This window comes from Peromyscus leucopus, chromosome 8b (assembly GCF_004664715.2).
Source record: "Peromyscus leucopus breed LL Stock chromosome 8b, UCI_PerLeu_2.1, whole genome shotgun sequence".
Taxonomy (NCBI): domain Eukaryota; kingdom Metazoa; phylum Chordata; class Mammalia; order Rodentia; family Cricetidae; genus Peromyscus; species Peromyscus leucopus.
Genome location: NC_051086.1, coordinates 41871139 through 42009883, shown reverse-complemented (window position 1 = coordinate 42009883; position 138745 = coordinate 41871139). Strand labels below are relative to the sequence as shown.

Here is a 138745-nt window from a genome sequence, read left to right as displayed (position 1 = left end):
GAGAGAGAGAGAGAGAGAGAGAGAGAGAGAGAGAGAGAGAGAGAGAGAGAGAGAGAGCGCCAAGCGTGGGAAGCTGAACTGCAAGGCCAGGCTGCCCCCTGCTGGTCAGTGAGAGAATGGCCAGTGCCCCAGCCAGTGTCCTGGCTACCATCCCAGCCCAGCATGTGCATACCTACTTGGGCAGCACCCAGACCAAGACCTGACTTGGGACAGATGCCAGGCAAAAGGCAGACTTGTCGAGAAAAACATTCATCCACACCCTATATCCTCTGGGAGATGAGTGTGAGAAATTTGTTGTTTTTTTCCCCTTTGTGCAAGACTTTTATTAAGTTGTGTTTACAAAGCAATGTTCAGACTCCAGACATAGCTCCCAGGCCCTGTTTTGCTGTGTTTCTGGCTAGGACACAGAAAGTGGCTTCCGACTCTTCTGTTGTGAAGTGGGGATCTCTTTGCTGGGTTCCATAATGCTCCTGTTGCCAGGCAGGAGCTTCTCAGTCTTGTGTGGTGCATCCCAGGGAAGGATGATCAGCACTGGCTGAGCACACGGTGATAGCAGTGTTGACAGGATCTGATCTCCATCGTGGATCACCCGCCTACCCACAGACATCATGACCTCTGTCCTCGGTGTCTCCCTTACCCTAACCTCGAAGCTCCTGGCTCTGCCCTCTTTGGTGAACCACAGAACACCATAACCCAGAAAAATCCTTCCATGAGCTTCCTTCCTCCCTCCCTTCTTCCTTCCTCCCTCCCTTCTTCCTTCCTCCCTCTCTCCCTCTCTTCCTTCCTCCCTCCCTCTCTTCCTTCCTCCCTCCCTCCCTCCCTCCCCCCTCCCTTCCTTTCTGTTGTTATTGTTTTGCTGGCCTTGAGCTCACTATGTAGCTAAGGATGGCCTTACACTTTTCATCTTCCTGACTCTCTTCACAAATGCTGGGATTATTTGGGCATCATGCCAGTTTATGCAGAATTAGGCACTGAGTCCAAGGCTGGGTAAGCACTCTGCCAATGAATTCCTACACCCCCTCCAGCCCTCATCTCCTTCTTTCTCTACCTTTGTTGTTGGTTGGTTGGTTGTTTTTAAAAAACAGGGTCTTGTATATCCCAGGCTGTCCTTGAACTCCTGAACCTCCTGCCTCCACCTCAGATGTGGAAATTACAGCTTTGCACCATTCTGCTCAGCTTCATACCGGGAGTTTCTCACCGTGGGGTGGTGGCGGCAGCAGCAGCAGCAGCAGCAGCGCATGCCTTTAATCCCAGCATCCTGGAGGCAGAGGCATGTGGATCTCTGAGTTCGAGGCCAGCCTGGACTACAGAGTGAGTTCCAGGACAGCCAAGTCTACACAGAGAAACCTTTTTGCAAACAAACAGGTGTGTTTGGTGAGAGGGCTCCATGGTTAAGAGCACACTGGTTCTCTTCCAGGGACTCTGGTCGGACTTCCAGCACACACACACACACACACACACACACACACACACACACACGGCAGCTCACAATCACCTTTAACTCTAGTCCCAGGGGATCTGACACTCTTTTGTTCTCCTTGGACACCAGGCACGCACCTTGTGCACAGTCATATGTACAGGCAAACATTCGTAAGATAAAGAGTAACTTTTTTCTTATTTTAAAAAATAAAAAAAAAATTCAACAAACTGCCAGTGGAGGAAACACAGAAAGGCGGCAGACACTATCATGTGAGGTTGGCCTGGCAGTCACATCTGTCACCTTTCCCCTGCCAGGGTTGGTCTGGCTCATCTGGCTGTTGCGGAGGACCAAGGTCACCCTCCCCTCGGGGGTCGTTCCTCAGGAGCTCCCCCCGAAAAAAAGATTTATTTATTTTGACTTCCCAGGTATAAGTCTTCTGCCTGCATGTGTGTGTTTGATGTCATTGGAGGCTAGAGGAGGGTACCAGATGCCCTGGAACTGGAGTTACAGACTGCCGTAAACTGCTGGTGGGTGCTGAGAACCAAACCTGTGTTCTTTGCAAAAGCGTAAAGCACTCTTTATGGTTGACCATCTCTCCAGCCCAACCATCCATCTTTTGTTCTAACGATCTGCCTGTCCCTGTCTCCAGTGTCTCCCCGGCTCCCGCATTATTGATTTGTGCCACCTGTTTGTGTGAATGCTGACCTTTGGTCCCCATGCCCACACAGCGGGTACTTCACGACTGAGCTAGCTCCCCAAACCCTCTCTGTGGTTGTTTTGTCTTCTCTGGAAAGGTCCATGAGGCACATGAGGAGAGGGAAGGCCCTTGGGAAGATGTGCTGAATTGGATATAGGTTGTGTTCCCAGGTTCATGTATTGGGAGCTTGGCCTCAATGTAGCGTTATTGGAGACCATTAGGAAGTGGTGCCTAGGGGCTGGAGAGATGGCTCAGCAGTTAAGAGCATTTGTTGCTCTTTCAGAGGACCCAGTTTGGGCTTCTAGTATGGCAGCTCACAGCTGTCTTTAACTCCAGTTCCAGGAGAGCTAATGCCCTCTTCTGGCCTCTGAGGGCACTGCACAAATGTGGTGTGCAGACTTTAAAAATAAATACATCAATAAAATAAATACATCTAAGAGGAAAAAGAAAGGAAGGATACCTAATCAGGCTTAGAGGGTCACTCTTGCAATCCCAGCGTATAACATTTATCTTTTCTCACCACAGTGACATAAAATGAGAAATAAAAAGTGTTGGCTGGGAAACATTCCTATGATTACAGTATTCAGAAGATCAGAGAAGGAAGATTGCAAATTTGGGACCAGCCTGGGCTACAGAATGAGACCCCTGTCTCAAAAAAAAAAAATGATTTTGTTGTTGTTTTGCTAGTCCTGGTGGCAAACTCAGTCTCCTCTACACAGTGAGTTCCAGGCCAGCAGGGCTACATGGTGAGACCCTGCCTAAAATAAACTAAAATAAGCCGGGTGGTGGTGGCACACACCTTTAATCCCAGCACTCGGGAGTCAGAGCCAGGCGGATCTCTGTGAGTTTGAGGCCAGCCTGGTCTACAGAGTGAGATCCAGGACAGGCACCAAAACTACACAGGGAAAACCCTATCTCCAAAAAAACCTAAATAAATAAATAGATAACTTTTTTCCTTTTTGAATGGTGATGCCAAGTAGAAAGTGACTGATTCCCTGGTACTTTAAAATGGTAGAGATGTTTATGGTCCTGGTTGGGTCCCAAGAGAGTTGTTTTTAAATCCCTCAATCTCTCTGGCCTTCTGCTTTCATCAAGATCTCTTCTGCCTAGCCACACTTGTGTCATGATTTCATCTTCCCTCTCCAGAGGCCAGATGAGCTGCTGGATGCCGGACTTTCAGCCTCTGAAACTGTTTCTAAATAGACCTCTTTCCTTTAGCGTTCTCTATAGAAAGACGGGCTAATTCAAGAGGGAAGGGAAGGATGGAGGAGGCATAACCCACCAGAAACAGACTGCAGAGAACTGAGACAGGATGGGAGGAGATGGAGTGGTGGATCTGGAGGCACCGAGGGCTCAAGTTCAGAACATACTGTGGGGGGAAGGGGTGCGGGGGTGGGTCAGGTGGAGGGGGCAGCGGGGGGGGGGGACGGTCGGGGGGAGGAGGATGGCGGGGAGAGGGTCGGGTGGAGGCTACATTGGTAGGCAAGAACGGAGCCTTTTCTGGGATGTAGTGTGCAAACAGCAAGTGTTAACGGTGAGGTATTTGGGAAGTCTCCAACACGGCACTGCCCTACTTTCTGCAGATATGAATGTTGTGCCGTGTTGACCCCCCACCCCTGTATCTTGATCTTCCCCCTGGGTTTAGCTCTGGGCTAGAAATGTTCCTACTGAGAGACAACACTGCCCCCTGCAGGCCCTAGCTGGTGCCTGCCCCTGACGAATCTGACCTTGGCCAGGTAAGGAGGCCCCCAACTTGGTTTTGTTCTGGCCAGACAAGCTGGGCCCGCAACTTCCCGGCCATCCATCGAGGCAGAAGGATCTCAAAGCTGAGCTCTCACTGTAAAGGCATGCCTGGCTTTCCTCCTGCTCTTGAATGGCTGGTCCACAGGCTGAGTCTCCCTCAATCAAGATGGTAGCCCACGGATAAGTCAATTGTCCGATGATTCTTCCTCTTCTCCTGTCTGCCCCTTGCCCCACACTCCTGTTCTTTAGGACCAGGGTCCACATAGTCTACCTGCATGGGAGAACCTCGGCCTCAGGCTCCGATGACTACGCTGTGCCCCTTGAGGCAGGTCTGGCCTGTTAATCATGGGCTAGGAGAAAGTCAGAGTGTAAGGGGGGGCTTTTCCAGTGCTGTTCACTTCCGCTTTAAGGAAACATTTTTAGTTTCCCAACATAGTGTAAGATGTGCAGCACTTGTCTTTCTGTGCCTGGCTTAACTCCTCTATACACCACCCTCAAATCCAATTCATATCACAAAAGACACCCATTCTTATGGCCGACAGATGGGGTATATTGTACCACATTTTTCTTATCCGTTCGTCAGTCATGGCCACACGGGTTTTTTCTGTTTCTTGGCCACTGCAAATGGTGCTGGGGTGAACACGAGCCTGCTGATGCCTCTTTGGCAGACTGGCTCCATTTTGTTTGCACACACATACTGACTTACACTCCAGGGTGGTGACACCTATATCTACCAAGGGGACTAAACTGGCTCACACTAGCCTGGCACACAGCAGGGAGGAGTTGGGTCGACACTGTCACAAGATGCATCATCCACACAATGCAAAACCTGACGTGGACCATGGGAATGTTGAGAGTACGAAGAGGAGACCCCACCAAATCCATCCATAACTAAAGGGGCGGATTCCAGGCAAAGGGATGCTGTGCATCCTGTCCAAGCTGCTTTGCCCTGGGCATCTCCACGCGGTGGCAGTATTGGCTGAGAAGCAGAACCCTGTCACTAAGAAAGACGGAGTGGTCTAATGTCTTCAACTTCCTGCTGAAGCCTGGGGACCAGAGCTCCAGACCTGAGTCTACAGATTCGGACCTGTCCTGACAGAAGTCTAGGGTTCTATAAAGCCTTGGTGTTGTGGTTTTTTTTTTTTAATTCCAAATTCCATTTTTTAAAAATTATTCTGCAATACTCCAACTATGGCTCTTTGTTTCGATAATCATAACATTCCAGGATTCAGGGGTTCCATCTCCCCAGCTGCATGGGCCACAGGATCTCACAGCTCATCCCACCCACGACAAGGAATTCGATGCTAGCTTCACAGGCAAGCTGAAGGCTGGTGTCGTGCACCCATAGCACTGAGATTCCACTTGGTTTTCTCTTCTGTGTGGAGATCCACGATGCCATACATCTGCAGGGTGGGTCTGGGCAATTCACAGTGAGGGTAGTACGGACTTGCTCTCAGAGACTCTGCCTTAATGAAGAGAAGAAGGCTGCAAAACACCCAGATGTCCAGCAGGCAGACAGAAGCATGTGTAAAGCACAGAAGAGTCCTTGGGGTAGGGACCCCCAGACTCAATCTAGACTATTTCTCCTTACTCTACCACTTCACTGTAAGCCTGATTGTCCTACATGAGAAGGTGCTGGCCTGAGCTTCTGGTGACTTCCATGATGTCTGATATATCTTCAGTATGATTTGAGGGTGTTTCATCAGGCTTGAAATTAAATCCTCATTGTGGGGTCCTAGGAGAGTAGAAATCCAATTGACAGATGTTCAGAGGTGGAGCCTTTGGGGGGGGGGCGTGATTATGGCTAGATAAGGTCTAGAGTGGGCCCTGTGAATGAATAGCAGTGATTTTATAGGAATAAGGAGAGAAGCTTGAAGAGACAAATTGAATAAATAGATGATAGATAGATAGATAGATAGATAGATAGATAGATAGATAGATAATAAATGATCACCAGAGGCACCTTTCAGCTGCAAACCTCCAGAACCATGACCCCTTTATAAGCTTTTTTTTCTTTCAAAATTACCCAGCCAGTGTTACCATGTTATAACAGAAAACAGAGCAGCACAGGTTCTAAGCTGATAAGGCTAAAGTAGTATTCCACAGGGACCATTCAGAGATGTGAGCATGAGAGGAGACAGCCCATGTTGAGGCGAAAACTGAGAGAGAGAAGCTTCATTCTCCTCTACAGTCTCTCCAGGAAGAGCGGGGGAGAAACCAGCAGCTGAGCACTGCCTCCACCATCGTTATTTGGAAATACGAATGTCAGGGGTCAATTCCGAGCAGCCATGCATGGTGTGGGCTCACATCAGCTCCTGAGCTGGATTAGTTCCCATTCTCACTGCTTGGCTCACAGTTCGAGGTTTTGGTCCATGGTGGCAGAGAAGGTACAATGGAGCTCGAGGCAGCAAGGAGGGAATGCTCAGCTCAGTGTCTCCTCTCTAGGCAGTCTAGGATGCCAGCCCATTGAATGGCACTGCTCACATTTAATAAGGGTCTTCCTACCTCAGTCAGTCTAGCCTAGAAACCCCCTCACAGAGTTTGTGCTGACTCGAGTTCCTGTCCAGTCAACCTAACCATCACAGCAGCTTCTCCTCACCAGAGAAACCTCACAGACACATGATCCACCCAGCACATCCCCCCATGCAGCCCGAAGACTGCTCATCTTCTGAGGTCTCTATCCCCACCTTAGAGATGGGGCATAACCCTCAAACAACCTGAGTTCCAGAGAGATGGGGACAATCTCCAGGGCATCGGAAAGCTGATGTCCCGTGACCACGAAGCCTAGACAGAGTGTGGTTGCTGTTCTCATACCGCCCGGCCTTAGAGAAACCTTCTCACTGGAAACCTGTATTGTGCTAAGAATTTCCCCAAGAACCAAGAGAACATGAGGACGGAACTGGAGGAGGGGAATAAACACTTTAAAAAAAAAATGAACGCGTGAAACCAACAATCCTGCATATATTAATTCCCCCTCACACACCTGTGATGAAGTTGAATTTGCAAACCGGGCACACTAGGATGAACAACCAAACTCAGAATGAACAGAACTGTCTCCCTCCTCACAGTTCTGAAGACAGAAGACTCGGTCTTATGTGGCTCTTAGCAACCTCAGCATGTTATATTTTTTCTTTCCTTATTGATAACTTTTACTCTTTTAATTAAAGGAAACACTTTCTAGCTTCTCTTTTACATGCTTGAATTCCAGAATCACTACTCTTTTGGGCTATTGAGGAAAGAAAGGGCCACTTAAATGGAAGCCCATTGGTGTGGACACTGTCCATCTCATAACAGGCTTAAGGAGCGGGTAGAGTCCACAGTGTGGGGATGTTGGGCGATGGGGTAATGAGGTGATGCCCACTCCACATGAGACAGAGTCAGATTTCATCACTCGGCACACATGGAGTGATAATAAAGTTCATAAATAGTTTATTTCTGGAGTTTCTGAACTGTTGTTAACTGAGGGTGACTGAAACCGCAGCAAGTAAAACTTTCATAAAGGTTGGGCCGAGGTGACTGTAAGTATTACTATAAACTAAGAAAAGAAGGCACACAGATGCAGAGGCATCGCGGTCAAGTCATCCACAGCTACATCAAGTTCAGCCTTGGTTACAGGGGCTCCCTATCTCAAAACAAATAAGAATGAGTGGAAGGAAGAAAAGGAGAGAGGGAGAGAGGGGAGGAGGGAGGGAGGAGGGAGGGAGGGAGGAAGAGAAGGAAGGAAGGAAGGAAGGAAAGGAGGGAGGGAGAGAGGGAAGGAGGGAGGGAGGGAGGAAGGAAGGCAGGCAGGAAGAAAGGAAGGAAGGAAGAAAGGAGGGAGGGAGAGAGGGGAGGAGGGAGGGAGGAAGGGAGGCAGGAAGGAAGGAAGGAAGGAAGGAAGGAAGGAAGGAAGGAAGGAAGGAAGGAAGGAAGGGTGAGCAGCCCCAATGTAAGAAAAGACAATCTGATAGGAGAAACACACTGAGCTCGATCGGCAGGGAGAGGTTGAAGGAAGGGGAAGGGCTGAGGAAGCAGAACACCCAGACAGCTGGTGGGCGTGACGAGTGGAACAGCTGTCAGGGCTGTACCTGCCCCACGCAAAACCAGACAGCAAGCAAGAGTCCAGCCTGAATAAAGCACTGCGTGAGCTGGGAACAACCACAGCACACGCTGGAGAAGGGGTACAGACCAGACACAGACCATGCAAGCAGCCTCGCACAGAAGACAGAGTGAGGTAACTCTCAAAGACAGACCATCCTGAGCTGGAAGCCTTGCTTACAGAGGCCCTGCAAAGACATACCCACGTCAGTGATCGCCACAGACATGGCTGTTGGTTCCTGAGGAGATGCGGGGAGGAGACAAGGATGTGGAGCGGAGGTGCAAGAATGAACAGATGAACAGAAAGCTCACTAGCTATGAGGAAAAGAACACACCATCAACAGGACAGAACAATCCACACAGACAGGCCAAGTGACTTAACTGGAGGGTAGAAGTGGGGAGAGGGAGAGCCGAGTCCAGGGTCCCAAAGTTCAGTCTTCCAGGACAGATCCAGGAGCGGATGTGGCTGCACCGTTGTCTTCCTCCGGTCAGCCCCACCCACCCATGCATCTGGGGCACAGTCCCACCTGCTTGCTTTGGTGCTGCCTTTCTCAGAGTGTGTGCCAAGGCAGCCCAGGGTGCCTCGGAAAGCTCCCAGTGTGGCGTAGAATGTCTTCTGCTGTCCAGGGAGGCATGTCTCTGTTAGCTACAGGCACGTTTTATTTTAGTAAATATTTATATTTAGTGCTGATGGCTCCAAACTCCTCTCAGAGATTTTGTCTCTGTAAGGCTGGGCTGTAGCAACCATGAAAAGCAAAGATGGGCTGGCGAGATGGCTCAGAGGTTAAGAGCACTGACTGCTCTTCCAGAGGTCCTGAGTTCAGTTCCCAGCAACCACATGGTGGCTCACAACCATCTGTAACGAGATCTAGTGCCCTCTTTTGGTCTGCAGTCATACATCCTGTATACATAATAAATAAATAAATAAATAAACAAATAAAAAATAAATAATAAATCTTAAAAAAAAAAGCAAAGATGGTGGGCACAGCAGCCTGTGGGCTCTACAATGTGGAGAAACAGAAGTGCTGGTTTGGGTCAGTGAGGAGCTACAGTTACTGGGGGATGAAATTAGCCAGGTGCATCGTCACATCCCTTTACTCCTAGAACTCAGGAGGCAGAGCTAGGCAAGGTTCTCTGAGTTAGAGGCCACTCTAGTCTACACAGCAAGTTCCAGGGTAGCCAGGATTCCATAAAGAGACCCTGTCTCAAACAACAACAACAAAATGAACTTAAAGTAGCTTATGTGGCTGGAGAGATGGCTAGTGGTTAAGAGCACTGGCTACTCTTTCTGAGGATCCAGGTTCTATTCTCAGTGTCCACATGGTGGCTTGCAAACATCTGTAATTCCAGGTCCAGGAGATCTGACACCGTCTGGCTTCCTTCAGCATCTGTCACATGGTGCACAGACATACACATAATCAAAATACCCCCACACATAAAATAATAAAGTAAGGAGGCTCAGCACTGGAGAGATAGCTCAGGGGTTCAGAGCACTGGTTACTCTTCCAAAGGAACCTGGGTTCAATTCCCAGCACCCACATGGGGGCTCACAACTGTCTGTAACTCCAGTTCCAAGGGACCTGACACCCTCTTTTTAGCCTCTACAGACACTGCATGTACATGGTACACACACGCGCATGCGCGCATGTGTGTGTGTGTGTGTGTGTGTGTGTGTGTGTGTGTGTGTGTGTAGGCAAAACCCCCATACATGTAAAATAAAATAAAAATAAGGAGGTTCAAAGGATGGCCCTGTGATTAAAAGCACTTGCTGCTCTTGCATAGGACCTGGACTCAGTTCACAGCACTCACATGGTGGTTTACAAACATCTGTAACTCCAGTTCCAGGGGATCTGATACCCACTTCTAACCTCTTTGGGTACCAGGCACAAATTGCGTGATTGTGATATACATACATACTTCTAGGGAAACACTTTATATACATAAAAAGTATAGAATAATAAAAATAAAAATATTAAAATAACATGTTGGCCGTGGGCATGGCTCAACATCAGAGTGCTTGCATGCTGAGTTTGGTCCCCAGCACCACACACACAAACACACACACACACACACACACACACACACACACGTCAGAATGCATTTTTTTTTATATCTATGTGGAATTTTGAAGGCAACTTCTGAATATTGTTTGAATCTTTTTTTTTTTCCTTTTTCGAGACAGGGTTTCTCTGCATAGCTTTGAAGCCTGTCCCAGGACTTGCTCTTTATACTAGGCTGGCTTCAAAGTCACAGAGATCCACCTGCCTCTGCCTCCCAAGTGCTGGGATTAAAGGTGTGCGCCACTGCCACACAGCTGCCATTAGGTATTTCTTTTAGCCTAGATACAGAAAATACTCTGCAACTTTCTGTCCTTGAGCTTAGGGGACCCACTCCCGTGAAAAGGTCATGAGAGAAGAACCCCACAGGATCAATGAGGGAAGTTCTGGAAAGAACTGAGCACCCGACAGGCTACAGGGGCTGATGGAAGGGGCTGCCTCTTCTGCCCTTGGAATCCCACACTGCCTGCTCACTAATCCAACTGTTGCGACAAAAATTATTTTTCCTCCAGGATCGCTCATACATAGACTCATCAAAGTCACAGTCAGTCCCTTGAGGCTCAGCTCCAAGGTGGTTCCCATAGAAAAACCTCAAAGGCCCTGGGTCACCGCAAACCATTTGCAATACTGGCTCAGAGTCCTCACCCACGTCTCTGTCCCACCCTAGTTCAGCTCTCTCAGCTGTGGCCTCTAGGAAGGTCTATCTATGGTTAAAGAGACTTGGTCTCACCGTCCAGCATCCACCATATTGTATTCACCAAGTGCCCACCCTTGTGAGCAGGCTACAGATGATGTTCTATCCCCCTACGTGTGTGGTTCGGCAGCACACTGGCTGATAAGGGACAGCTCCTTCCGAGACAGCAGAGGGCGCTCCTAGAAACCCCCTGATCCCCGGACAAGAAGGAAACCGCAGGCGATGCGAGCGCTCCCAGTCAGAGGGACAAAATGCAGGTGTGTTGTGGACCGCACAGCCCTCCAAAGCCAGACCTGCTAGTCAGAGAGCAAGAAAGAAACACCTGCAAAACAGAGGCTGAGGCAAGCGGGTAGCAAGTCCAAGGGCAGACTGAACTAGAGAGTGAATTCCAGGCCCAAGAGAGAAGGTAGGCAGGAAGGAAAGGGGAAAGGGAAGCGGTGAGCCGGGGAAGGAGGAATACAGACGGGGGAGGGGGGATGGAAGAGAGAATCCCAGAGGTTCTGGTGGAGTAGAAAACCCCTCTACTGCAATGGTCCACACCAAGGGACAAGCCATCTCCAGGCTCCATGGAGGCTGCTGTTCTGCCTAGTGATGAGATCCAGAAAAGGGCAGGCAGGGCCTCCCCTAGCTTGGTGGTTGGGTATAAACTCTGAGCACACCTGCCACAGGGTCCTTGGAGAGCTAGGGATCCCTCAAACTTCTCCCCGCTCCCCAACCTGGGGAAGCAAGGTACTCTGGCTCCCCTCCTCTCGGTTCTCTCCTCCCTCTGGCTGGTTGTGTAGGGGCCAACCCTACCGCAGGGAGTCGAAAAAGAGCCTCTCCCTGCACTGCCCTGGATGCCCCCAGCCCCAAAGCAACTCCCACCTGCCCTGGCTCGCTTTGCTCCACTGTCCTGAAGGTGCAGCAGGACAGAGGCCCCACTGCAAGCCCTGGTAGCGGCAGAGCTCAGTTCTCACATGGGCTCTCCGTTCTGGCTCCTCCTGCACCAGCAGGAGGGTGGGGTGCTGGCCCTTTGGTGCCCACCACCCACAGGTGGAATAGAGGTGGCCTCTTAGAGAAGATGGAAGGAACTAAGAGACTAGAGAAACCTTTGTAGGCAGAGAGATAGAGCAGGAGAGCGGCCTGAGGTATCAGAACCCACATGCCTCATTCCTTGGTATTTGAAGAAAGTTCTGTGGAGAACAAGGATGCACCCTGCTGGTGGGTGCTCAGGGTCACCCTCCTTTGTGTGTGGAGAGCCAGCAGCCTCTGGAGTGCTGCTCACCAATGCTCTAATCCCCAGACCACAGCACCGGGAAGGTGAAGGAGCTGGGGAGGCTTCCTGCTGGGCTCAGGCTCCTACATCATCCATAGTCCAGGTTCTCCCAGCAATTTGATAGCTGGGTGGGATTTTCACTTTGAGAGAGAGAGAAGGACAGTCCAAAGTACTGATGAGCCAGCTCTCCTCGATGCCTGCCTCATTCCAGAGTGCATCCCTCCTTCTTAGGTCCAGTAGTGACACAGACTAGGAAGGGTGGACAAAGGCCTCACAATGGTGGTGCAGAAGAAAAAGGATGGTTCTCACTCCAAACTAGTCTCCAGGTGACTCCTGGAGCCAAGGTCTATAAACCATGGATGGCATCCTCTACATCATGAGCTTCCTTTACTGATGGTAACCAAATACGGACATGAGCTGGGAGGAGGCAGGCTCCAGGAAGCAGCCTGACTGCGTTTCTTCCCCAGTCTATACTAAACTTACAGAAACAGCTGGCCAGCTCCTGCTTTGAGAAGCAGCCCTGCTCAGGGTACCCCCACCACACACCACCTCCACCAGAGACCACTTTATGCTCCCACCCCCAAGCCACCAGGTGAGTCATAACTCAAGACCAAGGACTCTAGAGATGGACAGTGCACCATGAACAAGCCTGAAACTTGCTCTGCCTTGGTGGCTCTTTCTTCAATCAAAAATGCCGCAAAAATTCCTGCTGAGCTTCCCTTACAGCCTCCAGTGCTGAGGACCACTCCCTGGTGGGAGGTGTCTCTTACCTGTTATGCCTTTAGGTGCCCCAGGGAGAAGCTGGGGCGCATCCAAACTTGTACCTTATCCTCAAATTACAAAACTCCCTAGGGTCTTTCCCTGGGGTACAAAATTCTGCAAATGGTCTCAGTCAGGAGGAATCAGTGTTGTGACTTTGGAAAATTCTCTTTGCCTGTCCAATCAGCAAAATAATGAGATTTGCCGAAATGGTCAGTTTGGTTTTGTTGTTGTTGTTGTTGGTGGTGGTTTGTTTGTTTTTTCCTGAATAGACTGCTACTGCCTTGAGCAGAACTAGAGCTATTGCCTTGAGCAGAACTAGAAGCTGTTCCAGAGCCTGAGCCCAAGAACTGCCAATTCCCTCCAATGGGCTTCTGTGTTCTCTTCTCTGGTTGGATACAAGGGAGAGAATAGAGGTATCAGTTCTTGTGCTCAGAGTCCCTAACTGCTGCCTGTCCGGAGGGTCTGCAGTGGTCCCTGCTCCGGGCGGGGGTGTGGCTACAGACAGTCTCCTGAAGCAAGGTGATGAACCAGAGGAACTTCCATGCTACCAAGAGCAAGAGACAGGATGTGGCAGAATATTAAAAAAAAAAAAAAAAGCGCTGGAGTTGGGGCTGTGTGTCTTTCTTGCCCTGAGCTCAGGGAGCCCAGAGCTGGCGATCCAGGGCCTGGCACAGTGATTCCGATGAGTTGAGATCCAGGAAGAACCAAAACCAAGCCGGAGGACTACGCAGTGGTGCAATTCCCAGCTGGCACAGCGCGGCCCTGGAAGGCCACTAACCCCATGCACAAAAACACCCCATGCACACCTGGGCAGATCTAACACCCTGTGCACCCCGGCGCGCATTGTACACTGGCCCATACCTGCAGTGCCCCAGCACCCCGCGCGCACCCCAGCTCCCCTCCATGAACACCGACATACTCGGGCACGCTGCACACACCTTCAACACCTCAGTCCCGGGCGCGTTATCATTCACCCTAGCACCCAGCGCACCCACGGCCGCGGGAGGGGCCAGCGCCGCGAGGCTCCAAACCCCCAGGGCCCCGCCCGCCCCCCGCCCGCCCCGCCCCAGCCCCAGCCCCGGCGGGCGCCCCCCGCGGCGCTGCCCCGCCCCCGCCGCCCCGCGCCGCCCAGGGCCTCGGCCCGCCGCCCGGCCGCCGGCCCACCTGGCGCAGCGCCGCCCTCGGAGCCCGCGTACCGGTGCACACCCGGGAACCCCGCGCACCCCGCTGCCACAGAGGGCCCAGCGCCTCTGCAGCCGCGCCACTTCCCAGGGCCGGGCCAGCCCCGGCGCCCGCGCTCTCGGGGCGGACTCCCCGCCCTGCGCGCTCAAGCCCGCGATGGCTCCTCTCGGATACCTCCTAGTGCTCTGCAGCCTGAAGCAGGCGCTGGGCAGCTACCCGATCTGGTGGTGAGTGAGTCTACTTGCGTTCGCCCCGGCCCCAGTGCCACCCTAGGGCAGCCGCCCCCTGGGGCAGGGCCCCCACCGTTGCTCTGCGCACTGGCTGCGGGCGGGTTGTTTTCCTTGGCTGCCACTTGGACCGGTTCGGGCCGCAGCTGGGACGCGGGTGGCAGAGCTTCCGGGGACATTGATTCCCCTGGCAGGCGGGGAGGGAGGGCAGTGAAGGTCCATGCTGTCCCTGGCGTCGAACAAGAATGGCAGAAAGCGGGTCAGCACATGACACTAACGCCGAGACGATGGTCGAGGCAAGAGTGTAAAAGGGAAGCAGCGCGAGGAAGAGGGAGACTCTTCTTAGGGACCGTATTTTACACACACACACACACACACACACACACACACACACACACACACACACACACTTTAAAACAAAGTCGGCGAGACAAGACTGAACAGCTCGGGGCAGCGCAGTTACGTAAAGACAGTCCGAGACCGGGCGGGGAGTGGCGCGGAGCCTGCGGCAAGGCGCACCGGGGCCAGCCGGAGAGCCCTGCGCGCTTCCCCGACGCTGTCGCTGTCGCTTCTTCGTGGCTGTCGGGAGTGTAGGGGTCGGTCTGCTGTCCACAGCCTGTATCTCCCTGACAAGGAAACGCTGCTGCGGGGAGGGATGAGCAATAGGTAAAGTAAGGGGTTTGAGTTTCCCGGAGTGAGAGGCTTCGGAGACCCCGTCCTGGAGAGGCTGGACAGCATCCTCCTCTCCAGACAGGGCACACTAGGAGGAGACCCTTCTCAGCCTGGGGATGGAGTGAGGTTAAGAAAAGGAAAGGTCCTGGTTCTCAGGCCCCACGTCCTCCGCACGTACCCTGAGAGGAGGGGAAATTGGGGCGCCCCTTCCTCGGGGTGTGTGACAACCCCCCTCCCTGCATGGAGCTGAGACTTAAGGCCACGATCTGATGCGCAGATCTCTCGAACACAAGCGAGAGGAACGCGGGCGCCAAGGGGCCGGGACGCGCTGCTGGTGGAGACTCAGTTGGACAGAAGCCTCCCCACAAACATGCGCACCCCCCCACACACACACACCCAGGATCACTCTCCGACAGCTTGCCTGGAATTATAATAATTATGCCGAGGGGAAGGGGGGACCCAGCGAGCCGAAGTACATCTAATCCGATAATCATTTTTCTCTTCGAGATGCTTCAGGAGAGGAGCTGAGGAGCCTGGGGTGGGGATGCAGGGACCGCGCCGCCGCTGCAGGGATGGAGGGTGAGCAGCCGGGAGTCGGCTAGGGGCTGGAGAGGCTGCAGGGGCAGCGGACGCGCTCTACAGGGATCTAGGTGAGCCTCGGCTCACGGGAGTTTTTACCACCCGGAGCAGCACCTGTGGAGCCCTGTGGCCTCCGGGAGCGCGGGCTGCGACCGGCACATGTAGGAGCGCGGACACATTGAGGCGCGTCCTACGGGTCGCTGGGAGCCAGGGGCAGCGCGTCCGAGAGAGCCCCGCGGGCTGCCAGCTCCTGCGTCAGGCTTCTAATTAGAACCCGCCGCCGCTGAATTCCTGGGCTCAAGAGGAAGCGCCTTCGCCCCCGCTCTGCTCCCATAAAGAAGGGCCTTGTCGCCAGCCTCCTAGCTACCCCGCGCCCTGGGATTTTTGTCCCTAAGGTCGTGATGGGGGGGGGGGGGAGAGAATCTCTAGCCGGGTCCACCCAGCCCAACAGAAGTATAGCTTCCTTTTCACCTGGGCTGTTAGACCCCCCCCTCGGGTGCACCCGGCATTCTCCAGGTGAGAGGGGAGGGGTGTGAAAAAAGTGAGGCCCCCTAGCCTCCCCACCCCTCCCATCAAAGGACTGGGGGCAGCCCTTTGGCCTCAGAAAGTGATACGGAAGTCCACCTGGTATTCATAGGGGTGGGTGACAAGAGTCACCTCTCCGCCCACCCCCTACTCCCACTTTGTTCTCTGTAGGATTCTCACACTTAACAATTCTGCTTCCTGAGAAGCAGCCCCCCTCACTCTGGGATGCTGGCTTCCTGGGGAACAAGAGTTCCCCTCCTGCCTCCTCCATCCCCTCTCCTCCCTGGCAGGCTCAAAGTGTCAGCTGGCTCGGGTATACTGGCAGAATGGAGAGGGGTCCCCTGAAAAGAGTAGCAATGGCTGCGGGCACTTTATACGGCGTGATAGCTGCCTCGTTAATAAAGGTTGCTTTGCGTTTTCTACCTATCCAAGCTGCAAGTGTCTCCTCTTTTCTCCTGCCCACACTCCGGGTCTAGATGAGACATAGCCCCAAAAGTAGGAGGGGCGGGGAACGATATATCATAGCCACTGCTGGGTGAGCTCCACACCGAGGCAAAACAGAGGACTTGGGAACCTTTCTCTTTTTCCCCCTATGATTTGTTACATTTATGCTCAGCCTACCCATTGATTGTTACTTCACCTTCCACGGGGCTTGTGCCTCCCTCCTCCTTTCACGGGGCCTGTGCCTCCCTCCTCCTTTCTGGTCCCCAACTCCCTTCACCTATGAAAGTGAAAGTGAATGGCAGAAAACCTCCTCACCTGGAGAAACAAAACCAGGAAATCTCCAATCAGGAGCAATCAGGCTTTTGAAGTTGGTGTGGCTCTTAGGGCGAAGGAGGGAGAGAGGAGAACGTTAGCTCTGCTCTGCACCTTGGGTGACCTCGAATGTCCACCACCTCCCCAGGACCTGCTCTGAGGGATGGTGTGTCCAGCCCCAGTGCCAGTCATGATACCACAGAGAGACAGGCCTCCAAGAGTGTCTCTTCTGGGATCTTCAAGAGCTGGGACGAGGGGCAGGCAAGTGGACCAGAGCATGGGGAGGGTCTGTTTGCCTTTCCTGCTCCTCTTTCCAGTTTCTCTTCTCACAGTATTAGAACTGACTGCAAAGAGCCCAGGGGAAGAGGAGAGGTTCATGAGGCTAAAAGAATGTGGATTCCTTTAGAGGACAGTCCCTATGGACGCTGGAAGAAATCTAAGATGTGCTGCTCTCCCTGACCCTCCTTCCTCCCGCTTTCTTCTTATCTCCTGTCCCAGGGGTCAGCCTTGTGCCCCCCCCCCTTTTTCTCCAGACTCTGAGCTAATCTCGTGTCAGGGGAATTGACTTTATTCAGATTTACAAATTCCTCTGTGCCCGCCACCACCCCATGGGCCATACTGCACTGCTGTGTTCCCACCCTCCCTGGCCACGTCTGGCCTCACCCCACGCTTACCCCATGCCCTCACTGCCCCTTGAATTTCCTGTTTAGGTGGCTGCTTCCCTGCTCCTTTACTGGTGGAAGAGCCCGGTCCCAGATGCCCTTTCTCCCTTCTTCCTCGGGTCTCCTCTCCTATGGACAAGTTCCTGTTGGACCACAGGCTCCTGAGTATGAAAGCCACACTGCAGAGCAGGTGGGACCAGTGAGTGCCCAGCTCTCCCACAGCCCCTCAGTAGCTTCTAACAATCTCCTTTCTGGGGTTCTCCCTCGTACCCCCGAGACTGTGTGCTGTGTCCCATTTCTTTAAGACCAACTCTAGTTCCTCTTCTCAGCACAGAGGTCCCTCTGGCTGCTAACGGTTCTGCAGCCATGCCCCCATGCGCTGCTGGGCACAGAGAGCCCTAGAAGCCAGTGTCCTTAGCCCATTCCCTATCCCCTTGTGGCCTGGTGATCACTGTCAGCAGTCTGGCCCACAGTGGGGACAAAGTCTCCTGGTGGAACACACAGAAAAGGTGAGAGAGAGAGAGAGAGAGAGAGAAATGGGTGGGGCACTGTGACCCTGGGAGTGAGGATAAGGCAGAGAGAAGGTTACAGATGAGGTGGGGGGTACGTGTAGAATCATCAGGTAGCCACAGTAAGTAGGCTGCTGTGTGGCGCAGACAAGCCGATGAGAAAGGTCAGCTGGGCAGAGACAGGTAGACTGAGGAGGAGTCAAGCTAAATTTCTTGGCTTGTTCCAGGCAGGTCCGCAGACCCCACTCCCAGAGCTGTCCTTTATGAGCCTCATCCCAGTCCAGCCCACAAAGCGTGGCCTCCGTTCTCACCCTCAGGGAGGGTGGGAACACAGCAGTGCGGCCCGTGGGGTGGTGGTGGGTACATGAGGATCTTCTTGCTCCTTCCTCCTCTGCCCAGCTCGGTCTCAGTTCTCTTTCTGTTCCCTCCCTCCCTCCCTCCCTCCCTCCCTCCCCCTTCCTCTTGGTCAGTAACTGACATACAACTCACAAAGCAAGAGAAAGCAAGACACTAAGCAAGTCACCCCCACCACTAGTACCCCAGCTGCCCCAGAACTGCCAATCACCTAACGTTCTTCATTAACCACCCAAGGAATAGTCAAAGCCAGCCCTCTCCAGAGCCCAGCTTGTCCAGCTCCTCCAGACATTGGTGCCGACACCCTCCAAATGCTATGGGGGAACGTCTCCAAGGCTGGGTGTCTTCCTTTCACCCGGCTTTACACCCCCTTAAAAAGATTTTCTATCTCATTCACATAAAGCTTCCCAGACCCCTTTGTGTCCAGAGCAGAGGGTGAGTCAATATAGTAGCAGTGAGTATACTTTCAGGTGATCATTAATGGCCTGGTAACATCCCCCACATACACAGAGAGACATTTGGTCCCTTATACAAACCTTTGGCCTGGAGGGTCAGAGAATTTCAGTTCCCTGGCAATGCAACCATCCTTCTTTTTGGTGTGGTCCAGAATTCAGGAAACAGGACTCAGCTTTGTCACCTTGGTCCTCAGAATATGGTCACTGCTTCTTGATGTGTAACCAGATCCCACCTGTGAAAGATCAGCCACTTGTCTGTGAAGAAATACAATCTGAAATGAAAAGCACGCACTCGTGTGCATTTGTGTGCGTGTGGTGTGTGTGTGTGTGTGTGTGTGTGTGTGTGTGTGTGTGTGTGTGGTGGAGGAGGGAGAGGTTGGTGATATCACAGAAGCTTGAAGATAGCTCCCTGACAAGTCAGATTCTCCTCTGGTTGGTCCAGGAGGCATCTAAGCCTGGGTGGCATCCTGAAATCACTCGTGAGCCGAGTTCTCCCCCCACCTATACCCCAGGACCCAGATGTGAGGACTGCCAGCCAGCCTTGGAAATGCCTGCATTTGCTTCTCTTCTGGGAAGCTGAAGGATTAGGCATTTGGACTGAGAGGCTTCAGGGAGGACCATTTGGATCTTGGACAGTCCTCTGGAGAAGGAGGCTGCAGCCGAGTGAGTAGCTAACTGAAAGGAGACTGACATGGATTCACGGTGGGAAGGCTTCCTGAGGGTTTGACCTGGTACCAGTCTTGCAGTCTGGGAGATGATGAGCTGCAGAATCCAAGGCTGAGGAAGGGAGCTGGCCACTCCCCTTCACTTCCAAAGGCTGAAGCGTCCAGGAGGCTGTTAACAGTGCAGCCCTCCTTAAAGTCGACAAAGCCCTCAACTCTGTCATGTGCACCTGAAGGAAATATGTCCTCGCAGTGAGCTGATGGATATATACTGTCTTTGTAGAGCATTCTGGGACTAAATCTCAGAGAGGCACAGGCCCATGGCCAGAGAGGCCTCAGCCATGTGGGCCACCTGTACACAGGAGCATTCCTCTTCCTTTGGAAATGACACACTCCCTACACCTATCATCAAGGCTGTGACTCCATCAAGCAGACTCACTGGTCAAGCTATCAGGATGGCTTCCTTTCTTCTTCCTGACCTTGCTTTTTGCCCTCTTTGGCCAATCGGTAAGGTTGTGTTGAATGAACAGAGCCCTTCCTGTGAAAATTGGATGCTGCACCTGAGCGCGGAGGACATAGGGACACGTTTTAATATTTCTAATACCTTCCCCCATCCCACCACATGACAACTTTCCAGCCCTGAGACCTGGGGTACCCGGCCTCTGCCTCTGCCTAGGTCTCCCTCCGGGGCTCCTCAGGTGACACCCTGGAGGTGTCTGATACATTGGCGCTTCCACATTCCTTTACCAGCAGAACGTGCCGCTGCCGCCCAGGGAGGCTGGCAAACACATGGCCGCCGGCGCGGGAGCCTCCCGCCTGCCAGGACTCGCTCAAAGTATGTGTCAGTAATCCTGCTGGCCCGGCAGGGCAGGACAGGAGCTGGCTGGGAAGGCTTCAAGCAGGGCCCTGTGCAGCCTGGAGTGGGGACTTGGGACCCCTCCCCAGCTCAGAAAGTGCTGGAATCTCAAAGAGGGCTTCTACTTCCTGGGGATGCTGTCTATTTGGGGGGAGACAGCTGATTTGGGGGATCTCAGGAACACAGCTTTTCGTCTGGTTGGTCCCTGGGCAGCCCCATTCAAGAGAGGACAGTGTGCTTTGGTTATCCATGAGAGAGTGAGCCCCATACCTTGGGTCTCAGGTATGAGAGTGGAAGCCTGGTGTTGCCGCTGAGAGACCCAGTACTCCAGAGAGAAAGGCCGGTCCGAATTGAATAGCATGGATGCTCCATCAGCCTGCAACACACTGGCCCAGGACCCTTACCAGCAGAGACCTCTACCAATGATCCTCCTTGTTCCCTCTGGGCCTGGGCAGTGCCTTGGGAACCCCACTTTGCCAGGATCCAACCCAGTGTTTACTGTGCCTGATTCCCTTCCAGCAGAGGATGAGCGAAGTCAGGCAAACTAGGTACCTCCTGTACCAGATCCAGATGCAAGGAGAGGTGGACAGTCCCAGACAGGCAGGTAACGGGGCCACCAGTGTACAGTGCCTTCCCGGGAGAGAGGCCCCGGAGGCTCTGTCCGCAGGATGTGGCTCAGCCCCTCTGAAGTCAGGAAAGCAATGGAGACTCTGGAGTAGACAGCTTATATGCCCCACTCCTATTATAAGCCTGTTAGAATAAAGTCTGACCACCTCATCGGACAAATGGGGAAACCAAGGCCCAGGACAGGGAAGGGTGTCACAGTAAGCAAGTGAATTAACTGTAAGCACTGCAGCCTGGGTCCCTCACCTATGCCTGTCCAAATGCAACCCACCCTCAGCACCCCTGCCGATTCACCTCCTCACACCGCCCCTCTCTGTCTGCCTACGAGCGGCCATCATAAATGGCAGTGGGTCCCCTGCTTGCTCCTGCAGGCTCAACACCAGCTAACATGGAACCAGAGTCATGACACAAGGGTGGGAAAATTCTCTTGAGACCAAATAGAAGCTGGAGGCCCTTGGCCAAGGGAGGCCAGTGCTGGCCCAGGCTAGGCTGGCCTGCTGCCCATCTCACAGTCCTGGACCAGCCTCCTTCCTCCCCTGCATGTCACAGCCAGCGTCTCTGCTGTATCCCTGGCCAGGTGCCCGGCCTTTCAACAGGAGCAAGGGAAGGAGGGGGGGAGAAAAACCATTAGTGTTTGCCGGCTTCAGGCGTGGCTCACGTGGCTACAGCCACAGGATGAAACCCTGAGTCTAGGGATGGGACTGTATTCCAAAACGGCGTTCTGCGTGCTCCAGGTTGAAGGCGATGCCTACTCCTTTCAAAACTATCATTAAGTAATAATAAAAAATTAACAGCATTAATGAAAGTGAAGGCAAGCGGAGTCTGTGATCTGATTGGCACGACACAGGTATTTTCATTGGTGTGGGTTGTTCTTGTTTGACCCACAGATACATGCTTTTGTAAGGTTCAAACGTTTCAGACCTGCTTTCTAAGGCTTGGTTTAAACATCTGCGTTTGGGGAACTTTTTGATGGCGGCCTTGGCAGCTACGTGGGGTCTGCAGTGGTCAGAGGTCACAGTCCACTGCCTAACTTCAGCTGCCAGTCTTTCTGCTGGGACCCAGGGAGGGACTTGGGGGTGTGAGACGGCCAGGCCTCTCAGAGGAGTGGTGGGGGGGGGGGGGGGTGTCCAGAGCACCTTGCAATGCGACATCCAGTTGGACAGTTACAATCCTAGCTGGAGGTAGAGTGTAGGCTTCTCCCGAGAGGCTGTCCTCCACCCTGGTTGGCAGAGAGAGGGGAAATGGAATGAATTCCTCCTGTAGTGAATCACAAAGGCCAGGTGCAGAGAAATGGGTGCAGTGAGGGCGTGCCGGCCTCCCGACTTCTCCCCAGGCCCAGGCAGGGCCCTCCTGCCTGGCTGTTTCCATCACCCCAAGGCAGGGTTCAGACCTTACAGTGACCTCCCAGCCGGAGGAGCTGGATATGGATTGGGAGTGACTGATGACAGTATCTCCTAATCTCAATGCTCTCCTGGGCAAAAGATTGGGGACACGGGGTCCCTTGAGAAGCCTTAAATGAGGCTGTCTGTCTTTGGACACTGGTCTACACATGCCAGAAGCATCTGTGTGCCAGGGTGGGCACCAGGGGCTTAGTCAAGACTAGGTTTATGCTGGGCAGGATGAAGGCCACCAGTTTGGCTTGTGGCCATCTCTTGGGGGTCTTGTAAGCAGGCAAGGGTGACTGCCAGGGCTCAGGTTCCACTGGTCCTGCCTATTCTTCAGCCCCTGGTATCTCTTGGGGGTTTAGACCTCATATGTCTTGGCCTTCGTGAGGATCAATGGCTCCAGAGAGGTCAGTGGAATCCCTGCTGTCTAGGGGAAAGTATGTCCGTGGCTAACTCCTGGGAGAGTGGTGTAGTAAAAGCAGAAGAGCGGCGGGTGGGAAAGCCCCTTCAGACCCCAGGAAGACGGTCAGATGCTTTGACCTTGAACTCAAGCCTTAGAAAATCCCTCGTCTATGGAGTGTCATTACAGATGTAGAACATCGAGCTGAAAGAAGCCTCAGATCAGTAGTTTAAAAACCATGTTTCTGGCTGGGCGGCGGTGGCGCACACCTTTAATCCCAGCACTTGGGTGGCAGAGGCAGGTGGATCTCTGTGAGTTCGAGGCCAGCCTGGTCTACAGAGTGAGTTCCAAGACAGCCAGGGGCTACACAGAGAAACCCTGTCTAGAAAAACAAAAACAAAAACAACCCCAACCAAACAAACGCATGTTTCTGGCACCGGGCCCACCATGCTCTAACTCAGTCACCTTCTGTTCAGCTATGGAAACGGAGGCCCCAGGAGTTTCCAAGGGCAGGCCAGGATAGACCAGCGCCATGAGTGAGATGATACCTAATGGCTGTGGCCACCACCCTCGTTTCCCTTGATGACTCTCCCTTGATGAAAGTGGTGCTATGGGGGAAGCTGGCCACCTTTAAAATTCCGTGTCATTGTGACATGGTGGCTATACATGGCCTCTGCTTGATGCATTTCTTTATATTGGATTCATTCATAAATGTTATTTTGCTTGGACTGGAGCTTAACACATTTTAAGAGTGTCATAGTGTATCGGGGCCCAGATGACGGCTCAGTCAGTATCAGAAGTGCCTGCTGCATAACCATGAGGGCCTGTTTTTGAGCCTCAGGACGCACATAGAAAGCAGACTACAGTGGCATAGTTTTGAAATGCCAGTGTTGAGGAGGCAGAGACAGGCAGACCCTGGGGCTCAGTGACCAGCCAGCCTAGCCTAATCAGTGAGCCAGAAGTTCCAATGAGAGACCCTGTAACAAAGTACAAGGCACGCCGGGTGGCGGTGGCGCACGCCTTTAATCCCAGCACTTGGGAGGCAGAGCCAGGCAGATCTCTGTGAGTTCGAGGCCAGCCTGGTCTACAGAGTGAGTTCCAGGAAAGGCACAAAGCTAAGCAGAGAAACCCTGTCTCTAAAAACCAAAACAAAAAACAAAATACAAGGCACATAGCTCCTAAGGAACACACCAGACTGACCCCTGACCTCTGACACATGTGTACACATCTGAACGTGAATGCATGAAGGTGTGCCCTTGGGAGCCAATGTAACGGAACTGCTGTTTTTGCCACATTAACCTGAAATCTTGGCACCGGTTCTACTCACCGAGCCTTGGTTTCTGGCCCCAGGTGGCCTTGGGTGGCACCTGTGCTAGTTGGTCTAGCTAGAGGGAGTCACATCAGGGTCTGTGAAGACCTCATCCATGAGTTCCACCCAGTGGTCCCAGGGGAAACGGAGCAGAGGGAAGGGATAATGATGAGAGGTTTAAAGGAGCAAACACCGTGTGAGGTGATCTGTGGAAAGAGAGGTCCTGAGAAGAAGCAGGAAGGGATAGCTTGTCCACAGGCTAAGCCAATGGGGTAGTGGCATGTGCCCCCAGAGCCCTAGAAGGCATCTTTTTTTTTTTTTTTTGGGGGGGGGGGGGGGAGTCTGGTTGCTAGGATTCAGGGGAGGGTAGGAGAATCTAGTGCAAATGAGAAGGACAGTGATGTGCTCTTTGGTTCTTGTCAAAGTGGAACGGATACCCACAGAATTACGGAAATATTGTAGCTCACAGGTGTCCGTCGGATTGGGGAAGACACTTCTAACCTCACTTACATTGTTGAGGGTCATTCTCTGTGTTGTGGGACTGAGCTCTCCAGGACTGGCTGGCTGGCTTGGGGCAGCTCCTGACAGTCCCTCTCTGGTCTTGGAACATGACTCCTTGGTCTCAGAGCTGGAAACTTCGAGACAAACTCCATGCTTCAGATCCAACTTCTGAATGCACACATGCTTAGGTGAACTTAGAGCTCCAGACTACAGTGTATGCCTCGAAAGTCCTGATAGGAGTTTCTGGGCATAGGTCTGCACCTCGGAACTATGAGGACACCTCAGAATTTGGAGGGCTGCCAGATTCTAGGCGTGGATAGGTTCTGAAGATAGGGAACTGAAGAAAAAAGCTGTTTTTGTCCTAGTGAGCAGCTGCCTCCTTCTGGGTGTTGAGTGGTCCAGCCTCTCAGCCTACAGCAGGAGAGACTTGGTGGGCATTCAAACCCTGGAGTCATATTCCAGTGTAGCCTTTGGATACTACGTGGGGTTCCCATGCCTATGTTCCAAACGGGATGAGAAATGGAATTCTCATGCCCAGCTCTGCTCATTGCAGTGGAAACCTCACCTTCAGTTATGAAAGGAGGCGACACACTGCTGTTACAGCCACAGTTGCTAACACCCGGAAAGGAAGGTAGATACCTCCACGGTGGGGATGATAGCTGGAGAAGAAATTACAGGTGCTGTGGCTGTATACAGTATGTACAAGTCTAGAGCACACCATAGCCTGAACCCTGCAAAATACAAACTTGCTCTCCTTCCTGTAACTCAATGGGTTTGGTTTCTTGTGGTTGTATCAACTCCACTTTCCTTCTGGGCGATTTCTTTTAGATTTTTAAAATTTTTTAATTTAATTGTATTTATTTATTATGTGTCTACTTGTTCTTGTGCACATGCCACAGCATGCTTATGGGGGTGGAGGTGGGGGAGTCAGAGGACAACTTCAGGAATCTGTTCTCTCTTTCCATGGTGTGGATTCTAAGGATCCAACTGAAGTTTGTTGGACTTGGCAATGGGCACCTTTAGCCACTGAAATGTCTCTTGGAATGTGTCTTGACGACAGTGCGAAGAGCTCTTAGCACTTAGTCTGTAGCCAGTTTCCCCTCGTGCTGGTGTTGAGAAAGAGAGTAAACCAGGCATGGTACACACTTGGGATCCCAGACTAGGGAGGCTGAGCCTAGAGAATCATGAGTTTGAGGCTAGCCTGGGCTACCTAGCAAGAGCTTGTTGCTCAGTAGTGGTTGCCTGACAAGGGCAAGTCTCCCTAGCCAGAAGGGGAAGGAGGAAAGAGACACTCAGGACTTGACACTTGGTAAGCTAGCCAAATGTCTGGGAGGACACTTGAAATAGTACTGGAGAGGATCAGAAGTTCAAGGTCATCCTTGGCTGCAAGTAGAGTTAGAGACCAGTCTGGGATATGTGCAAACCTGTCTCAAAAACATAAAAAAAAATAAATAAATAAATAAATAAATAAATAAATAAATAAATAAATCAATAAATGGATGTTTAACTATGTACAGCTATTCCTAATCCCAGCACTTGGGAGGCAGAGGCAGGTGGATCTCTGTGAGTTCGAGGCCAGCCTGGTCTACAGAGTGAGTTCCAGGATGTAGTTTAGTTAATGGAGTGCTTGCTAGTACGCACCTGTGATCTCAGCACTCAGGAGGTAGAGGCAGAAGGATGAAGCTTTCAAAGTCATCCTTAACAACTTAACAAATTGGAAGTTAGCCTGAGATACATGAGATCCTGTCTCAGAAAACAAAAACAGAAGAAAGAAAGAAAGAAAGAAAGAAAGAAGAGAGAGAGAGAGAAAGAGAGAGAAGGAAAGAAGGAAGGAAGGAAGGAAGGAAGGAAGGAAGGAAGGAAGGAAGGAAGGAAGGAAGGAAGGAAGGAAGGAACTAAACAAACTAAAACTAGATTGACCATCACAGCCCAATTGAGACCCAGATGCTTAAGATGAACCTCCTGGACCCTGCCCTGCCTTCTCCATCATAGAACAGGTACCCTTTGCTCAGCCCTCAGCATTCTTCCTACAAGGCTGTGCCTGGGCTTTCCTAATGGTCCACCTCCCAGGGAATGAGAAATGATCCAGGCTGTGATTCAAGGGACTTAAGGGGCCCTTGGGTCTAGAGAAGGCTCTCTTCCACCTTCCTAAATCCACAAGGGAGAGCCAGGAGGATCCTGCTGGAGCTGCCCACACCCTGGCCTCCTAGGGGAGGTGACGAGCAGGGACCTGCCCAGAGGAGGGGAGGCAGAGCAGGCTGACTCAGCATCCCCAGGAAGGGGGCTGGGAGCAGCCATGAACCTGGGAAGTCCCCTCTCTGCCTTCCCTGGAGGCCACTCCCACAAGGTGAGAAAGCAGCTGAGGTCTGACAACTCCATGCCACCTGCAGCAGTTTCTCAGCTAGGTGCCTCTGCAGCATCCTCTTCTTTAGCTCATCTCCTAACCCCACATCATCAGCACCCAGAATGAGCCCTGGCTTCTGGCATCTCACAGCAGAGACCACCCACTCTTCGGAACTGGCCACTGGCCCTGGGCAATTCCTATAGTGAAGACAGACATGGGTCAGGTTCTCATTTTCTGCTATGTAAGAAACTCTTACTCTAAGTCTCCTAGTTAACTGCATTTGGGAGTGAAGATTATCCCTCCTTTGGATGGATAGGCAGATGCCCTCACTCCCTCTCTGGGAGCCATGGATGTAACTCATGGGTAGAATGATTGCCTAGCATGTATGAAGCCCTGTGTTTGATCTCCAGCACCACAAGTGTGGTGATGCACACTCAGGCAAAACACCCATACCGCAAAATAAAACAAAAATAAATGTTTTTAAAAAGAAAGAGTCAGAGGCCGGCGGATCTCTGTGAGTTTTAGGCCAGCCCGGTCTACATAGTGAGTTCCAAGACAGAAACCAAAGAAAGAAAGAAAGAAAAAGAAGAGAAAGAAAAAAGAAAGAACAAAAGAAAGAAAAGCATTGCCCAGGCCAAGAGGAAATTTGCTTTCCCACAAGTGGGAGAGTCTCGGGGTGAGTGTGGGCACAGTGGAGGAGAGCTGAGGAATGGTGGGTGAGTGTGAGCACAGTGGGAGGTGGGAGGATGCAGAGGAGAGCTGAGGAATGGTAGGTGATTGTGAGTGCAGTTGGGGGTGGGGGGTGCAGAGGAGAGCTGAGGAATGGTGGGTGATTGTGAGTGCAGTTGGGGGTGAGGGGTGCAGAGGAGAGCTGAGGAATGGTGGTGATTGTGAGTGCAGTTGGGGGTGAGGGGTGCAGAGGAGAGCTGAGGAATGGTGGGTGATTGTGAGTGCAGTTGGGGGTGGGGGGTGCAGAGGAGAGCTGAGGAATGGTGGGTGATTGTGAGTGCAGTTGGGGGTGGGGGGTGCAGAGGAGAGCTGAGGAATGGTGGGTGATTGTGAGTGCAGTTGGGGGTGGAGGGTGCAGAGAAGAGCTGAGGAATGGCGGAAGGAGAGACAAAGTCCTTCCGGATCCACTATCACAGGAGGAAAAGCCTGACAGGACACATCGGGACCTTCTGGTTTTAAGATGGTCATCCAAAAGTGGCACAGCAGTGGGTTTCCTCCTTGGTCTAGTCTCTCTCTACTCTGGGAACCTGACCAGGCCTTTCCTCTCGGGGCCATTCTTGAGGGTAAAGAACACAGATCTCAGTCCACTCCATATGCCCACATCTTGGCCTCAGGCCAGTACCTTGGACAGTGATCTCTCTCTCTCTCCTTGGACAGTGATCTCTCTCTCTCTCCTTGGACAGTGATCTCTCTCTCTCTCTCTCTCTCTCTCTCTCTCTCTCTCTCTCTCTCTCTCTCTCTTCTCTCTCTGCCAAGTGTCTGCTCACCCCATACTCAAAGGTGCCCATACGGTCCATCTAGTGCCAGCAGGGGCACACAGACAACCATGGCGGTCTGCACCTAGAGAAGAGAACATAAGCTGATTCCTACTGCAGGCAAGGAATGGGGCACCTCTGAGCCAGACTAAACAGATCAGGGGCCTGGAGAGGAAAGGCTCACAGCTACTGAGAGCAGGAGCAATCCCCAGCCTGCACCAGGCCTGGCCTTCCTGTGAACATGGCGCCTATCATAAGCAGGTGTGCGTGTAAGAAATCTACCCGCCCAGCCCACAGGCCTTATCCATACAAAAGAGGGAAAGGCTGAAGGAGCAAAGGGCAGGCCCTCCTCTCATGGGGTGCACACGGGGACACGGACTGCACTAAGGGCAGACATGTGGCAGTGTGTGACACAGGTTTCTTGAGTGTTTCAGGAGATAGGAGAGACCAGCTCTATGGGGAGTAGATCCCAGGGACATGTGGTTGGGAACCTGAAAACGGTGAGTTGGGACCGGAGGTGCACTTAATGGGACATAAGCATCATTTGGGGCTGCCGTAGCTGTGAGAAAACTCTGTTCTTCCCTCATGATCAGTTCCCAAAGAGACCTAGCCAGTCTTTCTTTTAAGTTGTGGTTCAGAGAAGTTGGCTGTAGTAATGCCCATAATCCCAGCAGTAGGAGTCTAAGGATCATTAAGTTCCAGCCTGGACTACATAGCCAGTTCCAGGCTAGCCTCAGCTACAGAATGAGTCCTAATAGTGAGTGTTTCTGAAAACAATGGTGATAACCAGGTGTGGTGGCCCAGTTTCAATCCCAGCACTCGGGAGACAGAGGCAGGTGGATTTCTGTGAGTTGGAGGCCAGCCTGGTCTACATAGTGAGTTCTAGGACAGCCAGGGTTACATAGAGAAACCCTGTCTTAAAAAACAAAACAAGCCGGGCGGTGGTGGCGCACGCCTTTAATCCCAGCACTTGGGAGGCAGAGGCAGGCAGATCTCTGTGAGTTTGAGGCCAGCCTGGTCTACAAAGCGAGTTCCAGGAAAGGCACAAAGCTACACAGAGAAACCCTGTCTCGAAAAAACAAAAACAAAAACAAAAAATAAAAAACAGGGGGGAAAAAAGAGAAAGTATTTGGGAAAATGACTGCATGTGTACTGAACATGTGTGGACTTCCTGCATCCGCATTCTGTGAAGTATAGTGTGACACACTCCACTGTGTTAGTATCACTGTCTTCTGGGTTTGGTGTATACAGAAGGGTAGGCAGACTGTGTGCAAATATCATGCTATTTCATACAAAAGAGCTTGATATCTGCTGTGTATATATGTGTGTCAATGTGCCTGTGTGGGGGGTATGGTATGGTGTGTGTGTGTGTGTGTTGTGTGTGTGTGTGTGTGTGTGTGGATGTGGAGGCCAAAGGTTGATGTTGGGTGTCTTCCTCTATCACTCTCCACCTTCGTTTTGGGGACAGGGTCTGTTACTGAACCCAGACCTCACTGTCTAGACTAGCTGTCTCTATGCCCGCTCATCTTCAGTTCTGTGGTTACAGGTGTATGCCAATCTGGTTTTTACATGGGTGATAAGGATTCTATCTTAGGACCTCATGCTTGCCTGGCAGGCACTTTACCAACAGCCTTCTCCCCATCCCCTCCTCACACTTTGAGGACATCTGCTTTTATATCTCGGGTGAATAGTAAAACGGGAAGGAATTAATTTAGTACAATTTTTATGCCCTGCCTTGGAAGCTGGTGTTCCCCCTCCCCCAGATCTGACTGTGCCCCTCCTCAGGGAAGACCAGTACCATCTGCTCTGGGGTCCGTTGAGACCCCTAAGCAACCATCCTCATCCTGTGGTCTCCATCAGGCTCTGTACCCTCCAGTGCCTTCAGAAGCCTGAGCCACAGCCTGAGGGACCTCTGCAGAGCAGGAATGCTTGGACTGGTCTTTGCACACAGCCATTGTGACAGCTTGACATCTAATCCTCATCTTAGGTACATGGTCCACAGCATCCTGTCTCTAGGTGTCCCTCATGGCAGGAGCAGCAGCATCAGACTCAGCATATATACATAGCAAAGTGTCTGTTTCCAGAGATGGTTTCACTAACTGCCTTGTCTTCCCACCAGGTCCTTGGCTGTGGGGCCCCAGTACTCCTCCCTGAGCACTCAGCCCATCCTCTGTGCCAGTATCCCAGGTCTGGTGCCCAAGCAGCTTCGCTTCTGCAGGAACTATGTGGAGATCATGCCCAGTGTGGCTGAAGGTGTCAAGGCTGGCATCCAGGAGTGCCAGCACCAGTTCCGAGGCCGGCGTTGGAACTGTACCACCGTCAGCAACAGCCTGGCAATCTTTGGCCCTGTTCTGGACAAAGGTACCCTGGGTGGTTAGGGTCATCTCTATGTGGGCATCACAAGGCCTTTCAAACTCCATCTGGCTAGGCTTCCTCCCTTCTCCTCCCAACCAATGCTGCAGGAGAGCCTCTGGGGAGCGGTGGGGGGGGGGGACACCACAGGGTGAGAGAAGCTTGGAGTGTGTTGGGAGGAGGGAGGTATGCCAGCCAGCAGGGCTCCAGGCCCCTGGGCTGGTTTGGAAAGGAGAAAACGGCAGGAGGGCTGGGTGTTGGTTAGCTGCTGGCAAAGAGCAAATTATCCTAAAGTGTAGTGGTTAAGGCAATAATTACCATGTGTTGACCTCCAGCTGCTGGGGGTCAGGGGCTGGGCTGGCTCTGCTTCCTGGTGCATCCCATCCACATGGAGGTCCACGTGAGGCTGGCTCGGCACCAGGTGCAAGACAGGGCGCTGACTGGGGCACAGACTTCTTTCTGTGGCTTCTGGGACTCAGGAGAGAGACAGAGACAGAATCAGAGAGACAGAGAGAAGGAGAAACAAAGACATGGAGGAGAAACAGGGACAGAAGGAGAGAGAATACACACCAAATGAAAGCGTTCGTGCCTTAAAAAAAAAGGGGGGGGGAATCATATAATTTAAATCACTTTAGAACATACAATCTCAGCACACTCAGCGCACCCACAGAATTGCGACATTACCACTTCTAATTCCAAAATATTTCCATCATCTCAAAAGGAAACCCCAAGCCCATTATGCGGTGCCCCTGGCAACCACGGGTTTGCTTCCTACCCCTGTGGTTTTCTTGTTCTGGACATTTCCTTTCTGTGTAATTATGCTCTCTGTGGCCCTTTGTAGCTGGCTCCTTTCACTGAGTGTGAGGTTTACAAAGTTCGTCTATGTTGCCACACACATCAATGCTTCATTCCTTTTTAATGGTCGAATACTATTCCATTGCATGGTGTGTGTGTGTGTGTGTGTGTGTGTGTGTGTGTGTGTGTGTGTGTGTACACCTTAGAATTTTATATGTAAAATTTTATATGTATAGGATGATGCCATCTGTGAATTTCCTTTTCTTTTATTCTGTAGTCATATATTCATTGTACTGGGTTTTAAGAGGACATTTTCATACACATATATTATGTATTTTGACCTGACCTAATTCTGCTGCCCAGGACATCATTCCCCTGTGGGAGCAAAGTGGAGTGGGTAGGCCAAAACCGTGAGCAATGGATGTCCGCGGTTCGTGAGCCACCCAGCCTCAGGTGCTCGCTGCAGAGGCCAAAATGTACTCAGCCCCTTTGTGACCGCCGCACCCCACCCCCCACCCCGCCCCAACCCTGTGCATCTATCTGCTGGATGCTCCCACACTTGAGGTACAGAATGGAACAGCACCCAGGGCTTTTCGAGTCTGGCTTGGAAGCAGGTTCACTGGACACTGTCCTCAAGAACAGTGTTGCGGGGAGGGGGCTGGGCTGGGCACCTGCAGCCATCTCCTTGTGACCTTGAAGGTGTTTAAAGTCTTCCTTCCAGTCAGGACAAAGCAGAAGACAGCGCCAGGAGCCTTTACTCTAATTTCCTGCCTTCCACTGCCAGCAATCTGCTGTCGGTGTGGCTCCGCCCAGTTCCATCAGCCTCCATTCTCAAGCCAGCTGTTCACCTCACAGAATGACGTCATGCCAGCAGCCCTGACCCTGTGGTTCCTCTGACCCCCTTTCACCCGACATCATGACCCACCATTGGTTTCCTTTCCTGGTGACATCCATCAGCTCACTCCCAGGAGTGTCAGCGTCCCTATCTATAAAATGGGAAAGTAATTGCAGCCTGCAACTTCAGAGCTTCGAGTCAGGCTAATTACACAGTCACTCCCCACAGGAACAGCCACTGCTGTAGACAGGGAAAGTTAGGGTCCCAAGAGTGATACGGTTTACCGAAAATGGCTTATAGTACGCGTACGTGTGGTCCATCCTGTGTATCCTTGGGAATGTGATCTATGCCCGTGCAACAACACAAATGCTAGTGTGTACACAAGTCTTCCTACATGACCAAGTACAAGCCGCATGGGTGTATTTTGCTGTTCTTTGTTTGTTTTTGTTTTGCTGTGACAGTGTACCTGATACAAACAATTTGAAGAGGGAAGATCTATTTTGGCTCATGGTTTCAAAGTGTTCAGCCCATGGTTACGTGGCTCGGTTGCCTCAGGCAGGGCAGTCATGAGGTGGTTGGAATGTGTTACAAACGGCTTCTTACTTCCCTGTAGCCAGGAAGCAGAGAAAGCAACAGAAAGGGCCCAGGGATGAGGATATCTTTCCAGGACATGCCCCCAGCATGCTTCTACCCTCTGCCCCCAACTAGGCTGTATCTCTTAAAACACCATGATATTATGAATCTGTCCAGTCTGCTCACTAGTTCCCAGACGAGGATCTGATCACCTCTCATTAGCTCTGCAGCAGGCAACGCTTCATTCCAAAGCATCACAGTATTGTGGCAGTGGTGTGTACATGCATGTGCCCACGTGGCTTCAGGATGAGGCTACACTCACCTGTGAATCCATATGTGGCCGCACGCGGTGGTGTCTGGGGTTGGGTGCACGTGCACATGTATGTGGGGCATGCACTTGTGGATCTTCAGTGTGAATGCAGAGCAGCTGCTTCTTACATGGGTCTCCATGCCTTGTCATGGCCATGGTGCCCAGGCAGGAGACATGTGTATCACATACAGTGTGGGGGTTCTCAGGACCTTGCTTCTCTAGATAAGAAGAAAGCAGAGGGGCTTTAGGGAGAAGGGGGAAGCCTGTCTCACTTGAAGCCACGGCAGGTGAACAAGGATGGCTGTGTTGCGTGGGTGAGATGTCTAACATTTCCTAATACCCGTGGTTGGAATCTGAAGTGTCTTCCACAGGCTCACGTTTTGAACACTCAGTGCCCAGCTTGTGACCTTATTTTGAAGGTTGTGGAGCCTTTAGAACCTGGGGTCTTGGCTGGCAGGAGCAGGTGAGAGAGGCTGGCCTTTGAAGGTTTCAGTCTGTAGTCTGTGCCGCAGTGAGCAAGCCTGGCTTCCGTTACCACAGACAGAGCCTCTCACCTTCCTGCCTCTCTGGATGGACTGAAGCAGCTGGAATCCGGAGCCGGAGGATTCCAAAGCATTCTTTTCTGTTGGGCATTTTATCACAGTGATGGTAACTAAGACATCTTGTTAAGATCAATCCATGTGAGACCTGGGGCTGGTCACTAACTACAGCATCTACCTCCAGCTCCATGATGCTGAGGCGTGTCTCTCACAGGAGCAAGGAGGGGACCCACATGACCCATCAACTGTGTTAACACTGAGGAAGTGATAAACTTCTGCGTCCCCATCTCGGGCAGATGGGCGTGAGGATTCAGGTTCCCCAGAATCCCAGCACTTGTTACTGTTGGTTTCTTGTAGCCGCCTTGCTGGGTGTGAGCGTCTTTCCTAGAACTTTGCAGTTATATGTGTCCCCTTTTGAAAAATATCTCTTCAGTTCTTTTGTTTGTGTTTTAATAGAGTTATTTGTATTTGGTTTGAGTTTTGGTTATTTGTAGGGTTTTTTAAACACAGTTTTACTTTCTCTCTCTCTCTCTTTCTCTCTCTCTCTCTCTCTGTGTGTGTGTGTGTGTATTAATATTTATACCTTAACACATATGTGGAAGTCAGAAAATAGGGATTTGCTCTCTTTTCCTATGATGTGGGTCCCAGGGATTGAACTCAGATCATCAGGCTTGGTGACAAGCTCCTTTACCCACTTAACCATCTTGTTGACCCTAGTTATTTAGTTTTAAGAGTCCTTTATATATAATAGAAAGGATATAATATAAATACATATATAATATAAATAATATATAATATACAGGACTCATACATACATGTATACATATGCATATACTATATAATCACCAATCACCTCTCAACAGCCTTTCAGCAGGCAACACTTCATTGCAAGCCCCTCATCCATTATATAACTTTCGAATATTTTCTCTCATTCTGTGGACTCTTTCTCTATCCTGGCACTGGGTCTCATGCAGCCCAGGCTGGCCTTAAGTTCCTAATATTCTTGCCTCCACCTCTTGAGTGGAGATTAATAAGTATATGCTCCCATGTTTGGCTTTCTTTTAACTCTCTTGAAGGTGTCCTTTGAGGCACAGAAATTTTTTAACAACAATTTTGGGGGGCTGGGGAGCTGGCCCAGTTGTTGAGAGCACTGGTTGCTCTTCGAGAGGACTTGGGTTCAATTCCCAGAACCCACATGGAGAGTCACAACCATCAGTAACTTCAATCTCATGGAATCCCACTCTCTTTTCGAGCCTCTAAACATGAAGACAAACATGCATAGATAGAACATTTTTAAGTTTTTTTTTTTTTTTAATTTTAGTGTGTAACATGTGTGTCTGTGTATGAGTTTGTGAATCTGTGGGAGGGTGCCCTTAGAGGCCAGAACAGCGTTCAGATCTCCCTGAGCTGGAGTTACAGGCAGTTGTGAGCTGCCCAGTATGGATGCTGGGAACTGGACTTGGGTTCTCTGTGAGAGCAAAACATGCTGTCAGCTTGCTGAATGCCTCTCCACCCTCCTATAAGAGTTTTAACTTGGATGGCAATTCCCCAACTCTTTCTTTGGCTTTTGATCTCCAAGAAAACTGCTGAACCTGAGGTCATGGGTGTTTGCTTTTTTTTGTTTGTTTATTTGGTTTGGTTTTATGTTTTGTTTTGTTTTGTTTTGTTGAGAGAGGATTTCTCTGTGTAGCTCTGGCTGTCCTGGAACTCACTATGTTGACCAGGCTGGCCTGGAACTCACAGAGATCCACCTGCCTCTGCCTCCTGAGTGCTGGAATTAAAGGCGTGTGCCACCACTATACTGGCTACAGAAGCTTGCTTTGCTTTTACTACATATTCTTGTAGTCTTATAGCTTTAAGGCAGAGGTGATGGCATGTGGCTTTATTCCCAGAACTTGGAAGGCAGTGATCTCTGTAAGTTCAGGAACATCCTTATCTATGAAGTGAGTTCCAGGCCAGTCAGGGCTACTCAGTGAGACTCTATATTTAAAAAAAAAAAAAAAAAAAGGTAGAGTCCTATAGCTTTAACTCTGACATTTAGGTCTATGATTTCGTTTTAATTTTTTTAAATTATTTATTTGATGTGCATGGGTATTTTGCATGCATGTATATTTGTGTACTCACAGAGGCGAGAAGATCCCCTGGGACTGGACTTACAGATGGTTGTGAGCTGTCATGTAGAGGCTGGAAATTGATCCCAGGTCCTCTGGGAGAGAAGCCAGTGTTCTTGAACACTGAACCATCTCTCCAGCCCTATTTGGTACTTTTTGAGTTAACTTTTTTATTTTATAATTTAATTTAATTTTATATATCAGCCACGGATTCCCTTGTTCTCCCCCCTCTCGTCCCCCCTCCAGTCAATTATTTTTATTTATTGTGTGAGAATGAGATCCAGTTTCATTCTTTTCCACATGGAAATGCAGTTATTCAAACAGCATTTGCTGCAGAGAACATTGTTCCCTCATGGTCTTGGTTTCTTCATCAAAAATCAATTGACCCTATGTGTATGCATTTATGTATAAATTGTCTGCTCTGTTCCATTGGTCTGTATGTCCATCTTCATACCAGTGCCATGCTGTTTCCATGTCTATAGATTTGCAGTGGTTTTTTGTTGTTGTTTTGTTTTGTTTTTTAACTCAAGATTGTTTCGGTTGTTTGAGGCCATTTATATTCCGTATGCATGTTAGGATCCACTTGTAACAGTTTTTTAGATTTATTCATTATTTTTGTGTATGAATATTTTTGCCTGCATGCATGTGTGTATCATGTTGTGGTCTTGGTGCCCACAGAAAAGAGAGCATCGAATCCCCTAGAACTAGAATTACAAACAGTTGGGAGTTGCCATGTGATGCTGAGCACCGAACCAAGAGCTTCTGAAGGAACAGGCAGTCCTCTTAACTCCTAAGCCATCTCTCCAGCTCCCATGTGTAAAAATGCTTAGGGATTTTAGGGATTGTGTAGGGCCTGGAGGAGGAGCGATACTCCACACTAACAGTGTTAAGTCTCCTGATCCATGAACATGGGATACCTTCACTCACGGTCCCATTTCCCTTCAGTGACACCTGATAGTTTCCATCTATAATTCTTGTACATTGCCTTTGAAATTGTTCCTAAGCATTTCGTCCATCTTTGTTCTATTGTAAATGACATTCTTTGCTTTCCTTTTTTTGTTTGTGCGTTTGATTTTGGTTTAGTTTTTCAAGACAGGGTTTCTCTGTGGAACAAAGCCCTGGCTGTCCTGGAACTTGCTTTGCAGACCAGTCTGGCCTCAAACCCACACTCAAAGAGATCCACCAGCCTTTGCCTGGTGAGTGCTGGAATTAAAGATGTGTGCCAATGGGTCTGGAGAGATGGCTCCATGGTTAAGAACACTGACTGCTCTTCCGAAGGACCTGGGTTCAGTTCTCACTACCCACATGGCAGCTCACAACTGTCTATAACTCCAGTTTCCAGGGATCTGACACTGGCAAAACACCAATGCACATAAAATAGAAATAAATAAATTTATAAATAAAATAAATAAATAGAAAAAAAGAGATGTGTACCACCACCGCCTAGCTCTTTCTTCTCTTTCTTAAAATAAATTAATTTTATGTGTGTGAGTGTTTTGCTTGCATACATGTCTGTGCACCACAATCATGCCTGATGCCAAGGAGGTCCCAAGAGGGCACCAAATCCTCTGGAGCTGGAGTTACAGACAGTTGTGAACTGCAGTGTGGGTGCTGGGAATTGAACCTCGGTCCTCTTCAAGAGCAACAAATGCTATTTACTGCGCCTCTGTCATCCACGAGCCCCCAGCTCACCATTGTTTGTTTACTGTTGTGTTTGGACTGTTGGTTACTGGGAGGCAGCATGGAGCTGTGTGCTGTACAATTGACCAGCTGTTCCGTGACCTGGCTGAAGTTGTTCATAGGCTCTGGCAGGTTTTTTTTTTTTTCCTGTTGATTCCTTGGACTGCTCTACACATGGGATGATTTTACCCTTTCCTCCCACTCCGGATACTCTTTACTCCATTCCTTGCTTCCTTGGTCTGATGTCCAGAGTGAGCATCCCATTTTCTTAACCTTAGAGGGTCTGCTTTCAGCCTGTTACCATAGACAGTGGTAACTGTGGATCTATCCAATTTTTTAATTTTGTAGATTCAGGAGTAAGAAACCTTTATACAAAGATAAGTAGATAAAATGAAGGTTTTTTTTATAAAAAGAATTTATTTATTTATTGTATGCATATGGATGTCTTGCTTGCATGTATGTCTATGTATCACATTCATGCAGAGCCTACAGTGGCCAGAAGAGGGCGCTGTATCCTTGGAGCTAGTGTTACATATTGGTGTGAGCTACCATGTGGGTGCTGGGAACAGAATTTGAGGGCCTCTGGAAGAGCATCCCAGTGCTCTTAATGGCTGAGACATCTCTCAAGCTCCTAAAGGGTCTTTTAATACATGTGTGTGTGTGTGTGTGTGTGTGTGTGTGTGTGTGTGTTATTTGTGTGTCCACGTGTGTACAAGTGTTTGTACCAAAAGAGGTTATTGGAGTTACAGACAGTTGTGAGCTGCCATGTTGGTGTTGGATCCTCTGCAAGAGCAGTACATACTCTTACCTGCTGAACCATCTTTCCAGTCCTGAGAGAAATTCGTTTGTATGAAATAATCCATTCTTTTGATCTTTTGGAATTATGCCAAATATTCTATGACAATCTATTATGAAAAGGTTTTTAGATGGGCCAAGGTGGTACACATCTTTAATTCCAGTACTTGGGAGGCAGGAGCAGGTGGATGCTTGTGAGTTGGAGGCCAGCCTGATCTACATAGCAAGTTCCAGGCCAGCCAGAGCTACATTGTGAGAGCTAGTCTCAAAAAAAAAAAAAAAAAAAAAAAAAAAAAAAAAAAAAGGTTTTCTAAATTCATGAGCACAGGACTCAATTTCATTTTTAATTAATTTTGAGATATCACCTTACTATGTTGCCCAGGCTTTTCTTGAATGCTCCAGTTCAGGCAATCCTGCTTCCAAGTAGCTGAGGCTACAGGCATGAGCCACCCATTCATCTTCCTGCCTTACGTTTTATGGGAAACAGAACTGGAAGAAACCAGAGTTTCACAAGGGGCTGGAGCTAGTGGCGGTGCCCCTTTCTTGATTTCTAGGGCAAATTCTCCAGGGCTGAGCACATTCTAGAATGATCCAGAAATCTTCCGGAACCAGAGCTGGGACATGAGAGGCTCTCCAGTGGGTGTAGTATATATATGACAGTGATCCCTCATCGCACACTGGCGGTGCACACAGCCCGTGTGCATGGGATCCGCATCCTATGGGCACACCCAGGTGTGCTCTAGCATATGAGTGTGTGTTGGTGCTGCAAGACAAGGTGCTGGGGCCCGAGGGTATCTTGGAGGGCTTCCCTGGGGAGTGGCACTTAGTCTGGACCATGAGGAACTTGCTCCTTTTCTCTTTCTTTAAGCATGCGTAGACAGTAGTTCCCAGGAGCTGTCTGAGAATTCAACATACCGTAGCCGGTTGAATCCTAAGACTTACCTGAGGCCAACATTGTGGTGTATGTTTTACAAGTCAGGAAACTGGGGCTCTTGAGGAGCTCATCAGCCTGGTCCCAAACTCTCCAGGCAGACAGTGGTGTGATCGCCCTGGGGAGGCCCAGGGGTGAGAGGAGAAGGAACAGGAAGGCAGCAGAGCTCACCAGTGTGATTAAACCGTTTCTGGCATGGCAGGAGCCTGTGAGGAGAGTAGATACAGGGTGGAGGAAAGAGACAGGCTGTCACCCCATCACACTCATACTGTTGGGTGAGGGCAGGGGAGCTGCAGGGTGCTGAGGGTGTCCCCAGGAGGCTCTTGAACAAACACACCAGGCTGTCTAGGGACAAGCAGCTGGTGCAGGTACGTGGTCCTGCCCTAGAGAGCAGACAGTCAGGTCAGCGTTCGTTCAGGCCAAGGGCTGCACCTGCCCATATTCCTCTGCCGCCTACCTCACCTCCTAGAAGCCGCCTTCAGGATAGAGCCTAGGCTCTCTGGCTTCAGGATCCCATCCACTTTCCCCTGGCAGCACCTGAGGATCTCCTGCTGGAGCGCAGCCTGCACCCCTGCACCCCTCACCCCTGCACCACCCTCTGCGAACGTGTCTTAGCCCCTCTCAGCTTGCTGCTTTCTCCTTTCACTCTGTTCCCTCCACTCCCCCAAAGCCCCATCCTCCCCCTCCCATGTCCCTCTCCCCACGCCCCCCTCCCACGTCCCCCTCCTTGGTTCTTTTTCTCCTTCTTTTCTGGTGGCCAGGGGAGGAAGGAACCCTCCATGTGCCCCCAGAAGGGCTGGCTCCAGAAGCCCTGTGCCCCCCACCCCCTGCCTGCCCGCTGGCCTCAAAGTAATCAATCTGATTGGATTAGGGTCAGGGCAACCCTAATCATGTCAAAGGTTACCCTAGGCTTTGTGGCAGGGACCACAGGGGTGCCTGGCCACCCCTGCCGAGGTGGCCTCTGTTGAACAGAGTTTAACATCTACCAGCCAGCCGTGAGGAGAGGAGCCGGCCTCTTGAATGCATGTGTGCACGTATGTGAGATTGTGCACCCATGTGTTGTATACAAATGTGCGTGCATGTGTTTTATATATGCACGTGTGCATGAGTGTCTTAGGTGGGCACGTGCACTTGTGAATGTGTTTAGTGTGCATGTTAGTTAATATGTCTGCATGTGGGCCGTGCACGAGCTTGTGTCAGCATGTGTCTGTGTAGCTGTGCCTTACTTACATGAGTATGTGTGTGAATAGATGAATGTGTGTGCTGTGTATAAATGTGCGCAGGTGTGTGCACGTGCCAGTGTACATGTACATTTGTGCACCTGTGTGTGCATTCATGTGTATTGCATATATGCATGTAGATGTGCGAATGGGAGCTACAAATATACGTATGTGTGTGCTCCCATGCTTTGTATACGCACATGTGGGTACCCAAGTGTCTCTATGTGGGTGTGTCCATGTACACTGTGCATATGTGTGTGCACTGAGCATGCATGTGTGAATGGGGGCTTGTGTGTACACATGGCAAAGGGTGTGCTCACATCTGACCCAGTACCATCCACCTTGTATCTGCCTCGCCTAAGATCCAGGTGCTGCATTGAACCTGAGGAGGCTCCAGCCCCTGATGCTGAGCTGGATTCTAGATTGCTCTGCACCTGAAGGTAGCAGGGAGCTACCGGCCTTGAATCAGGAAGCATTTGAAGAATTTTGAGTACAGGATGATTATGAACAGTTTATATGTCCCTGGGGGGCAGGCCCTGGACACTTGGAGGCAGGAGATAGGTGACTCGCCTGCCTTGACCTCCGGCAGGGTGAAATGGGTGAAATGGTAAAAACTGGGCAGGGCCACCCTGTCCAGAGTCAGGGTTCACAGGATGAAGGTCAACAAAACAGCTGGTCGGGCTAGGAGACTAGTGGGTGGTGCAGAGGACGTGGGGGCCCAGAGTCTGGGAAGCAGGCTCTTAAACCACCTTGTAAGGGGACGGACTCTTTTGGCTGAGTGAAACTTTTGCATTTAGGACATAAAGGAGCATGGCCTGGACCCTGGAGCCCACAGCCATGGGAACTGGGGTCTCTACCTGCCTGCATACTGAGATGGCTATGCCTAGGGGTCCTCAGAGGTTCCTGGGCCTACGTGACTTCCCTATGAAGGAAGGGCCTAATCTACCCACGGTTGCAGCTCTGTACCCCTAGTGGAAGTGGTCTCCACTGGTCCCTAATGGCTCCAGGGAGCTTGCTGCCCATGCAGGCAACCCCTATTCGCTGTGAAGTCTTCATTTGGACCACACTGACCTGGACAGTGTCTCTAGCCTGAGCCTCTTACCCCGCCCTCCTGAGACACACCTCCAGACCAGCCACACTCACACCACATAACGACAGGACTTCTGTTGGGTCCCCAGGACCTCTGAAGTCAGAACAGGTGGCAGAGGTGGGCGCTTATGGACCTTAGACTCTCAGCGTCTGCTGGTTACTGAGATCCCTGCCCTTGGCAACCCAAGGAGGAACTCAACTTTCTTCCCAACTTACTCCAGGCTCCACTTGGGGTCTGAGCAGGGAACAGCAGCCTGGCCTCCTCCCCTCCCCCAGGCAAGCCCCCTTCCTGATGACTGGCCTCAGCGTCGTGGCCCTCAGGGGGTGGTCCTCCACCTCTCTGTGTGTGCTCAGCCTATGGAAGGACCAGCTCCAATGGGGCCAGCCCGCGAGACAACCGGAGCCTAGGGCTCTGGAGGGACAGAAAGGGCAGCTTTTTAGGGAAGCAGAGTCCCCAAATCCAGGTTGCGACCCCTGACCCCCCCCATCCGAAAGTGTTACCATTTACGATGCGTTGGGGGTAGGGGCTCCCCTGGCTCTGGGGGCCTCTCCGGTATATCATTAACTCTCCGCTGTGGGAGGGGGGACCCCGGCCGACATCCCACTGAGCTCGGCTCGGAGCACAATGTCCCTGCGAGGACGACAAGATTAAGCACAAGGGAAAAGTGAAAATGCTGTTGGCGATTCACACGCCCTTCGGGGTGTTGAATTAAAGCGTCTGAAAGAGGATTTCCCCTCGCGCCCGACGGCGCGGCGGGCAGCGCATACTTCCAGGTTGCTATGACTGGCCGGCGATCGCCTAATCACCGGCCAGGGGGAAATTCATATAAAATATCGCTGGCCATTGTGGGGCTAACGCGGCGTGACAGTGTGGCACAAAGCCGGATTCATCAGCCCCAGCAGGTCAGCCAGGCGCCCGGCCGCGCGGGCCCGGGCGGTGTCAGGGGCCGCGGCCACGGTGGGGCACCGGCGCATTCCGCTCTCAGGTGGCTCCGGGGCCTTTTGTGCCGCCGTGTGATTACCAAATGCCACCGCGACACCCCCTCCGGGCCGCCCGGCTCCTCGAGGCCAGGAAAAGGGCCTGGGGAAGGAGGGACGGTGGGCAACCTCGGAGGGGAGGCGCCAGGGCGGGGCCTGGGGCTGCACGGATCCCCCTGTCTGCCCTCAGCCTGCTGTGCTGAACGCTGGAGGGGGAAGGGGTGCCCACCCACTGAATGTTCTGGAAGCACTTTCAGATATCAGGATGGGAATGGGAAGGATGGTTTGTCCTTCCTCAGGGTGACAGGAGACTGAAGCTCCCAAGCGAGTTGGTGCTCCCACGGCAGGCAGGCAGGCTCTGGCCAGTCTGAGCAAAAAGACGGTGCCATAGTTGGGCTTCAAGGGGACTGGCCCTCTTCTTCCTTCTTCCCACCAGTGGGCAGGGGAGTGAGCTCTCATTTGGAGTCTGGAAATTAGGGGGACAGGGCACCATCTGGAGGGAGGTGCCTGACACACTCAGGCTAGGCTGGTAATCCTAATCCTTCTGTGTGTCTCTGGAGGAGTGTGGTAGGTGTACTGTGCAGTGTGGCACACATAAGGTTACCCCTCTGTCTCCTGGGATTCTATGATTCTAGCCTGTGTAGGGTAGCTTCAACAGGGATAGCTGGCCCTAAACACATACATAGCGTAACATACTATCCTAAACATATATGCACCAAACTTTGGTGCTCCCAATTTCATAAAAAAAAATGTACTATTGGATTTGGAGACACAGACTAACATCAACCCATTAATAGTAGGTGCTTTCAATAAACACACACACACACACACACACACACACACACACACACACACATACACACTGTGACACAGGATGACTTTAAACTGATCCTCCTGTTTCTCCCTTCCAACTGCTGGGTTAAGAATGAGGGCTGGAGAGATGGCTCAGTGGCTAAGAACAGCAATTGCTCTTCCAGAGGACCTGGGTTCAATTCCCAGCACCCAAGCAGCAGCTCACAATTGTAACTCCAGTTCCAGGGGCCCCAACACCCTCATATAGACGCACGCACGCACGCACGCAGGCCAAACACCAATGCACATAAAACTAAAATAAGTAAAATTAAAAAAAAAAAAATGCACCACTGTGCTCAGCTCATACCTGGCTCTTGAGACAGACACCTTGCAGATGACTCATCTCGCATTTCTAGTTCTGAGCCTAGTTAGTGCTCATTATGGACTCTCATATTCTGGATAGTTGGGTGGTTGGGCAAATGGGTGGTAGGTGGCTGGAGGAATAGAGGATAATGGATGGGTGGATAGATGAATGAATGGTGGGTGGATAATGAGTAGATGATAGGTGGATAGTAGACAGATAACTGAATTATTTGGTGGAGGATGGATGGATGATAAATAATGAAATAGATGAATGGAAATGAAGGAAACCTAGATAAGTGATACTTTGCTTAAACCCAGTAAGACCACGGCAAGGCTAGTCTCTGAGATTGTTTCTTCGAGGAGAATTGGGATCTGGCTGAAGAGACGCTGACCTCAATTCCTAACCCTCCCACCTCAGCCTTCCTGGAATTACAGGCATGACCCGTGACACTTGGCTTGGAATTTGCTTCTCTTGTAGAACAATTCCTTCAGGGTCTGAAGACAGTAGGAATCTCTAGCCCCCAAAACGCATTTCAGCTCTGCCCCAGATGACTCGCCCAGATCGGCAGCACTTGTCTGTAAGAGTCCTGTCTCAGTAGCCTGTGGGTACCCACCTCTTCTTCATCTGGCTACTGCCTGAACAGATTCACTTGTTTTCAGGAGTGAGGTACACTTTCCTCACCTGGAAGCCTTTACCTTTTATGCTGGCCACCTCTGCTGAGTCAACAGAAACTGAAACCTCTGACAGAGGCCCTGCTTGCAGAGAACTCTGCTGTGAGACTGGGCCGCTGTGTCTTCCCCAGGGGTCTTGGGAGAGCCCTGTTCCCATTCACTCTCTGCAAGGGAGACAGCTCTGGAGCAGTGGTTCATTCACAGTGTTTTTTCTAAAACCCTGTAGGAATCTAGTGAAAGTAATGGATTTCCTCTCAGTTCCCAAGATCCTTGAAATTATGGGCATACTGTATTCATCAAAACTGTGATCTTGCCAGGCATGGTGGCAAACACCTTTAATACCAGCACTTGGAAGGCAGAGGCAGGCAGATCTCTGTGAGTTCAAGGCCAGCCTGGTCTATACAGTGAGTTCCAGGACAGCTAGGGCTGTTACACAGAGAAACCCTGTCTTGAAAAACAAAGCAAGGCCGGGCGGTGGGCACGCTAATTCAGCACCAGCAGAGCAGGTGATTTCTGTGATTCGAGCCAGCCTGGCTACAATGATCCAGAAAGCAAAGCTACACAAGAAACCTGTCTCGAAAAACAAAAAAAAAAAAAAAAAAAAAAAAAAAAACAAACAAACAAACAGATCTATCATGAAAGCCGGCCTGACTTGATGACCCACTTTGTGCCTCCCTGTCCCTTCCTTCCCTTCTTCACTGCCAAGGTCACTATTTTGTAGGAAGGACCTCTGTCTGGCTTTAGCAGTTGCCTCCCAACCATCAAGTGGTTTATAGCAAGAAAATCTAGAAGACAATATAGTACTTCTTGGGAGGTAGAAGGTATCTATTCACTGCTAGGAATGTAAACTCCATCCCTTGCTTAAGGTGGTGTCTACCAGATGGGTGTGGTGGTGCGCTTCTATAATCCAAGTGCACAAGAGGAAGGCAGGAGGATCACAGATTCCAGGCCAGCCTGAGCTGTGAAAACCTGTATCAAAAAAAAAAAAAAAAAAAAAAAATCTGGCCAAAAAAAAAAAATTTCTGGGTGATGGTGGCGCACACCTTTAATCCCAACACTCTGGAGGCAGAGGCAGGTGGATCTCTGTGAGCTAAGGCCAGCCTGGTCTACAGAGTGAGTTCCAGGACAGCCAAGGCTACACAGAACAACCCTGTCTCAAAAAAATCCCCAAACAAACAAACAAAAGGTGTGTGCCAGATTTCTCCAACATAGAGCCAAACATTTCCCCTCATAATTAACTGACCAGTATCTGCGGGGAGCTGCTTAAAACTCCGTGGCTGCAGCTATCATTCAGGCTTCTTGGCCATAACGTACGTTCATCTGGCCTGTGGGCTTGCAGCCTGCAGCTTCTCTCCTGGGCTCCCAAATGGAGTTTTTGGACCTGTCTGTAGAGGCTTCTGGTCTTTATTTCTTCCCCGGCCAGCTGAAAGTCAGCTCCAGAGCCTGCCCTACCCTGACTTGATCAGCAGCCTCCCTCACCTCCTCATTTGACACTAAGGGAAACTGAGGCTCGGTGGAAAGGGGGCACTTTCCAGCTTGCTGGTGACAGAGCTGAGGAAGAATGAACTATTCTCCACTTCAAGTTGAAGCTCCTTCTCCTGAGCGCCCTTCCCCTCAAGTGTGTCTACCAGCTCCGGGCTGTTTGCTTGGGTCCTGATAAGCAAGGGAGCCTGAAGCCCTTGTTCTGGGCAGGGCCAGGGCAAGGCCCAGAGTGCTGGCCCCTTATCTTTTAGAGCCAAGAAGGGAGGGGGAGGGGCACTGGGGTGACACTTGGACTGGATAAGGTAACCCAGGGCTGCCTCGAGACCTGGAATGTGAGGGTGCAGAGAAGTAGAATTCTGAGTCGCACCCAAGAGAAGGTAGCTCACGGCCCCTGGCCCCAGACTCAGGTTCTGTGCAGAAAGACAGAGGGAGGAAAGCCTTTGAGGCACCAGGAGTGGCTTGGCTCCTTCAAAGACAAAACAGGCACTGGAGATGCAGCCCAGGTGGTAGAGTCTTTGCCTAGCGTGGACAAATCCCCCGGTTCCATTTCTAGCACTACTTAAAACTAGGTGTGGTAGCTCACAGCTGTAATTCCAGCACCTGTGGAGTTCAGGGTCATCCTAGGCTACACAGTAAGCTGCAGGCAAGCCAGTCCCTGCCTAAAAAAAGAAATAGAAAAAAATAAGGATAGGGCTAAGTGGAGGGCAGGAGGGGGAGTGGGTGTGTCTAGCAAGGCTCGTGTTTACTCCCAGGCACCTCAGCTCCAGGCCATCCCCGGACTGAACATTTGTATTCCGAGAGGAAAACAGGGTGGAGGGCTCTTCAAGAATGCTAGGGCTGGGGTGGTGGTGGCGCATGACTTTAATCTCAAGACTCGGGAGGCAGAGGCAGGTGGATCTCTGAGAGTTCCGAGGCCAGCCCGGTCTACAGAGTGAGTTCCAGGACAGCCAGAGCTGGTGCACAGAGAAACCCTGTCTCGAAAACCACACACACACACACCACCCCGACCCCACCCTTGCCCAAAGAAAATGTTAGGAAAGAGTGGAGTGTCTTGTTCTGGTTCCATTCAAGAACACACAGTGCAGAAGAGTCTCAGCTGGGCTCTGCCTCCCCGGGGTAGACTTATTGCCCCAGCCCAGGACTTCTGCCCTTTCCCCTGATACCACAGATATGGAAGGGGTAACTTGTGTTCTGGAATGGAAATAAACAGTGGACCAGATACAGACCCTGCCCTTGGGAAGGATCTGGGCTGGAAATGAATTCTAGCAGACTGAACTCCTGTGGAGGAATAGCCACAGCTGGCATGTCAGGGAGCCAGAGGCCACATGTTGGGTGGACAGTGCCCAGGACCTTGGCTGCCACGCTGCAGAGCAGAACAGGGGCAGCTTTCGTCCAGGGAAGAACAAGACTGACTATGGCTAGAGGCCAGTGAGTGACTGAGAAAGGAACACAAGGCCAGCAGCGAGGAAGCTTTAAATAACTCTAGGAGGGCCCTACATCACACTGGCATGGGGCAGGGAGCTGGGCAGCTGTGTGCATGACTAGTGGAGGCAGCTGAAGGCTGAGTGCCAGTCCATTTGGGGGCTTCGCTGTGGTTCTGGTAGAAGATGGACTCTGTGCCCATATTCTAGTGTCCAGAGTGGCTGTTTCTGGCCAGCCGGCTTCCTCTGGGAAGTAGTGGGAAGAGGCTGGGCTCCTAGGTGTCTGCAGTGGCTATCCAAGCTCTGACAATGCCCCAGGTTAGGGACAGAACAGCTGGAGTCTGCAGAGGTGCCAGCCCACAGAGAAAGCCAGCGGTTCCAAGAGGTCTTGGCCAGCCAGCTAGAGGTACCACAGCTCACACTGTGTTCTTAGTATGAAAGGAAATGTGAGTTCTTCGATCTCTGTGTGGATGCATGCTTAACTTTGTGGGCAAGTCTGAGTGTGTGTGTAGTTGTGCGCAGTTCCTCTGTCCCTGCCTGTTTGGGCTTCGGGACACACAGAGCTCCACGAGTTTAACCTCTTAGCTATGGCTTGTGGAAGCATGCGAAGTCGTTACCAGTTTGTCTCCCAGAATGACAGTTCCCCGTGTGTGGAGGAAGAGTTGGGGACAACTCTCTGTGAAGAGTCTCATAATCTCAAGAGGTGATTGGAAGTTTCTATCCAGGAGCTCAGCAACATCACTCCACTTCTAATAGAGGGTCCCCAGTCCAAGAGAGCCTGTGTGTAGCTCCCCCTGCAGGCCTGTGGAGCTTTCAGTCTGGAATGGCTTCTAGATAGGTTTGTAAAACCTCTGCTAGTCAACATGTCTGATGCATGTCCCTCTTGCTCAGAGCACCATGTTTATCATATAGCAAGTACTCAGCACACCTATATCTGGTGTCAGGTAGAGGAGAGAATGCCTTCTCTCAGTAAGCAACTCTTATTCACCGTCGGGGAGGTGCAAATTAATATAGCCATTATAGAAATCTGTTTGGGGATTCTCAAACAATTAAAACTAGAACTATCATATGACTCCACTGTTTCTCTCATGGACATATACCCAGAGAACTCCAAACTACCATGAGGATATTTGCACCCCAGACGTTTATTGCTGCTTAATCACTATAGCAAAGAATTATTAGCCTAATTGTCTATCAACAGATGAATGGATAATGAAATTTTTGTGTGTATATAGAAAATGGAATACTATTCACCTCTGTTTTGGGATTTTTTTTTTCTGCCTTTTTGGTCAATATGATCTGATTGATCATTTCAAGATCCATTTGTGTGATTTGTCCTCTCAATCTGAGGCCCCTGGTCCAGACCTGCAGCGGATGCCTGCAGTCAGGGGTAGCACCACAATCTAGACTGTTGTTTTTCCTGTGTATGCACACCTGTGACAAAGCTTCATATACATTAGACACAGTAAGATTTAATGGCCATCCAAACAGAACAGCTCCAGCATAGCTGTGGTGGTTTACGTCTCTCTCATTGATAAGTTTTCTTTTTGAGCTGTTGGGCTACATGTTTTCATAGCTGGGTGATAGCAAAGCTAGTGTGAGTTTCTTCTCTCCTCCTCCTTCTGAGTTCCACCGTGGATTTGTTCTGACCAGTCTTTACAACTTCAGCATGTGATTGCTCTTTCCTTTTATTAAGTTGAGAGTTTTCTCTTACTCTGTGGCTTTCCTTGGGCAGATTGCCAGTTTCACCACTCAATTTCAGAGCCACCATTAGGTAAAACAAGAGTGACTTTAGCCACAAGCATTGTGACGTTGAACCTGGCAACTGTCTGTCTGATCTCCAGGCAACCACTGAGAGACTATTCTGTGAGTTTATATATATATACAACATGGATACTCTACACAATGGTTAGGTATGTCTGTGTAAGGGACAGCACAAGACAGCGTGAGACTTCACCACACTGCTCAGAACAATATGCAACTTAAAAACTTGGGTTTTTTTTTTTTTTTTTGTGTGTGTGTGTGTGGAATTTCCTTTGTGTATGTGGTACTGGGGTTGGAAACTATGGCCTCTCAAATGCTAGCCAAGCAGCCTTCCACAAGCTCTCTCTCTAGGCCCCCAAATGTTCCATTTAATGTTTTCAAACTGTGACAAGCTATGGGTAACTGAAGCCTCTGATAAGGCCCTGTGTTGCCAAACTGACTCTCACATGATGGACATTTTCCTTCCACCCTCCTCCTGTGCAAGGCTGGGTTTTCTTCACTCTCCTGACTGGTCTCGTGCTTGCATGAGATAGCACCCTATTGGTTTGCATTGCATTCTGACACGTGGTACTGAACACCAGGCTGTGTACTTCGGAACCCTAGTGTATTACCCAGGATTCTCTAGAAAAACACAAGTGACAGAGTGAGTCTCTCTTCTATTAAAATGGGATTTATTAGAGTGTCTTACAGGCTATGGTCTGGCTAGTACAATGACTGTCTTCCAATAGAAAGTCCAAGAATCCAATAGTTGGCTGGATGTCTCAGCTGGTCTTCAGTATACATAAGAATCCCAAAGAAGTCAGCTCTAACCCCAGTGAAGGAATGGACTTGCCAACGAGAGAACAAGCAGGCAAAAAGTGAAGCTTTCTTCCGTGTCCTTTATATAGGCTGCCACCAGGTGAAGTCCAGATTTAGGTGTGTTTTCTGACCTTAAATGAGCCAATCAAGAAAAATCCCAGGCCATGGTGGCACACACCATTAATCTCATCACCCAGGGAGCAGAGGCAGGCAGATTTCTGTGCATTCTAGGACAGCTTGGTCTACACAGTGAGTTCCAGGACAGCCAGGGCTATGCAGAGAGACTTTGTCTTACAAAAAAAAAAAAAAAAAAAAAAGCCAGGCAGTTGTGGTGCATGCCTTTTATCCCAGCACTCAGGAGGCAGAGGCAGATAGATCTCTGAGTTCAAGGCCAGCCTGCTATACAGAGCAAATTCCAGGGCAGGCAGCCAGGGATATACAGAGGAACCCTGACTTGAAAAACAAATCAAAAAATTCCCTCACAGGTGTATCCAGCAGATTCAGCTTTAGTTAATTCCAGATATAGCCAAGTTGATAACCAAGAAGAGCTGTCCTATTTGGTCTAGAACTCAAAGCAATCTTCCTGCCTCAGTCTTCCAAGTACAGGCGTTACAGGGGTGTAGTGAGTTCTGGTTTAAAAATCTTAATTACCTTTTATTTTTTTATTTTCAATATTAATTTATAGTGTTAAAGATTTAATTTTTCTTGTGCTGAGATAGGGCCTCATGTAGCCCAGGTTAGCCTTGAACTGTCTGTGTGTGTGAGAGGTCTCATGTAGCCCAGGCTAACCTTGAACTGTCTGAGGCTAAGGCTGAACCTGAAGCTTCTGCTTCTCGGTTTCTACCTCTGGAGTGATCGGGATTCTGTTATAGGCCTGTGCACCTTCACCATCTCATTCCAGCCAGGGCTGGGGCTTGATCCCAGGTTCCGTTGGCATGCCAACCTGGTTCTCTACCCATTGAGCTACATCTGTAGCACATTATTATATTTTATTTTATTTATCTGGGGTTTTTTTAGAGTCTCATGTCTCGTGTAGCCCAAGCTAGCCTCTATGACCTTGAATTTTTTAATCTTCCTGCTTCCCCCTCCCTGATGCTAGAATTACAGAGTGCACAACTATTCCCAGTTTATGTGGTACTAGGGCTAAGACCCTAGGGCTCCGTGCATGCTAAGCAAGCACTCTACCAGCTGAGCTACAGCCCTAGCTCCTATTTATTTTTATTACATTTTAGTATGTATTTAGGGTGCTGTGTGATATTTCAGTATAGGATCACATTAAAAATGATCCAATCAGGGTTCTTAGCATGCTCATTGAGAATGTTCAGAATCCCTTTTAAGCTATATTTTTAAAATACAATCCATTTTCCACTGCCCTCATACTACTGTTCAGCAGCATACCAGAGCCTTTTCCTCCTCTTTAACTGGAATTTGGACCCAGTGATCAACCTCTCCCCTTCCTGGCCTCTGGTAGCTAGCCTACTCGACTTCCTGCTATGAAATGAAGGCTTTTAGATTCCACACCTGTCTTTCCGTGTCTGGCTCATTCACTTCGTATAATGTTCTCTGGGTTTGTCAGTCTTGTTGCAAGTGGCAGAATCTCATTGCCACTAAATAACATCTCATTGTGCACACTATGGAGCTATCATAAGCTATCACTACAAAAACCATCCAGTGCTGGCATAAAACGACAGACACAGGAAGTAAAGCCACATATTTACACCAAATTGTTTTTCAGCAAAATGGATGAAGAACATACATTCGAGAAAGAACAATCCCTTTGATAAATGGTGCTAGGAAGTTGGATATCAATATCCACTCATGGAAGAATGGAACCAGACCCTTACCTTCTACACACAAACACCAACTCAGTGTAAGACCTGAAATTACCGTAAAACAAACAAAACAAAAAACAAAATTAAGGGCTGGGCCTGGTGATGATGCCTTTGATGCCTTTAATCCCAGCACTTAGAAGGCAGAGGCAAGCATATCTCTGTGAGTTTGAGGCCAGTCTGGTCTACTTAGAGCATTTCAGGCCAGCCAAAGCGCTATAGTAATACCCTACCTTAACAAAACCCTGGCACATGCTATGCACGTACACGTACACACACACACACACACACACACACACACACACACACACACACACACAATTTGGGGCATTGGTGATTAGGGCCAATATTCTTCAGAAGACCCCTAGAAGCACAATGGTAGATCCTGTGTGTACTGAGTTCTCCTTTCTCAGGCCTGGTTTTTGGATTCCTGCCTTTTGGACTGCAGCCCTCCTCACCTGGCCTCCATAACCCTCATCTCCTTCCTCTGCAGCCACCCGGGAGTCAGCCTTCGTCCATGCCATCGCCTCTGCTGGGGTGGCCTTTGCAGTGACACGCTCCTGTGCAGAAGGCTCAGCCGCCATCTGTGGGTGCAGTAGCCGCCTCCAGGGCTCCCCGGGAGAGGGCTGGAAGTGGGGCGGCTGCAGCGAGGACATTGAATTTGGCGGAATGGTGTCTCGGGAGTTTGCTGATGCCAGGGAGAACCGGCCAGATGCCCGCTCTGCCATGAACCGTCACAACAACGAGGCTGGGCGCCAGGTATGTACACAGAACCCCAGGGTTCCAAACCAGGAGCTGCTTTTTCATTGGGGTGCCCAGAGGGGCAGAACAGGGTAGAGGAGGGCTGCTTTTGGTGACCAGGCTGCAGGTCTGCTTTCCTTCTACCAAGGGACCCCGTGACACTACTCAGCTGTACCGCAAGTGTCCACTGTGTTCCCAGAGGATGCCGAGCTCACCTGTGGACTTAGGGTCCCTGGGAAGGAGACAAGTGAAGGGAGGTAGCCATAGGGCATGTAGTGTCCAAGGGTTCTGCATACATAAAAGGACAAGGCATGAAAGGTTAAAAAAAAAAATAGAGGGGAGAAGCAGATGAGTGGATGGGTTGATATAGTAGATATAGATTGAATTGAGATGGAGAATTATAGTGCAGAGATGATACAGGCTATTGGCTATTGAGACACATAGAGGGAGGGAGAGAGGGAGACAGAGAGAGAGAGAGAAAAAAAATACGTTATCAAAGGAATGTGAGAATCTGGAACAGAACGGGGAAACATAACAGAGCATTGTTGAAGGTCTCTTCCTCCAGCTATACCTAGGTATAGCCTTTTATTTACCTTCTGGGTATCCCTGGACTTCAGGGGCTGATGCTGAGATTTCAGAAGGGGAAGGTCTGAACTTTCATACATAGACAAGTTTCACTACAGCTGCTTATCCTCAGACATGCTTAGTGCCCCTCACATACAGCCCTGCTTCCCTTCTCAGAGCACGAGTGTCCAGACAGGTAGTGCTCAGCGGTATAGCAGAGCCAAGAACTGAGTCATCGACTGAAGAGGGACCTCGCACCACCCAGGAATGGCTGTCAGCTATCTTGAGAAACAGAGCTGACGATGGAGGTGAAAACAGAGACATTTCTTGAAAGTGTATTTTACAGGCGTTTTAAACTAGGTATGGTGGTGCAGGCCTGTAATCCCAACACTCAGTGGAGGCAAGACAGGAGGATTAGACATTCAAGGTCAACTTCTATTGCATAATGTTTAAGGCCAGCCTTGTACATGAGACCCTGTCTCCAAAAGCAAGCAAGTCAGGGAGCAAGTATTTCGTAATTGCTGGCTCCTCTGCACAGCTCCTGTGGCCAGGCACCTGCCTGCCCTTCACTGTAGCAGACATTTGGAGATGCCAAGCATGCCTGAGGACAAGTTATCACTGTGAAACTTACCTCTGTACATCAGTAACTTCAGACCCTCAGACCTTCCACCTCTTCCTAAAGCTCAACACTAGCTCCAATCCACTTATCCTTCAGACAAAGGATAGGATATTCTCCTCTGGGGAACCCAGCTCTCCCAGAATGAATGGAGGGGTTTCTCGAACATGGCGGTGGGATCACTTTAGGGTGAGTGTTGGTGCAAGTCTTTAATCTTAGCACTGGGGAGGCAGCGGTAAGTGGATCTCTGTATATTTGAGGCCAGCCTGGCCTACATAGAGAGTCCCAGGACAGCTGGGACTACGTATAGAGACCCTGACCCCAACCCCACCAAAAAACAAAACCAAACAAACAAAAAAATAAAAACACATAAATTTTCCAGGAAGCACACAATAAAACAAACACAAACCTAAAGTTGAACTAGATATAATGGTTCAGGCCAGCAATCCCAGCACTTGGGAGGTTGAGGCAGGAGGGTCATGAGTTTGAGCCTGGGCTATATTGTGAGTTTGAGGCCAGATTGGGTTACATAGTGAGACCTTGTCTCAAAAAAAAAAAAAAAAAAAAAAAATCCTTTTATTTAAAAAAACAAAACAAAACAGAATTTGCATAAAATATGCATTTTAAGAAAAAAAAAACTTCACAAAAACTATCAGTCTCCCCAGAGAGATCAAACACTGTCCCTGTGACATTGGAACAATGTGTTAATTTTAAAAATGAGTGAGAAAGAGGAGCTCATAGAAAATATGGGGCCTACAAGACGGCACATAGGATAAGCGCACTTGCCTCCAAGACTGACAACCTGAGTTGGATCCCTACAACCCACAAAGCAGAAGGAAGAACAAACTTCTCCTGCAAGTTGACCTCTGACCTTCACACCCTGTGACATGCATGTGTGCATTTACATATGGACATAATAAATGAATACATGGCGGAGGTTTTGTTTGTTTGTTTTTGACACAGGGTCTCTCTCTGTATCCTGGTGGTCCTGAAACTTACTTTGTAGACCAGGCTGGCTTTGAACTCAGAGATCTGCCTGCTTCTGCTCTGGAATGCTGGGATTTAAGGTATGTGCCACCATGCCTGGCCTTAAGTACTTTAAAAAAAAATTGCTGGGTGGTGATGGCACACGCCTTTAATCCCTGCACTTGGGAGGCAGAGGCAGGTGGATCTCTGCGAGTTTAAGGCCAGCCTCCTCTACAAAGCGTGTTCTAGGACAGCCAGGATGGTGACATTGTTATACTCTGTCTCAAAAGAAAACAAAAAACCAAATAATAATAATGTAAAAAAACAAAAGCAAACATTTCATCCAGAGTTTTGCGGGGTATGTTCACGGGAGACAAGGGAGGTCGTGCAGAGGATGCTGGCTGAGACAGGCCCTGCTTCAGGGATGGGGAAAGACGGACAGAGAGCGTTCAGGGGTCAAGAGCCCTTGATGCACTTTTTAGAGCAGTGGTTCTCAACGTGTGGATTGCGATCCCTTGGGGTGGAATGACCCTTTTCACAAGAGTCACCTACGGCCAGCTGCATACCAGATATTTACATTATGATTCCTAACAGTGGCAAAATTGCAGTTATGAAGTAGCAACGAAAGTAATGTTATGGCTGGGGAGGGGAGGTCCCCACAACATGAGGAACTGGGTTAAAGGGCCACAGCATTTAGGAAGGTTGAGAACCACGGGTTTAGAGGGCTAGCATTTGGCTCTCAGCACCTACACAGGGTGGCTCATAACTGGCTGTAAGTCCAGCTCCAAGACACTTGCTGCCCTTTTCTAGTACCTGAACACATGCAAACACCCAAACACACACACACACACACACACACACACACACACACACACACACACACCATTTTTAACCTTAAAAAAAAAAATGGGAAAGCCCCCTTGCCCAAGAGACGTTGTGAAATTCAGAGCCTGTAACCTAGAGAAACCCTCCAAGCTTCAAAGAGAATCCTTGGCGTTCCTGCAAACGATGGGGTTTCAAAAAGGCATCGCTGGAAGCTAGAGGAAAATAGAGCAACACTTTCAGGATTCTGAGTGACGAAATGATTTTAAATCAGGAATTTCGTTCCCAGCTACTCTATGAAAGTACAGTAGAAAAGATTTGTCTTCAGACAGCACCATTTCACAAAATTTATGGGATGGCAAAAAGATGTCTTGAAGGTGAAATGAGTAAATATTTTTTGGGATTGTTTTAATATTTTTATTACATTGTGTGTGTGTGTGTGTGTGTGTGTGTGTGTGTGTGTGTGTGTGTGTAGATGCATGTTCCACAGTGTGTGTAGGGGACAGCTTTCAGGGTCGGTTTTCTCATGCCACCATGTAGTGCCCTGTGAGGGAACATGAGTCAGCTAGCTTAGCGGCCAGCCCTTTACCCCCTGAGCTACCTCGCCAGCCCTTTTTGTTTGTTTGTTTGTTTTTTTGTTTTTTGAGACAGGGTTTCCCTGTGTAGCTTTGCACCTTTGAACTCACAGAGATCCGCCTGGCTCTGCCTCCTGAGTGCCGGGATTAAAGGCGTGTGCCACTACCGCCCTGCGCCCCTTTTTGTTTTTGGATACAAGGTTTCATGTATTCCAAGCTAGCCTTGAATTCCCTGTAGCTGAGAATGACCATCTTCCAGTCTCCTGCTTCTGCCTCCCACTGTGGACGCGTACCACCATATGCGGTTTATGAGACGATAAGGATCAAATCCAGGCCCTTCATGCCTGGCATGCTAGGCAAGTGCCCCACCAACTGAGTTTCATCCCCAGCCCTGATGCTTGGACATCTTAAGAGGATGGTTAGAGGCGAGAAAATACAGAGCTGACCCACAGCAGGTGTGTTAATCGCAGAACAGGAAGTTGTGTGGAAAAGGAAGTGTCATCTTAGAATGTGTTTGCTTGCCGGGCTTTGGTGGCTCATGCCTTTAATCCCAGCACTGGAGAGGCAGAGCCAGGCGGATCTCTGTGAGTTCGAGGCCAGCTTGGTCTACAGAGCGAGATCCAGGAAAGGCACCAAAACTACACAGAGAAACCTGTCTTGCAAAACAAAAACAAAAACAAACAAAAAAAAAAGAATATGCTTGCTAGTACAGCCCATGCCATCGGCAATGACCACTGAAGGGACAGATCATCCTGTGGTTTTTAGGGCAGAAGTGGGGGGGGGTTGGCTGTGTAGTAAGAGGTGAGAGAAAGTAGTAAATTTCAACACTTCACAGTAAGAAAGCAGCAGACACACCTTCCATTCAAAAATAAAGAAGCAGCCAGACAAGGGTTGTGGCCGCCCTGCATGTTGCGACGCACGGCCTTGCACCGTCAGGAATTACGCCACACAGGGAGCACTGACCAGGATCCCTGCTTTAACCAGCAGGTCTCAGCTGCCATTGAGATCTTCGACCAAGTAAAACAAAAACTAGAGAGACTGAGGAAGGGGAGATGGAAAAAGTCTCTCTCAGAAAGCCTGGCTGCCAAAGAGAGGAATGTGGGTATTGGACAAGCTGGACCGGCCGGGCATGGTGTTATTCGACCATGCTCATGGACCAGTTCAATAGGAAGGGTGAAGAAGCAGCCGAGAGTTAGATGAGGAGCAAACAGATCTGAACCCAGACTGATCGAGGTCTTAAGCCGATGCTTCCCGATACAACTCCTTGCACGCCCCGGCCAGAGCTGCTTGGGTGGTTTAGTTTCTGGGTAGTTGTAGTTTTGAATACCCAGTTAAAATACACTTGGAGTCTTTTGAAAGAGGCTTACAGTGTAGCTCAGACTAGCCACCTACTCTCAATCCCCCAGCCTCAGCATCCTGTGCCATCATGATGGACTGGTCTTCCTCTTTTGTCACAACCCTCTCTCCTCCTTCCTCCCATCCAAGACTGTATATAGAATGAACAAAGGGGAATGAGAGAGACAGAGAGAGAGAGAGAGAGAGAGAGAGAGAGAGAGAGAGAGAGAGAGAGAGCACATTCCAGACTCTAGACTCTTGACTCCTGGGATCTGACAGGTGAACTGTCACTCTTGGCAAGGTAGGGAGGCAAGGGACACATGAAGATGGCCTGTGTCTCAGACTCCTGGTAGTTTTACAGAGCAAGTGGGCAGCAGGTGAGCAGCAGGCAAGGTCCTTGAGAGGGAAGCTTCTAACAACCTAACAGTTCCCTGCCTCCATTTAAACTATTTTAACTGCCATCATAATTGAACCTACTTACAGGGTACAGTGAGGCCTTTCAATATGCGACTATAAAACATCATGACCAGATCAGGGTAGGAAGCATTCCTATCACTTGAAAATTTATTTTAACTGAGCATGGTGGTGCATATCTGCAATCCCAGCACTTGGAGGCACAGGCAGAATTGCCACAAGTTCAAGGTTAGCCTGGGCTATGTACTGAGTTCCAGACCAGCCAGCAACTACATAGTGAGAACATGTCTCAAAATGAAAAAAAAAAAAAAATTTTTTTTTCTGTTTGAACATTCAAAACTTCCCATTGGTCATTTGAAGTAGCTCTTTGTCTACTGTGGTGGTGACTTTGTGCTATACACTGTCAAGGGGTATACATTCTTCCCTTCCAATGAAGACCTCTTCAAGTTCTTAGCATCACCATACTTGGGACCAGGCATCCAGCATGAGAACCTCGACCAGAGCCAGATCTAAAGAGTAGCTACCCCCGTGGCCAGCTTGTTATTTATCCATAGTGCAGTGGATGTTGAAATTATGAATGCAACATCCTGCATGCTTTTCTTACAATGAGGCTTAAAGACTCAGCGTGTGTTTTTGCAGACAGTACTTCTTGGAATGTAAAAGGAAAGACACAAGGAGATGCCCAGAGCAGATGTTTATGGGCTGGGTGGGAAGGCTCAAGTCCAGAGCAAAGGAACAGGGAGTATGTGTTAGGGAGGGCTTGGAAACTGAGGACAATAGACAGGGCCACTCTAGACAGTCCTGGTGGTTGTCTGCCCCCTTGTCCTAACTCCTTTCCCCAAAGAAAGGGAGGCAGGATTCCTTCCCTTCTTCTTGAAGCAACTCTGCTCCTTCCCCTAAAGAAGGAGCAAGGTCTCCATTGTCCATAGGGACACAGGACATAGGTCACAGGACCCTGTGAGTTTAGGGACCACTCTAAGTGCCCCTGCCAGGTACTCCTAGCCTTTGCAACAAGCCCATAGCATCTGCTCCAGACAACACCCCACATTGTCCCTCCAGCATCTCCACACTGTCCACCTGAAAGCTCCCTGCTTCCTGCACTCTATCCTAAAACACCCCTGGAAAGAGAATTAGTGGGACCTACATGGAGAAAGAAGCTCCCAGGCCCCTGAGGTCTTGGATCTGGCAGGGAAGACCTAGGTCATCATAGGGAAGGTGAAGGCACTAAGTGCCCACAGAGAGGAATCGCAGGGGCTTTCTGGAGTACGTGGGCTGTAAGCAAAGAGCGGACCCCCTGGTTGAGTCACACCAGGGGCAGACACTGGCTTCTGTGCTTGCCTCCTCAGGCCATCGCCAGTCACATGCACCTCAAATGCAAATGCCACGGACTATCCGGCAGCTGCGAAGTGAAGACCTGCTGGTGGTCGCAGCCGGACTTCCGCACTGTCGGGGATTTCCTCAAAGACAAGTACGACAGCGCCTCGGAGATGGTGGTGGAGAAACACCGCGAGTCCCGTGGCTGGGTGGAGACCCTGAGACCACGTTACACGTACTTCAAGGTGCCCACAGAGCGCGACCTGGTCTACTACGAGGCCTCGCCCAACTTCTGTGAGCCGAACCCTGAAACCGGCTCCTTTGGGACGCGCGACCGCACCTGCAACGTGAGCTCGCACGGCATAGACGGGTGTGACCTGCTGTGCTGCGGGCGCGGCCATAACGCGCGCACTGAGCGACGAAGAGAGAAGTGCCACTGTGTTTTCCACTGGTGCTGCTACGTCAGCTGCCAGGAGTGCACACGCGTCTATGACGTGCACACCTGCAAGTAGGAGGGTTCCCAACCGAGGGCGCAGGGTTCATACTTAGGGGCAGGGTTCTTACCTGGGGGCAGGGTTCCTACTTGGAGGGGTCTCATACCTGAGGATCCAGTTCCTACTTGAGGGCAGGGCTCCTACTTGTGAGGGGCTCCTGCTTGGGGTCTGGGTTCCTTTTTAGCGGAGAGGCTCCTGCCTGGGATACGGGTTTCTACCGAGGGTGGGGCTCCACCTAGGGATGGAATTCCAATCTGGGACAGGGGTCCTACCCCATATGGGTTGGGCTTCTCTCTTGACCCCGACAGGGCTCAAATCGGTACAGGTGAGCAACTCCCTCAACTAGTTGGGGTTCGTGGATGGGCGGGGAGGGATTGGGGTCCCTCCTCCTAGAGGCGCTGCTCTAGATAGATTGAGAGGGTGCTTCAGGGTGGGCCCTACTGGGCTTGGGGATCCAGTGGGGGCGGGACTTAACCCTGAGTGGCTAGAACTTCTGAGCACGAAGAAAGGAAGGAGACCCCCTTCCGTTGGGGTGAGGCAAGGCTTCACTGAGGACTCATGGAACAAACTCCAGGGAAGGAGGAGCTCCTAAGAAAGCCTAGGCTCTGAGCAGGCAATTCAGCTACTATATGGCTCCTTTTCAGTCCCTGTGTACGGTTCCAACTGCAAGCCTCATCTGTACATAGCAGGATCTCCTGATGGAATGAGCCATGGAGAACTCAGGGGTGATGCCGATCTCACCCCCATGCCTGGGAACTCCTTTCCAAGCTCTGCACCCCTTCTGCCTGGACGTTCCACCCTCCTTACCAGATCTTCCCTGAGGGAGATTTGCAATCCCCCAGAGTTAAAGTGACCAAGCATGGAACAGAGCTCTATCCTGAGTAGAGAGGGTACTTAGCGTATGGGGTCTGCTAAGAAGGATCCTGGAGCCTGGCATCTTACCACCATAGCCTCTCACTCTCTCTGCCCTGACACCTAACACTCAGGTCTCTTCCCAGGAAACCTTCCCAGTTCATCTGGCAGTGATGCCCAGGCCCCAAAGGTGCTCAGAGATTTTGGCCTCACTTTGAGTTGTATGAACTTCAGGGACATTAGGGCATGGTCAGGCTGCAGAGACAAAGTGTCTCCTGGAGCCCCCCACCCCTCCCCAAGTTCAAGACCAACCCTCAGAGCCTGCTGTTGAAGCAACGGTCACCAGATCTGTTGGCCACCAGCCTGTCTCCAAGCTTCTCTTGCGTCTGTCTGGCCTGGAAGTGAGATGCTGCAGGCCATCTGCCTCAAGAGCTTCTGAATCGCTACCACTGTGAATTGTCCCCACCTCCAGGCAGGGGAGGGGACATGGCCACATAGGAGTGTGCCCCAAGAGCATCGAAGAAAGGCTCTACACGGTGACTGTCTTTTGCCTGGAACTTGGCGTTTGGTGTTGTAATTTTATTTCCAATGCTGCTATATCCACCATCACTGGAATTAGATAAACGTGACTTTTTTTCTTTTTTCTTTTCTTTCTATGAAAGAAATTATTTTAGTTTATAGTGTGTTTGTTTCAAATAATGGGGAAAGTAAAAAAAAAAAGAGGAGAGAGAGAAAACCAAGTCTGTGGTTTGTACTAGATTCTCCCTTTTATTAACATGGTATTCGTCACACATATTGACGGAGTTTGGTACGACATCCTGTGCTGATCCCCTGAGGGTAATTCACATTTCCCTGTCCCTATCATTTGTGGTGTGTCTGCACTATGTTGGGGACCCGAAGATACCAGCTCAGGGGCTGGGTCTCAGAACCAAGGAGAGACCATCAACAAGCCTCCAGGGAAGTCTGTGGGCCCAGAATTCCAAGAAGAAAGAGTAGAAATAGCTAGGTCAGGAAAAGAGCAGTCAGCTGCAGCAAAATCTGGTATAGAAGAGTTTGGATAGAGAGGTGTGGATGGGGCTTTAAGTTAGTAAGAGAGCTGGGGAGCCAAGCAGTAAGTAGGATGCTTTGGGAGCCCCGGTGAACAGAAGAGGAGCCTGGGCCACTGGAGAAGCAGCTTGATCCCTCACACACTGGTGATGCAGGAGAAACATGGAACAAACCATCTCCCCATTAAACCATAGTCACACAGCTGACAGTCCAAGACCACTGTATTTAGGGTAAGGCAGCCCTTGGCATTCGAGGACAGTGGTCTGGCTTGCTGCTGGTGGCCTTTAAATGTAGGGTCAACTGGATCTGAGGAGCACACTCAAGTCCTCAGATGGGGCTGGACACCAGAAGTGTCTGAGATTCCCACCCAAAGGAAGCTCTGGATGGGCATGGTCTTTGTTCAGGAGCCACCATCCTCCCGTTTGCCTTCACAAGGCCTCAGCCGAGCCAGGTAGGATGAACCATCCTGTCAGTGAACCAAGTGATCAGGGGTGGGGTTTAAGCACCATGGAAGTGAGGCTGGAGGCCTCTCCCAAAGCCATACTTCTCTCAAGAACACGACTCTGCCTAAGCAAGCCCTACCATGTCTCTGCTCCTTCCCCTACTCCCCAGGTCCATCCCTATACTGTCCACACCTCGGGGTCCTGTCCTGATGTCCAGATACCAGAGCAATGAGTGTCCTTAGGAGGCTGGGAGCAGCAGGTCCTACCTCTCAAAATCCCAAGTTGACCTGGCATCGTGGCCCGCACCTTTAATCCCAGCACTCAAGAGGCAGAGGCAGGTGGATCTCTGTGAGTTCAAGGCCAGCCTGGTCTACAGAATGAGTTCCAGGACAGCCAGGGTGGTTACACAGAGAAATTCCTGTCTCAACCTCCCTAAGCTCATCCCCCCCCCAAAAAAAAAAAAAACTGACCTGGGAAAAGCGGCAGTGGGGTGAGGGAAGGCACAAGGCAGGGCCTTCCAGGCCCATTTGACCCAGCATTGTGGTGAATCTGTGCGGTTGGTCCATGCTGACTGCTAAGAGCCAAGGCTGCTGTCTACATGCCCCATGAACTTGCCCATAGGCCTGGTAGCCCAACATTTTGTCACATTGGCTGACACTACATTCTGACTGCCATTTATCAGAGCAGCCTGTCACTGGCTTTGTGGCAGGGCCACTTAAGGAGGTCCTTAAACCTTCAAAGCAGTCACAAGCAGTCCTAAGACCCTACTAGACTTCCCTGTACCCTTAAAGAAGTATACCGTGAGGGAGCCCCCATGTCTTAGGGCCTAAAGATGGGACCAGACATGTGCCTGGTCTGTACATAACTCCCACTGCAGGCCCCAGGTACATCTTTTGTCCACCTAACCTGCTGGCTAAGCCTTGGGATGCTCTGAGCACTCACCCCTTCCAGGGCACAGATTCAACCTGTGGGCTGCCGATCCATGGCCTGGGACAGCTCAATCCACCACCTCAATATTGGTCACATTGTCATACTCAAACATCAAGGTAACCAGAGTCCTAGTAAGGTACAAAAGGAATAGCCAGCCTGGCCTGACGGTATAGGCCTACGATCCCAGCTGCCACAGAAGGTAAGGACCACAAATTCAGGACTGGCTGTGATACAGAACAAGGTCAAGACCAGCTAAAGTAATTTAGTAAGACCCTGTCTCAAAATGCAAATAAAGGACTGAGATGTACTTCAGTGGCAGAATGCTTTTTCTAACATGTGAGGCCCTGAACACCACCACAGCACTGGAAAAAAAAATCACAGGCTCTGAGGGACACTGGCAGCTGAGTGGTCTCGGGGAAGGAGTCCAGTGCAGGAGCTCTCTGGCCCCTGGAGAGCTGGCCAGGTCTGTTCAGGGCTTGTGGAGGAACAGGGTGTAGGCCCAGGTTCCGAACTGTCGGTACCCCTTCTTTAGCCTTCTGATTCTCTGCATCTTGGCAGTCGGCACCCTAATGTCATTTATGCCTACACACAGCTCTCTCTCCTCAGCCTCGGGGCCTTCTGTACCCCTCCAGGTGCATTCCAGGCAGGCCACCCACTCTCAGGGCTGCAGGTGTACACCAGGCCCTGACCTACTATTGGCAGGACTACCTAGGAATTCCCAGTAAGGGCAAGGGTCAGTGGGGCCAGCCAGCTGCAGGTGAACACTCTATAAAGAGGATGCCACCATGTTCAGGGCCAGCCAAGGCAGAAGGACAGGCGCCCATTCTCCCCTCAGGGGAGTGAGTCACTAGCGGGCAAGGGGGCAGGTTCCGGAAGAGTCCACTCAGCCTGCTGGGCCATCTTGGGTGCTAACAATAATAAAGCCATCAGTCCCTAGGGCAGTGATGAGAGTCCTCAGTTAAGCTTGTCCGACAGATGAGTAGCTCCTCTGGTTGGCACCCGGGCAGGAGCCACCCTAATTGGTACCTGTGCCCTAGTGCCCAGATGAAAGGGACAGGCTCGACTGGGAGGCGGCAGGGCAGTGGCACAACCAACAGGTCACGGGGACCTGAGAAGTCAGAGTCCAGTGGGTATTGGGAGGACAGTTGTCTCAGGACCCTAGCAGGGTCCAGGTGCCACACAGCTTTTGGGGATGCAGAGCCCATGTGCCCAGAAGACAGAGCACTTTAGAGGGTCAAAGAACCCACATACCTTGAGACAGAAGTCTGGGAAGCTTGGAGCACCAAACAGCATTGGCCCGAGGGCATGCCAGGGACCCAGGTGGGCACTGGCATCTAGGTGCCAGTTTCTGAGCAGCAGCCCCACAGGCCCAGGATCTCAGACTACCATAAAGATGGTCTTGGCTGTCCAGAGGCAATACACTAGGTTGTGGTCCTCATAGCCAAAGTGTAAGAAGAAAGGGAGAGAGCCCATGAATAAGAGCATCCACAGCCCACGGGAACACAGACAGACCCCAGATAATGGCCTGGCCATGGGGAGCTAGAAGGTGAAACCCTGAACTCATTGCCTGGCAAAAGGAAGCTCCACTCCTCTCTGGGCCTCAGTTTCCCTTTTTGCATGCAGAAGGAAATGGGATGAACTGCAACCCCCAGGCCCAGGGGTGGGAAGTCCTAGGCCCCACTCAGATCCAAGCTTGCAGCTGTGGGCCTCAGAAGCTGCCTCTCTGGTGACTTTACAGCCCCTCCCGCTGCCCTGGAGAAGGAGGAAATGAGCTGGGGGCCTGTTCACAGGTAGTTGAGACAGCCCCCGAATAACCATATAAAAGGGCCGGAGGCTGGGGGCCCCACCCAGCCAGGACAAGCTTGGCCATCCCCTTGCAAATCTCACACCCAGTAGCTTTGAAGTACTGGAAAGGGTGTGGCCAGCCCCCACCTTGAGGCCCCACTGACCCTCCCTCTTTCTGTCACCCCCTCCCCTGGACGCCCACTTTCTGGGTCCTGGGGCTCAGTTTCCTCTCTTCAGAGACAGACTGGAGGCTGTCACCATGGCCTGACCTCCAAGACAACCTACTCTCAGGACAGCTGGGGTGTAGCCAGCTATGGTTCCCACACCTGGCTTGGGACTGAGAAAATGGACCTGAGGACTAGCTTTCCATGAATAATTGGTGATGATGTAGGCAAGTGTATGGCAAGAAGTTGGAGTTCTCAACCCAAGCGGTCTTGGCTGCAGGGTCTGGTATAGTCTCCTCCAGGGAATGCCTGGGGATAAACAGGCAGCCAGGAAGAAATACTGGGAAGCCTCTAGGGCCTTCCTGAAAGTGAACCATCCACTGTTGGGGTGAGAGAAAACTATGATGTAGGAGTACCACAGCCCTAGGAACCCCTCCCAGACCTGGCATGTCCCACAGATGATGCCAAGCCTGGCTTGCTGTATGGGTCCCAGTTGACTGATGTCCCACTGCTGCTGTGTGGCTGTGGTGATGGATTCTTACAGCTGGATCAATTCTGAGTCCCGCCAAGCCTGCCCCAGCCATAAAGATCCACCCAGAAGGAACGGTGGGACATGGTAATTCCCTGGAGTCCAGCTAGTGCCGTGGAACAGATTCTTCTCCCTCTGGCTGTTCCCTGCAACATGCCATAGGCCCCAGGTTCCACCTCCTCCGGCCAGTCGTCATTCACCTTCTCCCACAGCCTGGTCCCTTCAGGAATCCCCCATTTTCCTTTCAGAAACCCTCTCCATGAGGTACCCAAGAACAACACACTCTGAGATCATAGCCTTTTTAGGACCATCATCTCTTCAATGACCTTCAATTTCCAGAGCCAGAGTAGAAACAAGGTACACCCACTTACTGCCCCTGAAGCCCTGGGGGACCAGTATACCATCCTACTGGAGTCCAGTATTAGAGAGAGGTATGAGTCCTGCATAGCCCAGTTGGCTAGTGTCTCTGGAGTTGAATTGGACTATATTCTCATTGCTACTCTTGGGCCATGTGGGAAGGCTTCCAAGAAGAGCCCAGCAAGGTGCTGTTTCTGCCCCCTGATGGTCCTTTAATTCTGAGATGCCACACAGATGCCAAGACAAGGAGCAGTGGCCAGGGCAGCAAGGAAGCCCTGGAAAGGGCCCCCGACTCCAGGAGCTTGGGCACTGCCTACCCTTCCTGCCCTGCCCTGCTCTGCCTGGCCAGGCAGCTGGGATGGAGCTGCAAGCTGTCAGAAGGTGCTAATTGCTGTTTAGCTCTGAGCCAGCTCCTTGCTCTGGTCTTTTTTTCCACCCTCTCTCTCTTTTTTATTTGAGCGTCTAGAACTCATGGTAAATAGTCATTTGGCTCTCAGAGCCCTGCAAATTGGTGTTTATGGTGTGAAGATGAGGAGGACCCAGGACTAGTCCACCCAAACACAGGCCAGTAAGGAGGGAGGAGAGAGCAGAGCGAAGGAGGCATGGGTCCTGCGGGGACTAGGCACCCTTTATGCCCTATTCAGGCCCCAACCCTGCTGGTTGATCCAGGGGAGCTTCCAGGAAGAGGCTCCTCAATCTACTTAGTAGTGGGGAGACTGGAAGTTGCAGGAACTGGGGCGCAGCCCATGTTTAGCATGCAGGAGGCACCATAGGACAGAAGGGGAGAGTGGGGAGAGAGAGAGGAGGGGGGAGGGAGGGAAAAATATCCCTGCACATAGGCCCTTCTTACCCAGTGGCCTCACAGATTTGAGACAGGAATGTATGGCTTCTGTATGGTGCTTGTGGGGTGCAGGGTGTGGAAGGCAGGTGCCAGAGGAATTCCAAGCCTGAGCAGATGGCTGGGAGGGCTTCTTGGGAGAAGGGGACTTCCCCTGTTGTTCACCTCTCACTGTGGAGAGCAGGCAGGCCTGTGCAGAACCCTCAGGCTCCTTGGCAATGGTGGTTCAGCAGGCTCCCTTCACCCCAAGCTCCTCAGCTCCCTCTGCTGCCGGAAACCTGGATGCTCCTGCAGCTTCCCTCTGTCCTGTCTCCACCCCTGGCACAGACTCGGAGACACCCTACCCACAGCACCAGTCTTCATAAAGCAAGTTGACTCTTGACCAGTCCACTAGATGCACAGCTCTGGGAGGGTGAGTCCCGAAACTCTAAGAGGGCCATTTGACGTCTGTAGTTTGGAGTAGACCCCGGGGATTTCACATGCTTCTCCCCCGACTGTTTTATGGTCCAGGTCTGGGTTGCAGCAATAAAGTGAAGTGCCAGCTTGCACCTCGGGGACCAGGGGCTAATCTTGTGGGTGTCATGACCCAGGCAGCATTCCATATGCCGTGGACCTGATCCCATGTGTCCTCTGCTCAGGGATATTCCATGGCTCCCTAGTGTCCGTCCACCAGATGAAATTAAACTCCTCAGCCTGTGCACCTCACAGTCTGGTTCTTTAAATGAGTCATTGACCTGTGGAGTGAGAGACTGTCCTACCCGGGAGCTGTTACACACATCACTCTTCTAAGTGAAGTTGACCCCCACGTATGTCCTTCAGTCCCTTGGATGCTCCCTGACCTCTGCACGGGTCTTCTCACCACCTCTAAAAGAAGTCTCAGGTCTCTTAGTCTTTTCTCCCCTGCATCCTAAATTTTCAGTGGCTCCTAACTGACTCTGGAACTGATTCCAACTCCTTGAGCCTCCTCTTCCCACATTCAGGAGCCCATCACTGTCCCTGGGGACATCCTAAGTACCAGCTTGACCTCAGGGACCTCCGTGACAATAAGGGGGGGGGAGCGGATTCTAATGTCACTGCAACTTTGCTCATTCCTAGGGGCTTCAAAACATGCACAGCTGAACCCAGGGCCTGTATTTCCAAGTGACCCATCTGCCAGAGGAGCCCACATCCCTGAGGTTAAGGAAGGGGCTGCCGCAAAACGAAGGGCCTGCCAGCTCCTTGCTACCATATAATGGAAAGTTGCTTGACAGATACAATGGGTGCACAATGCATGTGGCAAGTATGGAAGGGAGGAGACACAACTGGGGGCAGCGCAGGTGAGGGTGGTACAGGTGGAGGAGGGGCAGGCATGGGCAGCGGGGGGTGGAGAAGGGACGTAAGAGGGTTGTGGAGGTGGAGAAGGTGCAAAAGAGGACCTTGCAGGTGAGGATGATGCAAGCGAAGACGCAGGACGCAGGACGCAGGAGAGGACCCTGCAGGTGGAGAAGGTGCAGATGAGGAGATGTCAATCAAGAAGGCGCAGTGAGAAATGGGCAGAGAGACGATGGTGTAGCTGCAGATGGCCCAGGTGAGGAAGGTGCGAGTTAAAATGTTCAAGTTGAGGAAGTGCAGTGGGGAGGATGCAGGTGGAGAAGGTGAGGATGAGGATGGTGCGGGGAGGACCCTGTATATGTCACCGGGCAGGTGGAACAGGACGGTGAGCCTGACCATGGTCTCTGTGACCAGACAATGCACACTGGAATGTACGGGGAGGGTACTGGAAGCACATGCTTCTGGTCACCTTGCCCTCCCTTTCTGGAAGTCATCAATGTAAAGAAACAAGTCTGTATCCCTTCCCTAGTTCTTCTGTGCTTCAACCACAGGCAAGTCTTGTGCACCCTGCCCAACCCTGCACCCAGCTGAACCTCTGAGGCGAGAGCAGAAAGGCCATTGTCCATTTGAACCTTTTCTGTGAGCCAGCCGGTTCAGAACCAAAGGTCTGTGATACTTGAGTAGCCCTGGCTGGAGGGGCTTCTGAACCCACAGCTTAGTGCAGCCTAGCCTGGGGTCGGGTGTCCTCCATGAGCCCACAGCAGTCCCAGTCAGCCGGAGTTTGACACCCAGCAACACCTACAAGCTCAGCCAGCAAACATCCGTTCCAGCTACAACGTCCATACTCCAGCTTCTGTCACTTGGGGATCTTTCCTGTCTTCTTCAGGGACAGAAGTAACCCTGAGGGAGGTGCGGGTATCACTAGGCCTTCTCAACCAACCCACTCTTCTGCTCTACCTACCTTACCCCTATTTCACAACCCAGCTCTGCCAGGGGTGCTGGCCTGAGCGGCAGCCCACAGACTGTCTAGACCGATGTGTTGGCTCGGGGCAGGCAGGCATCCTGCGGATTCTAGCAGAGTCCTCTGCTGTCTCCTCCCGTAAACCGAAGTCTCTGCTGGCCTGTGTCTTTCCCTCTCCCTCCTTTTCCTCCCATTTTGTTTCCCTCACTGCAACCAAACTCAGGGGCTCATGGGCCCCTCAGGCCCTTGGCCTGCAGCACTATGTGGGTAACACAGCCTCCCCCTTTCCCTTCCCTTCCACGTGGCTGTCCATCCCTGCCTCTGCAATACCCTCTGGGAGGCTCTGAGTAAGGCCTCTCTGACTGCCCTAACCAGTGTGGGCTGGGACACAGTGGCCAACCCAAGTAAATGCTGGAAACCCCTCTCATCCTAGACGATGGGTGTGGGGGCTCAGTTGAGCCCGAAGGTGGAGGGCAGAGTAGTGATGACCCCAACGTCACATCCAGCATCTGGACTCTAATGGTGAGAGTCAGGACCTGTCTGTCTGGTGTCCCCAGAGCCAGACCTGTAAGCCATAGTGGGGATACTGAGGTGATTAGAACATCAGAGGATCTTAGGACAAGAGCTTCCTCAAGACCCCCAACGTGTGAGCATGATGTCACTGCCAAGCCTACTGGACAGCTCCAGGCTCTGGAGACCACCTGAGGAGACATGGAAGGGCCAGCCCCTGGGCACAGTCCAGACTTTACCACAGACCCAGCCAGGGGCACAGGTGTTAGGGGTGGGGCTCACGTTGGCGGGAGTGCTGGGTGCAGATGCCTCAGCTGGGCTTTTTAATTAACCTCTGCTGGCTGCTCAGAAGGGCCCCAATTAAGTGCAGAATGCAATGGCAGAGTGGGGTCAAAGAGAGGAGCTGTTTTTAATTAAAGTGCAGTGGCCTGGGCAGGAGCGCCCCCGCCTGACCGCCTCCTCAACAGGTCCCGCGCCGCTCAAAGGCAGTCACGTGACAGACAGATGCCAGAGAACTCAGCAGTCTCGTCTGGCTGAGATCCCACCAGATAACAACAGAACCAAGGGCTGCCTTGTCTAGCCTGTGTGGCCACTACCAGGCAGCCCCTCTCTGAGCCACCTTGTCCCCTCTGACCTCTTCTCATTCGTCACCTGACCTGGAATAACTATCTGCTACCTGTTCAATAAGCAGGTCCCTGGTATAATAAGCATCTGTGGTATGCCTACTTCAGAAGCAGCAAAAAGAATAAAACAAATAATTACATCACATGTGCACGGGCAATGGAATTAAGCGAGACGGGGAGGGGTGGAGGACAGCAGAGAGAGCTGCTCAGCCTTGTAAAGGAGCAGAAGGCAGCAGGAAGGGGAGGGAGCCCCCCTGGAGAGGGAAGAGCCTGGTAAAATCCAGAGCAGGGTTGAGTCGCTGCGGCACCAGCAAGGCTGAAGTCTGCAAGCAAAAGTAAAAGTTTCGGAAAGCCAGACTTTTCTCCAAATGTCCAGAAGCCTGCTCACTCTCAACCTAATCAGCTCTCCAGGAAATGTAAGGTCAAACCACAGGAGAGTGCTGGTGAGTTGGCTGGGTAGGTAACGAGATGCTTCGCCATCAAGCCTGAAAACCTGGAACCCACAGAGTGAGTTGTGGAAGAGAGCTGACTTCCACAAGTTATCCTCTGATTTCTGCACACAAAATGCTTGCCCATGCTTATACACACGTGCACACGGTCAATCAAGCAACCAATGTAATAAAAATTAAAAATGAGAAGATACCATCCTTGCTTCTTAGGATGCCTGATACACCAGTAAAGCAGCAGGGGATGGTTGCACATGCCTGTGATCCCAGCACTTGGAGTGGAAGCAGGAACATTAGAAGTTCAAGGTTAGCCAGGCAGTGGTGGGGCACATCTTTAGTTCCAGCACTTGGGAGACAGAGCCAGGCAGATTTCTGTGATTTCGAGGCCAGCCTGATCTATGTAGCAAGAGCCAGGACAGGCACCAAAACTACACAGAGAAATCCTGTCTTGAAAAACCAAAAAAGAAGTTCAAGGTTATCCTCAGCTACATAGGATTTGGGGCCTGCCTGAGCTACATGAAATTTTGTTTCAAAGCCACAGCAGCAACATCAAAATCGGATGCTGAGGGGAAAGGTGAGTTCCAGCCTCCTTCCTGCTGCAAATTCCAGGTAGCTGTTCTCTCACCTATTACAATGGTCCTAAAGAAGATCTGTCTCATCATTCTTCTTATGAAAAAAAAAAAAGCTGACATTAAAAAATGTGTTATTTGAGCCGGGCGGTGGTGGCGCACGCCTTTAATCCCAGCACTGGGAGGCAGAGGCAGGCGGATCTTTGTGAGTTCGAGGCCAGCCTGGGCTACCAAGTGAGTTCCAGGAAAGGTGCAAAGCTACACAGAGAAACCCTGTCTCTAAAAACCAAAAAAAAAAAAAAAAAAAAAAGTGTTATTTTACTACACATGCGCACACGTGCACACACACACACACACACACACACACACACACACACGGTTGGGGTGGGAGAGAGAGAGAGAGAGAGAGAGAGAGAGAGAGAGAACACCAGGGAGAATAAGGACTTTTGAGCTTCACTCTGAAAAACAGGGGGTTCATGGGGGTTCTTGCAAGGAGAAACATTTGCTAGGCATCTGACCCCTCAAAATCTCACAGGCTAGGAAGACAGAAACTCCCCCAGGACCTTGACCCAAGCGCAGGTCCTGATGCAATTGACCCTACTCATGCCTCTGAGAGCACTCTCAGGTAGGTATGCATGTCCTGCCCCACAGCCTCCCATATTTCTTCCAACAGCTTCGAATAACTGCAGCTACAGGCCAACATTCTCCACGCCTGGCTTCCTCCAGACATGGGACTTCAGGGAGTGATGAATGAGGGATGTGGAATGTGGGGGGGCTTCTCCAGGGCCACTGTGAGCCCCTCTCATCTGCCTGAGAGACTCAGGCTCCCTCAACCCAGCCTGCCAAACCTGAGTGCCCAAGTACTGGTCACCAAAAAGGCCTGCGCCAGGTGATGTTCCTCTGGTTTAGCCGACGGTTCTAGGTAGGAATTCCCCAGAAGAAATCTGCTTTGGCTCCTGCACTAGTCACTAAAGCAACCGTTCACATTCAGAATGGAGCTCCCAGCTGCCCAGTTAGTGGGTAATGCCCAGATGAGCAGGCCAGATGGCTATCTGTGAGCAATCTGCTACTCTGTGGCTACTGCGGGTAGGGGGTACATGGAAAAGCAAGAGGTATGCTACTGAGACAGCCCAAGGCCTTGACTCCAAAGACAGGATATTGGCGGGGGACAAACATACTTGTCATTTGAAGCCCTGAGGTTTGCAGGTGCCCACCCATAAGCAGTGGGACTCAGACAAGAGCGGCTATGGTTTGGATGTGTGCTGGAAACCTACCCCCTCAAATCATACATTGATAGTGTTTGAAGGAGTGGGTTGGGAAGGTAATTTGGCCAGGAGAGGTCATGAGGATTGGGACCCATGACAGTGTGAGCTGCTTTATCAGGAGAGGAAGAGAGAGGCCTCAGTTTACTTGCTCTGTGTTCCTTGGCTACCCGACAGGTGGTTGAGGAACTTCAGGCCCTGTATTAAGTTGCTGTCTTCATGGAATCTGAAGGGGTGTTCTGATTTCTGAAGGTCCTGGCTAGTAGACACCTGCCCTAGAAAAAGACTAGGAGGTCCTGTTGTATGATGTTTTGTTTGTGCTCTGACAAATAAAGCTTACCTGGAGATCAGAGGGCAGAGCCAGCCTCTAGTTAACCATAGAGGCCAGGCAATGGTGGCACACATCTTTAATCCCAGCACTTGGGAGGAGGAAGCAGGAAGATCAGGAGTTCAAGGCAACCCTGGGCTACATGAGATTGAGCCAGTCTAAAAGAGAAACAGAGTCTGGTGGTGGTGGTACTCGCCTTTAATCCCAGCACTAGAGAGGTGGAGACAGGATGTTAGCCATTCAGTCTGAGGATTCATAGAGACAGGATCACCCCCCTTTCGGTCTGAGGTTGGTATTATTCCTGGCCACTTCTAGAGTCACATGACATGCATGTGCTGTCAGCTGTCAGGCAGAATGCTTACCTCCTACATAATCTGTGCGTAGCATGCTCATATAATCTATGCACGTGTGGTGTCGATACACAAGCCCATATACGCATGTGCGAGGTGACCTATAAAAGCAGGCTCTACTCCTCCCTGTTCTCTCTCCCTATCATCAGAGGTGGTGCACCTCTCTCTCTTTCTTTCTCTCTCTCTCTCTCTCTCTCTCTCTCTCTCTCTCTCTCTCTCTCTCTCTCTCCTCTCCCCACTCCACACCTTTCTTTTCAGTAGGCCTACCCACCTTCACCCTTTCCCTTCCCTAATAAAAGCTCTCACAGTGGGTTCCGTTATATCTTGTATTTTCTTGTGTCCAGTAAATAATGCCAACAAATAAATAACATTGGTGTCATGACCAAACAGGCCCTCCCGGCGCCCTGTGCCAGGATCCTGAACCAAGGTTGGTTCATCTGCAACTGCCCACTTTCCATCTGCCTGACTGCCGGATCACTTCACACACACCGGCTACTTCGATTGGTGAGTTTTCCCTTCACCAGTCAGTGTAAACAGTTCCCTGGACCTGTGGGAATGACTGTCAATCGTCCGGCATCCCTCTGGTGTCCTTGGAATTGGGGGTGCTCTCATCCACGGTCTTTAGTGGCTATGGTTGGCCCCCATCGCTATCACCCCCCTGCCGTTCCCCACAACTGTGGTCTGAGGCTTCATTTTCATTGTTTCTCGTCTCTTGGACCCTCGTCCTTGGGCCACTGCCCTGGTCCTCCCTCTTTGCTTGACAGAGCACTGAGGGACTTGTGCCATTATCGATCCCCGCTTAATCTCTGGGATGCCTGAGATATTCTAGCCAGTGGATGTCGTTTACATTTTTATTTTTTAAATTTTTCTCTCTCTGCCGCAACCATGGGAAATAAGGCCTCCAATCCCATAAGCCCTACATCTCCTCTGGGATCCGCCTCTGCACTAAAACATGGCCTAAATATCCCTTAGATAACAATTAAAAATGGCCGCCTAATGGCTGGTTGGACCTCGATAGTTTATGGGAGTTCTCTAACTTCTGTCAGTGAACGGGCAAATGGAAAGAGTTACCCTATATCCAAGCTTTTTTCTATCTCAGCTCCAAACCCTCCCTCCTTGATGCCTACTCACCTGCCCACGTGCTCCTAGTTATACAACTCAACCCTGAGGAAGCTCTCACTACTACTCTAGACGCTGCTAATGAACCCCTGCCTCTCTGATCTCCTGCCCCTTCTCCTCCAGCGACGGTTCCTTTGGCTCCTCCAGCCCCTTCCTTCTCTCTGCTACTGGGCCTCTCCAACTGCCCGACTCTGGCTTCCACCTTTCCTCCTTCCTGTCAGGAGTTCTCGAGCTGCTAAGGAACCCCACCCCAGTCAGACCAACATGGTGGCCATCCTCGCTTCGTGAGAGGTAGCCGGGGTGGATGGACTGGTTAAGGTACATGTCCCTTTCTCACTGGCAGAACTCTCTCAGACAGAAAAGAAACTGGGTTCTTATACATCCAACTCTACTTCTCTTATTAAACAATTCTAATATATCACCCAGTCCTACATCTTTCATGACATATACATGGTCCTCACTAACCACCTGCTTCCTGAGGAGCGCAGACAAGTCTGGGAACAGGCTAGGATACATGCAGACGAGGCCCACCGGACTAATGCAGCCCATCCTCCTGGAGCTGAGGCGTCCCCGATCGCAGTGGGATTATAACACCCCAGGTGGCTCTCTAGCTGGGGATCAGTTTATGACCTGCCTCCTAGCAGGTCTTCCTAAGGCTGCCCTCAAACCAGTAAACTAGGAAAAGTTTCAAGCCATAGTTCAGGACAGACAAGAGAATCCATCTCAGTTTCTAGAAGGTCTTATAAAAGCCCTCTTACAGTATACTAATCTAGATCCTGAGAGACCAGAGGGCAGACAGCTCCTTATGACCCATTTCTTTTCCCAGAGCTTCCCTGACATTAGGGCCAAACCTAAGTGTCTGGAGAGAGGGTCCCTGACCCCATAGGTAGAAGTCTTGGAGCTAGCTTTTAAGGTGTACCGTGGGAGAGATGAGAAAGCCCGTAAACAGGAACACCAAATGCTGGCCAGAGCCATCTGACTGGCCACACAAGGGCCCCCAGGGCCTTGTTTTAAATGCAGTCAAGAAGGCCATTGGGATTGTACTTGCCCTGTCCCACATGGGCCACCGGGGCCATGTCCAAAGTGCCATCAAGAGGGACATTGGTCAGTTGACTGCCCGCATGCACCTTGTGGCATGGGGACATCAAATGCAGACCACCCTCCAGCCAACCATAGGCTTGGTCATGGGTGACTGAAGGTGCCCAGGCTCCGGCCCGACAACTGTCATCTCCACAGGGAGCCTCAGGGAGCCATTACAGTATCGAGGTGATCAATCCATTTCCTTCCTTGTGGACACTGGGGCCACTTACCCAATCCTGAGGGAGTTTGGGGGACCCACCTCTCCTGTCCCCCTATTATTGAGGTAGGGGACAGCCTTACCTACCTCATCAGATCCCACCACCTAATTGTATTTTCAGGGGTATCCCTCTTACCCAGACATTTTTGGTCCTGCCAACTTGCCCTGTGTCCCTGTGTGGGAAGAGATTTTTTTAGCCAAGGTAGGAGCTTCCATTTCGTTTGCTCCCATTCACCTGACCCCAGACTCGACAGCAGCTCCTCTCCTCTCCTCCTCCTAGCCTTTTACCCCACCCCCAACCCAGGGGAATTCCTCCTCATACATGGTGACACAAACAGGGCCCTGCTCTCTTAAGTTCCAGAGGACACGGGATCAACTGCCTGGTCTCCAATTCCAGAAGAATGAGGTTTCATCCCACAACAATACTCAATCCCACTGGATTGGGAACCCCATATGTTTTTCTTCCTGACTCCCCCTCCATATTCTCCTGTTTATACCGACCACATTCTGCTTCATCAGTTTCCCTCTGTGTCTCTAATAACATATTCAAATTTCTAATTAACTAACCACTCAGCTACTGTTACAGGACCACCATCAGCCATAAAGCTGGAGGCACAAGGACCATCAAATAATACACCCAGGCAGTAAGAAACAGTAACACTCCAGAGGTATTCATACCCTCAGACTCAAAAGGGTCTGGACTCTGCAAAAACAGACTTTAATATAAGTTTATTACTGTTAAATGCCCTCGGGAATCAATCACCTATGTCTGCTGGATGCTGAAGTGATACCAGATAATGAAAGGAAACAGGTGCCTTAAGGTTTGTCTCAGGTGAAGATAGGAAGCCTAATTAATAATAATAGAAAAAAGAAAGCATGTTCCAGATTTCTCTCTCTCTTGCTATATTACTCCATACTTTAACATTAACCAATTAAATTCTGATAGCAGAGTATTAAACACTATAATATCATTGCTACCAGCTCAGGATTTTAAATTCCCTTTGGTTGCTTCCTAATATGTCTAAAAATTTGTCTCCTTTGTAAACTTAAAAATTCTTCTGAGCTCCAGGTAATCCAGGTAATTGGACCCACCAGGACAGGTCAGATCCACTTCAGTTTGTCAGGTCCACGCTGTCAGATCCAAGCAGCACTGGATGATTTTACAGGGCTCAAAACAGCAGCAAAGACAATCAGCTACCTCAGAACATCAAACTACCTCAAGAAAAGCCCCTCCCCACCCCACCCCCCAAATTAACCAACGCCCACCAAGTCAGCAGGAAGCAGTTCCAGGAGGCATGATGCCCCCATTCCTGTTCACCCCTAGCCCCTTACTTTTTATAATTACAAAAAGGGTGGAATGTTATTATTCCTAGCCACTTCTGGAGTCACATGACCATGCACGTGCTGTCAGCAAAATGCTTAGTCACTCCAGGGCCTTACGTCCTATGTAATCTGTGGGCAGCATGGTCACATAATCTGCACACAGTGTGATCATGTAACCTATGTGCATGTGTGGTGTAGGTATGTAAGCCCATATACGCATGTGCGAGGTGACCTATAAAAGCAGGCTCTACCTGCCCCCTGCTCTGTCTCCCTCTTGCCAGAGGTAGCATCCACCTCTCTCTCTCCCCTCCACCGCCCCCCCACCGCCCCCGCACCTTTCTTTTTGGTAGTCTACCCACCTCTACCCTTTCCCTTCCCTAATAAAAACTCTTAGAGTGGGTTCCGTTGTACCTCGTGTTTTCTTGCGCCCAGTAAATAACGCCAACAAATAAATAACAGAGGTAAGAAGTCTCTGGTGGCTGGCTGCTCTGCTTCTCTGATCTTTTAGCTTTCACCCTCAATATCTGACTCCAGCCCCCCGCCCCTGAGACAGAGTTTTTTTTGTGTAGTTTTGGCGCCTTTCCTGGAACTCACTCTGAAGCCCAGGCTGGCCTTGAACTTACAGAGATCTGCCTGGATCTGCCTCCCAAGTGCTGAGAATAAAGGCGTGTGTCACCACTGCCTGGCTGACTCCAGGTTTTTATTGTTAAGACTATTAGATTCATGATTCAGGGTCCTTTTTCACCCTAGGCTCCTGAAATCCCAGAAGTCTCGGTTGGTTAGCCCTGGTCTACCCAGAAGGAAAATTAGATATACAGAGCTGAAGGTGATGGCACGTGTCTGTAATCTCCTCACTTAGAGGTGAAGACAGGAGGACCAGGAATTCAAGGTCATCCTTGGCTACACAGTAAGCTCTGGGCTAGCCTGGGTTACATGAGACCATCTTAAATAAATTGGATTACTGCAGGTAAGAGACAATTGGGGATCATGGGAAAGAACCAGAATAAGATGCCTCCGATAAGTAATTCAGGGACAGGAAAGGTACCCTTGTAGACAACAGATCCAGACTGAGGCTTGGATGACAGGTCCTGAGGTGCAGGGTGGTGTTTAAGAGATGTTTTAAATATTTTTGGGTCCTGTGGGATGGTCTGTATGTCAAATGCTCTGATTGGTCAATAAATAAAACACTGATTGGCCAGTGGCCAAGCAGGAAGTATAGGCGGGACTAACAGAGAGAAGAAAGGAGGGAACAGGAAGACAGAAGGAGACACTGCCAGCCGCCGCCATGACAAGAAGCATGTGAAGACGTCGGTGAGCCACGTGCCATGTGGCAAGGTATAGATTTATGGAAATGGATTAATTTAAGATATAAGAACAGTTAGCAAGAAGCCTGCCACGGCCATACAGTTTGTAAGCAATATAAGTCTCTGTGTTTACTTGGTTGGGTCTCAGCAGCTGTGGGACTGGCGGGTGACAGATTTGTCCTGACTGTGGGCAAGGCAGGAAAACTATATATATAAACTTTATATATATATATATATATATGTATATATATGTATATGTATATATATATAAAGTTCACTGTTTCTCACACTTGAAGTACAGTAATACATATATTATGTGTACACACATGCATTTCCTTATGAGGACATGAGCACGTTGTCCCTCCCATTATAAAAGAAACCCCTCATGGGGACTCTGGTTACAGAGTCAGCTTCCTTTGTCCTCTGGCCTCAGTTTCCTCCTTTAGGGGATAGTTGGCCCTAGGGCTCTAGGAAGATTGACGATCCCCAACTGGACAGGAATTAGGAGGGATTGCTCCTGTTCTAGAGGGGAACACTGAGACTGTTAGCATATGCTTTCCCAGAGGATGCACCCCTAGAGGCCCGGGTTGAGGACAGCGGCTGAGCTACAGGTGAAGGCTACTCTCTATGGACGGAGAGCTAGCTATCCAGAGTGGAGCCCATGCTGCCTCCCGTGGAAGCAAATCTGAGCTGGGTCCCCGTGAGCCCAGGCTCAGATGTTAAGGGGTACTTCATAGTAGTCTACCCTGCTCCCAGAGTGTATACCTGTGGGAGTATAGTGTGGCCTGTGTGCATACTCCTCAGGTTCACAGTTTCACTCCCCTAAGCACTTGGGTTCTCTCTGGCAGACATTGGAATGCTAGGTCTCCGATCTGGGAGACAGCCACTAGCCACAGGTTATACACCAAGAATGTTCCCTGGAGTGGGCAACATCCTGATCACCCCCAGAATAGCTAGAAATGCAGGTTCCTGGATCTGATGAACAGGAAGCTCCAGTTTGAGGCCCAGAGTTTCAGTAGCCTGGGTTACCTGGGTGCAGACCAGCTCCAGACTGAAGCTGGAACACCCACCACACAGCACCTGAAGATCAGAATCGCACCCCTGGCAGGTAGCCTATTATTGGCCACTGCTTATATTCACAGCAGGATTGAAGCTTGTCTGCACACAGCAAGAACCTCTCCAGCTAGCCCATGAGGTCTTGCTAAGGGCCTAAGATACACATACATCATGGAAAACCCAAAAAAACAAAACAAAACAAAACAAACAACAAACAAACCAGATGCCATTGCAAAAACACCTGCACCCATGCTGCACATTGCTTGTGAGGTGAAAGGTATTTTATTATCCCAGTGGAGTCAATGAAGCTGTAAATGTTCTTTTTCTTTTTTCAGTCTTGGTTTTTCGAGACAGGGTTTCTCTGTGTAGCCCTGGCCATCCTGGAACTTGCTCTGTAGACCAGGCTGGCCTTAAACAGACAGAGATCCACCTGCCCCTGCCTTCCAAGTGCTGGGATTAAAGGCATGCACCTGGAGTGGCAGGCAGTAGGAAGCTCTGGAGAAGGGTCAGTTTCTCTTGCGTCTCATGTCACAGTCAGCACAGGAGACTTCTGGGATCCTGAAAGGTGTGGAGACTGTTGCTTAGCGGAAAGCAGTTTCTTCCTCAGTAGTGGACACCAGCAGGTATCTTCTGATTTAGTTCAGCCCTGGGGCTGTCTGCCTGTAGCATCAGATCCCACAATTAGGGAATTAGTCTCATGGTTCATCACCTTTCCTTCTGATGACCAATAGTTATAAACTGGGCTCCCTCTACCCTTCCTTGGGTTACACTGATCAAGCAGCTCACAGAAGTTGTGTTGACTGGTTTACCATGAGGACAATTACCAAGGATACAGGTGAACACATGTAAGAGGTCAGGTGTGTGGAAGGGGCGGGGCTTCCATGTCCTCCCTGGGCACTGCCCCCCAGGACCTCCACACATCCAGCTCCTGAGAAGCTCTGAACTTGTCTCTAGGGGTTTTATAGACACCTCATTACATGGAGTGATTAATGAAACCACTGGCCATCAACCTTCAGCCCCCTTCTTCCTTTTGTGGGTGCTGAGATGAGGCTGAGGGTCCCCACTCATTGACCCAGCCCTGATCTTTCAGTGACCAGGCCCACCTGGGAGCTATCCAGGGGCTGCTGGCCAGCAGAGGGTTTATCAGCACATGGAATACACTTTGCTTCCAGATTCCCAGGATTTTAGGAGCTGCATTCTAGAAAACAGAATTTTTTTTTCTCTGTCTCCAAGGCCTGGAGAAAGGAATGGGATAAGAATTAGGGGAAAGGCCGGGCGGTGGTGGCATACGCCTTTAGTCCCAGCAGTTAGGTGGCAGAGACAGGTGGGCCTCTGTGAGTTCGAGGCCAGCCAGAGCTAAACAAAGAAACCCTGTCTCACAAAAACAAAAACAAAAAAAAAAAGAATTAGAGAAGGGCAGGGATCTCCCTGTATCCCTCCCTCTGGGGAAGTCATTAAGGGTGTGAAGAGTTCCTCTCGCAACCAGGTACTAGAGATCCAGAGTTTTGACTGTATGAGCATGTTGAACATAAGACAAAACACCAAGTGGAATTCAAATAAGATTCAATGCTGCACAGACTTTCCTTGAGGCCCTGTGAAGTTATTTTTTCAGCCAGTTAGCCTGCTCAGGGACCCCTGCTGCAAAGGGCTTTTGAGAGCTTGAGGGCAGGCAGAGTAGATCAGGGAGTCCTACAGGCACACTCCAACCTGCCCAGTACATAAAACCTCCCCAAGAGGCTAGATTCTCTGGTGCAGTGGTGAGCTCCCTGGAAATCGTATGGTGGGATCCCATAGGAATCCCGGGGAACACTGTAGTCTGTAAAAGAACCAAAGTACTGGGCCTAAGGGGCCAAGAATAGAGGCACAGGGCTGGAAACAGTCAAGTGTGGAGGTTACACTCCATTTCAGTGGGCTCCATCTCAGTCTATGAGTGTGTATGCTGCATGTGTATGGATGTATATGGTGTATATATATGGAGTAAGACTTCTACATCTCTAGGCATCAGCAGCCTGACATGAATGTCACCCATCTTCCACACAGAGGCTGTACAAACTGTCTAGGGGACAGGAGATAGTCCTCGGTGCAGAGTTCCTTTTACCTCCCACTGGGTCTTGCCTTCTGGGGGCATTCCTGTCTCTGGTCCGTACTCTAGGTAAGGTTCTCTCTCTAGCAACCTGGAGAACAAGAAGCCAGGACACTGGTCATCCATGCCTCTGACTAGGTCCTCAGGAGTAGGCTAGTCTAAAGGGAAGGGCTTGCACTTTGTCCTGGTGTATGATCAGCTGAAGGGGAGGTGAGGCGCCATAGGCACTCCCAGCTTCCTAGTGCAGGTAGCTGAGGATCCTGGACCTCCACGCGAACACCTTCAGTCAGCTCACCTCGCCCCCTCCTGGCCAGAGCTGGTGCATGCAGGGACTTCAGAGAGGAAAAGGCACCCCTGGTCTCTCAGCAATCTTGAGGAGCAGTTAGCCTCAGTTTACCCAAGCAATTGACATTTCCTGGTAGGGTCTGTCCTCAGACATGCCCACTTAGGGCTCCCACAAACATGTATGCCCGATCCACCCCCTCCCCCGCCCACCGGGACAGGGCCCCAAACAGAAGCACAGAAGAAAGAAGTCTGTTTCTTAACTTGGGAGTGGGCATACAGCAATCTGTTTTATCATTTTCAAAACTGTATCTTACATAAATCCCATTCTGTCTCTTCATTTTTTTTTTCATTTTGCTAAACTCTTCCCCCGAAAATAAAGTTTCTTTGGTTTTCTATTTCTTTAAAAAAAAAAAAAAAAAGTATTTTTTTAAGTAAAGATTTTATTAATTTTTTTTTCTTTTTTGCTTTTTTTTGAGATAGAGTTTCTCTGTGAAACAGTCCTGACAGTACTAGAACTCACTCTGTGTAGATCAGGCTGGCCTCAAACTCACAGATCCACCTGCCTCTGCCTAACTTTAAAAAAAATATATATTGTTTTATTGAGCATTGGTGTTTTGCCTGCATGTATGCCTGTGTGAGGGTGTCAGATCTTAGAGTTACAGTTATGAATTGTCATGTGGGTTGGTTGCTAGGAATTGAATCTGGGTCCTCTAGAAGGAAGAGCATTCAGTGTTCTTAACCACCGAGACATCTCTCCAGCCCCTTAAAATTTTTTTAAAAGATACTTTTTAACTGTGTGTGTGTGAGAGAGGAGAGAGAGAGAGGGAGAGAGAGAGAGAGAGAGAGAGCGCCCTTGTGGAGGCCGTAGACATTAGATCCCCCAGAACTGGGGTTATAGGCAGTTGAGATCTGGGAACAGAACTTGGGTCTTCTGTGAGAGCAGTATGTACTCTTAAGGGCTGAGCCATCTCTTCAACTCAGGTGTCCAATTTCCTTTTAATATATACTTGGGGCTATAGAGATGGCTCTGTGCCTAAGACTACTTGATGTTCTTGTAGAGGCCTTGTTTGCTTCCCAGCACCCGAATGGCAACTCATAAACACCTGTAACTCCAGTTCCAATGGATCTGACCCCCTCTTCTGGCATCCTTGGGCACCAAGCACCCATGTGGTATACATATATATTTGCAGGCAGCCACACACATATATAAAATAAATAAATTTTAAAAAGTTATATACACTTAAGTGAATCTACAATTCAACACTCAGAGTTTATATACAATATAACCTGCTTTAACCTGACCTGGGAAGATAGTGAGAGCCTATCTAGGTTTTAGTAGTAGGGTCTACTTCAAATTTATCATCCATTGCACAGTATCTACAGTGGTTATTTAAGTTTTTAACTGACACAAATAATTATTTATGGGATACATAGTACGTTTTTGGTCATGACTAGAATGTACAGTGGTCAGGTTAGGATAAACAGTGGACTACCGCCCTGTCTCTATTTTGCTATAATTTTGTCGTTTTAGGAACACAAAGAGTTTGGTTCTTGATTGGCAACCTGTGGTTTTCCTGGACACTCTGTCTCTTTGTTTTCTCATCTGTAAAGTGGCTGTGACGGGCTTCTTATATGGCTGGGATCACAGGATTCTGGGGTGTGAAGAGCCAGCACCCAAGGCTTTGCATGGATACTTGCTGTGTGTTGAGGCTGGGAGGAAATAGGCAGATACCCCCATAGCAATTTACAGAAGTGGCACTTAAAAATGGAGCCCTGAAGCCTGGTGGTGGTGGTGGTGCACATCTTTAATTCCAGCACTTGGGAGGCGGAGGCAGAGGCAGGCAGATCTCTGAGTTCAAGGCCAGCCTGGTCTACAGAGTGAGTTCCAGAACAGCCAGGGCTATGCAGAGATCTCAGCCCCTAAACAGTGAGTCTGCCCCGCACCTTGTGCCTGGACACAAAGTGACTGATCTAGGCCCAGGTAACAGAACTGCCTCCTACCAACTCAACAAATAGGGCTCCAGGTTGGTCTCTGAACATCTCTTGCCTGTGGGATTCCTCACAAAGATGGGATGTAAGAATTAGACAGGATGGGCAGAGAGCCTGGGTCTCATTCCCGGTGGAGGGGGCACGCAGCTGCTTCTGATCGGTCAGGGAAGGCTTCCCAGGGAGATGTAACAGGTTCTTCCTCACCTGCACCCTTCATTACCCGCCCCCCCGCGCGCTCCCCGGGGCACCCCAGAGTACCCGCTCAGGCAGTGCCATCCCCACGCAAATCTCTGGTTCTCTGGGTCAGCTCTAAGAGTGCACACAGGTCCAAGGCCAGTGTAGGGGCATGGTGCGTATCTGACACTTGGCCTGCGCCTCTTCCCGCTTCGGTCACCTGTCAGTCACAGCACTATCTTCAGTGCCCAGGGCCAGCTGGGATATCAGAGACTCTGGAGCCCTCTGAGAGGGACATCACACCCCCTCCGTGCTGACACGACCTTCCCACTCTGACCTTGGCGCTCTAGAACGCTTACTGTCCTCAACCCCCGCATCCGCGGAATGGGCTGGAATTCCGCAGGAAGGCGCGCGTGCGCACGCGTCGATGGACACGGAAATCCACACACCACACCCTTGCGCGTTCCAGTCCAGGGCGCCGGTGTGCGAGCCCGGGGGGCCGCGATCCGGAAGCAGAGCGGCTTTGGCTCCGCCCCGTGAAGGCGACTTGGTGCGGACGCGCAAGCGCCCTTTCCCTAGGGGCGGGGCATCAGGCGGGCCCGCCCTCTTCCCCCGGCGTGCCCCGCGGCAGGCGCTGACGTGGCTGCCGTCAGCGCCGCCATCTTGTGGGAGCGAAACCAACGCCTGGCTGGGAGCAGCCGCCGCGGAGGTGAGGTGCGGGGCGCGCTGGGGCCGGAGCTGGGGCGGCCACGGGCGGGTCATCGTGGGCGTCGAGGGGTGCTCGACTCAGGCTGCTAAGGGCCAAAGTCTGGCCGGGCGGGCCGGGATCTGTGTCCGGTGGACCTAGCGGCAGGCCGGGCAGAGGATCCGGGCTCCCCGAGTCCCGCGTCGCCCACGGCCGCTTGGCCCTCCCCCCACTCCGCGGCCCTTACGCCTGGCCTCCCGCCGCGGGCCGCCGCCCGGAAGTCCGGCCGGGACGCCGGCTCCTCTCCAGGAAGCCAGATTTCCTGCTGTTCCTCTCCGCGCCTCTCCCAGGCGCCACGGCCCGGGAGCGGGGAGCCTGGGAGCGGGGAGCAGGGCTCGGGGAGCACGGGATCTCCCTTCTAGAAGGGTTAGCCGACAGCTTCAGATACGGTACGGGCCCTGGGGCGGGGGAAACTGAGGCTTGGGTGGCCCCGAGACGGCGTCAAGGTCACGCAGGTGGCGAGGTCTGCCTCTGTTTCTCGAGTCCGGTTCCTGTCGGCCCGGAGGATCAGAGCTGTAAGGAGGGGAAGGGATGGGACAGGTGGATAGGGGCTGGGGACTGCTGAACCCGGTGCTGGGATTTAAGAAGAGCACATATGCGGATCTCGGGGGAACCCAGAGTGCCCACTCTGATCCCCAGTGAACCGTAATTTGGGCCCCACACTTCTCCGGTGAGATCTTCATTGAGGTTTACACTCAAGGGCCCGCTGGCCCCTGGAGGAGTTGGGTCTTGTTTCATCTCTGGACTGACTCCCTTGATGCGCTTTTTTTTTTTTTTTTTTTTTTTTTAAATTTGGTGGATTAGAAGGGGCCCTTTTGACTTGGGGAATTTTTAACCTGGCCTTTGGAACAACCTGCTCCCAGTCTCTGAGTCATCTGCGGGTAACAGACCAGATCCGGTACACAGTTCTGCCTGTCCAGCCAGGGTGGTGGTCCTGCCATGTTGGACTGTATGTAGCTGAACTGTTGTATGGTACCTAAGTGCTAGGGAATCTGCTCTCATCGAGGGGCAATTCTCCCATCCAGAAAGTGACTGTTTTGCCCGAAAAGGAAGGGGCAGGTACTCTTTAGTCCCAGAAGTCGCCGGAGAGCCCAGTAGTTGATGCCACAACCAAAGCTGGAGTAGTCCGTTGTAGTTCTTGTTTCACAACTAGTGGTCAGCAGTTTTTCCTGCAGGCTGATTCTGGTGGTTTCTGCAGTGCGTGTCAGACAGAAGGCTAGTGAGATGCCATGGTGCTTTGTGTGCTGGCCCCATGTCTCCTCGGTCTTAACCAGTATCTACAGTGTCTGACGTGGGCGACTGTAGTGCCCTCACCTTTGAGCTTTCAGCAGCACTATCACAAATAGCCTAGTCTGTGAGATTTGATGAACTGTTACTGCCTGGTTTCTCTGTTTCTCCAGAGTTCAGAGTTGTGTGGTGTGAGGGGCAGTCACAGATGTGTGAGCTACGTTGTTGGAACTACATTGTCTCCTGGGCATAAAGGTTTCTCTTTCTTAATGCAATGTCTGTCACTTATCCTTAAGGATCTTGTTGAAAATAAGTCTGAGTCACTGGATCACCCACTGCTCTCTTGCTTGTGAGGCAGATGTACAGAATTGCTACTTCAAAAGGGTTTAAGAACTAGGGGTAGAGTGCTTTTCCTAGCTGTATGAAGTCTCGGTTTGGATCTCCAGCACTGCACACACAACACGGTTTAACTGTGAATAACAGCTGACTCATACTCAGTCTACTCATCCTGGAAGGAAAGTAACAATAACTAGTTCTGTGCTCCTCACACACGCTTCTGATTGTAAATCATGTAGCTAAGATGTCCACTGTGCCTCTTGCACAATAGTATCTTGTAGAGGGGTTGTTCAAAATCTTTGCTCCATGGGTTGCTACCTCTGCCCAGGACCAGACAGGCTTCAAACTACATCCTTTTTTTTTTTTTAAAGGTAAAGGTAAATTAGACCGGTATTGTGGTGACCCAGTGTCAGGCATCCTAACCAAGAGAAAAAACTTGTTGTGCAGGTTCATGCAATAGCTTGTTAACAATGGTTTGAGGGTGTTGGGTCAATGTTTTTCAGATTCTTTGAATTAAATGTTACATTGATGTGCAGGGTTTTTGTTTGTTTGTTTTTTAAGACAGGGTTTCTCTGTGAAACAGTCCTGGCTGTCCTGGGACTCACTCTGTAGACCAGGCTGGCCTTGAACTCAGAGATCTGCCTGCCTCTAGTGCTGGGATTAAAGGCCTAAGCCACCACTGCCTGGCTATATATGTCATTTGCATTCAAGAGCCCATCAATCAGACCCCAGCCTTCTCTAGGTTGCTATGCCATTCGTGATCTGTCCCTGTGCCTCTCATGAATCCCTTTGTTTTTTGATCTTCATGAAATTGACAGAGATGGTGAGAGAAACATGAAAATTTCTTTGTGTTGAGATCTGACATTAAGAGCATCTTTGTGTGTGTGTGTGTGTGTGTGTGTGTGTGTGTGTGTGTACATTGGGATTCCTCACTACACACTGATTGATACTGATTGATTGTGATAACAAATTCCAGGTAATAGCTTGTGGTGTTGCTTGTCAATGTCCTGAAAGGTAATTCAGCCCTCTCAGGTGGGTCAAGTGGCCTGGCTGGAAAACTTGTTAGTATGGGCACGGCACATGCAAGATCTTTATTTCCAGGAGGACCTTTTAGGTGTTCACTCTCCTGTCCTGCTACAGATACAAAGAAGTGGTGAGACTGATTAGGGCCCAACCTCCACAACATTCTTACCTGGTTCTGTTTCCTGATTTTTTTACTCAAATTGGTAACAGGGCTTGCTGCCTGTTAGCTGCCAATATACTAGGAAGAGTGGTACTCCTGCAGGCCTTGATAATAGGGAAAGTTTTAAGTGATAACGGGAATTGACAGAAAATAGGAAGATAGACCTATGTTTTATTGGTGCTTTCATGGGGAAGAAGTTCACTGTGTTGTACAGGTTTGCCCTAAACTCAATCCTCCTGCCCCTAAGATTATGACCTGCTGGGATTACAGGTGTGCTCCCATGCTGGGCAGGCATATTTTTACGGTTAGAGGTGATTAAGTTTATGTGGTAGACAGCTCCCCATATTTCTGAGGATCTGAGAATTGCTGCTGTATCATATGGGTGAGTTGGACTTGGTTATTATCACTGCACATTTCAGGAAGCAAGAAGTATGTGATATATTGATAAATTATACCTGTCAAAGGGATGCTAGCAAACTAGAACTCTTTCCAAAAGGCTCTTTGTGCTTGATGACTGTATGTTAAACAATAATTTTTTGTTGGTATCAATTATCAAAATATTTTTACAATGGCATATACTGAAACAGGGAAGTTTGTGGCCCAGGTTCTCTAGGTGTCCTCTGACAAGTTTTTCTTTCTTCCTTCCTCCTCCTCTTTTTTTTTTTTTTTTTTTTTTTAATTCTGTTGGTATGATTTAGGTGCTTGTGGCCAAGAAAGGGGTTTCTAGATTTTGTAAGACTCATTGCTGAAGAATGAGAATGAAGGCAGAGCTAGATGGCCTGAAGTGTGTGTTTTCCTCTGAAGCTTCCTGCTCTGTAGATAACTTCTTCCTTGTTTGAATCCAACAGCTTATATTTAAAATACTCTGTCTTCTAGTGACTTTGGTGGTGAAATTTTGCTTGGCATTATTTTCAGTTTTTAACATTTCTCTTCTGTTAAGGTCATATCTGACTTCAGACATACCGAAGTATTCAACTGAAATGTATGCTTAGAGCTAGCATTTCTTGGGGTAGGTTTGATGCATATCTTGCTTCTTCAACAGCTTTACCTTCAGTTCCCAGGTCTGTGCACACCTGAGTCCCTAGATGTTACTGGTGTAGGAATGTTCATACAATACACTTGTGCATAGTTTAAAATAGTGCAATTTTGCTTGTTGGCCCTGTAGTTTCGAAGATAGTCATTAGGATTAGCCTCTCCGCAGGTGTGTCATCTTTATATCTTTATTTTAATCCCAAAGGCCTTGATAAACCTTTTTTTAAAATGACATTGCTTTCTCTTCTCTGATAAGGAGTCACCTGTGAGGAGGGGCCTAGTGGAAGAAGGTGGAGGCGGCAGCCTACTTAGCGTTGGACACAAAAGCTACTTGTCCATGTCTGCTTTTGGAGTATTCTTCCTGACCCTCCTTGAGTGATGAAGGCAGGCACTGGGGCCTATCCAAGGAGGCAGAAATGTCACCTGCGAGGTGACAAGTTTGGGGGAGGAAGCAGAGGCCTCTTAGCCCAGGACAATTGACACAAGGGCTCTGAGCTGGGTAAGTGTACTCTGAGTATGGAAACCAGCCAGGAGCAGTGTAGGAGGAGGGTAGGACTAGAGAGAGGGTGCTCCTGGTCCCTGGAGCAGCTTTGTAGTCCTCAGAAAGGATATTTTGAAATCTGTAGGAACCCTTTGGTTCTCTCAGGTAGGGAGGCAACACTCTCTGGCATTTAGCCACTTGTGTGGTTTTCATGTGGGTAGAAAATCCCTCTGTGATAGCCTAAGCTTGATCACAGAAAGATAAAGCTTTTCTTTGGCATAATATTAACAGATGTTCCAAGTCTTCCAGGAACCCAGCTTTAACTGCCTTGTAAGTCAAGGGCAGTGCATTTTGTTTTCTTCAGTGCCTTACAAAAGGTTGTTCTCTGTCTTCAGGAAAAAAAGTTAATTTTGGAGGTGACATGCCCTTGAGATTGCTGTGGTTGGCATTTAGTGCCTCAGTAGCTAGCCACCTCCCTTTGTTCTGTGTATGGGAATGGCTGGGCCTAGCATTAGAGTTTCACTAGAAGTTACTTCCCTTTTTGTCCCTGTGATGTCATTGTTGGGGCAGACTCATGGGGATCTTCTCTTGTGCAGATGTTAGGTTGTCTATTGGCTTCTTTTCCAGATGACAGATTTAGTGGATTCAAGGGTGTGGTGGGCACCAGACGGTCCCATGGCTACTGTATGTGAGGGTTCTAACATCACAGGTGTCACTTTGCACCTGATTATCAATTGTTGGAATGTAGCTGGAGGTGGAGGTGGTAGCAGCAAGTCTCCATGGTTTAAGTCTGAAGAACTGGGTGGAAAAATGGGAAGGGGGCCGATTTTGGTGGAAAAGCTGGATATGGACACATGGAGGATCCTTACCCAGAGAATGGGGAGAATGCCTGAGGGGAGGCCTCTAAAAACTAAGGCAAGGCATCAAGCTTTCTGACATCGGGAAAATGGGGAAATAGGATTGAGTAGTGTGTGGTCAGCAGTCAGCAGTGCCTGGTTAAGTGTGGACAGTGGACTTGTGGGGTGTGGTCTTTGTGTGTGTGCCTCACTCCAGCAGGGTGGGGCAAGACTGCAGCAAAGTTGAGGGAGCCTAGCCACAGCTCAGCCTTCCTGTTCTCTTTATTCTTGTTTCCTCCTGAAGAGCAAGTATTCAGAAGAAGGGGCAGGGCACTCTACCCTCCAAATGAAAGTTCCCTGAAGGTAGAAACAAAGGTTTTTGTTTTTTGATTTTTTTATATATATATAAATTTTTTTTAATTTTAATTTTTGTGTGTGTCTACATGTGGTTATGTAAGTGAGTGCAGTGTTCAAGATCCTGTATGAAGTGTGTCAGGTCCTCCTGGAGCTGTATTACAGACAGTTGTAAGCAGCCTGACATAAGTGCTGGGAATTGAACTCTGGCCCTCTGCAACGGTGATATTTGCAGTTGCAGCCATCTGTAGCCCCTCCTTTTTTGTCATGAGACTATTTCAAACTATAGCCCAGGCTGGCCCTGAATTCAGGGCAATCCTGCCTCAGTCTCCAGATTGCTAGAATTACAGATTTGAGCCATTGTGTCATCAGAAGTCAAGTTTTGAAGATTGACTTACTCAATAAATACCCCCGTAGCCACCACCCTCTTTGTCTGAAGTAGGGCTGGACCTAGGATTAAAGTTGAGTTTTAGTAGAAGAGTGCCCTGCTCACTGTAGCTTGTTTGAGGAAGAGCTCATTTTATGAAAGCACAATGAACTAGCTGTTGGCTGTTCCAGTTCCCTTTTTCTTAGGTGTGGAAAGGGCCTCTGGGATGCCATGTCCAGCTTCATTGGCCGTCTGTGTGTGTGTGTGTGTGTGTGTGTGTGTGTGTGTGTTCGTGTTCGTTTGTTCGTTCGTTCGTGTTCCTTCATTAGTGTTGGGGGTAGGGAGCTCATAAAGAAAGGGGTAAGCTGGTAAAGCTGCATTACTTTGATTTGCCTTGCAACAGAAATTAAGAGTCCTTGGTTACCAGTTCCTCCAGGTCCTTCTGCTTCTCCTGTTCCTAGGGATGGTGGTGTTTAATTTGGGTGTGTGATACTTGGCTTGGCTTTGTGCCTACTCTGCCCTCAGTAAGGAACAGTAGAGCAGGGTGCCATGGAGAGGCCACAGCTACCCTGAGACTCAGCCTCATTGCTTCAGCAGGAGCCCTGGGTGGTTTGAGAACATGCATGTTAGCAAACAAGTGCTCTGTGGATCTCAAGGTAGGAGATCAGGGTATGATCTTGGGTCATTTCTCCTCAGTTCCAGTCTACAACAAAAATAAGCTGCACCTGTCTATAGCCAGCTGGTATTGTCTCCTCTACACAAGTGTGTGCTCCGTCCACGTGCTCAAGAAGGATGAGGAGTAAAGGGCTAGGGTCTGGGGGGCACAGCTAACCTGAGACTTACAAGGAGTCAGGGTGGGGTCTTCCTTGGAAGCACCAGACTGGTTTCAGTCTGGTGGTCTTGTGGCCATGTTGAGTTGGCTAAGGTATGAAGAATGCTAGTCAGAACAGTGGCGACAGGGTCACCAGGGAGGGCTGGGCAGAACCTGGTCTTCTGATTTCAGTCAAGGTGGTTTTTCAGTTGCATCTCATGTTGTCCTATTACTGTGCTTTCCACCATTTTAGATGTGTTTCTGGGTTGATGAATGTTTGTGTTCCTTGCTTTGTTTTGTCTGTGGTTTTGGGGGGCAAACCTAATGCTTTGCTGTTGAGCTGTTTCCAGTTCCAGATCTGTGGTTTTGGAGTTTTTCCAGTAGGATAAGTGCCTCCTGCCAAAGTAGAAATATGGTAGCAGTGTATTGGGGCAGTGGTTCTCAACCTTCCTAATACAGGACCCTTTAATACAGTTCCTCATGTTGTGGTGACCCCCACCCCAAAATTATATATAATATAAAGTTATATAATTTTGCTATTGTTATGAATTATAATATGAATATCTGATATGCAGGGTCTCTGATATAAGACTCCCAAAGGGATAGCCAAGACTATTACACAGAGAAACCCTGTCTAGGGGGAAAAAAGATCCTAAATGGGTCTTGACCCACTGGTTGAGAACTGCTATGTTAGGATGTGGGTTCTCTTGCTCCTGGGTAGGTGCCCTGAGCATACAATGCTGCAAGAAACTCCAGAAAATGTGGATTTTATTCTGGAAGCCCTGACTCCCAGTTACAAGTCAGGATTCTGATGCTGAGAGGAAGACGACACACGGATACATGACAGGATGCTTCTCCGTTGGAGCCTTTACAAGTCTCAAAAATTGTGTTTTATGAAGCCCAGTTAGTACTTGCTTAGAGCTGCTAATGTATAGAGTTAATGTGGCTGTGAATGTGTTTGGTGACATATTTTGAAGGTAGTTATGTTAAGAAAGGGTAATGAATGCTTAAAAGTAGAATAAAGGGAGAAACAACATAGAAACAAGGTTCAGCGTTCTTGTTACCATAGTTCAAGAACTCAACTCAGAGATACACACTGATTTTGGGGAGGGGGAGAACATTCATCTTAAGTTTGCAAAGAATCATCCAACTTCATTTTCACTCATCATCCCACCTACTCACATAGACCTAGTGAGTTTCCCAGTCCCTTAACTCAGAAGACAAGAAGCTTGAGGGAGGCGGTGTGCAGAGCAGGCTTGTGTTCCAGCTCCCAGCCTGGAACATGCTGATTGAGTCACAGTTCTGCCCTTACAGGAGTGCCTGCCTGTCCTAGTCCCAGCACATTCAGTTTTCCTCTTAAGCAGATTTTATGAAATAATGACACGTGTAGAGCAGTATTGGATTGTGTGAACAGACCAGACCTAGAATATTTCACTGAGGTGCACGTGAAGACCTAAGGCTTTAGGAACAGACATCTCAGTTCCTGTTGATGTACTAAAAGCACTATGTGCAGAGGTCAACATGTGAGCTTATTACACATGACACTAAAGAAGCCTCCTTTTTAAGTTATAGGCATCCTGTTTGGGGATGGTTCAGGTTTTCATGTTTCTGATTGTGTGTCATTGTTGGAACACTGGCACTCTACTAAAAACTTCAGCTAAAAAATGTTCTATATTGTGTTAAGGTTCTTTCAGAAAAGTTTCAGATTTGGTATTTTCCCTCAAATATAACAGCTGAGAGTATACACTATTGGTCTGTGTGGTTGAACATATGTAATTAACTAATTTTGAGACAGGATCTCACTGTGTAGCACTGGCTATCCTGGAACTCACTATGTAAACCAGGCTAGCCTTGAACTCACAGAGATCCTCTTGCCTCTGATTCCCAAGTGCTGAGATTCAAGGTACGTGCCACTGTGCCTGACTAAATATATGTAATCCCCCCCCCCTTTGGTTTTTCAAGACAAGGTTTCTCTGTAGTTTTGGAGCCTTCCTGGAACTCACTTTGTAGATCAGGCTGGCCTTGAACTCAGAGGTCTGCCTGTTTCTGCCTCCCAAGTTCCAGAGATTAAAGGTGTGCTGCACCACCACCACCACCACCACCACCACCACCACCACCACCACCACCACCACCACCACCCCCATCCCCGCTAATATATGTAATTTATACTATAGTGGATTTGTCTTAAAGCCGAAGGGAGAAACTAAAGAGTTGGCTCAGTCAGTAATTATACTTATTGCACAAGGACTTTCTGACTAAGCCATTCCATCTGAATTAGTGCACTCTAGGGTCAATGAGAGATCTTGTCTTTTTCTTTAACAAAACAAAACAAAACCATGTTTTAAAAGATTTTTAAAAATTTTAAAAATACATGTGTTTTGCCTGCATGTATCATGCAGTGCCCTCAGAGGCCAAAAGAGGGCTCCACATCTCCTGGAACTAGAGCTAAGGACAGTTGTAAACTGCCATGTGGGTGCTGAGAATGGAACTGGTGTCCTCTGCAAAAGTAGCAAGTGCTCTTACCCACTGAGCCATCTCTCTAGTCCCCTGAAAGGAGTTAACTCTTAAAATATCACCAACTTTTTATTCATGTAGTAAATTTGAGTCCTTTTCAGGAAAGAACATTCTTTAGCCCAGAGCAGAAAACTTCTCTTCCTACTGGGATTCTTTCAAAATAGTGTCAACAGTTGGAGAGAAATGGCAAACCTACACAGTCTGATTTAGAGAAGGTTGTCTGACTTGTGCTTGGGTGTCCCTGAATCTGAGGACGGTGGACACCCCCACCCCCACCCCCACCCCGGCTGCCCATCAGGCTCCTGTTGAGCTGCTAAACCAGTCTGGTTGCATTCATTCATCGTTGTGGAGTAGGTGTGGACTCAGCTGTGTGTTCTCACCTTTACTCAAGAGTCCAGGAAGGCCCTGCTACAGCAGTGTGGGGAGTGTGGTTGCCAAAGGGAAGGCTGCTTCAACCTTTGTCCTACCCTCTCCAAAGAATGAACTTTCTTGACCCCATTCCAACTTGATGGTTGTGGGCCTTCCTTCCTAAGGCATTCCCTCTGGTGGCTTGGGAGGCAGAAAAAACCAGCAAGAGCTCTCTGGGAAGTCTGTTTTCACTGCCTGCTAATGGAGTAATGCAGAGGAACCTGAAAAGCAGGTTTGGCTTGTATGTGGGCTTGTAGAGGGAAGGTGACAGCACCTTGACTGGGCATCGTGCAGTCAGGGCCTGTGCCCAGCCCCTGGTGGTGATTATTAGTCCATGTAGCTACTGGGCTTGTCTCTCAGTGGAGGCGTTTTTGGGTTTGAGTCTGTTCTAAAAGCAGTAGATGTAGTGCCACGAGAACACTAAGAATGCCAATGCAGAAGTGCTGACTACGTCTGCCTGTGTGAGCAGGGGTATCTACATGCTTGTTTGTTGAGTGTCGTAAGTCTGGAGCTCATCTCATCACTTAATTCTCTGACTGCTTTTCATTTTGGTGATTCTTGTTAAAAAGAAAGGAGCGGGGCGGTAGTGGCACACGCCTTTAATCCCAGCACTTGGGAGGCAGAGCCAGGCAGATCTCTGTGAGTTTGAGGCCAGCCTGGGCTACAGAGTGAGATTCAGGACAGGCACCAAAACTATGTAGAGAAACCCTGTGGGGGGGGGGGGGATGATCACTGTGGTTTTCATAGCCCTTCTGTAGAGAAGGCAGGTTAGCCTAGCACACTCGGTTGTGGGCCATGCCCAATCACATGCAAGAATGCATCACTGGATCGCCATTAGTCATGGACAGTGAGGCAGTCATGCAGCTATGCAGTCAAACTTGGCTGAGATCCCTACTAGTGGACAGTTACTTAGGGTGTCTGCCTGTGCTACTGTAGGGACCTGTTAGGGTGCAGGTACCCCTTCCCCTCTGTGCTCTTGTGGTTTTTGTTGTTGGTTTGGGGAGGTACTTTTCTCTTTGAGACAGGGTCTCATGTAGTTCAGATTAGCCTTGACTGGCCCACTATTTATACCAAGGATTGATTATTCTTGAACTCTGCTTCAACCTTACAAATACTGGGATCATAGGTGAGCACTACTACATATAGCAGGTACTATTGGTTTCTACACACTACCTGAGCATAAAGAATTGTTTTACACCCCCTTTGCCTCACCAGCCTTCCATGTATACCCTGCTTACCACTATTTCTCCATTGATAACCACTTGTGATTTGGAAGGAAGGTGGAATTTTTTGTAGTTGTTGTGTGAGGTGGGGTTTCTCTGTATAACAGCCCTGGCTGTCTGTCCTGGAATTCACTTTGTAGACCAGGCTAGCTTCAAACTCAAGAGATATGCCTGTCTCCGCTGGGATTAGAGGCATGCACTACCACCATCTGGCTAGAACGTGGAATTTTTTGCATGGACAACTGATTGCTGATCAGATATCCGTCTGCTTCTGTTGGGCTTTTTTTGCTTAAAGTAAATTGTGTGTTGCCTCTTTGGATTTTTGCCTGTACTTTTTCACTCTCCAATTCCCCATATCACCAAAACTCAAAGAAACAGCTAAGTGGTGTGCTCCCTTCTCTATGGCAACTAGTGAGTCCCTTTTTAATTCATCTTGGACTCACTTCCTTTTGCCTGGTTTGGATCCTCAAAGGATGACTTGTTATGTTGAAATTAGTTATTCTTCCCTATCTGTAATTGGTAGGAGTTAAAGGTTGAGAGCCATAATCTCAGAATTTTTAAAGAGTATTGCCTGAGAGTCTTCCTCCCACCAGCACTGCATTGTCACTGTTTTGGCAGCAGGCCTCAGCTCTTAAGGCATGTGCTCCTCCTGCCTAGCTAAGAGTCTCTCTCCTCTCTGTAGTTTTGTCAATCTGTCCTGCCCACCTGTCTTTTCCTTCTTTTCTTCTCACTTCTTTCCACCCACCACCACCCCTTTTGGCCATTGGCTTTGTTTTTTAGTTTTTCTAAAGAAAGGTCTTGCACTAGTTCAGGCTGGCATCAGACTTGAAGTCTGCCAACCTCAGCCTCCCTTGTGCTGGGATTACAGGCATGACACAACATGCCCAGATTTATTTCTTCTTTTTTTTCTTTGATAACCTCAGTATATGTCCAGCTCATCTGTGGTTTTGCCCAGTTTGTAGTGTTCTGTTGTAGTAGCACAGAGGGACAATATGTAGGGAAGCCTTGTCATCCTGTCTCACACCATGCTTGTTCATTTTCCTGTGAGGTTAGCAGCCTTGTATAGTACACAGGTACATCTCTTTCTGAAGGCTCTATGGCCTTCTATTTGCTTTTACTATTAGGAGTTAACAATCAGCATTTAAGAAAGCAGTAAAATTCATTTGGATGAAAAACAAGTGATGAATAAAAGTGGCCACCAGATGGTGAGACCAGAGCCCTTAGAAACCTTACTATCCTTTCTCAAAGCCCCTAACATCTGATATGCTCCGGTAAATTGGTGCCAGCTTAGTTGATTGGCATCTCTAACATTTCTGTTCTGCCAGTGGGCCCTTGTGAGTGTGTGTACATACCCTTGGAGGAACATATCCTCACATTTACCTGTTCTCATAGGAGCATCCTTTTGTATAGGTTTTCAAGGGAATATGTTGCCATCAGTTTACCTTTTGGGTCTCTACCTTCTTGGGCTGCTTGAGATAGATGGAATATTGTCTTTTTTTTTTTTTTTTGAGACAGGGTTTCTCTATGTAGCTTTGCGCCTTTCCTAGAACTCACTCGGTAGCTCAGGCTGGCCTCGAACTCACAGAGATCCGCCTGCCTCTGCCTCCCGAGTGCTGGGATTAAAGGCGTGTGCCACCACCGCCCGGCAGATGGAATATTGTCTTAACAACTGTCTCTCATGACCTGGATGACAGAAATGCCTGGAGAGTTGACACCACAGTTCTTTCTGGGCTTGTTCTGCTGTCACCAGGAGGTGATGGAACATTTGGCCTGTAGTATCTGTGCCTTCCTTTAGATGCCTAGTGAGTCTGGTGGACAGGGTTTTCTGCCACCTGGGACCTGGGATTGAATTATCTCCCCTCCCCCATGAGATTTTAGGAGGGATGGGAAGAGGCTTGGGGCCGGGGACTCCTAGGTAGGTGCGTCTCTGACCTGCCACAGGACCTAAACTGGCAGCACATAACAGGACTGGAACAACTTGCTTCCCCAGGTCTCTGGCCAGTATCGCTTCCACCTGTCCACAAGCATGGGGAATATCTTTGCAAACCTCTTCAAGGGCCTTTTTGGCAAAAAAGAAATGCGCATTCTCATGGTGGGCCTGGATGCTGCAGGAAAGACAACAATTCTATACAAACTGAAGCTGGGTGAAATTGTGACCACCATTCCCACCATTGGTGAGAAGCTGGGCCAGGACCAGGGTGGAGGTTGGGTTTGGTGTTCTGGAGTACGGAGGAAACTCAGCTGTAACCCTGCCCCCAGGTTTCAACGTGGAGACAGTTGAGTACAAGAATATCAGCTTCACTGTGTGGGATGTGGGCGGCCAGGACAAGATCCGGCCGCTGTGGCGCCACTACTTCCAGAACACCCAAGGTGAGGGGCCAATCCTTGTCCTGGATTCCTCGTTTGCCCCAGAGGGATGTACTTGCTCACTGAGCCTGATGATGGCCTTACCAGTTTCAGGGCATAAAAAGCCATACTAAGCATCATGGCCAGTGGGAGGACTGGATCTAGAGCCTGTGGGTAGATCAGGTGGGGAGTGTTCAATATGTGCAGTAATGTGGCTGTGTTGCAGGCTTGATCTTCGTGGTGGACAGCAATGACAGAGAACGCGTGAATGAGGCCCGTGAAGAGCTCATGAGGATGCTAGCTGAAGATGAGCTCCGGGATGCTGTTCTCTTGGTGTTTGCCAACAAACAGGTAGGTACCAGCCAGGTCCTTCCCTGATGGAGAACCTGTGTCAGGGAAGAGAGAGGGTGGGTGAGAGGCTGCCCCGGGTGCCTGGCTGCTGCTGGTCCCTGCCATTAATTCCTCCTTTCTCTCAGGACCTTCCCAATGCCATGAATGCGGCCGAAATCACAGACAAGCTGGGGCTGCACTCTCTACGCCACAGGAACTGGTACATTCAGGCCACCTGTGCCACCAGCGGGGACGGGCTCTATGAAGGACTAGACTGGCTGTCCAATCAGCTCCGGAACCAGAAGTGAACCAGACCCCTCCCTCCCCCTCACTTCCTCTTCTCCGCCCTCCGCTTTCCTCTCATGTGGCAAACGTGCGACTCTGTGGTCCTGAGTGCCAGAAGCTGTCTCCATGGGTTGGTCACAGTGTGCATCGCACCGTGCTGTACATGTGCAGACGCAGCCTGCAGCCAGGTTTTTATTTAATGTAAATAGTTTCTGTTTCCACTGAGGCAGTTTCTGGTACTCCTATGCAATATTACTTAGCTTTTTTATTGTAAAAAGAGAATCAACTCACTGTCAGTACTGAGAAGGGATTTGGGTGTAGGGGCACCTGGCCTCCGGGAGCCATTGGGCTGTAGACTGGTGTCAGTATCCATTTGGTGGTTGGTTTTTAACCCAAACTCAGTGCATTTTTTAAAATAGTTAAAAATACAGGACAAGAACACTTGAACACACAGAACGGAGACTATGCCTAGTGTAGGTTTTGCAGTAATGGCCTGAATGCTAGTCCATCGGATCACCTGTTCCCATGGGTACAGGAGAGAAGGTGACAAACCACCATCCGCTGCATGGTCACAGTAGAGCCCCCGTGACTCGCCTGTCTTTGGGTCACCTGCATTCCATAGCATTGTGCTTGTACTTGTGCTCACATGGTCACCTAGGGGTGGGCTGGGAGCCATTGTGGGGTGCAGGGCCCGGCTTGTATTTGGTGTGTGGCCGGGCCAGATGGCAGCCTACATACCCAGCTTACTCTTGGGCCCACTTGGACGCGCTGGCAGGAGGCCTGGGTCTCACCAGCAGGAGCGTGTGCAAGCTGGGAGGGTCGGTCCATTCCAGACCCACATCCTGGAGCACCCCCATCTCCATGTGTGAAGTAGCTTTCTCCCTCAGCCTGCAAGGGTCCGATTTGCCATCGAAAGACGACCTCTACTTTTTTCTTTTGTATTTTGATAAACACTGAAGAAGCTGGAGCTGTTAAATTTATCTTGGGGAAATCTCAGAACTGGTTTATTTGGTGTCGTGGAACCTCTTACTGCTTTCAATACACAATTAGTAATCAACTGTTTTGTATACTTGTTTTCAGTTTTCATTTCGACAAGCACTGTAATTATAGCTATTAGAATAAAGTCTCTTAACTATTTGATGGGCTTGTGTGTTAGTGTCACCACTGCCAGGTTGCCTCCTAAGAGAGCCCTTTTCATTTGAGAGAAAACAGGTACCCTCCAAGCCCTGGTAGAAGTCAGTGAGACCTGGGTGTCTTGTTGGCTCCCCTCACATCTCAGGGTCACTACCAGCCTCGGTGCTTTTGTGACAACTGAGGTATACCTCCTATCCTTTCAGTAGGTGGCCAGCCTTGGGATTGTACATGTCTCTGGGTGGATGAGCCACTAGGAGATCCAAAGTCCTGAGTGGGCCCCTGCCTAAGTGGACAGACCTTTACTCCCTTGAGGTGGTGTTTTAGATAACTAATCTTCACTCATGCTTAGGTGGCCACCTGCAGGGCACAGGTCAATGTACAAGCCACAGCTTGAGTCTCAGGAAGTAACACCCACCCAGCAGACACAGTTTTACAATCAGAAGAGAACAACTTGCTATATAGAGTCTGGCTTGATTTCTACTGTCTGCCCATGTGTGCATACAGGCCCTAAAATTGCTATTATTTGTCTGCTGAACCCACTGTTTCTGCCTAGGTAGGAACCAGACTGGACCTCTTGTGCAGACAACAGGTGCATTTATACCCACAAAAGTGTTCTTCCAACTCCTTGGTCATTTGTATGGTGTTAAGGCAGCCTCAAGGATAGGATTCTGGTCCCTAGACCCAGTGCCTTCAGGTAGACTGGATGGATGCCCCATGCTGGGGCCACAGAATCCCAGCCTAACCTGCCCTCAGTGAGATGATACAGTCTACTTTTAAAATACATTTACTTACGTACAAAGTGGGTTGATACAAAAAGTAGAAGTAACCAGATATCCATACACACACACACACACACACACACACACACACCCCTAAACCTCAAGGGCCTGTACTGTGGCAGCAGAAACAGGAGTCTGGCCTTAGGCTTCTGGGCAACTATATCTTCCTTGGCATGGGGGCAAGACAAGGGCACTACCTTCACAGAACCACTAGTCTCTGGTCACCTAGGACCCCACTCCTCAGCTGCCTGGAGTGGTTGCCACATAAGTTGCCTCCAAAAGCAAGATAGATCCCAAGGTCCAAGAAGCTTGGTTCAGAATCCTACCACCTGCGTTATCCCAGATAGGGATGGGATGGTTTGAGCAAGTAGGGAGGGGGCTGGTAGCCACTTGGCATCCAGTGACTACTCTTTATAGACCCCACAAAGCTTGGTGGTGGGCAGGGTCCCAGCTCGGGGCAACCAGGGCTCTGGTGTCCTTTGGTCTAGCCACATTCTCAGTCATCAAAGCCTCTGTCTTGTCGTTTGCGGGATGGGCTCCTTCCACTGTCCTGGCTATGTCCCCGCTTCCTCTTAGAGCAGGGGGAGAAGTCAGAGTCATGTCTCTGGTGTCTGGGCCTAGGAAGACAAGGACAACCAGACACTTGAAAGGGGTCTCTCACCCTACCAGGGATCCCAACAGGCCTGGCCAGCTTTGCCCCCCACTTCCTTAGTGCCCCTGAGGTAGAGTTGGGCCTAGCTTACCGAGCAGGGGAGGGAGATGATGGGCAGCTGTCAGTCTCCCTTTTGTATTCTTTGTCTTTCTTCTTCTTGTGTTTCTTGTGTTTTTTCTTCTTGTGTTTCTTTTCTTTCTTGCTTTTCTTAGAGCTCTCTGTACTGCAAGAGAGAATATAAAGGGTCTAAGTGTGAAGGACTGGAAAGCAATGGGACTAGGGCAGGGTCCATACCACAGCACTGTGCACTGGGAATGTCTACATGTTGTGAGTTTATATTTGTAAATGAGCTTAATTTAGGCTCCTCATCCGCTCCACAAGGCTAAGCTTCCCTCTGGAAAGCTGCTAACCTGGGTGCCTCCTTTTGGGAGGTGGCGGGGGAGCCAGCTTCTCACTATGCAGGCTTGTGTAGCCTGGAACTCACTATTTTACTTAAATACAGAGTTGAGTCAACACAAAAGTAACCAGACAGGCACACACTGCTAAATCCCAAGGCCTGGAAACCAGCTGGTGGGAACTCAGAGATCAGCCTGTCTGTCTACCAAGTGCTAGGATTAAAGAAAGGCAAGTGCCCCCGCTCCTGGCCTCATATTTTAACTGCTCCACTTCCCATCAAACTGGCCCTCCTGTCTGCAACCATCACCCTGCTGGGTCACCAGTGGCAGCTTCTGAAACTCCATCCCACTGTCTGGCTCCTGGGCTTCTGGATGGGTAGGCACATCCAGCCTGGAGGTGGAGGCCCAACAACTTAAGTAAAGCCAAAAGAGCTAAGGCAGTGCTTGGGTCCTTCAAAAAGGCCCGGTCACCCAGTCTCTCCTGTGAATACACTCTTAGTGCAGTGTCCTCACGCCCACGCCTGGCATAGTTCACACAGGATGCCAGCAAGAGACTCATTGACGCACATGAGTAGGCAGAATAGGGACTCAGACTCAACCTACTCCAGTTCGGCCTTGTCCTCAGCACGGGGCTTCTTCCTGGCAGCAGATGGGGCTGTGCTTGGGCCTTCGCTGTCCACGCGGTGGTGCTATATGAGAAATTCAGCTGTGGGGAGGGACACCCAGGGAGTCCCGCCCCACGTCTCCCAGACACCCCCAAGCCCAGGATCCTGAGCATTGGGGTTGACAGGGTTTACCGTGAACACTGACAGCCCAAGCTTGGCAGCCTCTTTGTCTTCCCGGGATAGTGCCACACGGCCTGCGGAGCCACTGCAGAAGACAGAGCATTGAGGACAGTTCTGGACCACCACCCAGTCCTGCCCGCTTCTCCCCAACCCGCCGCACCTGGCACTGCCCAGGCCCAGCAGCCGGTCCACGCCCTTCTCCTCAGGGTCGCCTCCTTCCCGTTTGCAGATCTCCACGAAGTCCTAAGGGAACGCGGGGTTGGGGGAAGTTGGGGGGCAGGAGGCTCTAGACCGGTACAGATAGATCCCCTCCCGCCCTGCGGCCCCCCAATCCGCATCCCAGACTCACCTCCTTGCTCAGGCCGGTGGGCTGTTTCCTCACGTTCTTGTAACCGCTGCGAGGATCGGGGGGTGCACGTCAAGGGGGCATGCGCCCCTGTGGCCTTCCTGCCCTGCCCTGCCCACATCTAGCCCCGCCCCGGAGCCACCCAGATCCCATCCCCGGAGCTGGCAGTCGCCCCGCAGCCCCGGCACTCACAGTGCGGCCAGCAGCGCCTCGCGCTCCGCCTCGCGCACAGCCGCCAGCTCTTCCTCACGGCTCGGGCCAGCGCACGGCGCACGGTCCTTCGCGTACCAGGTGAGGTCGCGGCCCTTCTGCCAGCGGCCCACTGGCGCCATCAGCGAGTTGCCGAGGTAGTTCTCCCTCTGCTTGTCGGTCTTCACGTCCTCCCAGTTGAACTGGTCCTGCCCGCCACGCACCCCGCCGCGGCTGGAGCCGAACATGGCGTCGGAGACCCTGCACAATCCTCAGTACCCGCAGCCCCGAGCGTCGGGCTCCCGCACCACCGGGCCTCCGGACGCTCGCCGTGACGTCACTCGCGCGCCTGCGCCGCTCACGAAGGTGTCGGCGCGCCTGCGCAGTGTGTGGCTCGGGCAGCCTCAGCCGAGGTCCCTCTTTGCACCCGGTGTTCAGTCCGAACTAGACCCACAGGCGCGTCCTTCATCCCATTACCACGTGTGCCTGCGCACTAGCACCCTGAAAAAAAAACGGCTGCTGTGCCACCTCACGTGTCACGCTTGTGTTAGGAGACTCCGTGGATTGGGATGCCGACAAAGTTTGGTGACACCAGGAGGGCGCCGCAGGGCTTGTGCTTGACGCCTTGCCTCCTGGAAAGCCAGGCGCGCTAACCCCAAAGGTCCAGGTCAGTGCTGAAACGCAGTCAAATAGTGGCAAAACTCCCCGGAACACTGAGGGGCGGATAAAGTCGCAAAAGAAACAGATCAACTCTTCTGTACACTGGGTGGCAGATTGTGGAACGAAAGTGAGATAGAGGCCACAAAGCCCAAGCATCCCTAAACCACAGTGATCTGTATTCTGTGTAGGTGAGACTTTACTGACCTACGAAGTACGAAGAACAGAGCTAATTGCATTTTGTTCTGATTGGGCATGACCAAGAAGTCAAGAAGAACTAGAGTTCTTTGAAGATAGGTTTAGCAATGTCATTTGGCCCTGAAAAGAATCATTAGTTGTACCTGGCAGCCAATGAATGATCGAGTCGTTATCTGGGCTAAAGCTTAAATGATGAGTGCGATTTTTCTGTATTATAGTCTCAACCCTGTCTGTAATAGATGTGTGGCAAAACACACCCCCATTATCATGTTTAAATCTTCCACTAGGGTTGTTCTTGAAGGCTGGGCCTTTGAGGTAATGAGGTAGAGCCTCATAGATTAATGCCCATATGAAGAGAATCCTGGAGAACTCTCTTGCCTTCTGTCACTCGAGTATAAAAATGAGATATTGGCTGTCTAGAACCCAGAACAGATCCTTTGTCTAAACTCAACAGTGCTGGCATTCGGTGAGGTTCTTTTTGTGTTGGGGTTTGAATTAAGGTTATATGAGAGCCGGGTAGTGGTGGCACATGCCTTTAATCCCAGCACTCGGGAGGCAGAGCCAGGTGGATCTCTATGAGTTCAAGGCCAGCCTGGGCTACCAAGTGAGTCCTAGGAAAGGCGTAAAGCTACACAGAGAAACCCTGTCTCGAAAAACAAAACAAACAAACAAAAAGTTATATGAGGATATAATGAATTTGACATGAAAACAGTAACATCTCATGTTGATATTTCTCGAAAAGAGAAATTGGAATGTCAACCAATGTGGTAAGGAACATAAGAATGCCTGGGACCTTCCTCAGCTTCTACAGAATAGGGTAAATGATGTTCCTATACCTTAGATGTTTTTCTGAAGACAAACATTGTTGTGATTCATATAACCTTGAACATGCTGGCCTCTGGAGCAGGCTCCTCTGCTGAACTGCAAATTCGTAACTCTTGTTATCAAAGGAGGTGAAAAATAAAAAAAAAAACAAGCCTTGTCATGCAGACTGCACTCAAGTGCTGGGCTGCCTTAAGCCCCCTGGTTTCCAGTTTTTCCGGCGTTAATCAGGAAAGGCAATTTGGCCAACCTCTCCCAGTTTGTTTTTGAAATAGGGTTCACTATGTACCTCTGGCTGGCCTCACAGAAATCCACCTACCTATGCATCCCGAGTGCTGGGCTTAAAGGTATACTTATGTGAACCACCACATCTCACCATAGCATTTTAGGGACCTATCTTGAGAGCAGTTGGATCACTCTCTTGTAAGAACTCTTCTGTCCCTGGGGAAACTTCATATAATTCTACAAGACAAAACATGTATAAAATCTGCAACTTTGAGAATAAATTACTATTTATAAAGTACCCAGGCTGGTGAGATGGTTCAGTGGCTAGCTCTTGCTGCCAAGCCTAGTGAAGCAAGTTTTTGTTTTTTTGGTGGTGGTGGTGGTGGTGGTGGTTGTTTGAAACAGTCTCTCTCTGTGAAACAGTCCTGGCTATCCTGGAACTCACTCTGTAGACCAGGCTGGCCTCAAACTCACAGAGCTCTACCTGCCTCTGCCTCCCAGGTGCTGGGATTAAAGGCATGCGCCGCTGCCGCCTGGCCTGAAGCAAGTTTGATCACCAGGACCCACATGTTGGAGAGAACCAACTTCCATAATTTGTCCTCTGACAACACACAGGCCACAGTGTGTACGCCACCCTGATAATTAAAGGACCCAGTCTGAGCTAGGCCTGATGGCAAGAGTCTGTGATCCAGGTCCCCAGGAGGCCGAAGCAGGAAGGCTGGAAGTTCAAGGGCTGCCTAGGCTTACAAAGAGATTTGAAAGCTAGTCTGGGCAATTTAGTAGGGCCCTGCCTCAACATAAGAGAGAAACGGAGCCAGGCGGTGGTGGTGGTGGTGTGGTGGTGGTGGTGGTGGTGGTGGTGGTGCACGCCTTTAATCCCAACACTTGGAAGACAGAGGCAGGTAGATCTCTAAGTTCGAGGCCAGCCTGGTCTACAGAGTTCCAAAACGGCCAGGATTGTTAATAGAGAAACCTTGTCTTTGAAAGCCAAAAAATAAATAAATAAATAAATAAATAAATAAATAAATAAATAAATGAGAGAGAGAGAGAGAGAGACTCTGAGACACGGACAGACAGCTATATCTTAATGATAGGTCTTGCCATCCATCCCTAGTCTGAAAGATTACACAAGCTGGCACTCTCTGGCATCCAAAATGGACGAAAACAGCCCCACTTTTGTTGATGTCTTTGTTCTGAACACAGGCTGAGTACCTGCCAACAGCTTGTGAGGCACCTGGTACAAGCCCTGAGTTCATGTCCTGGCTTTGGAAGACACAGCTGGAACCATATCCCTCAGAACAAGATCACACTAGAGATGGATGTATGGCCCGGATGGACCCAAGGAGAGCTGTACAGTAAGGGAGCAGCAGTCATGTGGTCCGCAGTGAAAGAGGAGTGAACCAGCCAGCTCCCAGGGAAGATCTCCAGAAAGCAAGACAGCAGCGTCTGGGGCCCTCACCATTGACCTGGTGTGCTGAGGACGTAGAAAGCTGAGCTGCACTGTCTAACCAGATTGCTTACTAGGTGAAGCTAAGGGGAGCATGGCTATGGGGCTGGGAGGATGTGGGACACGTGTCCAGACCAGTTCCAAGCCTGTGCAGCCCTGAGGAGCCGCCTATTCCAGTGAGAACCAGAATCTGCAGCAACTGACTACAGCCGTGAAGGGTTGGATTCTGACAGGCCTGCTTTTGAAGTTAGGTATTATGTGCACTGTTGCATCTGGAGGAAGCCAGTGGGATCACATCAACATCAAGATGTACAAAGGTTTAGGCAGCTGTTTATTGGCTTTGGTTTGTGTGGCCACTTACTCTGCAGACTGGAGTAGATTAGGAGCTCAAGACACAGCCTGGCCAGATGGTGGTGCACACCTTTAATCCAGGAGGCAGGGGCAGGTGGATCTGAGTTCAAGGTCAGCCTGGTCTACAGTGTGAGTTCCAGGACAGCCTACACAGAGAAACTCTGTCTCGAAAACAAACAAAAAAGACACACAGCTTGGCCACACTCCTGGGTCCCCAAGGGCCGGAAAGTGTTTGACCCTGATTAGCCTTTTAGGGAAGGACCAATAAAGGGAGGCGGTGAGAAAGATCCCTGCAGGCTGTGTGATCTAGGAATTTAACTTGGAGGTTCCTAGGGTAGGCAGGTAGAGCTGTGAGTTGCTGGTTGCTGCTTGCCCACTGTCCACCTGCTTCCCAACTAATCTCATAGCAGTGTTTAAAACCCAGAGGTTTGAAGCTGAGTGTGACGGCATATCCCTTTAATCCCAGTACTTGGGAGAAAGAGTCATGGCTGGTCTACCTAGTGAGTTATAGACCAACCAGGGTAAGACTTTGTTTTAAAAAACAAAACCCAAATAGCCAAGAGGTGTGGCACAAGCCTTTAATTCCAGCACTTGGGAGGCAGAGGCAGGAGGATCTCTGTGAGTTCAAAGACATCCTCACCTGCAGAGCGTTCCAGGAAAGGCTCCAAAGCTACACACAGAAACCCTGTCTCAAAAAACCAAGAAAAGCCCAAACCAAACCAAACCAACAAATCAACAAAACCCCACAGATTTGACCTAAATGGGCCCTAAACCCTCTGATCTGTTTTAGCTTCAGAGTCTTTCAATCTGGCTTTGAACTGGCACATACTTTCCAGAAGTGATGGGTTTCAGGGCTGGACTTCCACATAAAGACAATGACAGGAGGCTATGGTTTCAAGAATGTAGTTTACAGGCAGATGCCTCTCCATTCTTACAAAATGTCTCTGGGTGACTCCCTGACAGAATTACTTCTTAGTCTTGGTCCAAAACCGTTTGTATCGTTCAGTGTCAAAATTGTCAATCATCTCTGGCTCTTCCTCCCTCTTCTGCAAGAGCTGAGCCTCACGTTTTCGGAATCGGGCCCGGCGCTCTTCTGGAGATAGGGAATCCAGGTCTAGGGGCATCTGCATGGGGAGAAGTGAAGGTATGTACATGCCACTGGGGAGAGTCCGGAGAGTGAGTGGGAAGACACCTGGACCTCTTTTACCTGTGCCTTCTATCCTGTGTTGGCCTGCTGGTTACAGATTTGGTTGGCCTTGCTTTCCCTTCAAAACTGTAGTTTGAAAACGAAAGTTTTGAAGGGAAATGTTTTTCTACTCCTTTCCCCTAGACTTAGTGTATGTTTGTTTAAGACAAAGTTTTAATTAGTCTAAGAAAGCCTTGAATTCACAATAATCATCCTTAGCCTCCAATGTGCTACAATTATAGATGTGTACCATCATGCCTGGTTTTATGTGGTCCTCGAACCAAAGGCTTTGTGTTGTGGAATATTGATTGAAGATGTGTTACATTTGTTCATGATCTGGAACATTTGTTTAATGATGCAGAGATGTGCTGCATTCTTTTATGTTGCATATGTTGAACTCTGAAGCTGTTGTCACTGTGCCTTGTCTAAGACACCTGATGGTCTCATAAAGAGCTGAATGGTCGATAGCTAGGCAGGAGAAAGGCTAAGCGAGGCTGGCAGGCAGAGAGAAAAATAGGAGAAATCTGGGAAGAGATCTAGGAGTGAGAAAAGGAGAAGGAGAGGATGCCAGGGGACAGCCACCCAGCTACACAGCCAGGCACAGAGTAAGAAGTAAAGAAAGGTATATAGAATAGAGAAGGATAAAAAGCCCAAAGGCAAAAGGTAGACAGGATAATTTAAATGAAGAAAAGCTGGTTAGAAATAAGCCAAGCTAAGGCCAGGCATTCATAAGAAAGAATAAGCCTCCATGTATCTATTTAGGAGCTGGGTGGCAGGCCCCCAAAAGCATAAGCAAAGAGTAAAGAATAAAAAAACCAACAACAGCTTTGTACCTCTTAGAAAAGCGCTCTACCAACTAGAACACACTCCAGTCCAGATTTGGCAGTTTTTGTTTTTGTTGTTTTTTTGTATTTTTTAAAAATATAATTTATTTATTTTTATTTTATTTGCATTGGTGTTTTGCTGCATGTATATAGACTGTGTGAGGGTGTCAGATCTTGGAGTTATAGACAACTGTGAGCTGCCATGTGGGTGCTGGGACTTGAACTCAAGCCCTCTGGGAGAGCAGTCAGTGCCCTTAACCACTGAACCATCTCTCCAGTCCATTGTTGTTGTTTTTAAACAGACTTGTTAAGCCTCGCGTGGTAACACAGGCTTATAATCTCAACACTTAAAGAGGCAGGAAGATTAGGAGGTCAAGGTGATCCTCAATATGTAAGATCAAAGCCAGCCTGGTTTTCATAAGACCCTGTACCAATAAAAAAAAAAAACAAAACCCAAAAAAGAAATAACTAATTTATTTGTTCTAATTTTGGTGATTGGAGCTTTTGGTGTAAATTCCTCCAACAACCTGTTCCCCTCCTCCTCCATTGTAGTATAGTGACTTTAGCTACATATGCTGCTCCAACCCCAAGTTCTGGCACTGAGGCCCAACACTATGGCTCAGCAGGTACCCATTGAAGGAAGCTTACCGCTAGCATGCGTCGTGGCTCCCGGTATCGGATATGGATAGTGGAACCGTCCTGCTTGACCAACAGCACAGGGTAGAGGCGAGCATAGGCCTGGCGGCGCAGGCGAGTGAATGAAGCTCTGCTGCTATCAGCTCTCCAAGAGGACGTGTGGAGGTGGCAGGGTGCAGGAGAGGCTGTCCTCACAGCACAGTGCCTCAGCAGGCTACAGGCAGACATACAAACACTGGTTGGTGGACAGGGGTGAGCCAGAGGGCACCAAGTGCCAAGCCTGCCAGCCACTGTCAGGGTATGACCGAGAACTGCCCAGCAACCAGACACTAGCAAAGATTGATGAGTCACATTTAGGGACCTCTGTTGAGCTGTCAGCCTAGTCAAAGCTGTCTATAGTGGGTGACTCAGGGTACAGCAAGCCTTCCAGCACTGAGGACGGGGGGATAACAACTCCTTCCTGGAGAGGACAGGGTGTCTTGGGATGTACCTTAGAGGATTGGAATTCCATGCTTACCCAAGCAGGCCGCCCAAAGGCATTGTTTTTCCTTCGAGCTCTGATGGCAAGAGAAAACAAGTCACTGACCCAGATGGAGGACCTGCTAGGCAAGGAAAAAAAAATGTTATTTTTCTACTTGATTATTGTCCTAAAATCCTGGCCTGGAGCTGAGTCAGACGCAGGTGCGTCTCTAGCAGCATATCCAGTTGTCCCTTGGTATTCATGGGGAACTGGTTCCCAGAGTCCCATATAGATAATCAAATTGACAGACTGTCAGCTTTCTGCTGTACAATGGCATAGTATTTGCATTTGATCTGTACACTGGTTCCCATGTGCCTTAAATCACTTAGAACATCTAAAAGAATACAAAGCCAGCTATGGAAGTGCATGTCTGTATTTCCAACACTCTGGAGGCAGAGGAAGGTGGATCAGGAGTTCAAGGTTATCCTGTTACACAGGGAATTAAAGGTCAGGCTGTGTCGATACTTGAGACCCTGTGTCAAAAAACTGAAGCAAACAACCTGAGATTATACCAAAACCATGTAACAGTTATTAAACGACTTTGTTTACAAAACAAAACACCCTATGTTCAATGTAGACTTAAAAAAAAAAAAGTTATCTTCAATCTGTGGTTTGAATTCTCGGTTACAGAAGACCAGGTGTGAGATCACTGTCACTTGCCCTCTGGCCTCGAATTAAAATAGCTCGTGGAGGCTTTTTACAAAAGCAGTTACCAGGGTCCTACCCTCCCAAGACTGAGTAACTCTTCAGCAGGACTGAGGCCCACCCATTCCTGAAGGTTATGGAGTCAGAACCTCTCCCTGTGCGGGAGTGTGTGTTTGTGTTGCTTGGTTCACTTTCTTTTTAACTTAGTTTTCATAACAATACCACGAGGTTACAGACGGGAAAAGAAGCTAGGGCTCCTTTCTCCAATGCCACAAACTCCCAGGGTGGTCTAAGCAGGCGGAAGTCGGGTGTCCTACACTCAGCAACATCAAACCAGTGGGCGAGTGCATGGATTAGGAGGTTCCCACCTCGGGAAGGGAACCGAAAGGAGGGGCCCGCTGCCTCTCGAAAGAGAGGTACGATCCCGCCGGTCAGCCACGACGACGAGGCCCGGGTTAGTCTGTGGAAGAGCCCCCTCCCATTCGCCACACACGACGACGCAACTGGCCCTGCCTTTCACTCCTCAGTGGTGGGGCCGGTAGGGGCCGGCGCTCAAGAGACTCCAACCTGCGGCCCCCACCTTAGCGTCGGAGGGACCTCGTAGACCGCCGTGCAGAACTTTACTCAGTAGGTGGTAAACTGAGGCCGGGCCACGTGGGGCCACGCAGGAACCCGTCCCTGGAGACGATGATCCTCTACCGTGACCCAGATCTCCCGTAAGCGCCCTGTCGCGCGGCGATGACGTCACGCAACGCCGGGCTGTGGTCCTCCGTTAAGGGCGGGGTAAGACCAGGTGGGCGTGGTTAAGGCTGACCGAAGCCTGGTTAGTTGTCCAGGTTCCTCAAATGAGACTGTTGCTCCGGGTTGCCAAGCCTGAGTAGGCAAGACCAGTGCACTACCCTGGCCAGACCCAGTGTGGGCGGGAGGCGGGCGGGACTCTGGGGTCCGGGCTGCACGGCACTGTGCAGTGAGTGGATGGAAGCAGGACAGCCTTGCTACAGGCCCCTGTGCGTCCTTGGTATCTGTGGGAGCCGGTTTTCAGGTTCCTCGTGGCTTTACTGAGCAGGTCCGCATAGAGGATGATTAGGACCACAGGCCTGAGTGCAGGTGTCTGAGATGGTTTGCACTTGGCTGTGCTGGGGGAGGAGGTCTTTTGCGCCACCCCTTGGCGTCTCTATAAATACCCTAGCGCAGAGATAGTCAGGGCCCATTGGAATAGGTTCCTGGCCCTCTTGAGAGTGCCCCGTATTTTCTATCTGTTTATCTCCCAATCTAAATCCCTCTATCTAATATTTCCTGCTGCTCGCACTCAAGAGAGCTCTGGGGAACTGTGGGGTTGGTGGGTAAACGCCCCGCAGGTATCTAAGTTTCCACGCCTGGTTGTTTTCCAGGTTTGTTCTGGATGCGATGGTCGCCCCTTTCTCTCGGCAAGTACAGGACTTGTCTGGGGGCGCGTGGTGGGCCCAGGTCTGGAAGACAGACATCCAAGCGCCAAGTCGGGATGGCCAAACAGCCAACGTGAAGGAGCTAGAGTCACCCTCGAGGATTATCATTAGAGAACAATCGGTTCTCCAGAGTCAAACTACACGACTTCCAAGCATCCGACTGCTATCCGACTGCTGTCTCCCGAGTAGCCCAGCACTAAGGGGTCTTGAAGCACTCCACCGTCTTGAACTTGTTGCCAGCCCGGGAGGGGTGCTGCTGTGCTGGCTGCAGGACTCTCTCCAGGGTTTCTCAGGAGGACTGCAGGAGGTTGTCCATTTTACTTCTTGTGCTGCCTTTAGGCTTTTGCCACATTGGGCCCTGGCGTCATTGTGCCTGAACGTTTTCCTTCCCCTTTCCTGTTTTTTCCTGAGTTGCTTATCTTTTTTCATCCATCTTAGGTTGCACTGTCTCCTCCCAGGGCTGTCTTGCAATGAGAAGTTTTGGGTTTTTTTTTTTTTTTTTTTGTTTTTTGAGACAGGGTTTCTCTGTGTAGCTTTGCGCCTTTCCTGGAACTCACTTGGTAGCCCAGGCTGGCCTCGAACTCACAGAGATCCACCTGGCTCTGCCTCCCGAGTGCTGGGATTAAAAGGCATGTGCCAACACCACCCGGCTTAATATAACTTTTAGAGTTACTTGGGAACAAGCCTAAACTAAGGCCAAATTCTCATAATTAATAAAAAGTCTCGGTGTCATTATTCAGGAGCTGCCAATTCAAAGCTTGGCTATAGCTAAGTCTGGGGGGCAAGTAATGAGGGCATCACTCCCCTGGTAGCAGGCTTGCTTTGAGTTGATGAGGCTCTAAGAACTCATATGTGTCTTCCATTCTCCACTGAACCTATCACTAAATTCTGAGACTCACTTTCACTGTCTGTTTTCTCAATTAGGGAAGCAAAAATTGCTTTGAATACAGTGATAATAAAGAGAATATGGATATGTCTTAAATATGTTACAGGCCAGAGAGTGGAGGGGAAGAAGAATAGGGCTATTTGTTTATCTATTTATTTACTTATTTTTGCTTTTTGTGACAGGGTGTCACTATGTAGTCCTGGCTCTCCTGGAACTCACTCTGTAGACCAGACTGACCTTGAACTCACAGAGATCCACCTGCCTATGCCTCCTGTGTGTTGGGATTAAAGGTATGAGCCACCAGGTCCAGCATAGAAGGCCATTTAAAGAAAAAAAAAAGTTTATTTATTTATTATGTATACAGTGTTCTGCCTGCATGTGTCCCTGCACTCCACAAGAGGGCACCAGGTCCTACTATAGATGGTTGTGAACCACCATGTGGTTGCTGGGAATTGAACTCAGGTCCCCTGGAAGAGCAGCCAGTGCTCTTAACCACTGAGCCGTCTCTCCAGCCCCCACAAGGCCCCTTTTTTTTAACTCACAACTTTAAACCAGACAAAGAGGAGGAAGAGGAGGGGCAAGTCCTCTGCTCTTCATTGTTTCCTTTGTGCTGAACTTTGTGTGAACAAGGCCTTGTCACAGCCCACTTTTCAAAAGAACCAGCCAAGAAGTAGCAAGATTTCTCTTTATGAGCAAGACTGGGTGGCTCACACTTATAGTTCCAGCACTCAAGAACCTGAGGCAGGAATATTGTCAGGAGGGCAAGACTAAAATAGCCTATATAGTGAGTTCCAGTCTAGCTTGGTCTATAGCAAGTTCCAGAACAGCCAAGGCTACATAGAGAGAACCTGTCTGAAGAAAAACAAAACAATAAAATCCCAAATAAATAAATAAAAATTAAGGAGCCAAGAATATTCCTCAAAGTGTAGGAATAAAGTATAGGTGCCTGCTGCCAGGCTTGACTACCTGATTTCAATCCCAGAAACCCGTGTGATAGAATGAGAGAGCTCACTGTTGCAGATATCCTCTGAAATCCACACGTGCATCATGTTACATGGGCACCCCGCCCCCAGACACACACAGAGAATAAATAAATACAATGTAATCTAAAAATAAAAACCAAAACCCTTCACTTCATGGACTAGTGTCCTTCCACATTGGCAATTAACAGATTGCCTCTTCACAGCTGTGATTTTGCCTTTAGCTTGAACATCTTGCCCACAGTAGACATGACCTGTCCCCACACTGTTGCTGGATCCTAATGGCTCCCTAGGGGGCAGGGGATGAGAAGGTGTGGCTTCAACAAATGCACAGACACCAGGAGTCGGTTGAAGGCAAACAACAAACTCATTTATTCAGTAATGGAGAAGGCCTTATATACTCTCCTCCCAGCACCCAAGTTGTGTCCCAATCTGGTGGCATTGCTAGTCGTCCCTCATTGGCTGGGCATGATGAGGAACTCTGACAGTGCCTGTTGCTAGGCCCTCAGGCAGACTCCAGGTTGGCTCATAAGGAAGTAAATTGTGTGCATGCCTTGGCAACTGGTTTGAGCCAATTTCTTCAACCCTATGGACCTGTCCTACTACACCCACACTAGTACCCAAGCTTCCTTGCTGGTCAACTGCAATTTCAAAACCTACCTCAGGCTGATCCAGCCTACTGGAGCTTACTGGAATGTTGTGTGCTTCCAGGGAGACCACAAGCAAGCAAGCGGCAGGAATGCAGTGCATTGAGAGAGGAAGTCAGAATGTGGACTTTATATGAGGATTAAATGATAATGTGGCTTGGGCCTGGGTTACTTCTTTCCCATGCTTTGGACGAAACCTGAACACCTTTATCAGTGCCTGGGAATATTTATGGCCTTGAGATAGTACCATACAAGACCTGAAGCTTCAGTGAGTCTGTCTCAAAGGATAAAATAGAGGAGATTGATAGAGGAGACACACTTGATACTGATCTGTGACTTACACAAAAATATACATGAGAGGGACATTAGGGGAGGAGAAGGTGAGTATCTGTTCCAAGTAAGTATCCCACAGAAAGGTAAATGAATGACAGGCAAGATCACCACAATGGGACTACTGGTTTCAAGAAAATGTTCATGCAACCAAGGCCCCTGTTGGTGGGTAGGACGACTGAGGCAGGGGCCTTCCACCAAGCAAAATTAGTCCCCAGGAAAGGCACACTTGTAAAGGCAGCATCCCGCCCTCATGCCTCATTTCCACAAGGGACACACAAGGTTCTTTTTGTTTGAGAGGTTGATAAGGACTAACACAGGAACTCCAAGTTGCAAGATATGCCAGGATAAGGACCTCTTCTTAGGGACTCTAGTGTGAACATTGGCTTCTCCTCCTGTCTTTAAACCAGTGGTGAGTTACAGTGAGGGTTGTTGTACTGGCTGCTTTTGTGTGTCAACTTGACACAAGCTAGAGTCATCAGAGAGGAAGGAGCCTCAGTTGAGGAAATGCCTCCATGAGATCCAGCTGTAAGGCATTTTCTCAATTAGTGATCAGTGAGAGATGGGCCCAGCCCATACTAGGTGGTGCCATCCCTGTGCTGGTGCTCCTGGGTTCTGTTTAGTAAGCAGGCTGAGCAAGCCATGAGGAACAAGCGAGTAAGCAGCAGCACCACCACCCCCGTCCCACCCCACCATGATCTCTGCATCAGCTCTTGCCTCCAGGTTCTGGCCCTGTTTTGACTTCCTGTCTTGAGTTCCTTCAATGATGGACAACAATGTGGAAGTGTAAGCCAAATAAACCCTTTCTAAACCATGCATCTTTCGGTCATGTTGTTTCATCATAGTAATACTGACCCAACTAAGACATTGTTCAAAAGTCCAAGTCCAAATTCTCTCCCTAGAATAAAGGCTCCTGTAAACAAGTTACATACCTCCAAGATACAACGGTGAGGCAGGCCCAAGTTAAACATTTCCACACCAGACAGGAAGAATGCTTTGTCCCAAGGAAAGCCCGAGGTGCATCAGGCAACTGCTAAGTCCTCTGGATGTGGCACCATGTGTACACCAGGGTGGGAGTAGCCCTAGGCTACCCTCCCCACACAGTGTGACCAGTTGCAGTCCATGTGGGGCCATGGCTGGCGTCACACACATTAATGTTGGCCCTACTTTTCTGGGATCTTAGCTGCGCCCCTACTCTGCGGCGTTGATGCCATCTAGGGGTTCAGGAACAGGTTAATTTCCTCTGACAATCAAAGAACTAAAAGGCAGGGGTGAGGCCTGGAGAAATGACTTAGTTGTTAAGAGCACTGCCTGCCAGAGGAACCAGGTTCAATTCCTGGCACCCATATGGTGGCTTACTACTATTTATAACTCCAGTCCCAGGGCATCCGAGGGCACCAGGCACACACATGCAGGCAGAACACTCATACACATAAATAATTTTAAAAAGAATTAAAAGCCTGGAAAGATGTGTTACTGGAAATATCGCGTCTTAGGAGAGCCATCATACGGTACCTGGGAAATCAGTGTACCCTGTTGAAGTTCTTATTTTTATTAATAAAAGAAGCTGAGAACTAACACAAACAGAGGCTCAAAGACAAAGGATGGCCTCAAACAGAAGCTCAAGGACAATTCATTAGTTTCAAAGGATTTCCCAGGGCAGGCAAGGTGTAATTTTCAGTGTCCTGGTGAATGAAAATGACGACGATGTGACTGTTCCAAGGTATGGTTGAGGGGAAGGGTTTTATTGTAGATAGAGGAAGAGTACAGCCAGAGGCATCTGGAAGATTCCAGAGGGGGGGGGGGAACGACACAACGGGACACTGAATATGTGTGAAGCAGACTGAACCAGGCCATGAGAAGGGCATGGTGAGGGTGGGGTGGTAAGAGGGAAAGACACTAGAAAGGGACAAGAGAGAGGACAAGAGAGATGGTTGAAGAGATGGTTTTTACTGTATATATGAGGGGGAGTGCAGCCAGAGACATCTGGAAGGGGCCAGAGCAGGGAGAGGAGTAGTAGGCTAGTCATGATCAGTGACTGAACCTGGCCATGAGAAGGACATGGTGGGGGTGGGGTGGGGAGTAAGAGAAAAGAGAGGGACAAGAGAGAGGACCAGGAGCCAAGAGCAGACAACCAAGAGAGTGCATGGCCAAAATGGCAGGTTTTTATAGGACAGAGAACTGGGGAAGGGAAGGGAAGCTCCTGGGCTGGAGAGGTTTAGGGTAGGGGGCAGGGGTGAGGAGCAGGCAGAAGCCAGGATGCTAACACTGGGGACTCTGTAACAGGTACATGGGATGCTGAGACAGCATGAGGCTAGCATGCACTTTGTATGCTAATAGGCACCACAGTTAGCCATTTGTCCTGAGTTTCTTTGGGACCTGAGACCAGGGAGGAAGGAGAGTAGTGAAGAGCCATGCTACTAGGGATAAGGCAGCTTGGAGGGCAGCCACCTGGCAGCAAGCAGCCACATGATGGAAAGTGATGCTGAGCTTGGTCTCCACTGTCCTGATGTACACCTCTTGGTGTGCCCTTTACCCATATTTATCTCTGTTCTTTTCTTGCCCAGGCTTAGAAATTTCCTCCTCTTTCCAAATCCCTTAGAATTCCTCTTATCTTTCAGTCTTGGAGAAACCAATTAAAAACAACCAAGCCATGGCTTGAACACCCTTCAGAAACACTTCTGCAGTGTGCCATCCCATCCAGGCTTCCATAAGGTCCCAGGGCACCATCTCAAGGCAGCCTTGTTCTTTACAGTGAGGGGACAAGAGCGGGTCCATTCTACCCTCCTAGAGAATATTCCCTCCCTCTCTCCCTCCTTCCTCCTACTTGCCTGCCCCCACTCCCTTCCTTTCCTCTGTGTACAGTTTTTTGTTGTTGTTGTTGTTTTGGTTTGGATTTTTTTTTTTAATAAAAATTAGGGCCATGATTGTAATCCCAGCATTTGGGAGGCAAAGCCAGGTGAATCTTCGTGAGCTGGAGGCCAGCTTGATCTACAGAGCGAGTTCCAGGACAGTCAGGGCTACACAGAGAAACCCTGTCCTGAAAAAAACAAAAAATAAAACAAAAAAGTAAAATTAAACAAAAATATTTATTATAAAGTCAGTGCATTTTTACTTAAGGATTTCACTTGCAATTCCTTCACTGTGTTGGGAACAGGCAAAAGCACCTTGCCCTAAGTACTGCTGTTGTGACTTCATTTTACCGGCAGGATGAAACAAAGCTCAAGTTCTCAAGCTCTGGGGGAGCCAGGGACTTTTCAATAACTGACCCACTCCTCCTTAAACAATAGAAGCAGCCTGTTATATATCTTTAGTTCTCTAGAAACACGGTGGCTGTTCCTAACAACAAAAAGAACAACTGCATCTGATTAGTTGAACTGGAAAGCTTGCATTCTGTGTTTCGTGACAATGGTGAAACACTTAAGGAAAGCCTCTAATCTTTAAACCCTTGATTGGAGAAAATTGTAACTGTAACTTAGCACAGGTGTTTGTGGGTTTTGTGACTTATAAACCCTTCAGCCAGGGTTGGTGGTTGCGCTAGCCTTTAATCTCATCACTCAGGAGGCAGAGACAGGCTGTGAATTTGTGAGTTCTGTGAGTTTGAGGCCAGCCTGGGCTACAGAGCGAGTTTCAGAACAGGCTCCAAAGCTACACAGAGAAACTCTGTCTCGAAAAACAAAAAACAAAACAAAAACCCACTTCAGTCCCTGCTCTGGGCTGCCAGGAGAAGCAAGGCTCCGGAGTCCTTGTCCTGCAGCCCTGATCATCATCAACCCTGTTCACCTGGTGGTTTATTAAAGACTTGGCTGTTTCATGAGCCCATAACTGATGTCTCTCTCCTTCCTCGTGGTGCACAGCAGACATGGTGTTAACAACTGTCCCTCTAGATCACCTTCTTACTCAAAGCTCAGGATTTCTCTCCAAAACAGCTTTGTGAGGGAAATGGTGTTTAATTCAGCTGTGCTGCCCATGTTATCACAATTCTTTAAGTTTTGTGTGGCCTTGAATTCACTATGTAGACCGAGCTGGTCTTGAATGCCCAAAGGTCAGCTTGCCTCTGCCTCTCAGGCCTGAATTAAAGGTGTGTACTACCACACCATCTTATTTTTCTTTTATCTCTGCTTGAATTAAGGACATTTAACAACTTCAGTGTTCTCCATCTGAGATCTTTGGCATCTAATTTCTTAAAATTATTTATTTATATTTCGTTTTTGAGACAGGGTATCTCTCTGGCTGTCCTGGAACTCACTCTGTAGACCAGGCTGGCCTCGGATTCAGAGATCTGAGTGCTTCTGTACTACCACTGCCTGATGAAATAATTTAATTTAATAAATATTTATTTTGGTAAGGTACAGTGGGGCACATCTATATCTATCTATCTATCTATCTATCTATCTATCTATCTATCTATCTATCTATTTTGGTTCTTTCCAGACGGGATTTCTCTGTGTAGCCCTGGCTGTTCTGGAACTCGCTCTGTGGACCAGATTGGCTTTGAACTCACTGAGATCCTGCTGCCTCTGCCTTCCAAGTGCTGGGATTAAAGTCATGTGCCACCACCGCCTGGTGGTGCACACCTTTTTAATCCTACCGTTTGGTTTGGTAGAGGTGTTTCAGGACTACATAGTAAGACCCTATTATGTGTATGTGCTTGAGCCTGAGTGAGTGTAGATGAGATCGTGCAACGTGACAGCTGAGTACTGAATCTGGTAACTCAGAAAGAACAGCCTCTTGAAATGATTTATGCTGTAACAGGTAACCGGCTAACGCGAAGACGGACTAAATGGAGACTCGCTGATTTTTTTTTATTGTTATTTTTAAATTTTATGGCGTTTTGCCTGAATGTATGTTTGTGTGAGAATGTCAAGTCCCCTAGATCTGGAGTTAGAGACAGTTGTGAGCCACCACGTGGGTGCTGGGAATTTAACGATGGTCCCTTGGAAGAAGTGTCATTGTTCTTAACCGCTGAGACATCTCTCCAGCCCTTCGATGCTGATTTTTGCGGCGCTCCTCTGTGGGGTAGGCGGGGTCTGAGCCTAGGGAAAAAAAAAAAAGAAAAGCTAGTGTGGAATGAGGCGGGGCCTGAGGACACAAGGTCGATGGGCGAAATGGGCGTGGCCTACGGGGGAGGGCCGTGCAATACGCCTGCGCAGCAGTGCTGTATTTTCCCCCCCTCCCGTAGGCCCTCGCAGACCGACGCGTTGCTGTGACGTAGTCTTGCGGCCTGATACGGAGTGGGCGGGGCCGGAGAGGGTGACGTAGTGTCGGCGGGCCGAGGTGGGAAGTGGCCGGCGCTGGCGATTTTGCGCACTCCGTGTGCGCGGCCGTGCGACCCTCCGGTCTGCCCTCGTGGGCCGGCGCACCGCTGTGACGTAGTCGTGCGGGCGGTCCCTGATGCTGCGGCGCCCGCTGGTCGGGCTGGCAGTGGCCGCCCTCGGTCGCGCCCCTGCGGACGGTGAGTGCGCGGTGCTGCTGATGGCTGGCTGCCCCTGGAAGGAGCGGGACTTGCGGCAGCGTGCTTCCCTTGCGCGCCGGCTCCAGTGACCCCTGTTCTTGTGGGGACGCCTGGCGAACGTGTTTTCCGGGTCCCCAGAACGACAAGGGATAGGCACGCGGAGTTCCAGCCGCCAGCAAACCCGCGCAGCCTGTGCCCAGCCGGCGCTCTTCCTCGCCGCCCTGCCCACCAGGCATCCCGGGCAGGCTCAAGCACCTGCTTCACCCTTCCGCCGTTGCCGGTGCTGGACTTCGGTGTCTGCAGGCCCTCCTGACGCCTGGGTGTGAATATTGGGATTCGGCTTGCTCCGGGTCCGGGTTCTTAAAGCTACCTTTGGGCTTAATATTCCCAGGCATCATTTTATCCAACGTGGAAGGGGGCGGGGAAACGGCCTCTGAGTGAGAAGAAGGCTCGTTCAGGTGGTGGCTGGAGGAGCAGGTGACATTAGCCACGTGGTATCTGAGGAGAGAGGGAGAAAGCAAATAAATGACTGGTCAGTCTCGGTTGGGGTCCAAGGAGAGAAGGATGAATGAGGTTTGCTTCTGTGGGTGCTCCTCCAGTTCACCTTCCGGGGGTCATAGGTTAGTTATGGGAGCTACCACTAAGGCGGTTGGTTTCCTGTTTGGCACTAAGGAGCAGAATGTCCTGCTGTTCTAGCTCTTGTCTACCCATTTTACCCCTGCCTTCACCTATTAGGCTTTTACGCCCCATTGGATGCTAGCTACATCAGCCATTGCTGCGGTTTGCCTGGCCTTCTTTGGCGCGACGCTGGGTCTTTGTCTAGGAGGGGCTGAGGGGGACGAGTAGTTTTCTGGAGTGGTACATTTGAGGCAGTATATTCTGTTCAGCCACTCTTGAACTTTCTCTTCTGTCTTGACACATACAAGATGTCCAGGCAACATGTTGGGGTAATGGGAAGAAGAGGCAGGAGGGGTGGGAAGAGAGCTCTGGCACCAAAGGAAAGGTAGAAGGAAAGGTGAGCTCTCAGAAGGCAGCTGTAGGCGGAAGGCTTCTTGCAGCATCCCTGATGACTCTTCTGGTTGGGCCTCAGTCTTCCCTGCCCCACCCTATCCCATTCTCCCTGATCCTGAATATGCTGGTCCTCAGTTTCCCCTGGCCTTGCCTGCAGCAGACCTCAGTCTCCCCTGCCCTATCTCACCATCTTTCCTGACTCTGCATGTGCTGGTCCCCAGTCTCCCCTGCCCTGCCATACCCACCCCCTGCCTACATGTACTGGGCCTTAGTGTCCTTTGCCCTACCTACCCCGCCCCACCCCCGTTCTCCCTGGTCCTGCTGGGTGGGCCTCATCCACCCCTCAGACTTCCCTGACCCTCTTTCCTTAGTTTCCCTTCTACACAAGCCAGCAGAAGACAAACCCTGAAACATCCTAGGTCTTTCCATTTTACTCTCCTTGGGTTCTGAACCCTTTTTTTCTTTTATGTTCACTCGGCCTCGTAATTATGGCATCCAGGACCCTGTTCAAGATTCAGCGTGTTCTTTTTTTTTTTTTTTTTTTTTTGTCCTTGATGGGAAGAGACACAATCAGAGATGAGTAGTGCCAGGAAGGTGAACCCGTCTGTTCATGGCTGGCTGCTACTCCTCCAGACTTCCTTGGGAGGCCGTGGTACATCCATGTGGCTCAGGTAGAGGAATCAGAAAGAAAATGCTTTGGTTGTTCTTGCTGCTGCTGTTGGAAGAGGCTCCTAAATCATGGGGGTTTCAGGGCTGGGATGTGTCACTTACATCTGCCTAATGTTGTTCGTGTCTTCAGTTGTCAGGAGGGATGTGGTGGCTGTGACAGATTTCAAGCCTAGTGACCCTAAGGTAAAGACAGGAAGAGGCTGTGTAGGAAGTTGTGTCTGGAGAATATTCCAGCAGAGCATGTCCCTCCCTGTGCTCCTGTGGAAATCACTTGCAGCTTGACTTGTCTTACAGTTAGGGTTTGGGGCTCTTTGTCAGGCAATTGAAGTTTGGGACTGGAAGAGCTGAAGAGATTGGGGTCCAAAGGTTCTTCAGTGGAAGTTGCCTCTGAGCAGCACACACTTCTGTAAAGGCGAGGGCAAAGACTAGATCTGAGTTTCTGACATTAGCTGTAGCCCTGTGTCGATGTAGTAAATGCCTGGTCACCTAGCAGCTGATTAGAACCCCTCCATACGGCCCCTGCCAGGCCCCCACTGGGCTTGCTCTCTGCCACTGTACCACATAGCTAGCTAGCCAGGGTCATCTGGTGTGGTCTGTGTAGATCCAAGCAAGTGTAGTGTCATAGAGGGTCACCAAGTCCTATCAAAGATCCATGAGCTGCATGTGCCAGATAACACCTACTGGCACTCTTCAGAACCAAGGTGCCAGCAGGGTAGAGCTGGTGTCCTGTGTCTTCCTGTCTCTTGTGGTTCAGCCCCAGGAGCACAGAAGTTACACACTGTGACTCCTGAGAGATTGGATGGCTCAGCAGGGGTGCAGTAGGGAGTGCAGGAGTCAGCTGTGTCTGCATGTGCATGCCAGTGTCCGTCCTCCCCCCAGTGTCCGTCTTCCCCCACAGTGTCCATCCTCCCCCCAGTGTCCGTCCTCCCCCCAGTGTCCATCCTCCCCCCAGTGTCCGTCCTCCCCCCAGTGTCCATCCTCCCCCCAGTGTCCGTCCTCCCCCACAGTGTCCATCCTCCCCACAGTGTCCATCCTCCCCACAGTGTCCGTCCTCCCCCAGTGTCCATCCTCCCCCACAGTGTCCATCTCCCCCCAGTGTCCATCCTCCCCCCAGTGTCCATCCTCCCCCAGTGACCATCCTCCCCCAGTGTCCATCCTCCCCCAGTGTCCGTCCTCCCCCAGTGTCCAGTGTCCATCCTCCCCCAGTGTCCATCCTCCCCCCAGTGTCCATCCTCCCCCCAGTGTCCGTCCTCCCCCAGTGTCCATCCTCCCCCCAGTGTCCATCCTCCCCCCAGTGTCCGTCCTCCCCCCAGTGTCCATCCTCCCCCCAGTGTCCATCCTCCCCCCAGTGTCCGTCCTCCCCCCAGTGTCCGTCCTCCCCCCAGTGTCCGTCCTCCCCCCAGTGTCCGTCCTCCCCCCAGTGTCCGTCCTCCCCCAGTGTCCATCCTCCCCCAGTGTCCGTCCTCCCCCCAGTGTCCGTCCTCCCCCCAGTGTCCGTCCTCCCCCCAGTGTCCGTCCTCCCCCCAGTGTCCGTCCTCCCCCCAGTGTCCGTCCTCCCCCAGTGTCCATCCTCCCCACAGTGTCCATCCTCCCCACAGTGTCCATCCTCCCCGTCTGGTCCTGGCCTACAAGGTGTAGGGTTTTGTCAGGCGAGGGCTCCCACAATTGGCAGAAATGAGGATTTGAGGATGGAATCTGGGTGATAACTAGCTCATCATTACCTAGAGTTAGAAGCAGGGTGTATGTAGAGTGAGGGATGGGTGCAGGCTGCCACATTGTCTAACGGGATGGCAGATCATCTGTTTCCCCCACGCTTGTCCCTCACTCATGTGCTCTTATTGGCTCTCCGACCTGGAATCCTTTTCCCAGAAGCTTTCTTATCTCATGCACTTTGGAGCATCTCTCTTAGCTTTGGCTCTTCCCTATTGTCATGGTACATGTTCCTCTTTGAGTCTCAGCTCTTCTGTTCTCAGTCTCTGGAGTACACCTGTGCAGTGAGCCTACTCAGCCTTACGGTGAGCACTGCATTGAGCTCCTTTTAAGCTCAAGGGAACCAAGAGCTCCAGACGTGGGCCATTTGGAGCGTGCAGATCTAGAACCCGTACTGGCAGCTGCAGGTCACAGCCCGTGGCCATCACAGGGAGTTTGGAGCCAGCGCAGCACCTCAAGGCGCTCTCATCCTGCGTGCCTGATGCAGCAGGCAGAAGGGAAGGCAGCTTCGCAGGAGCTGGGCTGTGTGATTTTTGTAGTGCACACTCTGAGGCCGGGCTGTGATGGAAGCAGCAGGGGGGTGGAGGGGGCTCAGTGACCAGGGAGGAGGGTACCTGTGGGAAGGTGGTGATGAGTTGTGGGTCGGGGAATCCTGGAGCCCAGTCAGGAAATGGCGTACAGTGGTCAGTGTGATTGGACTCATACGCCTTTGGGGGAGAGCCAGAAGGGAGCAGAATTTTATTGAGAGGCAGCACTGATGATACTGAGTGAGTTTCTCTAGGTCTCCTTTACTGTGTCTTTTTGATAGATGGTCCTATGCACTTCCCAGGGATATGTGTGTGTGTGTGTGTGTGTGTGTGTGTGTGTGTGTTTTCAATATGCACGTGTGATGTGCGTGTACCATACACATAGTTCTTGTGCTCCTGTGGGTGACAGAATACCAGCAACACTGCTTTTCTAAGATTACCTCATGGCCTACATTGGGGATTAAGAACACAAGACTTCTCTAAGCTGATGTCCTTCCTGCAGCCTGTGCCTTTTGGACCAGAAGCTGTGTGGGCCTCACCCTTAGAGGCCAAAGGTGTTTGGGTTGCCAGGCAGCCCTTCCAGCCCCCAAATAGCCTGCCTCCCTGGTCTCCCTCTGCCTAGACCTCAGAAGAGAGCAGCAGCCCAGGTCTCAGCTCCTGTGGTGTTTCTTCCCCATCTCTCAGGGCATTCCGATGCTGCCCTGGTTATTTGGACAGGTGTAGGTCTGAGGAGCAGGACAAGTAACTTCCTTTTCCTTCTTGCACAGTGGAAGAACAGGGCTGATCTCTTTGCAGCCAGTGCAGGCAGGGGTGGGTGCCCCAGGGATTTATTGTTCAGAAGGGCGGGGTATGTGCTTGCAGAGATTAGTCCCCAGTCCCTCCGTGTAGAGCAGCCATTGACTCTCCCCCGGCTACCCACAGAGGCTGCAGCACATCAGGTAGGTTGGTGGCATCCTGGGGAGGCAGGAGGGCCTTCAAAGACAGGGTCCTGACTGTGTAAATGAGGGCCTGCTCAGAGGCCAGGCTGGAGGGAGGAATAGGGGGTGAGGTGGGGCTGGGTGCTTAGGCATGAGCTTGGGAGCAGGTGAGATCGGCTGGTCCTAGGGTGATGTTAGAAGAGCTTAAGGAAAGGAGGCTCAGGTCCCAGATCAGACTGATGGAGGAGGTTTCTGCTGTGCTTTCATACCTCACACAGCAGCTTCTCCCTGGCAGCCCCTGGCAGCCCCTGCCTGCCCCATGTGATCCCTGAGCTGCATTCACTTTCCCCTTGGGAGGCTAGGGGGCGCTGTTCTAACTCTTGGCAGCTGCTTGTCCTTTGCAGATAAGTCAGAGATGGTTGCATGTCTAGTGGGAAGTTTCCCAAGCAGGTTTGAATTGAACAGACTTGAGGATGCCATGTTTGTAGGAACAGGGACAGGAAATTTCTGTTTTCAGACTTGGAACTCGCAGTGGGCAGTGCCATTTATGGGCACCAAAGGCCAGGCTGCAGGTCAGATTCTGGAGGGCAGCCTATACGGGGTGGGACCAGTGAGTGCTGCATTGTCTGTTTCTGGGTCACTTGGCCTGTGGACATCCTGTTGGGTGTGGGTGAGGCTGGGTGTTGGGATCCTGTCGCTCTTCCTGCCTGTGTTTACCATCTTGCCAACTGATTGCTGTTGAGGAGGGTTCACTTTATATGGGGATGTTGCCCTTGGGAGTCCCTCATGCCTCTGCCTCCTATAGAACAGTGCCAGGGTACCAGTGAGGGCAAAGCCCCTCATGTCTGATGCCCCTCCTCTCACAGGCATGGCAGGACCTAGGCCAGTGGTGCTGAGTGGGCCGTCAGGGGCAGGGAAGAGCACCCTGCTCAAGAAGTTGCTCCAGGAACATGACAGCATCTTTGGCTTCAGTGTGTCCCGTGAGTGCCTCAGGACCCCAAAGGGCAAGGAGCTCAGAGGCTATCCCAGCATTGGACTACCCCTAGAGTTCCCAAGTGCACACACCCAGCCTAGGAGATGTCCTCCTTAACCCCGTTACCCTCTCCCTTCCCAGGGCCTCCATCTAGAGTAAGCATCTTGGCCCCAGTGACCTCTTGAGATCTGCTCTGAGCTTCCCACTGGCTGTAAGCACCCCCTGCTGCTGTACAGCCAGAGGACTGAGCAGGCCTGCAAGGGGAGACCTCGGGTAGGGTGGAAGGGTTGGACATCCATCCCTTCAGTGTGTGATAGGTCTTTTTCCTAGATACTACAAGGACCCCACGACCTGGCGAGGAAAATGGCAAAGGTGAGCTGACCTGCTAACCCGAGGGTCTCAAGAATGAGCTTGGGGGGGGGGAGAAGTATGGGGGTTTGCTCTGTGCCTTGGCTGTAACATAGCTCGGTCCCAACAGGAGAGCATCTTTTGCCTTTGGGTTAGTGGTTTGATTAGAGTCTGTGCACCATCAGAGTGAGGGCTGGACCTTCTGCCTGCCTGGTATATGGCAGGGGCATACCCCTTTCCTGTGGAACCTGGCCATTTCCAGTCCCCCAGCGAGGACAGCCATAGCAGTCCTGTGTAGGATGGAGAGAGGGGCCAGGCCAGGCAGGTCTGGGCTTTGGGTATCCTCTGAAAAGCCTTCTTCCTCCCCAGATTACTACTTTGTGACCAGGGAGATGATGCAGCGTGATATTGCAGCAGGGGACTTCATCGAGCATGCTGAGTTCTCGGGGAACCTGTACGGGACAAGGTGGGCTAAGTTTGGTGTGGGCCCGGGGTCATGGATCAGGGTAATCCCAGAATTGTGGCAGAAGGAAGCTCTCCAGCCTGTCCTCTCTGTCTTATGATACCCTTTCAGTCTCCTGCCTAGACTGGGATGGCTTGCTTTCCCCCTAGTCTCTGAGCTTAGCTAATAGGCTCCAGGGAACAGGCAGGCCCAGTCATGTCCCAGGCTCATCTGTCCTTAAGCCATCCTGTGTGGCAGGAGCCACGTGAGATAACCTCACGTAGGAAAGGTAGGCAGTGATGGGTAGCTCAGGCCTGACCAAAAGCCCAAACTTTTTTGGCTTTTGGCTACAGGACAGGTACAAAGAGCTGTGCTGTGAGATGGCCTGACAGAGCCAGGGGTGTGCTTGGATGTTCTGGGAAATACAGAGGATGCTGGGTTCACCTGAGCCTCTGCTCTACCCAGGCCAGGCCCAGCATGGGCCTTGGGGAGGAGGGGACTGAGCCTTAAGAGGCTACCAAGGTTCAAGGTTTCGCAGCCAATGCATGTATTCCTGAGGATGGCCAGCAGGCAAGAACTCATGTGGGCTTAAAGGCCAGGGTCTTCCCTTGGTCCCACCAAACATCTGCTCACTGCCCTTCCCTGCTCCCAGCAAGGCGGCTGTTCGGGCTGTGCAGGCCATGAACCGCATCTGCGTGCTAGACGTCGACCTACAGGGCGTCCGCAGCATCAAGAAGACTGATCTGCATCCCATCTACATCTCTGTGCAGCCCCCCTCGATGGATGTGCTGGTGGGTACCTGGTGTGGGAGACCTGCAGGGCAGGCCCCGAGACCTGGAGAATCCTGATCCAATAGAGGCCTGCATTTCAGGAGCAGCGACTGCGGCTGCGCAACACCGAGACCGAGGAGAGTTTGGCCAAGCGGCTGGCAGCTGCCCGGGCTGACATGGAGAGCAGTGAGTGCAGTCAGACCACTTGCACCTCTCCGAGCGTGCGGCCAGGCCGTTCACCCGGCAAAGATGGAGGAGTCGCGGCCCTCTCTGCAGAGCCTTGGAGGGCCACGCTCCTCTTCCGACTTGAGAGTGTTGTGGGCATCTTTCTGCAGCTGGGCTCTTGCTTCTGGGTCTGAGCTTGGCCCGCATGCAGACACCGTCCTTGAGACCTTTTGCTGTTACCCTGTGTGCATATGGCAGCCTGCCTGTCACAGGCAGTGCCAGTTCTCAGGAGAGGCCTGGGGAGGGGGCAGTGGTCCATACTCTAGTACTCAGAACCTGACGGGAGCAACACCCCCCCCCCCCTCCGCTGAGGTTCTCTAGAGGAGGGGAAAGAAGAGTTCCATCCAGCCCGGCCATCCTTCTGCAGTGGCAGGCAAGAGTAGCTATGGCCAGGTAGCAGGTTGTTGCAGTGGTGAAGGCACAGAACGGGCCAACTTCCATGTGTTCCTGACTCTTGTCTTGTCCCATTCCCAGGCAAGGAGCCTGGCTTGTTTGACCTGGTGATCATCAATGACAACTTGGATACAGCCTATGCAACATTGAAGCAGGCGCTCTCCGAGGTGGGCCCCTCCCCACCTGTCCTGTCTTGGAGCAGTCCCCTGCACAAGCTGTCCCACGAGTCCAGCAAACCCTGCTGAGGCCAGGGCTCACCCCGTGGCGCACTCGAAGCAGCTGAGGCTCTGAGTACAGGCGCAAAGTCCAAGAGTCCCTGGGGGCCAGGGGAGGGCATGACACCAGCCCTCCCTGGTTCCCTGCCTCTCCTGACTTTCTGTTTTGCTTCTTCTTTGGCAGGAAATCAAGAAAGCTCAAGGAACTGGCCATGCCTGAGGCCTGCTTCATTCCAGAGTGCTGCCTGTGCCCCACATGTGCTTGGGTTATGAGGTGGGGTGGTCTTTGCCAGGGCACCAAGGACTTGTAATAGGCTTCCGCCGTGGAGTAGGAGGAGCTGCCCCTTGTCTGGCCAATTGGTGGCTCTTCACCCTGTATTGACTTGCCGAGGCTAAAGGACTACGATATGTACCCACACCTGTCCTCCCTGGGCTGTCCCTGTCCATACCCCTGTCCCTCCTGCTGGAGCAGGACTGACATTCTAATAAAGTAACTATTGGGTTAGAGTGTCACAGCCTTCCACACTGGGCTACGACCCTTGGCTGCCCACCCCTACCTGGTCAGCCCATATGAAGCTGCCAAGGGGCTTCTGCATAGGTGTCTGGTGGCCCCTGTTGCTGCTCATATCCAGGGTCCACCGGTCATCAGAATGCTAACTAGGGTTGATTGTGGTCACTTGAAGAAGTAGGAGCCCCTGGGAGCCCGACAACTGGGACAACCAGCATGGTTGGAATGGGGCTCAGCCCCGGAGAACCTGGTACTGCTGCCTTTTTGAGCTGTTTCTCAGCTATTTGGGGACGCAGAGCGGCAGGGACCAGTGGCCAGGAAGGAAAGTGCCCGGCCACAGGGGAAGGGCATGAAGAGTCATAAAGCTGGCCCTGGGACCTATGGGTGCTGTGTGCTCCTGTCCTTGTGTAGAGCCAGCCAAGCCCAGTCTGGGCTAGTAGAGGGGCAGAGCCTGGGACCTCTGTAGAGGTTCTAGATCTGAGCTCTAGAGCTTGTAGCGGGGTGCATCATTCCTGAGGGAGAGGTCTAAGTTGAGGGTGGCTGTCCCCCCCCCCCTGCCCAGGATGAGACATTCTGAGTGTCTGAGTCCTGCTGTCCTCCCCTCTTCCTCTGGGCTCTCAGCCCAGGCTGCCTGGCTCCGCCCAAGAGAGCAGTCCCTGCCGTGAGGGCAGTGGTTGTTGCCAGCTACCCCCACCCGGTGGCCAGCCACAGCTCTCCCTTGTGCATCTCCAGGTGAGGCCGCTCCTGGGACAGGACTTGGGCAGATTAGGTGGATGTGGGTGTGAAGAGGACAGGCAGGTGCCCAGGCAGAAGTAGCCAGCGAGACCGGGGAGCCCTGGGCTGCCTCCAAAAGTACAGATGTTTCTCAAGAAGGGTGAGCCAGAACTTTCTGGACCTCAAGTGAAGGCTGGGGAAGAGAGGGCCAGGACCTGCCTGGGCCCCCAGCAGGCCTGTCCAGCTCCTCGCTGCTCCACCCCCAGGGACAATCATGGATTCAGACCCTGGGGGGAACAATGGAGCCCTTGAGGGCCCCTCCTCCATCCCTCATTGTGCTTGGTGGCGAGAGGTGGCCCTAGCCCTAGCCCTAGCCCTAGCCCTAGCCCTAGCCCGGCAGTATGCCCCTAGAGAGGACCAGCATCCAGCCGGCAGGTGGAAGGCCTCAGCCAGAGGCTTGCATTTCCAGCCTGGAAAAGGTAGGGAGGGCACCACTGGGGTTGCAGATAGGCAGGGCCTTGGCTGCTCTGTACTCTGATGGCTAACGTGTCCTCGCTGGCCTCTCAGGTTCTGTGGGGGGTGCCACAGGCAGTGCTACTCTGGGAAACTCACTGGAGCTCAGGCTAGACCTTGTCTCACTGGATTAATGGACCCTTGGGGTGCCCATCAGCTTGGGTCCAGCTGGCTTTGGAGCTCTTTTTGGGTAACTAGACCCATGGTGGGGGGAGATGGGAACTAACCAGTGAGCCCAGGGTGCACTCAGTACCTCCCCAGCAGCTGAGACCCCTCAGGCTGTTGTAAGATGGGCCAGTCCACCCCAGCCAGTTGTAGTGTGTCCAGGGGGTCAGAATGGGCACCAGGCCCAGTCTACTCAAACTGAACAAACTTCGTTACCCACTTGCCTGCTGCCAAGCAGACCCTCTCAGCAGCTGGACCTGCGTAACTGCTGATGAGTCAGTACGGCCCTGTAACTGGCATAGAAGTTTGTTCTAAGTGTTTCCCCACCTGCCTGCTATGTCCAGGGACTGCAGAGAGGGAGATGTGAGGATGGGTAGCCAAAAGAGGAGGGCTTAGAAAGTCCAAAGATGGGGCGGGGGTCCTGCCCAGGGGGGCCTACTGCCTGCTGGCTGGAGTGCTGGGAAGCCTCTGGACCCACCAGCGAGGGAAGAAGTTCTAGAGGTGGGCAGGGGAACCTGGCTCAGCTGTGAGAGGGGCTGCTGGATGTGGCAGGGAGACTGAGGAGGGACAAGGATCAGGGTGAGTGGAGAATTTCTACAAGGAATTGGGCACAAGTGTGCTCCCTGAGCAATTCCAAAGGAAGGCATGTAGATTCTGGTGGTGCCTGCCCAGGCCAACATCTCTGTTTCTGGAATGCACTTTAGCTGAAGGCAGCTCTTTACCTGGAGGAGTTATTCAGACTCAGGGTTGTGACTCTCATACCAGGCCGAGGCTGGCCCATCTACTTTTCTGGTCCCTACAGTCAGACATCATCTAGATGGTTCTGCCTGCTTGAGCTCTCAGGAGGGTGGATTGGGTGCCAGTGAGGAAAGGTGGTAGGTGAGACCCTACAGGTCATAGTGGGTAGTTTCTACTGGGTACCCAGAGCTTGAGACCTGGTGTGCCAAGTCCTAATGCTTGTTGACCACAATAACTGTCTCTTCACCCCTCACTTGAATCTCCTGATAGTCCTGGAGGACAGTTGACCTCCCTCAACACACATGCACACACACATATACCAAACTAAGTTACTGGCCATGTGTTTACTGACACACTGGGTCACACACCGTGCTTTCTGCAGAGCTCCGGTCAGCTCAGGGCCTAGGGCTGGATGTGTGAATGGACTGGTTACAGTAGAGGGTACTCCTCCTGTACCAGAAGAGGCCTTCCAAGGGAGGCAAGGGCTGAATGGGCTATGTATTTTGTGGGGAGCACCCCCTGGGCAAGCTGAAGCACACCATCACTGCCACCACAGAACCTAACTCTGGACCAAGATGTAGGAGCTGCTTTGGGGCAGGAGTTCCTTGAATGAAGAACCCCTTCAATCAGCTAGCTGTGGATGCTGGGAATGGCGCCAACCTCTGTGGTGGCTGTATCTTCAACATATTTAAATTCACAACAGAATGGATAACGTAGTACAGAAAAGTTTCCAGAGGACCTCATACCCCAGGCCTCATTAACATGGAACATCGTAATAAACTGCCTCTGTGTTAGCTGAAGACCACAATCCAGGTGTTTCCTACATTCACTTGGCCCCTCCTGACACCAGGGCACCTCTTGGAAGATAGCCTCTTTGTCTTAGCTGCCCATGGTTACTTGAATACCACCCTGGTATTTTGTAGGGTGCCCCTCTCGGAAATTGACTTGTATTTTTTTGTTTTGTTTTTTTCTCTTGCTTTGTGGAGGTTCTGGCTTTCAGGAAGAATACTGCAAGGGTGATGAGCTGTCTTTATGGATGGTATCAACAGGACCTATGTCCACAATGCCCTGAGTGGTGTCAGGTGTCACTGCAAAGGTGCAAGTCCCTCTTTCATGCTGTCCTCTGATACGATGTTGCTACCCACATGCAGCCACCGGAGTCGGGGTGTGTGTGTGTGTGTGTGTGTGTGTGTGTGTGTGTGTGTGTGTGCTTCCTACTCTGGTGCAGACCCTCTGAGTGGTTGGCGGTTCCCGTTCCCTGCATGGAGGCAGGGGATGTTTCTCCTTAGCCTGGCTATTGTGTTGCGGTTGCTGTCATCTAGGGTATCTGTAGCGAGAGCTGCAGTCTGTAATCCTACTTTGTCTATTGGTTAAATTGTTACAACTTCAGTGTGACCAATCTACATACCAATGTTCATGAGTATGTAAGCATGTTCTTCCTCTTTGAGCTTGCTCCACGCTCTTGTTTCATCTGATCAGCCCAGTCATCTGATCAGCCACTTTCCCAAGGGATTCCCAGTTCCTCTTACTGGACAGGAGGTTAGAAACCAGAGCCCAGGATATGCTTTTTTGTTGTTGTTGTTGTTTGTTTGTTTTTCAAGACAGGGTTTCTCTGTGTAGCTTTGCGCCTTTCCTGGATCTCACTCTGTAGCACAGGCTGGCCTTGAACTCACAGAGATCCGCCTGGCTCTGCCTTCCGAGTGCTGGGATTAAAGGCGTGCACCACCACTGCCTGGCTAGATATGTTCATTATTTTGTGACTGGGGTTTGAGAAAGAGGTTCAGTGGCCCAGGCTGGTATCAAACTCACCATGTAGCAGAGGATGACCCTGAAACCCTGGTCTTCCTACCTCTACCTCCCAAGCACTAGAATTATAGGCAGCATGCACATGCCCATCTCAGAAAATGCTCTTACTCAAGTATTTCTGCAGTCAGCGCCCTTCAGTGGACACAACATGAGAGTGTGTGTGTGTGTGTGTGTGTGTGTGTGTGTGTGTGTGCGTGCGCGCGCGCACACACACACACACACACACACCACAGGTTTCCATGGTGTATCTAAGTATTCTCTGCTACCACACTAGACACAAATGCATCCTGGAGTCTTCAGCACATAGATGGTATCAGAAAATTAATCTTTATAGTGACTGGGAAGCATCTGATAGGCAGACTAGAGTAATGAGTATGCATAGGTGCAATTCTTTGTATGTCTCTGTCTTTCTCTTCTCTCTCTCTTCTCTCTTCTCTCTCTCTCTCTCTCTCTCTCTCTCTCTCTCTGTGTGTGTGTTTATAAAACTTGCATGGCCAGGTGATTGTGCTTGTGTTTGTGCCGCCAGAGAGAGGCGGCAGGTGTGGGCTCCAGCAGGAGCCAGCTGAGGAATGGCTGGTGTAGGGAGCGCTGAGGAATGGGCTGAGTGTAGCAGGAGCCAGCTGAGGAATGGGCTGAGTGTAGCAGGAGCCAGCTGAGGAATAGGCAGGGCACTCTGTGCAGTAACTAGGTGGAACCCTGACATGTGCCCTAGTCAGAAGTCACTGAGGAGCTGAGCATGATACATGCCTAAAAAGTGCCAGCACTTGGCAGGTATGGGAGGAGGATGAAGAGTTCAAGGTCATCCTAACTCTTACAAATCAATACATAAGGAGTCTGAAGTCCACTTGTGCCACATGAAACCTTGTCTTTAATAAAAGCTATTGGAGGGCAGCAGGGGTAATCTGGTCGGTGTGCATTCTAAGGTACCCCCGTGGGCACGGAGCCAGGTTTATTGGGAAGAGTGAAAGAGCTGGGACCTAGAGGGCCAGGGACCACCTGGTCTCAAGTGGTGCATGTGGCAAGTGCAGATGGGTTCAAGGTTTACTGATGGACACAAGATGTGCAGGAGACAGCAACTCGGGTAAAGTAGTCCTAGGCGGGGGAGGTCACTTTGGAGGAGAGATTGACATGTGGCTCCGACCCTCTGTAGTTTGAGGAGCCTGCTGGTGTGCCAGGGTCAGGGCCAGGGCAGAAAAGAGTTACAGGCTAGAGGTTCAAGTCTGGAAGTCTCCCTGTATATGGCCTGAGTCCAGGGTCCTGGTTTTTCCATTTCAACTCTACAACCATAGCACTTCTTAGTGCTGCGCTCAAGAGTGAATAGCCATTGCTGTGAATGAATGCATTGAGTGACAGGTCCTTCCAAAGCAAAGTCCCATTGTCTGTCCAGGGCCAAAGTCAGCCCACAGCTAAGCTATGGTGTCTCTGTTGTTGCCTGTACATTTCTTATGATGACATGAGTAGGTATACCAGAGAAATGACAAGCTGCCAACCAAGGCTTTACCAGAGATCCAGTTTTTAAAAACCACACACGGCTAAGCAGGTCTACTCAGGAACTCCTGGTTCCAGATCCTGCTGGTAAGCCTCAGGCTCTTTTGATTGGGGTCTCAGCTAAGACTGGAGCTGAGGTGAAGAGAGTTGAATCCACTCCTGAGAGGACACCAGGTGGCCCTACTCTGTGCCCATGTCTGAAGCAGAGAAGTAGAAGGGGTGGACCCTGAAGGTGTAACAGCCTGTGGATGTGCATGTGTGGATGTGTTCATTCTTGCTGTGGGAGTAAGCATGGGTTCCTTTGTGTGCATGTGTAAGTGATCACGTGTGCCTGAGCTCACTCTTCTTTATGAATGAGCATTTGGATATGTAAGTTTTGACTTTTTACATGTGTGGTTGAGTTGGTGAATAAGTGTATATGAGTGTTGGTATGTATGAATATGTGTATGCCAGTATGTGTGTTCACATGTGTATTTATGAATGTACACATCTTTGTGTATACATTTGTATCTGAATGCATGTGCATGCATATGAGTATACACTGTGTCTGTGGATGTACACCTGTGTGCATATGAAGGTAACTATGTTGTATGTGCATGCGAATGTTTGCATATATAAGACACATAGACACACATACTTTTGTGTGCATGTGTGTATGCACATGAGGGTGTGTGCCTCTGATTGCATACATGTGGTCCCAAGAGGGGATTCACAGATGTGAGGATGTGGGGGCATTTCCTCAGGAACCCCGCTGTCCTGCTGGCTGCCCCCTCTTCCTGCCCTGAGGGGAGAGGCCCTAGCTACATAAAGAGGCCTGGAGCCACCACTCCTGATGCTGGTCCATATCTGCTGCTGCTAACTCCTGGGCCCTGCCAGGGGGAGGGAGCCTGAAGTGGCAGTGTTGAATGCTTGGGAGACTCCTGCCCTAAACCTTCCCAGGAGCAGGTACTAAGTCTGTGGTAGCTGTGAGGAGGAAGGGTGGGCATCAGGGAACCACAGAGCCCTCCTCTGATACATGTCTGTTCTAGGCTGAGTTGCTCTAGACGTTGCCATCTCTGAGGCTCACAGGTGCCCGAGTGTGACTGTGTATCAGTCTGTAACCTCATCAGACATGGTCCTGCCTGGCCAGATCTGGAACTGGCCAGTGGATTGGGACCTGGGGCTGGATAAAGAGTCCTGGATGGTCTCTGAGCGGTGGGAGGGGTAGCTGACAGGCTAAGAGCTGCAGCACTAGCCAAGGGCTTGGGGAGAATGAGGGTCCTTTATGGAAGGGACTTCCAGAGCTGCTTGCAGGGTGTGGAAGGAGAAAAGCTGGGGCTGCTGGAGGATTAGAAGCTAAAGCATTGGGTGGGGGAGGGCCGGGGGCCAAAAGGTATGTATGGTTCAGGGCTGGGGATGATGGTGCTTCAGGACTGTGGGGGACTGTTCTGACTCCAAGCAGCAGAGGTTGTGAAGGGCTGAGTGGCTGGGAGGCCTGGGGTGAGTCCTAGGAGAGTGGCATCCAATCTGGGGCTGAGCTGGACTGGCGCTGCCCTGTTTTCCCCCTCTGCCAATCAAGGCAGCGCGCAGGCTCTATGGCTCTATGGGCCTGGGACAGAGGTGCATTTCCCACAAGCTGGAGCTTTCTTGGGGAGCTTTGGGAGAGAGAAGACAGGAAGGGTGGGAGCAGGGGTCAGTGGGAGATGCTCTGTCCCTATCCTTAGCACATAGGGTGAGGATGCAGATGAGGAAGACCTTTTCTGCAAAGTAGTGAGCTCAAGGTCACTTGGGGTGTGTAAGTAGAACACACTTGCTGGACGAGCCCGCAGGCACCTCAACTCTGGGCCCCAGCAGTTCCTAGTTGTCACCTGCTGACCACCAGTCATACATGCCTGTAGGTCCCACCTGCTCGCTCCCATGACCAACATGAGCTGGAGCTTCCTGACGCGGCTGCTGGAGGAGATCCACAATCATTCCACCTTCGTGGGCAAAGTGTGGCTCACCGTGCTGGTGGTCTTCCGAATTGTGCTAACGGCTGTGGGTGGCGAGTCCATCTATTCGGATGAGCAATCCAAGTTTACCTGCAACACGCGGCAGCCGGGCTGTGACAATGTCTGCTATGACGCCTTCGCGCCCCTGTCGCACGTGCGCTTTTGGGTCTTTCAAATCGTGGTCATCTCCACACCTTCTGTCATGTACCTGGGCTATGCAGTCCACCGCCTGGCGCGCGCCTCGGAGCAGGAGCGCAGGCGCGCCCTCCGTCGTCGCTCCTGCCCCCGGCGCGTGCCCCGGGCTCAGCTGCCACCGCCGCCTCCTGGCTGGCCGGACACCACGGATCTGGGTGAGGCGGAGCCCATACTGGCGCTGGAGGAGGAGGAGGACGAGGAGCCGGGGGCGCCCGAGGGCCCCGGGGAAGATACGGAGGAGGAGCGCGCAGAGGATGTAGCTGCCAAGGGGGGCGGAGGTGATGGCAAAACGGTGGTCACTCCTGGCCCGGCCGGGCAGCACGACGGGCGACGGCGCATCCAGAGGGAAGGCCTGATGCGCGTGTACGTGGCCCAGCTGGTGGTAAGGGCGGCTTTCGAGGTGGCCTTTCTGGTGGGCCAGTACCTGCTGTACGGCTTCGAGGTGCCACCCTTCTTTGCCTGTAGCCGCCAGCCTTGCCCGCACGTGGTGGACTGCTTCGTGTCGCGGCCAACGGAGAAGACGGTCTTCCTGCTAGTCATGTATGTGGTTAGCTGCCTATGTCTGTTGCTCAACCTCTGTGAGATGGCGCACCTGGGTCTCGGCAGTGCGCAGGACGCTGTACGCGGCCGTCGGGGAGCCTCAGCGCCGGGTCCTGGCCCTGCGCCGCGCCCGCCGCCCTGCGCTTTCCCATCCGCCGCCGCCGGTCTGGCTTGCCCTCCCGAATACAGCCTGGTGGTGCGCGCGGCTGAGCGGGCGCGCGCACACGACCAGAACTTGGCTAACCTGGCCCTGCAGGCACTGCGCGATGGGGCAGCGGCGGCAGCGGTGGTCGCGGATCGGGACAGCCCGCCTTGCTCAGGGCTCAATGCAGCCTCTCGGGGGGCTCCCAGGGCGGGTGGCCCAGCTTCTGGAACCGGTAGCGCCACGTCGGGGGGCACCGTTGGGGAGCAGGGCCGGCCGGGAGCTCAGGAACAGCTGACCACTAAGCCCAGGGCGGGCTCTGAGAAGGGCAGTACAGGCAGTAGGGACGGCAAGGCCACGGTGTGGATCTGAGGGCACTGGGGAGAGAGCTCAGGGAGGGCCTGGCTTGAGGGGTCAATGGAAACCTTTATGTCCTCAGCCGGGACCGCTGACAGACCCCCTAAGGGCTTTTAGAAGAGGAAGCTGAAGACCCTTAAGAGGCGCTGGCTCAGGTATCTCCCTGCAGGATGGGAAGGGGAGTCACCCGGGTCTTGTCTGTGGCCCCTGGGGAGGGGGGAGGGGGCAGAGCTGTGTCCCAGGAACTGACTTGACTGCCCCTCCAGGCTGTTAAGCAGATGACCCTCTCATCGTCATCTCTGTCATCCACTGGGTCTACCAGTCCTTCCTTTTAGGCTCTCCTGCAGCTTCCTCATAGGATGGAGATGTCTGGCATGAACCTTTTGGGGACTGTGCTTACCCTCACTGCAGGAGCATATAGGTTCCCCTACAGCCCCCTCAGCCCTTACAGAGCCAGGGAACTCCCAGGTCCGGGACAAGCAGATAGATAGCCTTCATCTACTACTCCAGCTCTTGGCTCCCTGCTTGAGGCAACTGAAGGAGGCCAGGGCAGAGTACAGCCTCCCTGAGCTGAGGTAGCCTGGCATGGGCCATTTCTAGGACATCCTGGAAGTTCTGTCATGCCTTGCTGCTTAGATCCATAAGGCTGTGGTCCAGGGCTGTGGTTTTGGCCATGTTGGAAAATTAGAGCTCTGGGGAGCCTGTACCTATCTTTTGTGTCCTTCTCCCTGTTTTAAAGCCAACTTCCAGAACAAATGAAGAAAATAAAACTAACTTTTTGTTTACACCCAAGTGTGTATGTGTGCTTCTATGTCTGAGCCCATATTGCACACTGGCCGCTGTGCACCGGTGTGTGTGTGTGTAACCATGTGTTGTGGGTCTGTGTCTGAGCATTCAGAAATGTATTCACTGCAGTCCATTGCAGGGAGAGAGCTTAACTGCAGGGAGGCTGGGAGAGGAGACCCCTCCTCAGGGACAGGCTTGGGAATAAAGCTGGAGACCAAACCCTGGAGGTCATCAGACCTATGATGGTGCCACTTGGTGCCAGGCAGCATGCCAGGGCCGGGTGGTAGGGCTTGGTGGAGCACACAGATGTCAGAAACAAAGAACAGTCAGGCAGAAGGTCAGCCTGCAGCTCAGGGGACAGAGGCAGTCCATCTTGGGCTGGAGGTGTGTAGTGCTGGCCAGGACAGTGGTGTTGACTTTGGAGAGATGAGGGAGGAGGACAGAGGACAGGGAAACACAAGCTACTCCTAGCCAGGAGCAATCTCAGAGCAGACTCCAGCTGCCTCCTGTGACGATGGCCAGGACCGCGCTGCACTTCCCAGCTGCACATCCCTTCCTGGAGTCCCTGAGCCAGGCTCAGCCCAGCCTCAGTCTGACCTCAGCATGACTGCAGTCAGATAGAGCAGCCTGAGTCCCTTTCCCTCTGGAGCCCACTTCCCTGGTCCCAAGTCTCAAGAGAGCCCTTACTCCAGCTGAGCCCCACTCCCAGTGAACCCTGCCTTCAGGTGAACCCCACCTTATAGTGAACTTAGTCCTCAGCTGAGTCTTAGCTCCTGGTGCATCTGGCATCCAGGAGAACCCGTTTCAGGAAGCTCTGACTAGTCTAGCCTCAGCTGAACCTCAGCTCCAGGTAAGCTTCGGCTCCAAGCTGAGTGAGCTTCATCCCCAGGAAATCACAGAAGACCATGTTGGGAGTGAAGCTTCAGGAAGGAAGGTAAATCCAGCCCAAAGCAATGTCTCTCCAAATGGGGTCTAGTGGGGTCCAGTGGGGTCCAGTGGGGTCCAGCTGATGGCGTCTCTGCTAAGAAAGCATCCCTGTTACAAGGCACTGTGAATCTGGGTCTGTGCTGTTGGGGTGTCATTATAGAGTGGGGGCAGGGACTCTGTGCTGGGGGGAAGGGCGTAGAGTCAAATTTGCTCATAAACCGAGTGCAGCTCTTACCCTCCTGTTGGTTTTGTTCCAGTAAGGTCTTCACCTGATTGGACAAAGCCTCCCCGACTTTCCTCGGTCTACTGAGTCAAATGCCATTTATCTCCCAGACACACCCAAGACATCATTTTTAATGAGTCATCCCTAACTGACACTGGTAACTGT

At 50.8% G+C, this 138745-nt stretch overlaps 6 protein-coding genes across 13 annotated transcripts; 4 read left to right on the top strand and 2 right to left on the bottom strand.

Moving 5' to 3' along the window:
* The first annotated feature begins 13896 nt into the window (after positions 1 to 13896).
* Wnt3a (Wnt family member 3A) lies at positions 13897 to 60949 on the top strand. The gene is made up of 4 exons (XM_028857125.2): positions 13897 to 14114; positions 30311 to 30552; positions 52014 to 52279; positions 58900 to 60949. The coding sequence occupies exons 1-4, from the start codon at positions 14044 to 14046 to the stop codon at positions 59377 to 59379; spliced, it is 1059 nt and encodes a 352-aa protein (XP_028712958.1). The 5' UTR covers positions 13897 to 14043; the 3' UTR covers positions 59380 to 60949.
* A 22950-nt stretch (positions 60950 to 83899) lies between these two features.
* On the top strand, positions 83900 to 98911 carry Arf1 (ADP ribosylation factor 1). Of its 2 annotated transcripts, none has more exons than XM_028857136.2 (5): positions 83900 to 84005; positions 96804 to 96987; positions 97073 to 97183; positions 97386 to 97510; positions 97636 to 98911. In XM_028857136.2, the coding sequence occupies exons 2-5, from the start codon at positions 96840 to 96842 to the stop codon at positions 97795 to 97797; spliced, it is 546 nt and encodes a 181-aa protein (XP_028712969.1). In that variant the 5' UTR covers positions 83900 to 84005; positions 96804 to 96839; the 3' UTR covers positions 97798 to 98911. The 2 variants fall into 2 exon arrangements, with proteins under 2 accessions (XP_028712969.1, XP_028712970.1); XM_028857137.2 differs by lacking the exon at positions 83900 to 84005 and adding an exon at positions 84134 to 84430.
* A 574-nt stretch (positions 98912 to 99485) lies between these two features.
* Positions 99486 to 102402, bottom strand: C8BH1orf35 (chromosome 8b C1orf35 homolog). The gene is made up of 7 exons (XM_028857135.2): positions 102058 to 102402; positions 101869 to 101914; positions 101680 to 101762; positions 101532 to 101604; positions 101338 to 101423; positions 100431 to 100562; positions 99486 to 100304 (listed from the first exon to the last, which is right to left on the bottom strand). The coding sequence occupies exons 1-7, from the start codon at positions 102300 to 102302 to the stop codon at positions 100184 to 100186; spliced, it is 786 nt and encodes a 261-aa protein (XP_028712968.1). The 5' UTR covers positions 102303 to 102402; the 3' UTR covers positions 99486 to 100183.
* A 4239-nt stretch (positions 102403 to 106641) lies between these two features.
* Positions 106642 to 110322, bottom strand: Mrpl55 (mitochondrial ribosomal protein L55). 2 transcript variants are annotated; one of them, XM_028857170.2, is made up of 4 exons: positions 110146 to 110322; positions 108918 to 109002; positions 108413 to 108614; positions 106642 to 106878 (listed from the first exon to the last, which is right to left on the bottom strand). In XM_028857170.2, exons 2-4 carry the CDS (start codon positions 108938 to 108940, stop codon positions 106720 to 106722), a joined length of 384 nt encoding a protein of 127 aa, XP_028713003.1. In that variant the 5' UTR covers positions 108941 to 109002; positions 110146 to 110322; the 3' UTR covers positions 106642 to 106719. The 2 variants fall into 2 exon arrangements, with proteins under 2 accessions (XP_028713003.1, XP_028713002.1); XM_028857169.2 differs by having other exon boundaries at positions 108918 to 108999; positions 110146 to 110321.
* An 8788-nt stretch (positions 110323 to 119110) lies between these two features.
* Positions 119111 to 128018, top strand: Guk1 (guanylate kinase 1). 4 transcript variants are annotated; one of them, XM_028857143.2, is made up of 8 exons: positions 119111 to 119308; positions 125009 to 125122; positions 125446 to 125487; positions 125833 to 125929; positions 126558 to 126696; positions 126777 to 126861; positions 127375 to 127460; positions 127693 to 128018. In XM_028857143.2, the coding sequence occupies exons 1-8, from the start codon at positions 119248 to 119250 to the stop codon at positions 127726 to 127728; spliced, it is 660 nt and encodes a 219-aa protein (XP_028712976.1). In that variant the 5' UTR covers positions 119111 to 119247; the 3' UTR covers positions 127729 to 128018. The 4 variants fall into 4 exon arrangements, with proteins under 4 accessions (XP_028712976.1, XP_037056532.1, XP_028712977.1 ...); XM_028857144.2 differs by lacking the exon at positions 119111 to 119308 and adding an exon at positions 119346 to 119630; XM_037200636.1 differs by lacking the exon at positions 119111 to 119308 and adding an exon at positions 123315 to 124163.
* A 108-nt stretch (positions 128019 to 128126) lies between these two features.
* Gjc2 (gap junction protein gamma 2) lies at positions 128127 to 137432 on the top strand. Of its 3 annotated transcripts, none has more exons than XM_028857146.2 (2): positions 128127 to 128748; positions 135318 to 137432. In XM_028857146.2, the coding sequence occupies exon 2, from the start codon at positions 135337 to 135339 to the stop codon at positions 136657 to 136659; it is 1323 nt and encodes a 440-aa protein (XP_028712979.1). In that variant the 5' UTR covers positions 128127 to 128748; positions 135318 to 135336; the 3' UTR covers positions 136660 to 137432. The 3 variants fall into 3 exon arrangements, with proteins under 3 accessions (XP_028712979.1, XP_028712978.1, XP_037056530.1); XM_028857145.2 differs by lacking the exon at positions 128127 to 128748 and adding an exon at positions 129119 to 129209; XM_037200635.1 differs by lacking the exon at positions 128127 to 128748 and adding an exon at positions 132580 to 134385 and having other exon boundaries at positions 135318 to 137431.
* Positions 137433 to 138745: the final 1313 nt, after the last annotated feature.

Bases quoted from the DNA above. Each gene is read 5' to 3' on its own strand.
- Wnt3a (XM_028857125.2), top strand. From the start codon at position 14,044: ATGGCTCCTCTCGGATACCTCCTAGTGCTCTGCAGCCTGAAGCAGGCG. The intron at 14,115-30,310 runs GTGAGTGAGTCT...TCTTCCCACCAG, and splicing joins GGCAGCTACCCGATCTGGTG to GTCCTTGGCTGTGGGGCCCC. The intron at 52,280-58,899 runs GTATGTACACAG...TTGCCTCCTCAG, and splicing joins ACAACGAGGCTGGGCGCCAG to GCCATCGCCAGTCACATGCA.
- Arf1 (XM_028857136.2), top strand. From the start codon at position 96,840: ATGGGGAATATCTTTGCAAACCTCTTCAAGGGCCTTTTTGGCAAAAAA. The intron at 96,988-97,072 runs GTGAGAAGCTGG...CCCTGCCCCCAG, and splicing joins GACCACCATTCCCACCATTG to GTTTCAACGTGGAGACAGTT. The intron at 97,184-97,385 runs GTGAGGGGCCAA...GCTGTGTTGCAG, and splicing joins CTACTTCCAGAACACCCAAG to GCTTGATCTTCGTGGTGGAC.
- C8BH1orf35 (XM_028857135.2), bottom strand. From the start codon at position 102,302: ATGTTCGGCTCCAGCCGCGGCGGGGTGCGTGGCGGGCAGGACCAGTTC. The intron at 101,605-101,679 runs GTGCGGCGGGTT...TGTCTTCTGCAG, and splicing joins CTGGGCCTGGGCAGTGCCAG to TGGCTCCGCAGGCCGTGTGG. The intron at 100,305-100,430 runs GTAAGCTAGGCC...TTGTCTTCCTAG, and splicing joins TCATCTCCCTCCCCTGCTCG to GCCCAGACACCAGAGACATG.
- Mrpl55 (XM_028857170.2), bottom strand. From the start codon at position 108,940: ATGCCTTTGGGCGGCCTGCTTGG. The intron at 108,615-108,917 runs GTAAGCATGGAA...GTCTGCCTGTAG, and splicing joins CCTTTGGGCGGCCTGCTTGG to CCTGCTGAGGCACTGTGCTG. The intron at 106,879-108,412 runs GTAAGCTTCCTT...CTCCCCATGCAG, and splicing joins AGCCACGACGCATGCTAGCG to ATGCCCCTAGACCTGGATTC.
- Guk1 (XM_028857143.2), top strand. From the start codon at position 119,248: ATGCTGCGGCGCCCGCTGGTCGGGCTGGCAGTGGCCGCCCTCGGTCGC. The intron at 125,488-125,832 runs GTGAGCTGACCT...CTTCCTCCCCAG, and splicing joins TGGCGAGGAAAATGGCAAAG to ATTACTACTTTGTGACCAGG. The intron at 126,697-126,776 runs GTGGGTACCTGG...CCTGCATTTCAG, and splicing joins CCCCCTCGATGGATGTGCTG to GAGCAGCGACTGCGGCTGCG.
- Gjc2 (XM_028857146.2), top strand. From the start codon at position 135,337: ATGACCAACATGAGCTGGAGCTTCCTGACGCGGCTGCTGGAGGAGATC.